General features: G+C 52.5%; 3 protein-coding genes and 1 long non-coding RNA gene across 4 annotated transcripts in view; 3 read left to right on the forward strand and 1 right to left on the reverse strand.

Annotated features, from left to right (window-relative positions):
• Positions 1–18,879: 18,879 nt before the first annotated feature.
• Positions 18,880–53,834, forward strand: LOC144942561 (uncharacterized). Its single transcript, XR_013639396.1, has 3 exons — positions 18,880–18,965; positions 24,959–25,034; positions 53,738–53,834. It is a non-coding gene; the product is annotated as an uncharacterized LOC144942561 (long non-coding RNA).
• Positions 53,835–56,987: 3,153 nt separating this feature from the next.
• Positions 56,988–91,228, forward strand: LOC144942475 (uncharacterized). The gene is made up of 21 exons (XM_078869342.1): positions 56,988–57,014; positions 59,774–59,800; positions 59,964–59,990; positions 61,760–61,831; positions 62,225–62,341; positions 69,073–69,099; positions 70,498–70,569; positions 71,657–71,710; positions 73,667–73,741; positions 74,486–74,530; positions 78,489–78,515; positions 78,711–78,755; positions 79,802–79,819; positions 81,500–81,580; positions 82,875–82,901; positions 84,186–84,239; positions 84,630–84,674; positions 84,849–84,884; positions 87,820–87,897; positions 90,416–90,454; positions 90,877–91,228. Exons 4-21 carry the CDS (start codon positions 61,760–61,762, stop codon positions 90,901–90,903), a joined length of 939 nt encoding a protein of 312 aa, XP_078725468.1. The 5' UTR covers positions 56,988–57,014; positions 59,774–59,800; positions 59,964–59,990; the 3' UTR covers positions 90,904–91,228.
• Positions 91,229–106,745: 15,517 nt separating this feature from the next.
• On the forward strand, positions 106,746–134,078 carry RBM19 (RNA binding motif protein 19). The gene is made up of 25 exons (XM_078869225.1): positions 106,746–106,927; positions 108,066–108,248; positions 108,862–108,969; positions 110,048–110,089; positions 110,536–110,890; positions 111,509–111,638; positions 112,071–112,203; positions 112,559–112,636; positions 113,489–113,567; positions 114,006–114,077; positions 114,178–114,381; positions 114,516–114,646; positions 116,008–116,123; positions 116,985–117,081; positions 118,557–118,667; positions 119,452–119,751; positions 121,164–121,374; positions 122,260–122,384; positions 124,046–124,106; positions 124,475–124,554; positions 128,633–128,688; positions 130,243–130,371; positions 130,833–130,944; positions 132,394–132,514; positions 133,377–134,078. The coding sequence occupies exons 1-25, from the start codon at positions 106,892–106,894 to the stop codon at positions 133,472–133,474; spliced, it is 3,168 nt and encodes a 1,055-aa protein (XP_078725351.1). The 5' UTR covers positions 106,746–106,891; the 3' UTR covers positions 133,475–134,078.
• A 4,150-nt stretch (positions 134,079–138,228) lies between these two features.
• LOC144942386 (glutathione peroxidase 3-like) overlaps positions 138,229–144,179 on the reverse strand; it is a 14,979-nt gene continuing 9,028 nt past the window's right edge. Inside the window, exons 4-5 of the mRNA XM_078869224.1 lie at positions 143,704–143,803; positions 138,229–140,406 (exon numbers count right to left, since the gene is read on the reverse strand). Coding sequence (XP_078725350.1) covers positions 140,077–140,406; positions 143,704–143,803 — 430 coding nt within the window. The 3' untranslated portion in view covers positions 138,229–140,076. The remainder of the gene's footprint in view (positions 140,407–143,703; positions 143,804–144,179) is intronic.

Raw genomic sequence — 144,179 nt, forward strand, 5'->3', positions numbered from 1 at the left:
GATCACATTCGGAGGTCTACAACGCCCCGAACCAAAAGGCAAGCACACTCGGAGGTGGGCGGCAACCGCGACAGAGCGTCAGCGTTCGTGTGGCGGATGCCCTTACGATATGTGGTGACAAAATCGAAATCTTGGAGAATCTCCAACCATCGAGACAACTGTCCCGATGGTTGTTGAATCCGCAAGGCGTACTGCAGCGCCGCATGATCTGTACGGACGGTGAAACGTCGACCGTACAGATATGGGCGGTACTGCTGAATGAAATAAACGATCGCCAATAGTTCACGACGGGTAACGCAGTACCGTTGTTCCGCTGGAGACAACACCCGACTCCCGTAAGCCACCACATGCTCTACGCCCCCAATGAGCTGCGAAAGCACGCCCCCAATGCCCGTGTTGCTTGTGTCTGTATCGAACAAGAAGGGTTGTGAAAAATCTGGGTAACTCAATGGCGGAGCCCCCACCAGGGCATCCCGGAGGCAGCGAAAAGCAGCCTCCTCCTCCGGTCCCCAATGAAACTTGACTCCCTTGGACGTCAAGGCATGCAAGGGTTTCGCGATTGTAGCAAAGTCAGCTACAAACCGTCGGTAATACGACGCGAACCCAATGAAACTCCTGACCTCTCCCACCGAGGTAGGAGTCGGCCAGGAGCTGACACATTTCGTTTTGGCGGGATCCGTGGCAATCCCCGAGCGTCCGACAATGTGACCCAAATACCGCACCGATTCGCGGAGCAAATGACACTTCTGCGGTTTGAATTTTTAATTGGCAGCCCGCATTTTGAGGAAAACAGCACGCAACCTCTGGAGGTGGTCATCGAATGTTTTACTAAAGACGATGACATCGTCTAAGTAAATTAAACACGAATCCCATTGCAACCCCGCCAAGACCAATTCCATTAACCGCTGAAAAGTTGCCGGCGCAGAATGTAGCCCCATCGGCAAGCGGTTAAATTGAAAAAGGCCGTGCGGCGTACGGAAAGCAGTCTTAGGTTTAGATTCCTCGTCCAGAGGGAGCTGCCAGAATCCAGAAATCAAATCCAACGTGGAAAAGAACCGCGCCCCCGCTAGGGCATCAAGCGATTCATCCATCCGAGGAAGCGGGTATGCGTCGGCTACGGAAATTTTGTTCAAGCGACGAAAATCGACGCAAAACCGCAGCGAGTCGTCGTGTTTCTTCACCAAAACGATCGGCGTCCCCCAAGGGCTGGTGGAAGGGGATATAATATCCGCGGCTAGCATGTCGTCTACGGCCGATTTGACATGCTCCTTTTTGGCGGGACTCAACCGAAAAGAATTTTGGCGGATTGGCGCGCTGTCACCCGTGTCAATATGGTGTCGCAGCAATTTATTACAACCAATATCAAATTTGTGTTGACTAAAAACGTCGGAAAACTCGCGCAGGAGAGCTCAAAGGCTCTTACGCTGTGAGTCGGACAGGTTCACTGATCCCGCGCAAAGCGCATCCAGCCATCCTTCATCACAACCCAAATGCGGTCACGACGGAGGATCGGTGCTCACCTGACCCACGACCGGTTCCTCACAGGGCGCCGGCGTTGCATGCGCAAGCACGGTCCCTTGAGGAACGACGGCCGTTCGCGATCCCACATTAAGGACCGCAATGAATGGGTCCCCGTCTCCTTTCACCATGGTCTGAGCCGCTATTAAATCAGGTCCATTGACCCCGGCTCTAGATGGTCCCAACAGGACCCCCCGATCCGCAACTCCCTTAGCAAACGGCCGACGCAACCTAAGAGGCACAAGCATCTCAGCTCCCGGTGGTACGCGTACAGTCCTCGCCACGAGCGCCTGCACCGTCGCGAATGCCCGACGCTCAGTAGCGGGGGAGGACAAAAACATTATACGTCGGCCCGACGGGAGTTTGATGCAACCCTGGTCGATCAATATATGGATAGGCATTTTAGCCAAGAAGTCCGTCCCCAACAGGCACGGAACTGCCAGCGAGGAGGAGACCAATACCGGCCCGATGCGGCAACAATACGATGGGCGAGCTCCGACCACTGCCCCGGTTGGAGCGGCTGCCACATTTCGGAACACACCGACGCAACACCTGGCGATTTGCGACCCCTGTTTGTTTCAGTGAGTGAGTGTGTGACAGGTGTATGCGTAGGCCAAACATGTGAGGTGCCACGACTCGCCGTATTCTGCTGCTGGAGCTTGGGTAGAGGCGGCGCGGCGTCCGGACGAGGCGTCGCTCCGCGCCGTCGAGGAGCCCGGCATCCTGAAGCCACGTGGCTCAGAAGGCCACAGTTGTAGCAGCGTGTGAGCGCCCCAGACGGCCTGGGCTGCTCCTGGTGGCTCGGTCCGTTCCGAGCCTGTGGTCCCGCAGATCTCCACTCCCCCGGCCGCTCCACCACGCAGACCTCCTCCGATGGGAGGGTGGTAGCCGCCATGGCATGGCCGGCCACCCCCTTGCTGGCCTTGTGACGCAGGGACCGCAAGCTTGCGTGGATGTGGCGCGCAACCAGCAAGGAAGACATCTCTGTGTCGTCTTGTGCCAAGACGGCAACGTCCAACTCGTCCGCCAGCAGCAACAGCTTTTCTGCCACCATGGCGTCCACTCCCTCCTCGTCCATCCGCGGAAAAGCTGCCTTCGCCAGGGCCAGGAGAGCCGTTCGGAAAGCCAGAGGCGATTCCTTGGCGCCCCGATGGCAATCGTGGAACAGCTGCCTGCAGTCCGAAGGCGGGCCGTAGACAGCAGACAGAAGCTGCAGTGCCAACTGCAGCGTGGTGCGCTTTTCCTTTGGCGTCGAGGTGAGGGTAGCCAGGGCGTCATTGTCGAGCATCGCCGGCAGCGCGCGTAGTGCTTCGTTGTCCGTTTAATTCGCCATCTCCTGATGAGCGAGGAACCGTCTCTTGAAGCCACTCCAGTCCCCGTCCTTGCCCACGAACTCTTTGAGAGGCGGTAGTCGCTGCTGTAATGCGACGTCCGTGGTCGTGGATCGCGCCCCGTCGTTCCCGGCACTCGGTACAGTGTGGGCGGGCCGAGCGTATGGCATCGCCGGTCGCTCCGTTGGCGATGCGCTGGCCGGTGTTAATGACGTTGCGGTTTCTGCTTGGCACTCGGCGGTCACCTGACGCAGGCCGGCCCCGCCCTCTGCTCCCACTGTAGCAATGGCGGGAAATTTGACCGCGAGCCGCGTCGAGGTGGCGGGAAACGGCGCTGCGTGTCGGCCGCTGTCGCCCCGTGCAGCTTCTCCAGCCCCCAGTGTGATCTCTTCCAACGTGGCGGCCGCCGCGTAGAGCAGCTCCGCCAGGCGGGAGTGAGCCAGCCGAAGTCCCTTGGCCGACGCTCCCCACCCTTCCTGTCGTTGTGGCGTGGGTGTACTCGGCCCCGGCTGCTCGGATCCGACTTCGGCCATCTCTGGTGCCGAGTCGGCCGAGGTATCCTCCATCTCTGGCTCCCTGGTTCGAGTCGTCCCTCGTGTGTCCATCGTTGAACGATCACTTCTGACACCAGATGTAGTAAGTTGCAGGAGGCTCGGACGACGTCGTTGGAGGCACACGTATTTATTAACACCAACGTATTTATAGAGCCGGGGATACACAACACTTGAAGGGGAATCGGCCCCTTCACCCGTCTAACAGGGAGGCCCCACGTCTACCCCGGCTAGCCTGCTCCCAGGTCCTCCACTACAGAGCTAAGGGAGGCTATCTATTCCAGCCCTGGTCAAGCTGGGATTCCCGGCACCCTGAGTCTCCAGACCGGCTCTTATAAGAACATCAGTCTGGGCTCTCGGGGCCATGCCACCGGCTTTCCCTGGTCGGTCCTGACAAGGACAGCGAGTCAGGGGAGTTCTGGGGCCTACTCTAGCTGGTCTTCACTCTTCGCTGGTTAAAGCTAACACTCGACCTCGAGCCCTCCGGCTCACCACCTTTTATAGCAATCGGCCCCCCCCTGGGGGGGGCGTGGGGGATGCAGGTGCGGACGTCGGTGTGAGCACCTTCTCTGTGTACGGCCATAACCACGCCCCTTGTGTTTGTTACCTATTCGTGCCAATACACCTTTACAAATACACCTCTACACACGAAATCGTCGTCAGGTGTGAAAACTACGGCAAGAAAATTTTGAAGAAAAACAAACGCCACTTATTTCAAAATTTATTGCTGTGGTTTTCACACCTGATGGTGATTGCTTGTGTTGCGATCGAAACGTCGTGAGAATTTAATTGTTTTATTTATATTATTTTATTATTTCCCTTCTACGTGACTTTACCGAAAGAACCAAGAATATGCCCAGATGTGTATAGGCAAGGGCCGGTTTCGACATGCAGAGTCTCATCAGCAGCAGAGCCAGGCTTTGCTTGAGCCAATGTTAGTCAACTCCCCGCGACATGGAAAGCCGGAAGAGCAGAAGCTCAGAAGCCTCAAGTCATAGGCCCATCGCACTGCTATCGACGGCCTACAGATTGATGGCGCGCACGCTGCTCACATGCACGGCGCCCACCGATGAACAACACACCAGCCCGCCGAGCAAGCCGTCTGTCGATCTGCCACGCGCCGCCGCTGCGAGCAGGCACCTTCCCTCACCAGCTACATCGAAGGTGGTCACCGTCTGGAGACGATGGGGCTTCCACTCAGGGCAGCGCGCAATTGTCGGGCTTTATGCTCAGCAACGGAGGACTTGCGATGACGCCTTCGTGCGAACACGAGCCGCGCGCGGAACGTCGGCCAACGGCGTCTTCACCTTGGGGAGCAATGCCGGTTCCGATCTTGTTTGACGTCATCGCCAGTGAGCTGCCCCCCCCAAAAAAGACGTCATCACGCAAGAAATGCGATTCAGGCAACAAACCTCGAGTCTCGAGGCCGACCGAAACTGAATTTCTGGTTTCGGCCGAAACCGAAAGTAAACCGAAAGTTAAAAATTGACTTTCGGCCGAAACCGAAACTATGGTGAAAGAGGCCATTTTCCTACTTTCGGCGCCGAAACCGAAATCGAATTTCGGTCGGCCTCTACTCGATGTCCACGAGTCGCACACTCGATGTCCACGAGTCGCACACTCGCGGAAGACCTCCGAGACTACGGCCGACTCCATCCAAGACAGCCATCTGCGATCCACCGTCTCAACAACCGCGACAACAAACGCCCAGTTGGCAGTGGCTCTCAGGTGGTGACCCTGGCCGAAAGAAACGAGCCATATCCCAAGTCACCTGGGCGTGACATTCGGGGCAGAAGCCTCACGTTCAAGAAGCACATTGGATTTGCGTGCGGTCAACGCAAACATTGGCTGGGATCTGATACGCAAAGTGGCCATTACAAGGTGGCATCGCTGCCAACCCATTATCAGGGCCCCCTACTTTATTACAGACCAATTCAGACCTTATTGGTCACCCCCGTGTTCTTATAAATCTCAACGTTCATTCTACAAAGTCCCATCACAAGGGAGAAACACAGACAAATAACAAACCTCTCAACCTCTTATCAATGCCCTAACTTATTACAGACCAATTCAGAACTTATTGTTCACCCCGTGCCTTTATAAATCTCAACGTTTATCCTACAAAGTCCCGTCACGTGTCAGTTTTGTTGCCAGATAAAAGAGTAAAAAACCAATGATCATATTTTTTCTTCTGGCAAAGGAGGTTCTAATGGTGTAAATGCTTACCCCAAGCTCTCATACTCTGATGGTGCATTGTCTTTGAGTTGTGCGCCTTTTGGCGTCATCTGGTCTAACACCATGTGAGACTAGGCTCTAAGGAAAGCTGTCTCGGGTGTGGACCAATCAATTTCAAGGACAGTGCATACATTATCAGAGTTGTGTTTTTTGTTTGCATTCCGACCGCAGGTATTGTGGTCAATGCAAACATGACTCCTTGTAGTAAAAAAAGGGGTCAGTTTTGTTGCCAGATAGAAGGGTAAAAAACCAAATATCATATTTTGCTACTGGCAAAGGAGGTTCCAATGGTGTAAATTGCCACATGTTTATTTATTTATTGCTACCAGTATTGAAACGGCTGTTTGCCCTACGGACCTGAAAACTCAATTTCCCCCGGTCACAACTACGGGCTAAACCGTATGGTAATAGGTTTTTACCCTTTCAACTGGTACAAAAACTGACACCTTTATACAAGGCATCATGTTTGCAATAACCACAACACAAGCAGTCAAAATGCAAACAAAAAGAAACAACTCTGATGATCATAATGATATGCACTGTCCTTGAAGTTGATTGGTCCACACCCGAGACAGCTTTTCTTAGAGCCTAGTCTCCATTGGTGTTGGACCAGATGACGCCAAAAGGCGTACAGCTCAAAGACAGCGTACTATCAGAGTATTGAGAGCTCGGGGATAAGCATTTACACTATGAGACCTCCTTTACCAGTGGCAAAATATAGTAATAGGTTTTTACCAGTTGAAAGGGTAAAAACCTATCACTATAGTTTGCCACTGGTAAAAGAGGTCTCATAGTGTACAAACGGTACGGGTTGACACGGAATGCGGTGTTCACCGGGGCGGTTTGTCGGAGGTTCGAACCGCGAAACCTCCACACCGAATGGTGAGGGAGCCGCCCCCGAAGCTCTCCGCACTCGCGACTCGGCGCCGAGTTGCTGCTCGCCGGTCTGGGCATCGGGCGACCACAACGAGGTCCTTGGACGCCCGGGATCGAGCGTCGCCCGTCGAACAATTGCGACCACATTGTTAGAATTGTTTTCTCCCCAGCCAACATTACGCCGGCGAAACGACAAAAACCTACACCGGTGATTCATACTCTTAGGTTTTTTCGGTAAAGTCACGTAGGTAAAAATAAACAATAAAAGTAGAAATAATAGAAATGATAATACAAATTAAATAATAAATCACGACGTTTCGGAGGCAACACAAGTCTCCGCCATCAGGTGGGACCGTCACAGCCAGATTTACTGTATCAAGTGAGGCAAAATTCCAAGCGACAAGCTCTTAAATACAAGTTAAGGGGGGAGGAGGGGGGAGGGGCCTATCTGAATGTGGTAGCCAATGAATGGAACGTGTTGGGGGGAGTGGGCGGGGCTAAAAAAGAACAATAGACGCAACATGCTGTTTTTCTTTCTACCGGGATGCCGCGACATCGAACCAAGCCCCGGGACGAGGAGTCCGAGGGCATCTCACGGCTACCGCTCCACCAAGAACCGCTCGACCCTCCGCGGAAACCAACGTGGGACCGCGCGAGACATTTGGATGACCGCGAGGGGTGGGGGTGGAGGGGGGGGTCAACTGAAGACCGCTGGTCGCTACGCGGTTGGGCAACTCCCGAAGAAGCGATCTGCACGGCTCACAGACTCACGCGTGGACATGTGATTTGCGCAGACTTTCCATACGCTTGAGAGAGAGAGAGGGAGTGAACTGCTCAAATGTTGTTATCGGCGAGGACCACCACCACCACCCCCACCACCACCACCACCCCCACCACCACCACCCCCACCACCACCACCACCACCCCCCCCCTCCTCTCTCTCTGTGCGCTTCACGCATATCGTCATATCGGGCTGCATAATTGCGATGGAGTCATTATCATCATCTCCGTCTCTCTGCGTGGCAATCACTGTCTCTGTGAATTAGCACCTGTTGCTTGCGGTGGGGTGCGATTCTGGTCTTCGGCAACCCGACTCTGCTCTTCCGATGTCAAGAATGTACAAACTTTACCCCCCCATCTCCCCCTTACTATCTTACCCCCCCCCAAAGCCCCCTCCCATTGCCCCCCCCCCATTGCCCCCCCCATTGTCACGCCCCCCCAGCCACATCACTCACATAGAGATTCAGAGACTGCATATAGATCCATACACTCAGACACATATCCATAGAGTCACACAGAGACCCATAGACTCACATAGCGCCCCATAGACTTACATATAGATTCATAGACTCACACACAGATCCATAGAGTCACAGAGACCCATAGACTCACACAGAGACCCATAGACTTACCTAGACACCCATAGACTGCCAGAGTTCCATAGACTCACATAGAAATCCATTGACTCACACAGAGACCCTTAGACTCACCTAGAGATCCATAGACTCACACAGAGACCCTTAGACTCACACAGAGATTAATAGACTCACACAGAGACCCATAGACTCAACTAGAGATCTATAGACTCACACAGAGACCCATAGACTCACACAGAGACCCATTGACTCACACAGAAACCCATAGACTCACACAGAGACCCATAGACTCACACAGAGACCCATCACTTACGTAGAAATCCATAGACTCGTACAGAGACCCATCCACTCACATAGAGACCCATAGACTCACACACAGATCCATAGACTCAGACACATATCCATAGACTCACATAGAGACCCATAGACTCACATAGAGACCCATCACTTACGTAGAAATTCATAGACTCGGACAGAAACCCATAGACTCACATAGAGACCCATAGACTCACATATAGATCCATAGACTCACACACAGATCCATAGAGTCACACAGAGACCCATAGACTCACATAGCGCCCCATAGACTTACCTAGACACCCATAGACTGACAGAGACCCATAGACTCACACAGAGACCCATAGACTCACGTAGAGACCCGAGAGCCCACATAGAGATCCTTAGACTCACACAGCAGAGACCTACAGACTCACACAGAGACCCTTAGACTCACATAGAGACCCATAGACTCACACAGAGACCCATAGACTCACATAGAGATCCATAGACTCACACAGAGACCATTAGACTCACACAGAGATCAATAGACTCACACGGAGAGCCATAGACTCACACGGAGAGCTATAGACTCACACGGAGAGCCATAGACTCACACAGAGACCCATAGACTCACATAGAGACCCATAGACTCACACGGAGAGCCATAGACTCACACGGAGAGCCATAGACTCACATAGAGACCCATAGACTCACACGGAGAGCCATAGACTCACACGGAGAGCCATAGACTCACACGGAGAGCCATAGACTCACACGGAGACCCATAGACTCACATAGAGACCCATAGACTCACACGGAGAGCCATAGCCGGAGCGGCGTGTACACATCACACGCTGGAGAGACAAAGGCGGACGGACGTGGGTAGAGTGGCGGGGTCTGTGGCTGAGTTTGTGTCTTTACTCCCCGCGGCACTTTAGGGAGCGGTGGCTCAGCGGTTAGCGCACTGCGCTCCGAAAATCATCTGAACCGGGTCCTGAGCCGTCCTCCGAGTAGGTCGACTCCGCCTTAAGTGGGCGCCCGGCGCCGCGTGTGCGCGCGCGCGTTAAACGCCAGCGCCGGGAAGACAAAGGCGGCCGGGTTTGACGGCCACGCCAGCGCGTCGGTGGTACCGCTACTCTCCCTTGCCCCAACAGTCTGTTTAAAGGCTATACGGGGGATCTTTGTCTTTGTGCCCCCCCCGCTATTCCCCTACCACCGCCTCTCCCCTCCCCCCACCCCCCACCGGACACAATCAATAATGTGACTGTAAATCCGGAACCCGCGTCTCACCCCCCCCCTACCCACCCACCCCCCACCACCTCCACCCCCTTGAAGGCGACCCCATTATTCCGGGGCAGCCGGGATAACGCCGCCCCTGAGCGCTCATCTCGGTGCCGTCATCCACAGCGGGAGAATCAACGACGTGGGCCACGTTCACGACGTTGCTGATGAGGCACTGAATGTCGAGACCGGTCCCGTAAGCATCTGGGCAGTCCACCAGCATGTTAGAGCAAAGCCTGCCTCCGCTGCTGATGAGACAGTGAACGTCAAAACCAGCCCTTGCCTATACACATGTGGGCAGGTCACCAGCGTTTGTTCGAGTACAAAAAACCTGCCCCTACTGCTGATGAGACAGCGAATAGCGAAACCGACCCGGAGACTCGCTGATGAGATGCACTCTGCTGAGCGGAGGTCGCGTGGCTGACGAGATGTGTACAAAGCGCTTACGGTGTTTTTTTTAGAGATTGTTTTTTTGTCGTTGCGAAGGAGGCGAGTTGGTGGCTCGTCGTCATTGCCCTCTGGTTCGGAACACGTGACCACTGACAGGCAGGCGAAACGGAAAGAAAACGACGACTCATATAAGTGCGTAGTGAGGCACGGGTCGCGGCAGGCTGGGGCACTTACACGGAGAGGGACACGGGGAGAGGAGCGCGTTGAGTCGAGAACGTGCGCGTGGATTTCGATGTAAAGCTTATTTCGTGACTGCAGGGATTCATCTTCTTGGACCTTTCGGTAAAGTCACGTAGAAGGGAAATGATGAAATTATAAAATGAAAACAATGATTGCTTGTGTTGCAATCGAAACGTCGTGAGAATTTTATTATGTTTTATTTTATTTTCTTATTTCCCTTCTTCGTGACTTTATCGAAAGAACCAAGAAAATGAATCTCCGCAAAGTCACATAAAAGAGAAATAATAAAATAATCAAAAGTAGAACAATGATTGCTTGTGTTGCAATCGAAACGTCGTGAGAATTTTATTATGTTTTATTTTTATTGATTTCTTATTTCCCTTCTTCGTGACTTTACCGAAAGAACCAGGATAACCGTGCGCATGGTTCAGACGCGTCGAGCTTCATCCAGCAGTGGATAGATTATGGCTGATGATGCTGATGGTGGTGGTGCTGATGGTGCTGGTGCTGGTGGTGGTGCTGGTGGTGCTGGTGGTGCTGCTGGTGGTGGTGGGGAGCGGTGGGGAGCGGTGGTGCAGCGGTTAGCGCGCTGCGCTACGAACCCGGCGACCCGAGTTCAATTCCCGCTCACGGCCACCACCAGTGACGATTAATTATCTGAACCGGTCCTGGGCCTCCCCTAGGTCGACTCGGCCTCAAATGAGTACCTGGTGCGGTGTGTAAACATCGCCACTGGGGAGACAAAGGCGGTCGGGCGTGGTGCTGGCCACCCACCCCTCGTGTACCGTTCCGGCCTTCATAGGTGCTCGCTAACAGCACTTGCCCCTACAGTCTGTTAAGGCTATACGGGGGATCTTTGTTTTTGTCTTTGTGGTCGTCAGTTGTGAGCGAGGGACGCCGCGACATTTGAAACCATTGGGGGGGGGGCGGTATTTGACAGCAGCACGATGATGATGATGGGGGGGGGTGTCTGTGCATTGTCAGGGGCCTCACTAAAGGCCACCAGGGGCCTTTCCATGAAGAACTCCGCCTGGGGGGGCAGCACACAAGAAAGAGAAACCCCCCTCCCACACCTACTCAGCAGTAACTGCGTCATCATATACCCACGTGCATCTCTCTCTCTCTCTGGGGGTGGTTAACCGGTAACCGTCTCAGACTCGGGTTACCGGTTCGCGAAGTGGGAAGGAAGCGGTGACTCGTGGCGTGAACGCGCCGACTGGGCGGACAAACCGCACGGCGGCCTCGCAGCCGGGCCCCACTGCTGACGGGGCAGGGGGGGGGGGCAGGGGGGGGGCAGGGGGGGAGGGGGGGGGCAGTGGGGGGGGGGGGGGCAGGAGGGGGGGAGTGGCCGCTAGAGGCCGCTACAGCGCCTCGGGCGAGGCGGTGCGTCTCGTTTGGGGATCGGTGGTAGGTCCACCCCAACACTCCACCACCACCATCACACACACACACAAAGATCACCCGTATAGCCTTACCAAGGCTGTTGGGGCAAGTGCAGTCAGGAGTCGGGCACTATGAAGGTCACCACGGTGCACACGAGGGGGATGGGTGGCCGACACCACGCCCGGCCGCCTTTGTCTCCCCAGTGGGGATGTTTACACACCGCTTTACCACCACCACCACACTCGTACTGAGACGGTTGTGAACTCATTCAGACTCACCCCCCCCCCCGTGTATGTGTGTGTCCCCACACACATACACACATACACACACACATACACACACATACACACACATACACACACACATACACACACACATACACACACACACACATACACACACATACATACACACACACATACACACACACACGTGTGTGTAGCGACACATTGTAGTGACACGTGTGTGTGTGTGGCACACGTTTTTATCGGTTTTTCATGCGGTTACCGAAAACCCATATCACCTCCCTCTCCCTTTCTCTCCCTCCCTCCCACTTCCCCTCCCTCCCCCTCACTCCCTCTCCCCTCCCTCCATCACCTCCCCCTCCATCCCCCTCCCTCCCTCCAGCCCCTCCCTCCCTCTCCCCCTCCCTCCATCCCCCTCCCTCCCTCCAGCCCCCTCCCTCCCTCTCCCCCTCCCTCCATCCCCCTCCCTCCCTCCAGCCTCCTCCCTCCCTCCAGCCCCCTCCCTCCCTCCAGCCCCCTCCCTCCCTCTCCCCCTCCCTCCATCCCCCTCCCTCCCTCCAGCCTCCTCCCTCCCTCTCCCCCTCCCTCCATCCCCCTCCCTCCAGCCCCCTCCCTCCCTCTCCCCCTCCCTCCCTCCAGCCCCCTCCCTCCCTCGCCCCCTCCCTCCCTCTCCCCCTCCCTCCATCCCCCTCCCTCCAGCCCCCTCCCTCCCTCTCCCCCTCCCTCCATCACCTCCCACCCGCAAACGCAGTCACAACAGCTGCGACCTCGCGGAGCGAGGCAGCATCAGCAGTAGCAGCTGCAACAGCATCATCAGCAGCAATATCATAGCCATCGGCAGTATCATCATCATCATCAGCAGTATCATCATCATCATCATCAGCAGCAGCAGTATCAGCAGCAGCATCAGCAGCAATAGTAGCATCAGCAGCAACAGCAGTATCAGCAGCAGCAGATTTTGATCAAACTTTCCGCAGGTCACGTTGGACCTACACACAGGTAAGAGAGCGTCTGCTTCTGTGCGTGTGGGTCACGCTGACTCCGTGTGCTGTTAGCGAGCGCCTATTAAGGCGCCTCGGAACGACGATTATGTGGGGCCGGTGTGGCCAGAATCACGCCGGCCGCCTTTGTCTCCCCAGTGCTCGTGATGCTCTGCACACACACAAACACACACAAACACACACAAACACACACACACACAAACACACACACACACACAAACACACACACACAAACACACACAAACACACACACAAACACACACACAGACACACACACACACACACAAACACACACACACACAAACACACACAAACACACACAGACACACACAGACACACACACACACACAGACACACAAACACACACACAAACACACACACACTCACACACACAAACACACAAACACACAAACACACAGACACACACACACACACACACAAACACACACACAAACACACACACACACAAACACACACACACACAAACACACACACACACAAACACACACTCACACACACAAACACTCACACACACAAACACACACAAACACACACAAACACACAGACACACAAACACACACAAACACACACACACACACACACAAACACACACTCACACACACAAACACACACTCACACACACAAACACACACAAACACACACACACAAACACACAGACATACAAACACACACACACACACAAACACACACACACACAAACACACACAAACACACACACACACAAACACACACACACACACACTCACACACAGCGCCAGGTGCTCATTTAAGGCTGAGTCCACGTAGGTGTGGTTCAGATGATCATTCGTCACTGACGTTAGCAGTGGCCGGGAATCGAACTCACGTGGCCGGGTTTGTGCGCCTCTGGAGGTCGTTGAGTCTATGAGAGTCTGTGGGTCTCTGTGTAGGTATATAGGAGGTGTTTTATGTGTGTCTTTGTAGAAGTCTGTGGGTCTGTGTGAGTTTACGGGTTTCTGTGCGAATCTATGGGTCTATGTGTGAGCCTATGGGTCCATGTGTAAGTCTATGGGTCTCTGTACGAGTCTATGAGTCTTCGTGAAAGTTGATGGGTCTCCGTGCGAGTCTATGGGTCTCTGTGCGAGTCTATGGGTCTCTGTGTGAGTCTATGGGTCTCTGTGTGAGTCTATGGGTCTCTGTGTGAGTCTATGGTTCTCTGTGTGAGTCTATGGGTCTGCGCGTGCGTGTCTGTGTTTCATAAATGGGGAGCGGTGGTTCAGCGGTTAGCACGCTGAGCTATGAACTCGGCCAACACCTGTGACGATTTACTGATCCAGTTCTGGACCGACGCTAGATACAGATGCGTACCTGGGGCGATGTGTAAACATCGCCGCTAGGGAGACGAAGGCGGTCGGGAATGGCGCTGGCCAACGGACGCACCCTCACGTGTGCCCTGTCGTCCTTCATAGGTGCTGCTAGTCGCTCACAGCACTTGCCCCAACAGCCTGTTCAGACCATCCGGGGGATCTTTGTATTTCAGAATAATTTGATAAACTATTAATTGATCACACGTATTCGTTTGGCTAATTAATGATTGCCTCGCGATGATGTATCGGGGGTGCATTGGTGGTGTACGGGGTACCGTGGGTGTCACGGTGGCTATGAGATGTTAACTACCTCGCCTGGTATACAGAAGGTCGTGGGTTCGATCCCGACCCTGACGCCTGCTGCTGTATATTTGGAGTTTGCGTGTCTTTCTCATCATCATCACGGTGGCTAGGAGATGCTAACTACCTCGCCTGGTATACAGGAGGTCGTGGGTTCGATCCCGACCCTGACGCCTGCTGCTGTATATTTGGAGTATGCGTCTCTCTCTCATCATCATCATCACGGTGGCTAGGAGATGTTAACTACCTCGCCTGGTATACAGGAGGTCGTGGGTTCGATCCCGACCCTGACGCCTGCTGCTGTATATTTGGAGTATGCGTCTCTCTCTCATCATCATCATCACGGTGGCTAGGAGATGTTAACTACCTCGCCTGGTGTACAGGAGGTCGTGGGTTCGATCCCGACCCTGACGCCTGCTGCTGTATTTTTGGAGTTTGCGGTGTGTCTCTCTCTTCCCGTGGTTACGTGGATTTTTTTTCTCTCAGGGTTTGATTCTTTCGCATTCAGAATGAACATCACCACGTGTTGACGAGCCACTTGGTTGAGCTATCATTTGTGACCAGGTCGCTTCCAGCTCAGTTGGCCTTACTTGGTCAAAAAACAAAACAGTCTATAGATGAATAGTTTAAGTGCAGCAAATCGGTGTAGGTATTCAGTGACGGACACGGGGGGAGTGTCGTCCCCTGGAAGTCTGCACCAAGCAGAGTCCGTGGCCAAACATCCGCGTGGAGGGTTACGCCAAGCCAGTAACCGACAAGACGATTGAAAGGTGGAATAAATAACTCTGGTCAACACACTTTTTTCTGGCATATGGTATTCCAACGGTTATAATGTAATTTTGGGGTCATCAGTTTTTGTCTATCACATCAGGTTTTTGAGATATCAAATATTGCATTTTCAATAAAAACTGCAGAAGAAAAATATTACATAAATGTGGATATCTACATAAAATGATATTATAAACAAACTATCCTAATAATACAGCACAATATTTTAACAATAAAGCAGTCACTGACTCGCAACAACTTGCAATCATAAGTGACAGAGTAAATTTCGGGTAAAATCAATGAAAACGGGGTATGCAGATAGCGTAAAAATGAGATGTGATAGAGCAAATCTGAGATCAGATTTGGAATCAGCACCCTGAAATTAGTCTAGAACAGCTGCAAAAGTCCAGGCCAGAAAAAATAATCAGAGATATAGATGCATAGAGGCTCGTGCAGAGACTCATAGAGATACACAGAGACTCATGAAAATACACAGAGACTCGGAAATGCATAGCGACACATAGAGTTACATAGAGAGCTAAAGAGACCGACAGAGATACATAGAGACACGTCGATATACACAGAGACCCAGAGAGAGGCAGAGACACACAAAGAGATACCGACAGTCCTCGACTTACGGACGGGTCTAAGGAAAGTAGCCCGTTCGCAAGTCGATTTTTGTTCGTATCTCGCAACGAAATATTTAATTTAATAGTTCTATAAAAAAGTGCTATCGTTCAATAAAACAAGGGGAAGCACTGTTAAACGCATAATTAAGAAGAGATATTGTACATTTGCATGAAATGATGTGCTAAATACCGTACAGTAAATACAACTTTCAATAAAGTACGTAGAAACACACATAGTTTAGAGACACATAGAGTTACACAGAGACTTACAAAGAGCGATAGAGATACATAGAGATACTGCGACCCATAGACACCATGAGAGAGACATAATACTCATAGAGATGCATAGAGACACGTAGAGACCAATAGAGATACACAGAGACTCACAGAGATACATAAAGACCCGTTGAGATCGATACACAGCATAGACACTCTTAGGGACACACAGAGACCCATAGAGATACAGAGACTCATAAAGATACCTAAAGACCCATTGAGATCGATATACTGCATAGACACTCTTAGAGACACACAGAGACCCATAGAGATACAGACTCATGGACACCCACAGAGACTCGTAGAGGCTGCATCGTAAACCCACTGTGGTTAGCGCTCCTTCAACGGAGGATGAGAAACAGCGAAACGACAGGAGGTGTCTGCCCCACCCCTCTGTCTGAATAAAAGTTGTTTGAAAGTCAAAAGTGTCTCTCTCTCGACTGGAGCGGCAACGCTGCGCCTCGACATTGGTCTCCAGCTCATCAACTCGTCGAGACTCGAGAGTGAAAGACTCAACACGAAACTGATGCTTTGAGCGGGATAAAGGTTGCTCGGCAACGCGGTTCTTTTGTAAGAAGCGAGCTGGACGCAAATGATAGCTCAATGGAAGTGGCTTCATCATCATCATCATCACCATCATCATTATCAACAACATCATTATGATCATCATCACCATCATCACCATCATCATCACCATCATCACCATCATTATCATCATCATCATCACCATCATCATCACCATCATCACCATCATCACCATCATCATCACCATCATCATCATTATCATCAACATCATTATAATCATCATCACCATCATCACCATCACCATCATCATCACCACCATCACCATCATCATCACCATCATCATCATCATTATCATCATCACCATCATCATCATCACCATCATCATCACCATCATCATCACCACCATCACCATCATCATCACCACCATCATCATCACCACCACTATCATCATCATCACCATCATCATCATCACCATCATCACCATCATCACCATCATCACCATCATCATCATTATCATCATCATCACCATCATCATCACCATCATCATCATCACCATCATCATCATCATCATCACTATCATCACCATCATCATCACCATCATCACCATCATCACCATCATCATCACCATCATCACCATCACCATCATCACCATCATCATCATCACCATCACCATCATCACCATCATCACCACCATCATCACCATCATCACCACCATCATCATCACCATCATCATCATCACCATCATCACCATCATCATCACCACCATCATCACCATCATCATCACCATCATCACGTGGGCATTTGTTGTCGCTAAACACTCCGAACGCGTGATGTTGATTCTGTAGATGCGGAGGGGGGGAGGGGGGGGAAACTCGAGGACCCCCAGAGAAAAATCAAACGCGACCACGGGGAGAGAGAGAGACACATACACAGACTCCAAACATGCAGCAGTAGACGCCAGGGTCGGCTCCGAACCCACGACCTCCTACATACCAGGCGAGGTAGTTAACATCTCGCCAACGGAGTTAATGGGTGAAGGCATCAGATCAACCACCAGAATATGTTTTCATACCGGAGGAATCCGATGAGCTCTGAAGCTTCACAGGTGTCCAGCAAGGGCGGGTCAGAACCTCACAACAACACAACAATATTGTAGATTTGAAGCTTTCGTGACTGCAAGGATTCATATTCTTAGGTTTTTTCGGTAAAGTCACGTAGGTAAAAAATTTAAATTAATTAAAGTAAAATAAAAAATAAAATTAAAATCACGACGTTTCGGAGGCAACACAAGCCTCCGTCTTCAGGTGGAACCGTCACAGCACGATACTTTTATTAATTATTTTTTTTACCTACGTAACTTTTCCGAAAAACCTAAGAATAACACAACAATACCGCACACAGTTGGAACACCACGCACGCATGCACGCTTGCTGATGAGCGCTGTGAAGTCGATGCCAATGTCTTTTTGCTGTACGGCCATGAACTGGCACGCGTGAGTCTCGCCTCCCATCTGTGTGTGGTCCACCAACCCTCACGTGTGCGTCTCTCGCATCTCTCGTTCATCTCGCCCACTCCAGATCTCGACTGGTCACGAGCCGGAATCCCCCCTCCCTCCATCCTCCCATAACCCCCCTACCCCTCAAATCCATCTCTACAACCCCATCGACCTCTTCCGCCTCCGTTGCCACGGAGACGAATACGGGTACCCAGCGTGTCACCATACCGATCACCTCCTCTGTTGCCAAGGAGACGGATACAGGCATCCAGCGTGTCACCATACCGACCACCTCCTCTGTTGCCAAGGAGACAGATACAGGCATCCAGCTTGTAACCATACCGACCACCTCCTCTGTTGCCAAGGAGACGGATACAGGCATCCAGCTTGTAACAATACAGACCACCTCCTCTGTTGCCAAGGAGACGGATACGGGTACCCAGCGTGTAACCATACCGACCACCTCCTCTTCCGTCGTCACCGAGGAGACGGATACGGGTACCCATCGCCCGACCACCTCATCACTACCATCATCTCCTCCCTCCGTTGCCATGGAGACGCGAGAGAAGGAGGTGGGGGAGGGGGCGGAGTGGGGGGGCTCCCGGCTCGCCACAGCCCCCGGGGTTTGCGTGGCGGCCTCGTGCACGGTGCTGATTGTTGCGGCCGTCTGCTGCGTGGGCGTCTGGGGGGGGGCCACGGGGCAGTGGGGGAGGGGCCCCGGGGGGGGGGACCTCGTGGCGGGACTCGAGGCCAGAGCCGCGCAGCTCGAACATCGGGTTCGACTCCTGGAGCAGCAGCAGCAGCAACAGCAGCTGCAGCTGCGGCGTCGGCGGGGGGGGCCCGTGGAGGTGGAGGCGTGGGGGGCCCGGGGCGAGGAGGAGAGGAGGGCGAGGAGCATCGTGGAGGCGGTGGAGGCGGCGGTGAGTGGCCGAGCGAGCGCTGTGCTCCACGTGCGGCGATGTGTGTGTACGCAAACCCATGGTAACCGGTTTTTTTCGCCCCATGCGGTTACCGGTAATGCGAAAAACGCACTACCCATCACCACCATCAACACGATCACCACCATCAACACGATCACCACCATCACCACCCATCACCACCATCACCACCCACCACCACCATCACCACCATCACCACCCACCAATCACCATCACCACCCACCAATCACCATCACCACCATCATCACCCATCACCACCCATCCCCACCATCACCACCATCACCACCCACCAATCACCATCACCACCCATCACCACCATCAGCACCATCACCACCCATCACCACCATCACCACCCATCATCACCAACCATCACCACCCATCACCACCATCACCACCATCACCACCATCACCAACCATCACCACCCATCACCACCATCACCACCCATCACCACCATCATCACCATCGCCACCATCGCCACCATCGCCACCATCGCCACCATCACCACCCATCGCCACCATCGCCACCATCACCACCATCACCACCACCAACCATCACCACCATCACCACCATCACCACCCATCACCACCATCACCACCCATCACCACCATCACCACCATCACCACCCATCACCACCATCACCACCCATCACCACCATCACTAACCATCACCACCATCACCACCCATCACCACCATCACCACCATCACCACCCATCGCCACCATCGCCACCATCGCCACCATCACCACCCATCACCACCATCACCACCATCACCACCAATCACCACCATCACCACCCATCGCCAACATCGCCACCCATCACCACCATCACCACCATCACCACCCATCGCCACCATCGCCACCATCGCCACCATCACCACCCATCATCACCATCACCACCCATCACCACCATCACCAACCATCGCCACCATCGCCACCATCACCAACCATCACCACCATCACCACCCATCGCCACCCATCGCCACCATCGCCACCATCGCCACCATCACCACCCATCACCACCATCACCAACCATCACCACCATCACCCATCACCACCCATCACCACCATCACCACCCATCGCCACCCATCGCCACCCATCGCCACCATCGCCACCATCGCCACCCATCACCACCATCACCAACCATCACCACCATCACCACCATCACCAACCATCATCACCATCATCACCATCACCACCATCATCACCATCACCACCATCACCACCATCACCAACCATCACCAACCATCGCCATCATCGCCATCATCGCCATCACCACCATCACCATCACCAACCATCACCATCACCACCATCACCACCATCACCATCATCACCATCATCACCATCACCACCATCACCACCATCACCAACCATCACCATCATCACCATCACCACCATCATCACCATCACCACCACCCACCACCACCACCACGCCCGGCCGCCTTTGTCTCTCCCCTGATGTTCCACACACGGCACCAGGCACTCATTTTGAGGCTGAGTCGACCTAGAGAGACGCCCACGGGCGGGTTCGCAGCGCAGCGACCTAACCGCTGCACCACCGCTCCCCCACCCCATCCCCACCCCTCTCTTCTAACGACCCCTCAACCTCAGCCCGTGCTGACGAGCGTTTGACCTCTCGTGACCCCAAGTGCCAATTAGCCTTAATCACAGCCAATCATCACCCCGCCCCCCCCGCCCCCCCCTAGCAACCCACTTAGTGGGAAATTAACGCCGCGTTGGCTTTAATGAGGACGGATGAGGTGGGGGGGGAAGTCAAGTGGTGGGGGGTGGGGTGGGGGATGGATGCTGAGGTCCCTCCCAGACGAGTTTAACACACGAGGTGTAGTAGTGGTATTAGTCGGACTTTCGCGACCAAAATCCATAATAAAGTGTTTTCTTGTTTGTTGTTGTGTTAGATCGCGTAAATATACAAACGCTATATTATTGGTTCTTTCGGGAAAGTCGCGTAAAAGGGAAATAATAAAATAATAAAACAATAAAATTCTCCACTATGGGAACCTCATTTGCCAGTAAAAATATGATAATTGGTTCTTTACCCTTCTATCTGGCAACAAAACTGACACCTTTTTACAAGGAGTCACGTTTGCATAGACCGCAATACCTGCAGTCATAATACAAACAAAAAAACACATAACTCTGATAATGTGCACTGTCCTTAAAGTTGATTGATCCACACCCGAGACAGCTTTTCTTAGAGCCTAGTCTCATATGGGTTGGACCAGATGACGCCAAAAGGCGCACAACTCAAAGACAATGCACCATCAGAGTATGAGAGCTCGGGGCAAGCATCTACACTATGGGAACCTCATTTGCCAGTAAAAATATGATAATTGGTTCTTTAACCTTCTATCTGGCAACAAAACTGACACCTTTTTACAAGGAGTCACGTTTGCATAGACCGCAATACCTGCAGTCATAATACAAACAAAAAAAAACACATAACTCTGATAATGTGCACTGTCCTTAAAGTTGATTGATCCACACCCGAGACAGCTTTTCTTAGAGCCTAGTCTCATATGGGTTGGACCAGATGACGCCAAAAGGCGCACAACTCAAAGACAATGCACCATCAGAGTATGAGAGCTCGGGGCAAGCATCTACACTATGGGAACCTCATTTGCCAGTAAAAATATGATAATTGGTTCTTTACCCTTCTATCTGGCAACAAAACTGACACCTTTTTACAAGGAGTCACGTTTGCATAGACCGCAATACCTGCAGTCATAATACAAACAAAAAAACACATAACTCTGATAATGTGCACTGTCCTTAAAGTTGATTGATCCACACCCGAGACAGCTTTTCTTAGAGCCTAGTCTCATATGGGTTGGACCAGATGACGCCAAAAGGCGCACAACTCAAAGACAATGCACCATCAGAGTATGAGAGCTCGGGGCAAGCATCTACACTATGGGAACCTCATTTGCCAGTAAAAATATGATAATTGGTTCTTTACCCTTCTATCTGGCAACAAAACTGACACCTTTTTACAAGGAGTCACGTTTGCATAGACCGCAATACCTGCAGTCATAATACAAACAAAAAAAACACATAACTCTGATAATGTGCACTGTCCTTAAAGTTGATTGATCCACACCCGAGACAGCTTTTCTTAGAGCCTAGTCTCATATGGGTTGGACCAGATGACGCCAAAAGGCGCACAACTCAAAGACAATGCACCATCAGAGTATGAGAGCTCGGGGCAAGCATCTACACTATGGGAACCTCATTTGCCAGTAAAAATATGATAATTGGTTCTTTACCCTTCTATCTGGCAACAAAACTGACACCTTTTTACAAGGAGTCACGTTTGCATAGACCGCAATACCTGCAGTCATAATACAAACAAAAAAAACACATAACTCTGATAATGTGCACTGTCCTTAAAGTTGATTGATCCACACCCGAGACAGCTTTTCTTAGAGCCTAGTCTCATATGGGTTGGACCAGATGACGCCAAAAGGCGCACAACTCAAAGACAATGCACCATCAGAGTATGAGAGCTCGGGGCAAGCATCTACACTATGGGAACCTCATTTGCCAGTAAAAATATGATAATTGGTTCTTTACCCTTCTATCTGGCAACAAAACTGACACCTTTTTACAAGGAGTCACGTTTGCATAGACCGCAATACCTGCAGTCATAATACAAACAAAAAAACACATAACTCTGATAATGTGCACTGTCCTTAAAGTTGATTGATCCACACCCGAGACAGCTTTTCTTAGAGCCTAGTCTCATATGGGTTGGACCAGATGACGCCAAAAGGCGCACAACTCAAAGACAATGCACCATCAGAGTATGAGAGCTCGGGGCAAGCATCTACACTATGGGAACCTCATTTGCCAGTAAAAATATGATAATTGGTTCTTTACCCTTCTATCTGGCAACAAAACTGACACCTTTTTACAAGGAGTCACGTTTGCATAGACCGCAATACCTGCAGTCATAATACAAACAAAAAAACACATAACTCTGATAATGTGCACTGTCCTTAAAGTTGATTGATCCACACCCGAGACAGCTTTTCTTAGAGCCTAGTCTCATATGGGTTGGACCAGATGACGCCAAAAGGCGCACAACTCAAAGACAATGCACCATCAGAGTATGAGAGCTCGGGGCAAGCATCTACACTATGGGAACCTCATTTGCCAGTAAAAATATGATAATTGGTTCTTTACCCTTCTATCTGGCAACAAAACTGACACCTTTTTACAAGGAGTCACGTTTGCATAGACCGCAATACCTGCAGTCATAATACAAACAAAAAAACACATAACTCTGATAATGTGCACTGTCCTTAAAGTTGATTGATCCACACCCGAGACAGCTTTTCTTAGAGCCTAGTCTCATATGGGTTGGACCAGATGACGCCAAAAGGCGCACAACTCAAAGACAATGCACCATCAGAGTATGAGAGCTCGGGGCAAGCATCTACACTATGGGAACCTCATTTGCCAGTAAAAATATGATAATTGGTTCTTTACCCTTCTATCTGGCAACAAAACTGACACCTTTTTACAAGGAGTCACGTTTGCATAGACCGCAATACCTGCAGTCATAATACAAACAAAAAAACACATAACTCTGATAATGTGCACTGTCCTTAAAGTTGATTGATCCACACCCGAGACAGCTTTTCTTAGAGCCTAGTCTCATATGGGTTGGACCAGATGACGCCAAAAGGCGCACAACTCAAAGACAATGCACCATCAGAGTATGAGAGCTCGGGGCAAGCATCTACACTATGGGAACCTCATTGAGGGAACCTCATTGAGGTTCCCATAGTGTAGATGCTTGCCCCGAGCTCTCATACTCTGATGGTGCATTGTCTTTGAGTTGTGCGCCTTTTGGCGTCATCTGGTCCAACCCATATGAGACTAGGCTCTAAGAAAAGCTGTCTCGGGTGTGGATCAATCAACTTTAAGGACAGTGCACATTATCAGAGTTATGTGTTTTTTTTTGTTTGTATTATGACTGCAGGTATTGCGGTCTATGCAAACGTGACTCCTTGTAAAAAGGTGTCAGTTTTGTTGCCAGATAGAAGGGTAAAGAACCAATTATAATAAAATTCTCGTTTCGATTGCTCGTGTTGCAGTCGAAACGTTGTGAGAATTTTATTGGTTTATATTTTATTATTTTATTATTTTCCTTTATTGGTTTTGTTTTATATTTGTATTAATTTATTATGTCCCTTCTACGCGATTTTACCGAAAGAACCAATAATACGAATTCATGCAGCCACGAAAGCTTTGAATCGAAACTTGTACAAATGCTGTCGTGAAACCCTCCACCACCCGACACAGCCGATTGGTTCAAGTTCGACGTTTCGCACGATGGCTGCAGTTCGACCCCCTGGACATCTGTGCAAAAAGAGCTTTATAGCTCATCGGATTCCTCCGGTATAAATAAAGATTCTGAATTAACAACAAAACAAACCAGTTGTGGTGCCGTGCCCTAGGTCGACTCGGCCTTAAAGGAGAACCTGGCAAAAGCGTGAGCACTCCGGGGAGACAAAGGCGGTCGGGCGTGGTGCTGACTCCACAACCACCACCATCACCACCACCATCACCACCACCATCACCACCACCATCACCATCACCACCACCATCACCACCACCATCATCACCACCACCACCATCACCACCAACATCACCACCACCATCACCACCACCATCACCACCACCATCACCATCACCACCACCATCACCACCACCACCACCATCACCACCAACATCACCACCACCATCATTACCAACATCACCACCACAACCATCACCACCACCATCACCCCCCCCCGCCCCATGTATTGCTCAGTATAAAACCCAACACGCTCGTCATTAACTGCACCGCGTGGCCTTAAACGTGGGGGAAACAAAAAGGCGACGTTTCAGGCAATGACCCTTCCAGAGTCCGGAGGGTGAAGGACTAAACACCCTTCCCCCCCCCCCCCCAGGTGACGTCACACCTGGCGGTGCGCGCGCGAGTGGCACGTGATGCCCCGGACCCCACGCCCTGTGTCTGTCCGCCAGGTGAGTGGAGTGTGAGCAGGTGAGTGTGAGCAGGTGAGTGTGAGCAGGTGAGTGTGAGCAGGTGAGTGTGAGCAGGTGAGTGTGAGTGTGAGCATGTGAGTGTGAGTGTGAGCAGGTGAGTGTGAGTGTGAGCAGGTGAATGTGAGCAGGTGAGTGTGAGCAGGTGAGTGTGAGCAGGTGAGTGTGAGCAGGTGAGTGTGAGCCCCGACAGTCTGCCAAGGCTATATGGGGGATCTTTGTCTTTGGAGGTGTGAGTTGTGAGCAAGTGAGGACTCGAATGACTGAGTGGGTGGGTGGTTGAGTGAATGAGTGAGTGAATGAGTGAGTGAATGAAAGAGTGAATGAAAGGGTGAATGAGTGAGTGATTGAGTGAGCGAATGAATGAGTGAATGAGTGAGTGAATTAGTTAGTTAATTAGTGAGTTAATGAGTCAGTGAATGAGTCGTTGATTGATTGAGTTAATGGGTGAGTGGGTGAGTGGTTGAGTGAATGAGTGGTTGAGTGGGTTAGTGAGTAGGTGAGTGCGATGAAAGGTGAGTGAATGATTGAGTAAGTGGGTGGGTGAGTGAGTGAGTAAATGAGTAGGTGAGGGGGTTGATTGGTTTGTGGGTCATTAGCGAGCGAGTGAGCAGGTGATTGTGTGAATGAGTGAGTGAGTGAATGATTGAGTGAGTGAATGAGTGAGTGATGAATGAGTGAGTGCGTGATTGTGTGAGTGAGTGAATGAGTGAGTGATGAATGAGTGAGTGAGTGATTGTGTGAGTGAGTGATTGTGTGAGTGAGTGAATGCGTGAGTGAGTTCAAGTTGATATTGTTGAGTCGAGTGTGAACGCAAGAGGCCAGGGGGCAGTCTCATTCGCAAGAGGCGTGAAACAAACACAACTGCATCATCACGTGATACATCGGAAATATTGCAACTGCACTGGTGCGTCACCGCAACCAGTTGCAACCAGCCGCAACCAGTTGCAACCAGTTGCGGCCAGTTAGGAGGAGTTTGTGCAATCAGTCGCGAGCAACTGAGTCTGTAATGCTCGGCCTGCTTTCTGAGCAATCAGTCGGGCAACCAGTTGCACGCAGTGGTTGAGCGCAACGATTGCGTGCAACTGTGCAACTGATTGCGCGCGACGACATTGGCCTTTAATCGGTGCTCGCGAACAGCTCCTGCCCCAACAGCCCATGCGGGATACACGTGGGGGGTGGGGGGTGGTGGGGGGTGGTGGGGGGGGCATCTCTGTATCTGTGTGCAACTGAATGTTTGTGTTTGTGTGGATGCCAAACACTGATGTGAGAGCGTGCACGTGTGTCTGTGTGTGTGTGTCTGTGTGTGTCTGTGTGTGTCTATGTGTGTGTGTCTGTGTGTGTGTGTCTGTGTGTCTGTGTGTGTGTCTATGTGTGTGTCCATGTGTGTGTCTGTGTGTGTCTATGTGTGTGTGTGTCTGTGCGTGCCTGTGTGTGTCATTGTTTGCACGCAAGGGTATGGCAAGTATGGCTATTGGAGTGTGTGTGTGTGCACGTGTGTGCGTCTGTGTGTGTGTGTGTGCACGTGTGTGTGCCCGCGTGGTGTTGTTGGTATGCCAAGCGTGTGGGGTATTGGTGCGTGTGTCTTTGTTTGTTGGCGATGGCGAACGGGCGGCTCAGTGGGTTGTACCGCTCACGAATATTTCAAGCGGTCCTGGGCCTCCCCTACGTTGACTCGGCCTCAAAATGAGTGCGGTGTGTTTAAAAAGATGTCAGCACTGGGGAGACAAAGGCGGACGGGCGTAGTGCTGACCACCCGCCCCCTCGTGTGCCGTGCCGGCCTTCATAGGTGCTGCTGCTGCTGCTGCCGAAAAGCATTTGACCCAACAGCCTGCCAAGGCTACATGGGGGATCTTTGTCTTTGGCTGTGTGAGTGTGAGCAAGTGAGGACTCAAGTGAATGAGTGAATGAGTGAGTGAGTGGATTCGTGAGTGAGTGAATGAGTGAGTGGATTAGTGAGTGAGTAAATGAGTGAATAAATGAGTGAGTGGATTAGTGAGTGAGTGAATGAGTGAATTAATGAGTGAGGGAATGAATGAGTGAATTAGTCAGTGGATTCGTGAGTGAGTGAATTAATAAGTGAATGAATGAGTGAATTAGTGAGTGGATTAGTGAGTGAGTGGATTAGTGAGTGAAGTAATGAGTGAGTGGATTAGTGAGTGAGTGGATTAGTGAGTGAGTGAATGAGTGAATGCATGAGTGAGTAGATTAGTGAGTAGATTAGTGAGTGGATGAGTGAGTGAACGAGTGAGTGGATTCGTGAGTGAATTAGTGAGTGGATGAGTGACTGAATGAGTGAGTGGATTCGTGAGTGAATTAGTAAGTGGATTAGTAGGTGAATGAGTGAATGAGTGAGTGGATTGGTGAGTGAATGGGTGAGTGAATGAGTGAGTGGATTAGTGAGTGAATGAGTGAATTAATGAGTTAGTGGATGGGTGAGTGAATGAGTGAGTATATTAGTGAATGGATTCGTGAGTGAATTCGTGAGTGAATTCGTGAGTGAATGAGTGAGTGAATGAATGAGTGAGTGGATTAGTGAGTGAATGAGTGAGTGAAGGAGTGAGTGAATGAGTTAGTGAATGAGTGAGTGAATGGGTGAGTGAATTCATTCATGAGTGAATGAGTGAGTGAATGAGCGAGTGGATTCGTGAGTGAATGAGTGAGTGAATTAGTAAGTGGATGAGTGAGTGAATTAGTGAGTGGATTAGTGAGTGAGTGAGTGAATCAGTGAGTGAGTAAATTAGTGAGTGGATGAGTGAGTGAATGAGTGAGTGAATGAGTGAGTGAATGAGTGAGTGAATGAGTGTATGAGTGAGTGAATTATTTCGTGAGTGAATGAGTGAGTTAATGAGTGAGTAAATTAGTGAATTAATTCGTGAGTTAATGAGTGAGTGAGTAGTTGAGTAGTTGAGTGGTTGAGTGAGTGAGCGGGTGAGTCTCTGTTGAAGGCTACACGGGGGGGGGGGGGGTTTGTGTATTTTGTGTGGCTCCGCGTACACGTGTCGGTGCTCTTAACACGCTTGGCGAAGTACGGTGCGAAAGAAGTTCACTCTACAAAGCACGTGCACACGTTCACGCGTTCTCCGCGTGCGTGAGAGATTTGTTTACAATGTGTGTGTGTGAGAGACGCCAGAGAGAGAGAGACAATAGGGAGAGCATCAGAGAGAGATGAACTTGTGAGAGGCAGGGAGAGAGGAGAGATGGGGGGGGGGGCAGAGAGAGAAAGGCGAGAGATAATGGATGGAGAGTGACGGCGGTGGTGGTGGGGGGGAGAGACAGAGAGAGTTCTACAGCAGGTGTTAGTCTTATCACGTGTAGCTCTCTCTCCACTCTCTCTCTGCATTCTCCCCCCCCTCTCTCTCTTCTCTCTCCTTCATCTCCTACCCTCTGCCCCCCCACCTCTCTCTCTATACCGCCCCCCGCCACCACCACCGCTCTCTCTCCCCTGGGTGTGGGAGAGAGAGAGGCAGAGGAATGAGAGAGATGCACTAATTTGGGAAGATTGCTCCGTGTGCAGACAGTGACCTCCCTCACCGCTCGCCACGCCACTCACCACGCTACTCACCACGCTACTCACCACGCTACTCACCACGCCACTCACCACTCTACTCACTACACCACTCACCATGCTACTCACCACGCTACTCACCACACCACTCACCACGCTACTCACCACGCTACTCACCACGCCACTCACCACTCTACTCACCACGCCACTCACCACGCTACTCACCACGCTACTCACCACGCCACTCACCACACCACTCACCACGCTACTCACCACGCTACTCACCACACGACTCACCACGCTACTCACCACATTACTCACCACACTATTCACCACTCTACTCACCACCCCACTCACCACGCTACTCACCACGCTACTCACCACGCTACTCACCACGCTACTCACCACGCTACTCACCACGCCACTCACCACGCCACTCACCACGCCACTCACCACGCTACTCACCACGCCACTCACCACGCTACTCACCACACCACTCACCACGCTACTCACCACACCACTCACCACACCACTCACCACACCACTCACCACACGACTCACCACGCTACTCACCACATTACTCACCACACTATTCACCACATCACTCACCACACTACTCACCACGCTACTCACCACGCCACTCACCACGCCACTCACCACGCCACTCACCACGCTACTCACCACTCTACTCACCACGCTACTCACCACACCACTCACCACACCACTCACCACGCCACTCACCACGCTACTCACCACTCTACTCACCACGCTACTCACCACGCTACTCACCACTCTACTCACCACTCTACTCACCACATCACTCACCACGCTACTCACCACACTACTCACCACTCTACTCACCACGCTACTCACCACGCTACTCACCACTCTACTCACCACGCTACTCACCACGCTACTCACCACTCTACTCACCACGCTACTCACCACGGTACTCACCACGCCACTCACCACGCCACTCACCACGCCACTCACCACGCCACTCACCACGCTACTCACCACGCCACTCACCACGCTACTCACCACACCACTCACCACGCCACTCACCACACCACCCACCACACTACTCTCCACACCACTCACCACACAACTCACCACGCCACTCACCACGCAACTCACCACGTCACTCACCACGCTACTCACCACACCACTCACCACGCCACTCACCACGCCACTCACCACTCACCACTCCACTCACCACTCACCACACCACTCACCACACCACTCACCACCACACTCACCACACCACTCACCACACCACTCACCACACCACTGACCACACCACTCACCACACCACTCACCACTATACTCACCACTCCACTCACCACTCACCACGCCACTCACCACCACACTCACCACACCACTCACCACACCACTCACCACGCTACTCACCACACGACTCACCACGCTACTCACCACACCACTCACCACGCTACTCACCACACCACTCACCACACCACTCACCACACCACTCACCACACGACTCACCACGCTACTCACCACATTACTCACCACACTATTCACCACATCACTCACCACTCTACTCACCACGCCACTCACCACGCCACTCACCACGCCACTCACCACGCTACTCACCACTCTACTCACCACTCTACTCACCACGCTACTCACCAGAGGTGGGACAAAGTCATTGTTATGCAAGTCCAAGTCGAGTCGCAAGTCATCAAATTCATGACTCGAGTCTGACTCGAGTCCAAGTCACATGACTCGAGTCCACATCTCATAGGTGGGACAAAGTCATTGTTATGCAAGTCCAAGTCGAGTCGCAAGTCATCAAATTCATGACTCGAGTCTGACTCGAGTCCAAGTCACATGACTCGAGTCCACACCTCTGCTACTCACCACACCACTCACCACACCACTCACCACGCCACTCACCACGCTACTCACCACTCTACTCACCACGCTACTCACCACGCTACTCACCACTCTACTCACCACTCTACTCACCACATCACTCACCACGCTACTCACCACACTACTCACCACTCTACTCACCACGCTACTCACCACGCTACTCACCACTCTACTCACCACGCTACTCACCACTCTACTCACCACGCTACTCACCACGCCACTCACCACGCCACTCACCACGCCACTCACCACGTTACTCACCACGCTACTCACCACGCCACTCACCACTCACCACTCCACTCACCACTCACCACACCACTCACCACACCACTCACCACCACACTCACCACACCACTCACCACACCACTCACCACACCACTGACCACACCACTCACCACACCACTCACCACTATACTCACCACTCCACTCACCACTCACCACGCCACTCACCACCACACTCACCACACCACTCACCACACCACTCACCACGCTACTCACCACACGACTCACCACGCTACTCACCACATTACTCACCACACTATTCACCACTCTACTCACCACACCACTCACCACGCTACTCACCACGCTACTCACCACGCTACTCACCACGCTACTCACCACGCCACTCACCACTCTACTCACCACACCACTCACCACGTTACTCACCACGCTACTCACCACGCTACTCACCACGCTACTCACCACGCCACTCACCATTCTACTCACCACGCCACTCACCACGCCACTCACCACTCTACTCACCACGCCACTCACCACGCTACTCACCACGCCACTCACCACGCTACTCACCACGCTACTCACCACGCTACTCACCACACTACTCACCACGCTACTCACCACGGTACTCACCACGCCACTCACCACGCTACTCACCACACCACTCACCACGCTACTCACCACACCACTCACCACACCACTCACCACACCACTCACCACACCACTCACCACACGACTCACCACGCTACTCACCACATTACTCACCACACTATTCACCACACCACTCACCACTCTACTCACCACGCCACTCACCACGCCACTCACCACACCACTCACCACGCCACTCACCACGCTACTCACCACTCTACTCACCACGCTACTCACCACGCTACTCACCACTCTACTCACCACTCTACTCACCACACCACTCACCACGCTACTCACCACACTACTCACCACTCTACTCACCACGCTACTCACCACTCTACTCACCACGCTACTCACCACGCTACTCACCACTCTACTCACCACGCTACTCACCACGCTACTCACCACGCCACTCACCACGCCACTCACCACGCCACTCACCACGCCACTCACCACGCCACTCACCACGTTACTCACCACGCTACTCACCACGCCACTCACCACGCTACTCACCACACCACTCACCACGCCACTCACCACACCACCCACCACACTACTCTCCACACCACTCACCACACAACTCACCACGCAACTCACCACGCAACTCACCACGTCACTCACCACGCTACTCACCACGCCACTCACCACGCCACTCACCACGCCACTCACCACTCACCACTCCACTCACCACTCACCACACCACTCACCACACCACTCACCACCACACTCACCACACCACTCACCACACCACTCACCACACCACTGACCACACCACTCACCACACCACTCACCACTATACTCACCACTCCACTCACCACTCACCACGCCACTCACCACCACACTCACCACACCACTCACCACACCACTCACCACTCCACTCACCACACCACTCACCACACCACTCACCACGTTACTAACCACTCACCACACCAATCACCACGCTACTCACCACACCACTCACCACACCACTCACCACACCACTCACCACGCTACTCACCACACCACTCACCACACCACTCACCACTCCACTCACCACACCACTCACCACACCACTCACCACGTTACTAACCACTCACCACTCCACTCACCACACCACTCACCACACCACTCACCACACCACTCACCACTCACCACACCACTCACCACACCACTCACCACTCTACTCACCACTCACCACACGACTCACCACTCTACTCACCACACCACTCACCACACCACTCACCACTCTACTCACCACACCACTCACCACTCCACTCACCACTCCACTCACCACACCACTCACCACACCACTCACCACGTTACTAACCACTCACCACACCACTCACCACTCCACTCACCACACCACTCACCACACCACTCACCACACCACTCACCACTCACCACACCACTCACCACACCACTCACCACTCTACTCACCACCCACCACACTACTCTCCACACCACTCACCACACAACTCACCACGCAACTCACCACGCAACTCACCACGTCACTCACCACGCTACTCACCACGCCACTCACCACGCCACTCACCACGCCACTCACCACTCACCACTCCACTCACCACTCACCACACCACTCACCACACCACTCACCACCACACTCACCACACCACTCACCACACCACTCACCACACCACTGACCACACCACTCACCACACCACTCACCACTATACTCACCACTCCACTCACCACTCACCACGCCACTCACCACCACACTCACCACACCACTCACCACACCACTCACCACTCCACTCACCACACCACTCACCACACCACTCACCACGTTACTAACCACTCACCACACCAATCACCACGCTACTCACCACACCACTCACCACACCACTCACCACACCACTCACCACGCTACTCACCACACCACTCACCACACCACTCACCACTCCACTCACCACACCACTCACCACACCACTCACCACGTTACTAACCACTCACCACTCCACTCACCACACCACTCACCACACCACTCACCACACCACTCACCACTCACCACACCACTCACCACTCACCACACCACTCACCACACCACTCACCACTCTACTCACCACTCACCACACGACTCACCACTCTACTCACCACACCACTCACCACACCACTCACCACTCTACTCACCACACCACTCACCACTCCACTCACCACTCCACTCACCACACCACTCACCACACCACTCACCACGTTACTAACCACTCACCACACCACTCACCACTCCACTCACCACACCACTCACCACACCACTCACCACTCACCACACCACTCACCACACCACTCACCACTCTACTCACCACTCACCACACGACTCACCACTCTACTCACCACTCACCACGCCACTCACCACATCACTCACCACCACACTCACCACACCACTCACCACCCCACTCACCACTCTACTCACCACACCACTCACCACACCACTCACCACTCTACTCACCACACCACTCACCACTCCACTCACCACACCACTCACCACTCTACTCACCACACCACTCACCACTCCACTCACCACACCACTCACCACGCTACTTACCACTGACCACTCAACACCCTCACCACACCCCGTGCTCACCATACTCACCACACACTACAAACAACTCCCAACTCACCACCACACTCACCCATCACTCACCACTCCTTATAACTCAAACAAAGTTCCCCCGTGTAGCCTTAAACGACTGCTGGGGCAAGTGCAGTTAGCGAGCAGCACCTATGAAGGCCGGCACGGCACACGAGGGGGTGGGTGGCGAATTCCACGCCCGGCCGCCTTTGTCTTTCCCGTGCTGATGTGTTGCACACACACAGCTGGTTCTCACGTGGTTAAGGCTGAGTCGACCTAGGGGCGAGGGGCAGCACTGGTTGAGATATTTATGAATGCGATGTTGTGAGCGGGAAATCGAACCCTGGAATTCGTAGCGCAGTGCGCTAACCACTCTGCCACCGCTCCTACCTCCCCCTCGCCCCCCCCCTCTCCCGCCCCTCGCTGTCCCTGACTGAGCCGCTTTATTCCTCGAGAGAGACAGCGTCGTGTCTCGCCTCTATCCCCGTCACCAGGGCAACTGGGGACACGGGGGGGGGGGTCAGTGACCCCCCCCTCCCCCCCCACAATCATCGACGTCCCGGTTTGACCCCCGAAAGCGTTGGAGACAGACGGGGGGGGGGGGGGCAGGGCTGGTGGTGCGGGTGGTGGTGATGGTGGTGAGTGTGGTAGTGGTGATGATGGTGGTGGTGAATGTAGTGATGATGGTGATGTTGAAGATGGTGGGGGTGATGATGGTGGTGGTGATGTTGAAGATGGTGGTGGTGATAGTGGTGGTGATGGTGGTGGTGATGTTGAAGATGGTGGTGGTGATAGTGGTGGTGGTGATGATGGTGGTGGTGATGTTGAAGATCGTGATGATGATGGTGGTGAGTGTGGTGGTGATGTTGAAGATGGTGGTGGTGGTGATGATGGTGGTGGTGATGTTGAAGATGGTAGTGGTGATGATGGTGGTAATGGTGGTGGTGATGATGGTGGTGGTGAGTGTGGTGGTGGTGGTGAGTGTGGTAGTGGTGATGATAAAGATGATGGGGGTGGTGATGCGGATGATGGTGGTGAGTGTGGTAGTGGTGATGTTGAAGATGGTGGGGGTGGTGATGATGGTGGTGATTGTGGTGGTGATATTGAAGATGGTGGTGGTGGTGGTGGTGATGCTGGTGGTGGTGATGATGGTAGTGGTGATGTTGAAGATGGTAGTGGTGATGATGGTGGTGATGGTGGTGGTGATAATGGTGGTGAGTGTGGTGGTGATGATGGTGGTGTTGAGTGTGGTGATGATGGTGGTGGTGAGTGTGGTGGTGATGATGGTGGTGAGTGTGGTGGTGATGGTGATGTTGAAGATGGTAGTAGTGGTGATGATAGTTAGTGTGGTAGTGGTGATGTTGAAGATGGTAGTGGTGATGATGGTGGTGATGGTGGTGAGTGTGGTGGTGATATGGTGGTGGTGAGTGTGGTGATGATGGTGGTGAGTGTGGTGGTGATGGTGGTGGTGAGTGTGGTGATGATGGTGATGTTGAAGATGGTAGTAGTGGTGATGATGATAGTGAGTGTGGTAGTGGTGATGTTGAAGATGGTGGTGGTGATGGTGGTGAGTGTGGTGGTGGTGGTGATGTTGAAGATGGTGGTAGTGAACGTGGTGGTGGTGAGTGTAGTGGTGATGGTGGTGGTGAGTGTGGTGGTGATTATGATGGTGGTGAGTATAGTGGTGATGATGGTGGTGATGGTGGTGGTGATGGTGGTGGTGAGTGTAGTGGTGATGGTGGTGGTGAGTGTAGTGGTGATGATGATAGTGAGTGTGGTGAGTGTGGTGAGTGTAGTGGTGATGATGGTGGTGATGATGATGGTGAGCGTGGTGAGTGTAGTGGTGATGATGATGGTGATTGTGGTGAGTGTGGTGAGTGTAGTGGTGATGATGGTGGGGATGATGGTGATGATGGTGATGATGGTGGTGAGTGTGGTGAGTGTGGTGGTGGTAGTGGTGATGATGGTGATGATGGTGGTGAGTGTGGTGAGTGTGGTGGTGGTGAGTGTAGTGGTGATGATGGTGGGGATGATGGTGACGATGGTGGTGAGTGTGGTGAGTGTGGTGGTGGTGAGTGTAGTGGTGGTGGTGCTAGTGAGTGTGGTGAGTGTAGTGGTGATTGTGGTGGTGAGTGTGGTGGTGATGATGATGGTGGTGATGGTGATGGTGGTGGTGAGTGTGGTGAGTGTAGTGGTGAGTGTAGTGGTGATGATGATAGTGAGTGTGGTGAGTGAGGTGAGTGTAGTGGTGAGTGTGGTGATGATGGTGATGATGATGATGGTGGTGTTGATGATGATGATGGTGGTGGTGGTGGTGGTGATGATGATGATGGTGGTGGTGGTGATGATGATGATGATGGTGGTGGTGATGATGATGATGGTGGTGGTGATGATGGTGGTGGTGGTCATGATGATGGTGATGATGGTGACGATGGTAGTTAGCGTGGTGAGTGTAGTGGTGACGCTCTGTGCTACGACCCGATTGCAATTTCCGCTCACGACCACCAACACCCGCGACGAATATTTGAACTGCTCCTGGGCCTCCCCTAGGTCGACTCAGCCTCAATGAATATCTGATGCGGTGTGTAACAATATAAGCACTGGGGAGACAAAGGCGGCCGTGCGTGGTGCTGACCACCCTCCCCCTCGTGTGCCGTGGCGGCCTTCATAGGTGCTACTCGCTAACAGCACTTGCCCCGACAGTCTGTTAAGGCTTTACGGGGGATCTTTGTATTTTGTTAGTGGTGGGAGAGGGGGGTGGGGGGGGGAAGTGAACACGACACGGGGACGTGGAAGCGGAGATGCGGGGCAAGGAGAGGCGGGGAGATGCAAGAGGAGGAGGAGGAAGAGGAAGAGGGTTGATGGGGAGGAGGGGGCCAAGGGGAGACAGCAGAGATGGGGAGAGGGGAGAGGGAGAACGGAGAGGGGAGACGGAAGCGGAGAGGAGAGAGGGGAGGGAGAGGCAGGAAGAGGGGAATAGGAGAGAGAGGGGGGGTATCCCATGCATCAGTGCCCATGCCCTCCGCGGTTGGGCACTGTGGGTCAGCGTCGGTGGGTGGGTGAGTGAGAGAGTGTGTGGGAGAGTGGGTGGGTGGGTGAGTGAGGTGGGTGGGTGAGTGGGTGGGTGGGTGAGTGAGAGAGTGTGTGGGTGAGTGGGTGGGTGGGTGAGTGTGTGGGAGAGTGGGTGGGTGGGTGAGTGAGGTGGGTGGGTGAGTGGGTGGGTGGGTGAGTGAGAGAGTGTGTGGGAGAGTGGGTGGGTGAGTGAGGTGGGTGGGTGAGTGGGTGGGTGAGTGAGTGAGAGTGTGTGTGAGAGTGGGTGGGTGGGTGGGTGAGTGAGTGGGTGGGTAAGTGAGGTGGGTGAATGGCTGAGTGAGTGGCTGAGTGAGTGGCTGAGTGAGTGGTTGAGTGAGTGGGTTGATGGGTGAGTGAGTGGGTTGATGGGTGAGTGAGTGAGTGGCTGAGTGAGTGAGTGGCTGAGTGAGTGATTGGGTGGGTTGATGGGTGAGTGAGTGGGTTGAAGGTTGAGTGGCTGAGTGAGTGAGTGATTGAGTGAGTGGCTGAGTGAGTGAGTGGTTGAGTGAGTGGTTGAGTGAGTGGTTGAGTGAGTGGCTAAGTGAGTGAGTGATTGGGTGGGTTGATGGGTGAGTGAGTGGCTGAGTGAGTGGGTTGAAGGGTGAGTGAGTGGCTGAGTGAGTGAGTGGGTTCAAGGGTGAGTGAGTGGGTTGAAGGGTGAGTGAGTGGCTGAGTGAGTGGTTGAGTGGTTGATTGAGTGGTTTGAAGGGTGAGTGAGTGGCTGAATGAGTGGTTGGATGGGTGGATGAGCGAGTGGATGGCTGATTGGTTGCGTGAATGTGTGGTGAACGTCATCGTATCTCGCGAACAGCACTTGCCCCGACAGTGAGTCAAGTCTAAATGAGGATCTTTGTCTTACGGAGATGAAGAGAAGAAAGTTGAGAGATTGAGAGAGAGGGGGGGGGGTGAATTAGAGCTGCGGGGAGGATGCGGAAGGGGGGGGTCGCGGTGTGAACTTGACTCGAGGTGGGGGGTAGGGGGGTGCTGAGGACGAGAAACGTAGCAGACGGGGAGAGAGGGGCACGGTGATAGAGACACGGGGAGATAAACATGGCGAGTGGGGACACGGGGGAGGGGGGGGGGACACGGTGGGGGAGGGGGCACGGGGGGAGGGGGGACACGGCGGGAGGGGGGACACGGGGGGAGGGGGGACACGGGGGGAGGAGGCACGGGGGGGGGGGGGCACGGGGGGGGGCACGGGGGCGGGGCACGGGGGGAGGGGGGACACGGGGGGAGGGGGGACACGGGGGGAGGGGGGACACGGGGGGAGGGTGCGCGGTGTCTTTAGGGGTAAATGGGGGAGGGGGGCTCCGTTGGGGGGTGGGGGAGGGGGGTCTCTTTAAGCTCACTCAGAGTCCCCGTTCGACCCCTAATCCTGGGATCGGGTGACAGAATGGCTCACGAGGGGGTAGGCGGCGGGGAGAGGTCCGGGGGGATGGGGGGGGGAGACAATGATCCGACACTAGAGTCGGACGTGCAAAGACCCCGATCAGATACACAGACATTGATACACACTGATACACACTGATACACACACAGACAACACACACTCATACAGACTGATAGACTGAGACACACACACAGATACACACACACTCATACAGACTGATACAGACTGAGACACACACACTGATACACACACACAGATACACACACTCATACAGACTGAGACACACACACACAGATACACACACACAGACACACACACACTCATACAAACTGAGACACACACACAGATACACACACTCATACAGAATGAGACACACACACAGACACACACACACAGATACACACACACTCATACAGACTGAGACACACACACACACAGATACACACACACTCATACAGACTGAGACACACACACACAGATACACACGCACAGATACACACACACTCATACAGACTGAGACACACACACAGATACACACACACAGAGATAAACACACACTGACCCACACTCATACACACTGACACACACTGACACACACTCATACACACACTCATACACACACTCATACACACTCATACACACTCATACACACTGACACACACTCATACACACTCATACACTCTCATACACACTGACACACACTGACACACACTGACACACACTCATACACACTCATACACACATACACACTGATACACACTGATACACACTCATACACACTGACACACACTGACAATAACAACAACCGCCATTCGCCACTAAGTGGGGGTGACGTCACCACGACGCTTGTGCCAGGCCATGTGCACCTTGAGGCCACGTGTTAGTGTCGAACGCCCGCTGGCAGGAGGTCACGGGGCAGACCCAGGTGCCACGGGTCGACAGACCGAGATGACCGAGATGACTGGCTGATGCACCACCTGTGCCCCCTACTGTACCAACTTGCTGTGCTTTATCCACCCGGCGCTCCACTCGTTGTTGTGAGCGTCGCTCCTCCGCCTTCCGTTGTTATTGGAGGGCGACTGCCTCCAACTGCTCCTCCACAGAGGCCGATCTTGACACCGCTGGTACCAGTCATCGGAAAATCCACTCAGCTCCACGTCCTCCTGTACCACATCACTCCATCTCTTCTCTAGCCCGTAACGCGCCTGTTTAGCCCCCTCGATCCGGCCGAACAAAAGCTGTTTAGGCATGCGGTGGCTGGGCATGCGGGCTACATGACCCAGCCAACGCAGACTTGCCTGCCGGATTTGTGAGCTCCTCACACAATCCAGCCTGGTTAAACCCAGGATGGATCGGAGGCAGGCCAGCCTAAATGTTTCTAACCGGCGAAGATGCTCCATTAGGGGGGTTCACGTTTTGCAAACGTAGAGAAGGGAGGGAATGACTGTGGCCGAGAAGACCTGAAGCTTCGTGCAGAGCGACAGACCAGGTAGCTTCCACACAGCGTTATGCAACCGATGAAAAGATATAGCCGCTCGACTGATTCGGAGTGAGACCTCTGCTGTTAAACCGGAGCCGGTCATGAGCACACTGCCCAGGTATGGGAAACTCTCCACTCTCTCCACAACTGCCGCATTACCGATTAGTAGTTGTGGGGGTGGAGTGTCCGATGGTACAAAATACCCAGGCAGGTGCTTAGTTTTGGTGGGGCTGATGGTAAGGCCCCACCTCTTAGTGGCACGCTCCAGTTTCAGCAGCAGCGTCTCCAACTCCTCTTCTGAATGAGCAGCTATTACCAAATCATCGGCATACATAACGTGGTTGACCAATAGGGAGCCATCCCTTGATCACACCCAGGCATCGATGAGCCTCCCATTATATCTGTACCAAATGGAAATTTCCCCGGTACAGCTATTGAAGGCTTCACGAACTACGTGGTCAAAATAGATGTTAAATAAAGTGGGAGGCAGAGGGAATCACTGTCGCACCCCAATATGTACAGGGAATGACTCTGACTCCCGGCCACGTAGTTTTACCCGGGCTCGCTCACCATCATGAAGGTCCTTAATGATCGTGAGCAGCGGGTCAGGGACTCCGAAATCATGAAGAACACCCCAGAGCCCAGGCCTACTGATGGTATCATAGTCCTTGACCAGGTCAATAAAGCAGAGATGTAGGTCTTGTTGGAATTCCATAAATCTCTGCTGTAGCAGACGGATAGAAAATATGGCATTTGTGCAGGACCGCCCTTTCCTGAAACCGCATTGGGGCTCCGCAAGCCTCTCCTCAGCGTGCCTAGCAAGGCGATGTTGAATAATCCTTACCAGGACCTTTCCCGGCACACTGAGGAGTGAGATGCCCCTGTAGTTGTTACAGTCTGTGTGGTCTTAAAGAGGGGGACCACCAGGGCATCCTTCCAATCCTGCGCAACCCGTCCAGTGGTCCAGACTGTTGTTATGATATCATGTAAGGCAGTCTGCGCACAAACGCCACCTTCCCTCAGCATTTCGCTTGGGAGATCATCTCTGCCCGGTGCCTTTCCTGGTCTCAGACTCTGGATCGCCTTCAGTACTTCCTCAACAGATGGCACCTCATCCTGATACACACACGTAGACATACCGACACTGATACACACACACACATATATACATATCGACACATGCCAATACGCACACACACGTAGATATACCAAAACATCCCGATATCACACAGACATTCCGACACATACCGATATACACACACACATATATACAGACTGACACATGCCAATACGCACACACACGTAGATATACCAAAACATCCCGATATCACACAGACATTCCGACACATACCGATATACACACACACACATATATACAGACTGACACATGCTGATACACACACACGTAGACATACAGACACATACTGATACATACACAGAGACAGACACGTACTGATATACCAATACCAACCAATACCCGCTAAGTGACAGTGGCGTTACCACGGCGCCTCTGCCAGGCTAGGTGCACTTTGAGGCCACGTGAAGTGTTGAACCTTCGCTGACGGGAGACCTCAGGACCGGTAGATGCACCAGCTGCTGTACGCCCCACTGTGCCAACTTGCTGCACTTTATGTGCCCGGCTCGTTGTTGTGAGCGTCGCTCCTCCGCCCTCCGTTGTTGCTGGAGGGCGACTGCCTCCAACTGCCCAGTAGCAGCGTCCTTCACGAGCCTCCTCCACAGAGGCCGATCTTGACACCGCTGGTACCAATCATCGGCAAGTCCACTCAGCTCCACGTCCTCCTGTACCACATCACTCCATCTCTTCTCTAGCCCGTGTCGCGCCCGTTTAGCCCCCTCGATCCGGCCGAACAAAAGCTGTTTAGGCATGCGGTGGCTGGACATGCGGGCTACTTGACCCAGCCAACGCAGCATTGCCTGCTGGAGGAGCTCACCGATGGGACTGTGTCCAGATCTTTCGATGATTCGTGGGCTCCTCACATAATCCAGCCTAGTTAAACCCAGGATGGATCGTAGGCAGGCCAGCCTGAATTTCTCCAACCGGCGCAGATGTTCCATTAGAGGGGTCCACGTTTCACAAGCTTAGAGAAGGGAGGGCATGACCGTGGCCGAGAAGACCCGAAGCTTCGTGGAATATCGATGTACATCCACAGACCCACAGACATACAGACACATTGATATACAAAGACAAATATCCCCCATATAGCCTTAACAGACTGTAGGGGCAAGTGATGTTAGCGAGCACCTATGAAGGCCGGAACGGTACACGAGGGGGTGGGTGACTAGCACCACGCCCGACCGCCTTTGTCTCCCCAGTGGCGATGTTTACACACCGCACCAGGTACTCATTTGAGGCTGAATCGAGACCCACGACCGGTTCAGATAATCGTCGCTGGTGTTGTCCCTGGGCGGGAATTGAACCCGGGTCGCCAGGTTTCTAGCGCAGCGCGCTAACCACTACACCGCCGCTCCCCCCCCCCCACACACACACGGACACGGACACACACATAGATAAAGATCCCCCATATAGCCTTAACAGACTGTAGGGGCAAGTGCTGTTAGCGAGCACCTATGAAGGCCGCAACGGTACACGACACATAGACACACGGACACACGCACGTGTCGTGACGAGAGACAGACTTGGAGAGGTAGCGCGCGGAGGAGACGCGTGGAGGGAGGAGGAGAGTGGGGAAGAGGTCATCAATTAGGGGCTGGGGGAGGGGGGCGGGGGAAGAGGGGGAGGGGGGTGGGGGAATGGGGGGGGGGAATGGGGGGGGGGGTCGTTAGCGGTGATTGAGTCGCTCCCTGGCCCGGGATTGCGAGGTCGCGACCCGAGGGACTCGAGTCCCGAGCACGTGTACACACACACACGTGTACACACACACACGTGTACACACACACACACGTGTACACACACACACACGTGTACACACACACACGTGTACACACACACACACGTGTACACACACACACACGTGTACACACACACACGTGTACACACACACACACGTGTACACACACACACGTGTACACACACACGTGTACACACACACACACACGTGTATACACACGTGTACACACACACGTGTACACACACACACGTGTACACACACACGTGTACACACACACACACACGTGTATACACACGTGTACACACACACGCGTACACACACACACGTGTACACACACACACGTGTACACACACACACGTGTATACACACGTGTACACACACACACACGTGTACACACACACACGTGTACACACACACGTGTACACACACGTGTACACACACACATGTGTACACACACACACACGTGTACACACACACACACACGTGTACACACACACGTGTACACACACACACGTGTACACACACACACACACGTGTACACACACACACACACGTACACACACACACACGTGTACACACACACGTGTACACAGACACATACACACGTGTACACACGTGTACACACACACACACACGTGTACACACACACACGTGTACACACACACACGTGCACACACACACGTGTACACACACGTGTACACACACACACACACACGTGTACACACACACGTGTACACACACACACGTGTACACACACACACGTGCACACACACACGTGTACACACACACACGTGTACACACACACACACACGTGTACACACACACACACGTGCACACACACACACGTGTACACACACACACGTGTACACACACACACACGTGTACACACACACGTGTACACACACACACACGTGTACACACACACACGTGTACACACACACACGTGCACACACACACGTGTACACACACACACGTGTACACACACACGTGTACACACACACACGTGTACACACACACGTGTACACACACGTGTACACACACACACACGTGTACACACACATACACATGTGTACACACACACACATGTGTACACACACACACACGTGTACACACACACGTGCACACACACACACACACACACGTGTACACACACACGTGTACACACACGTGTACACACACACACACACGTGTACACACACACACACGTACACACACACACGTGTACACACACACACGTGCACACACACACACGTGTACTCACACACGTGTACACACACACGTGTACACACACACACACATGAATATACACACACATGTGTACACACACACGTATATACACACACACGTGTACACACACACACCTGGTGTGCACACACACGTATATACACACACACGTGTACACACACACACCTGGTGTACACACACGTATATACACACACGTGTACACACACATGGGGCAAGAGTTGTTAGCGAGTAGCGCCTATGAGCGGTGCAATTAGAGATCGCACTCAAGGTAGAGGTTGCACACACGCACACACACATTCCTGTGATGCTAATGTACCTGTACATTACTCAAACGGGATGATTTATTGCAGTAGCAGCGTTACCCCCCCCCCCAACCCCTTTAATGGGGGAAACTTGGCAGGACCCTCCTGAAATAAAATTTTCTTGAGACTCTGTGAGACTCGAACATAATGTATGTACGTGGAACTTTCTTTCGCACCGTACGTAGGCAACCGTGCTAATCTGTGGGTCTCTATGGGTGTCTCTATGGGTGTCCCTCCCTGTGGGTGCCCCTGTGGGTCTCTAGGTCTGGGCGTCTGTGGGTCCCTGTGTGTGTACGTCTGTCGAGTTTCTTTCGCACCGTACGTAGCCAACCGTGGTAATCGGAGGTGCGGGGTGTCACGATGGCTTGGAGATGTTAACTACCTCGCCTGGTCTACAGGAGGTCGTGGGGTCGACCCCGACCCTGACGCCTGCTGCTGTATATTTGGAGTTTGCGTGTCTCTCTCTCTCATCATCAGCACGGTGGCTAGGAGATGTTAACTACCTCGCCTGGTGTACATGAGGTCGTGGGTTCGATCCCGAGCCAGTGACGCCTGCTGCTGTATATTTTGAGTTTGCGTCTCTCTCTCATAATCATCATCATCACGGTGGCTAGGAGATGTTAACTACCTCGCCTGGTGTACACGAGGTCGTGGGTTCGATCCCGACCCTGACGCCTGCTGCTGTATATTTTGAGTTTGCGTCTCTCTCTCATCATCATCATTACGGTGGCTAGGAGATGTTAACTACCTCGCCTGGTCTACAGGAGGTCGTGGGGTCGACCCCGACCCTGACGCCTGCTGCTGTATATTTGGAGTTTGCGTGTCTCTCTCTCTCTCATCATCAGCACGGTGGCTAGGAGATGTTAACTACCTCGCCTGGTGTACATGAGGTCGTGGGTTCGATCCCGAGCCTGTGACGCCTGCTGCTGTATATTTTGAGTTTGCGTCTCTCTCTCATAATCATCATCATCACGGTGGCTAGGAGATGTTAACTACCTCGCCTGGTACGCAGGAGGTCGTGGGTTCGTTCCCCAGCCTGCCGCCTGCTGCTGCTGCTGTATATTTTGAGTTTGCGTCTCTCTCCTCGTGGTGGTCGCGTGGAGTTTTCTCCGGATCCTCCGGTTTTTTCACCCCCCCCCCACCCCCTCCATGTTTAGAATCAGCGTCACGCGTTTTTGAGTATTTTCTTGCTATAAATGATGATAAGCCACTTCGTTGAGCTATCATTCGTGACCAGGTCGCTTCTGAAAATAAAAAAAGTGTTTAGTTTCACTTTAGGGGGAAGGGATGACACAATGACTCCATCATCCGTGACCCGTCCTGCTCAAGCGGTCAAGGTGATGTCTCCTCTACCCTGATCGCGTTCTCTCATCACCTGTGTCCATCTGTGTGTAATGATCATCGTCATCATGGTCTATCAACTGCTGGATAAACATCGATGTCACAATGCATCTCACCCAGGGGCTCTGCACCCAAACGAACAAGAAGAGGGCATTTTTTTCGAATTCGGCAAAAACAAAATAATGTCACTCAATATTTAAAAAGCCGCAGCAACCCACTGTGGTGATCACGCGAGACGACGGCGGTGGTGGTGGTGGTTGTCCTGAATTGATAACGGCCACGAAGCACTCCCTTCAAGAGCCGTCGCATGTTCTCCAACCCACGTGTCCCTCTCAATGTCAACACAAGCACGCCAACCACCATCGCCATCATCGTGGTCCATCCACTGATGGGTGGAAATTGATGTCATCACGCAGCTAACCCGAGTGTCAATCTTGGATTTGAAGCTTTGGTGACTTTAGGAATCCATACTCTTTGGTGCTTTCGGCAAAGTCACGAAGTTAGAAATTAAATAAAATAAATCGCAACACAAAGCGGTGGTCATCGGGAAACTGTGATGAACGTCTTGATTTGCTTTATTTAATTTCTAACTACGAAACCCCCCGAGTGTGTTCTCCAATGCACGTGTCCCTAGCGCGCTCTCTCTCTCAATGTAAATACAAGCAGGCACCTCTCCCTGTTGTTGTCATCATCGTCACCGCCATGACCACCCAGCTATATCCACTGCTGGCTCGGCGAGATGAGTGAGATGGATTCTGATTTAAAGCTTTCGTGACTGCAGGGATTCATCTTGTTGGTTCTTTCGGTAAAGTCACGTAGAAGGGAAATAATAAAATAATAAAAATAAAACATAATAAAATAATACAAATAAAACATAATAAAATACAATTCTCACGACGTTTCGGCCACAACGCAAGCAGCCGTCCTCAGGTGAAGAACAGGTCTGTCGGAAAGACAGCGTTCATTCAGACGCTGTCTTTCCGACATTCATTCAGACGCTGTCTTTCCGACAGCCCTGTTCTTCACCTGAGGACGGCTGCTTGCGTTGTGGCCGAAACATCGTGAGAATTGCATTTTATTAAGTCTTATTTTTATTATTGTATTATTTCCCTTCTACGTGACTTTACCGAAAGAACCAAGAAGATGGGATGGATTCGTTGCGGGTGGTGTAGGGGGAGTGGAGAAAAGTGGGGTTGGCGAGGTATCGGTCCACTCACTCCTCACCCCTCGTGGGGGGTGGGGGTGGGGCGGTGAGGGGGTCACAGGGGTTAATCTCAGACCCCCCCCCGCCCCCTTAGCCAGACCTCCCGTGTCACCCCCACGTATCGCCCCCTCGGCCACACCAACCCCCCCACCCCCCCCCCCCCCCCCCATATCGTAGGCGCGCCGTGTCGCCCTTAATAGGCGCTCGCTAACAGACCACTCGCCCACACAGCCGAGGCTACACGGGGGATCCAATGACCCCTACCCTCCCTGTATCCCCGCGAGAGAGATAGGGGGGGTGTCTGACCCCCTCCCCGCCTCCACCTACTGGGGGTGGTGGAGGTGGTGGTGGTGGAGGTGGTGGTGGTGGTGGTGGGGGTTCTGACCCCCTCCCCGCCTCCACCTACTGGGGGTGGTGGAGGTGGTGGGGGGGGGGGGGGTCTGACCCCCTCCCCGCCTCCACCTACTGGGGGTCGTGGAGGTGGGGGGGTTCTTGTTTTGACCTTGGCGAGAGGGCTGCTGTTGAAAGGCAGAGGCCGTCTGCAGTTGCGTCGACAGCGGTGCCCCACGTGGCCTGCGCAGAGTTCTCGGGGCAAGCGCTGTGCATGCCGGGCATGGTGTGACCAGAAGCACGCGCGCGCACCCCCCCCCCCGCCGCCTTTGTCTCTCCCCCAGTGCTGGTGTTTATGCACGTCGCATCGGGGGCTGATTTGAGGCCGAGTCGAGCTAGGGGAGGCCCAGAACCGAGTTCAGATAATCGTCATCGGTTTGGTGGTGGAGGTGGTGGTGGAGGTGGTGGTGGTGGTGATTGTGGTGGTGGTGGAGGTGATGGTGGTGGTGGATGTGGTGGGGGCGTAGGTGGTGGTGGAGGTAATGGTGGAGATGGTGATAGTGGTGGTGGAGGCGGTGGTGGTGGTTTTGGTGGTGGCCGTGAGCAGGAATCGATGTCGGGTCTCTGTCGGGTTTCGGTAGCGCATTGCAGCGCGAACCACTGCGCGGAACGCTCCGCACACACGCACACACACTTAAACACAGACACACACTCGCGCACATACACACTCTACGGATACTTAAACAAACACACACACACTCACGCACGCACACTTAAACATACACAAAGATCCCCTAATATAGCCTAAACAGACTCACGCACACTTAAACAAACGCACACACTCAAACACACACACTCACGCACACACTCAAGCACACTTAAATAAACGCACACACGCTTAAACAAACGCACATACACTAACGTACACTTAAAACAAACACACACAGGCGCATACACACGCTCAAAATACACGCTAAAACACACACACACACACACTCTCACGCACACACACTTACGCACACTTAAACAAACACACAATAACGCACACACTTAAACGCACACACACTTAAAAACACACACACTCAAACACACACACTCAAACACACACACTCACGCACATCTAAAAACACACACACACTCACGCACATTTAAAAACACACAATCACGCACTTTTAAAAACTCACACACTCACGCACACACATTCAGGCACACACACTTACGCACACTTAACCAAACACGAATAATTAAAAAACACACACACTCAACCACACTTAAAAAAACACACACACGCATTAAACACACACACTCACGCACACACACTTACGCACACTTGAACAAAAACAAACAATAACGCACACACACACTCAAACACAAACTCACTCACGCACACACACTTAAAAACACACATACTCACGAACACTGATAAACACGCACATTCACGCACACACACACACTCAAACACACACACACACTCACGCACACTTAAAACACACTCACGCACATACACACACTTAAAAACACACACTCACGCACACTGAAAAACACGCACATTCACACACACACTTAAAAACACACACTCAAACACACACACACTTACGCACACTTAAAAACACTCACGCACACTTAAAAACACACTCACGCACACACACACACACTTAAAAACACACACTCACGCACACTGAAAAACACACACATTCACGCACACACACACACACTTAAACACACACACACTGACGCACACTTAAAAACACACTCACGCACACTTAAAAACACACACACACTCACGCACACACTTACGCACACACACACACTTAAAACACACACTCACGCACACTTAAACAAACACACACTCACGCACACTTAAACAAAGACACACTCACGCACACACACTTAAACAACACACAATAAAGCACACACACTCACGCACACTTAAACAAACACACACACACACATACTTAAACAAACGCGCACACACTCGCACACACTCACCCACATTTAAAAACACACACACTCGCACACACACACTCACGCACGCACTCGCACGGATATTTTAGAGAGACAAACGCTGACCTTGAAACGCGATCGGCTTGGGAATGCGCCAAAGCATCTGTAATGAGCGACATTAGCACCTCGCGTGTATGTGCGCGTGCGTGTGTGTACACGTGTGTGTGTATGTGTACGTGTGTGTGTACACGTGTGTGTGTGTACGCGTGTGAGTGTGTACGCGTGTGAGTGTGTACGCGTGTGAGTGTGTACGCGTGTGTACGTGTGTGTGTACACGTGAGTGTGTGCGCGTGTGTGTGTGTGCGTGTGTGTGTGTACGCGTGTGAGTGTGTACGCGTGTGTACGTGTGTGTGTACACGTGTGTGTGTGTGCGTGTGTGTGTGTACGTGTCGTGGTGACGTCACCGCCACTTAGTGGCGAATGGCGGTTGTTGTTGTTGTTTACGTGTGTGTGTGCGCGTGTGCGCGTGTGCGCGTGTGCGAGTCTGTGTGTAAGAAATACAAAAACACATCAGCACTAGGGAGACAAAGGCGGCTGGGCGTGGTGTTGACCACCCGACCCCTCGTGTGTTGTGCCCCCTACGAGCTGTTAAAGGCTGACACGGAGGATTGGCGTCTTCGGCGAGTGTACGCGGGGAGCGGTGGCGCAGCGGTTAGCGCACTGCGCGCTACGAACCCGGCGGGCCGAGTTCCGATTCCCGCTCACGGCCAACACCAGCCACGTGTGCACGTGTGTGTGTGCATGTGTGTGTGTGCATGTGTGTGTGTACACGTGTGTATACACGTGTGTGTGTGTACACGTGTGTGTACACGTGTGTGTGTACACGTGTGTGTGCACGTGTGTGTGTACACGTGTGTATACACGTGTGTGTGTACACGTGTGTGTACACGTGTGTGTACACGTGTGTGTACACGTGTGTGTGTACACGTGTGTATACACGTGTGTGTGTACACGTGTGTGTACACGTGTGTGTACACGTGTGTGTACACGTGTGTGTACACGTGTGTGTACGAAGAGAGCGTTGGAGCGGTGGTCGTAGTTGTTCGCGTGCTGCGCTGTGAATCCAGCGACCCGAGTTCGATTCCCGATCACGGGAAGATTATCTGAACCCGCTCCCCTGAGCTTCCCCTAGGTCGACTCAGCCTCAAATGAGTTTCTGGTGCGGTGTGTGCACATATAAGCACAGGGGAGACAAAGGCGGTCGGGCGTGGTGTTCACCACCCCCCTCTTGTGCGCCGTGCGTGCCTGCAAAGGTGCTACTCACGAACAGCAGCAGTCTGTTACAGGCTGCGCGGGGGATCTTTGTCTTGTGTGTGTGATGAATGGATTATCCGTGCATTAGCAACGGGCCAGGGGTTAGGGGTTAACACACTCACAGACAGACACGTGGACACGTACACACATAAAATACAACGACCCCCCCCGCGGTAGCCTTTAACAGACTGTTGGGTCAAGTGCTACGATGAAGGCCGGAACGGCACCACGCCCGACCGCCTTTGTCTCCCCTGTGCTGACGTTTATGGACCGCACCCAGGGACTCATTTTTAAAGTTGAGTGCGCCAACCATTGCACCACCGCTCCCCCACGAGCATACACGTGGACAAAGACGTGAACACGCGCAGGGGCGGTGACGTCACCGCGCGCTTGTGCCAGGCTAGGTGCACTTGAGGCCGTCACTGCTAAGAGTGTGAGGCTGGCAGGGGGGGGGGGGGAGGTCACGGCACATACTCAGGTGGTGCCGTGAGTTGACCGACTGAGAGGACTGGCAGACGCACCACCTGTGCTCCCCACTGCGCCAACTTGCACGCACGCACACACACAAACAAAGATGCCCCGTGTAGCCTCAACAGATTGCCGGGGCAAGTGCTGTTTGCGAGCACCGATGCTATGAAGGCCGGCCCACGACACACGAGTGGATGGGTGGCTACCAGCACCACGCCCGGCCGCCTTTGTCTCCCCCAGTGGCGATGTGGATTACGCACCGCTCCCAGGTGCTGAGTGACGAAAACTCCGAGCCGAGGCTCCTGGTGTTGCCAACCACTGCGCCACCGCTCCTCGCGAGCACGTGGGCACCCGGGCATTAGTCTCGTGTCACGTGGTAGCGGGGTCAACACGGGGACTCGCGCGCCAACAAAGATAAAGGCAAAGATCCCCCGTGTAGCCTTGAACAGAGCGTTGGGGGCAAGTGCTGTTTGTGTAACAGCAGCAGCAGCAGCACCGACGAAGGCCGGCACGGTTCACGAGGGGTTGGTGGGGGGTGGTCAGCACCACGCCCGGCCGCCTTTGTCTCCCCCAGTGGCCGGTGTTTACTACATACCGCGCCAGGTGCTTATTGCAGGCTGAGTCGACACATACACACACACACGCGCACACGTGGAACACACACAACGTGAAATATGTTAACCGTGCAATTGCGCATTAGCTCGGGGTCACGAGTAATGGGGTTTTTGGAAAAAGCAAACAAAGGCAAACATCCCCCGCATAGCCCACGCAGGCTACTCGGGGGCAAGTGCTGTTTGCGAGCACCTATTAAGGCCGGCCCCGTACACGAGGGCGGTGGGTGTCCAGCACCACGCCCGGCCGCCTTTGTCTCCCCAGCGGCTGATGTTGTATACACGCACAGGACCAGGCACTTATTTTCGAGAGCTGGAATCGAACTCGGGTGGCACGCGGGTTGGCAGCGCGGTGCGCTAACCACTGCGCCACCGCTCCCCCCACGACGTGAACGGCCGATTAGCACGGTTGGCTACGTACGGTGCGAAAGAAGTTCAACGTAGGCACGTACTCGGTTGAGGCTGAGTCGCCCTAGGAGAGGCCCAGCACCGGTTCAGATCATCGTCACCGGTGGTGTTTGCCGTCAGAGGGAGTCGAACTCGGGTCGCCGGGTTCGTAGCGCAGCGTAGCGCTCACCGCAGCACTACCGCTACACACCCAGGTCACACATACACACAGACACACACACACACAGACTCACACACACACCCAGACTCACACACACACACAGACTCACACACACACAGACTCACACACACACAGACTCACACACACAGACTCACACACACTCACAGACTCATACATACACACAAACACAGACTCATACACACACACACAGACTCACACACACACACAGACTCACACACACACAGACTCACACACACAGACTCACACACACACAGACTCACACACACTCACAGACTCATACACATACACACACACAGACTCACACACACACACACAGACTCTCACACACACACACAGACTCACACACACAGACTCACACACACACGGACTCACACTTACACTCACACGAACTCGCACACACTTAGACGCCCTCGCTGTGTCAACTCGCCGTCCGTGAGTGATGGAACGAGACTCTTTGATGTGATCGGAGGGGTCCCCGTGTTTGTGCGCAGGGGGGGGGGGGGTCGCGCACTGATACACGCAATTAAGTTCGCTCATAATCCCTCCTCGACTTAAATCAATCGGCTTTGTTCTGAACCCGTGAAGAAACCGGTTAGAACCGGTTTCCATATTGCTCGTCATACTTCTGTGTCTGTGTGCCTAAGTCTCATCAATTATTCTGAACCGGTTTTGGGCCTCCCCTAGGTCGACTCGGCCTCAAATGAGTGCCTCGTGCAAGGTGTACAGTCAACATCGCCACGAGAGAGACAAAGGCGGCCGGGCGTGAGGCTGGCCACCCGACCCGCACCGTGTGCCGTGCCAGCCTCGGTAGATGCTGCTCGCTAACAGCACTTGCCCCGGCAGTCTGTTAAGGCTACCCGGGGGATCTTTGTCTTTGTGTGGAGGAGGAGGAGGAGGCGGCCCCCTGCACTTGCAGGGCCGCGCCTTTGCCCTGCAGCTGAGGCATCACCGCGAGGCGACTTGGGTCTGCCGCCGTGCGGTTTGTACTTAACGGTAACCGGTTTCTAACAAAAACGGTTACTCTAACCGGTTTCGACAACTGTCACCGGTTACAAAGATCCCCCGTGTAGCCTTAACAGACTGTTGGGGCAAGTGCTGAGTGGGTGGACAGCACCACGCCCGGCCGCCTTTGTCTCCCTAGTGGCGATGTTAACACTCCGCACCGGCTACTCATTTCAGGCTGAGTTGACCTAGGAGAGGCCCAGGACCGGTTCAGATAATTATCGTCACCGGTGTTGGCCGTGAGCTGGAATCGAACCCGGGTCGGCAGGTTCGTAGGGCGGCGTAGCGCTAACCGCTGCACCACCGCTCCCCAACAACCTTTCACCAACGCGACGCGCTACGAACTCGGCAACCCGAGTTGAATTCGCGCTCACGGCTACCGTCAGTGGCTAGGAGATGTCAACAGCCTCGCCTGGTACGCAGGAGGTCGTGGGCTCGATCCCGACCCTGGCGATCTTCTGTATATTTTGGAATGTGGTGGTTTTCGTTGAGACGTCACTCGTGATGCATAGCTCAGTGGGGCCTTTAGCCGGTAAAATAAAATAAAAAGTTTAAACTTTTTTTATTTGTTTTTTACGCGAACCAGTTTACCGCTCTGCACCAGACCAGCACGTTGACCGGCGTGGTGAAGTATGGCTGAAATCCCCTCTTTGTTTTCATCCCCCTAGGACCCCAGGGCAAGAGGGGGAGGAGAGGGCGGAGAGGAGAAGCAGGTACCGCATGCACAACACGTGGCAGTGCAGCAAGTAGCATCGTGAAACCATCTGTGCGGGGTTTTGAGTGGTGATGTCCCCTCGTATTCTACAGCTGCGCGGTGCTGGGGTTCCTTCCTGGAATTCATAGAGAACCACAGACCCATATATTCACATAGAGACCCACACAGAGATCCACAGAGACCCACAGAGACTCACAGATCCCTATATTCACATATAGAGACCCACACAGAGATCGACAGACCCACACAGAGACCAACACACAAAGACCCACAGACTTACACAGAGACCCACAGACCTATATATTCACATAGAGACCCACACAGAGATCCACAGACCCACACAGAGACCCACAGACCCATAGACTGGCATTAAAACCCACAGTCTCGCACAGAGATACCCAGACCCACACAAGAGACCCACAGACCCCCATAGGCTTGCACAGAGACTCACAGGCCCACAGACTCACTCAGAGACCCACTTACCCATCCATTCACATAGAGGCCATTTTACCCATACATCCACACAGGCCAATTTAACCACAGATTCACATAGCGACCAATAGAATCACAGAGAGCCACAGACTCCCACAAAGACCCACAGACTCGCAGTTGTGTGTTGATGGTTGTTGTTGTTATTGTTATTGACTGTTGTTGATATTTGCCGTTGGCTGTTGTCGTTGCTGATTGTTGTTGTGGTGGTTGTTTGCAGGTCCACCTGTAAGTGATGGAGAACATTCGGATAAGTGTCATGATCACCACCACCACAAGCACCATCACCACTACCATCATCACCACCACCATCATCACCACTACCATCATCACCATCACCACCATCATCAACATCACCACCAACATCATCAACACCACCATCACCATCATTACCACCACCAACATCATCAACACCACCAGCATTATGATCATCACCGCCAGCACCATCACCACCATCATCAACACCACCACCACCACGATCACCACCACCACCATCATCATCACCAGCACCACCATCATCCCCGCCATCATCATCACCATTATCACCACCACCACCACCATCATCATCACCACCACCACCACCATTACCACCACCACCATTACCACCACCACCACCATTACCACCACAACTACCACCACCATCACCACCATCACCATCACCACCACCATCACACCACCATCACAACCATCACCACCACCATCGCCACCATCACCACCACCATCACGACCACCACCACAACCATCACCACCACCACAACCACCACAACCATCACCACCATCACCACCACCATCACCACCATCACCACCATCACCACCACCACCATCACCACCATCACCACCACCACATCACTACCACCATCACCACCATCACCCTCATCACCACCATCACCATCACCACCATCGCCACCATCACCACCACCATCACGACCACCACCACAACCATCACCACCACAACCACCACCACAACCATCACCACCACCATCACCACCATGACCACCACCACCATCACCACCACCATCACCACCATCACCACCACCACCACATCACCACCACCATCACCACCATACCCTCATCACCACCATCACCACCACCACCATCAACAACAACCGCCATTCGCCACTAAGTGGCGGTGACGTCACCACGACGCTTGTGCCAGGCCATGTGCACCTTGAGGCCACGTGAAGTGTCGAACGCCCGCTGGCAGGAGGTCACGGGGCAGACCCAGGTGCCACGGGTCGACTGACCGAGATGACCGAGATGACTGGCTGATGCACCACCTGTGCCCCCTACTGTACCAACTTGCTGTGCTTTAGCCACCCGGCGCTCCGCTCGTTGTTGTGAGCGTCGCTCCTCCGCCCTCCGTTGTTGTTGGAGGGCGACTGCCTCCAACTGCCCAGTAGCGTCCTTCACGAGCCTCCTCCACTGAGGCCGATCTTGACACCGCTGGTACCAGTCATCGGCAAGTCCACTCAGCTCCACGTCCTCCTGTACCACATCACTCCATCTCTTCTCTAGCCCGTGCCGCGCCCGTTTAGCCCCCTCGATCCGGCCGAACAAAAGCTGTTTAGGCATGCGGTTGCTGGGCATGCGGGCTACATGACCCAGCCAACGCAGCCTTGCCTGCCGGAGGAGCTCACTGATGGGACTTTGCCCAGATCTTTCAAGGACTTGTGAGCTCCTCACACAATCCAGCCTGGTTAAACCCAGGATGGATCGTAGGCAGGCCAGCCTAAATGTTTCCAACCGGCGAAGATGCTCCACTAGGGGGGTCCACGTTTCGCAAGCGTAGAGAAGGGAGGGAATGACCGTGGCCGAGAAGACCTGAAGCTTCGTGCGGAGCGACAGACCAGGTAGCTTCCACACAGCGTTACGCAACCGATGAAAAGATATTGCCGCTCGACTGATTCGGAGTGAGACCTCTGCTGATAAACTGGAGCCGGTCATAAGCACACTGCCCAGGTATGGGAAACTCTCCACTCTCTCCACAACTGCCCCATCACCAATTGGGAGTTGTGGGGGTGGAGTGTCCGATGGTACAAAATACCCAGGCAGGTGCTTAGTTTTGGTGGGGCTGATGGTAAGGCCCCACCTCTTAGTGGCACGCTCCAGTCTCAGCAGCAGCGTCTCCAACTCCTCTTCTGAATGAGCAGCTATTACCAAATCATCGGCATACATAACGTTGTTGACCATTAGGGAGCCATCCCTTGATCGCACCCGGGCGTCGATCAGCCTCCCATTATATCTGTACCAAATGGAAATTCCCCCGGTACAGCTATTGAAGGCTTCACGAACTACGCAGTCGAAATAGATGTTAAATAATGTGGGAGCCAAAGGACATCCCTGTCGCACCCCAAGGTGTACAGGGAAAGGCTCCGACTCCCGGCCACGTAGTTTTACCCGGGCCCGCTCACCATCATGAAGGTCCTTAATGATCGTGAGCAGAGGGTCAGGGACTCCGAAAGCACGAAGAACAACCCAGAGCCCAGTCCTACTGATGGTATCATAGGCCTTGACCAGGTCAATAAAGCAGAGATGTAGGTCTTTTTGGAATTCCCTACACATCTGCTGTAGCAGACGGACAGAAAATATGGCATCTGTGCAGGACCACCATCACCACCACCATCACCACCATCACCACCATCACTACCACCACCACCATCACCACCATCACCACCACCATCACCACGTCTTCTGATGTCTCCCCCCTACCCCAGGGAAAACCGGGCCCCAAAGGAGATCTCGTGAGTGGCACGTGTGTGTCTGTGTGTGTCCCGTGTGTGTCACGTGTGTGTCTGTGTGAGTGTCACGTGTGTGTGTCTGTGTGAGTGTCTCTGTATGTGTCTGTGTGAGTGTTTGTGTGAGTGTCACGTGTGTGTGTGTGTGTATGTGTGTCTGTGTGAGTGTCTGTGTTTGTGTCTGTGTGTGTCTGTGTGTGTGTCACGTGTGTGTGTCTCTGTGAGTGTCTGTGTGTGTGTCTGTGTGAGTGTCTTGTGTGTGTGTCTGTATGTTTGTCTGTGTGAGTGTCTGTGTGTGTGTCTGTGTGTGTGTCTCTGTGTGTGTCTATGTGTGTGTCACGTGTGTGTCTGTGTGTGTGTCTGTGTGAGTGTCACGTGTGTGTGTGTCTGTGTGAGTGTCACGTGTGTGTGTGTATGTGTGTCTGTGTGTGTCTGTGTGTGTGTCTCTGTGTGTGTGTCTGCGTGTGTCTGTGCACCTAGCCTGGCACAAGCGCCCTGGTAACGTCACCACCACTTCGTCGCGAAGAACGGCTGTTGTGTGTGTCTGTCTGCGTGTCGATGTGTGTCTGTGTGTCTGTGTGTGTGTCTGTGTGTGTGTGTGAGTGTCACGTGTGTGTCTGTGTGTGTGTCTGTATGTGTGTCTGTGTGAGTGTCTGTGTGTGTGTCTGTATGTCTGTGTGAGTGTCTGTGTCTGCTTGTCGATGTGTGTACATCTGTAGTGGCGTATATTGAGTCACTGCGGCGTCTAGCGCTAGCTACTGGAGGAAGCGTGGTACTGTGCATCATCTTTGGTGTCTTTTGGTAAAGTCACGGCGATAGGTTAACACAAGCGATCGTCATCAGGAGGGAAAAAAAAGAGGTGGGAAGCTGCTAAGGCAGACAGTTTTAGAGGTTTAAAATGGGTGTAGCCCAAGGGTCATAAACGAAGTGGGCGGGGCTAGTTATGTTAATGTGAGAAATTAGCATGTTAATGTAAAAGAGGAGAGCGGCTTCCACAACGAGGGCGTGGAGGTGGCTATGTTAATGTGAGAGATTAGAGGGCACGGAGGTGGCTATGGTAATGTGAGAGATTAGCATGATGTTAATGTGAGGGATTAGCATGATGTTAATGTGAGAGATTAGAGGGCGTGGAGGTGGCTATGTTAATGTGAGAGATTAGCATGATGTTAATGTGAGGGATTAGCATGATGTTAATGTGAGAGATTAGAGGGCGTGGAAGTGGCTATGTTAATGTGAGAGATTAGCATGATGTTAATGTGAGAGATTAGAGGGCGTGGAAGTGGCTATGTTAATGTGAGGGATTAGCATGATGTTAATGTGAGAGATTAGAGGGCGTGGAAGTGGCTATGTTAATGTGAGAGATTAGCATGATGTTAATGTGAGAAATTAGAGGGCACGGAGGTGGCTATGTTAATATTAGAGATTAGCATGATGTTAATGTGAGAGATTAGAGGGCGTGGAGGTGGCTATGTTAATGTGAGAGATTAGCATGATGTAAATGTGAGAGATTAGAGGGCACGGAGGTGGCTATGTTAATGTGAGAGATTAGCATGATGTTAATGTGAGAAATTAGAAGGCACGGAAGTGGCTATGTTAATGTGAGGGATTAGCATGATGTTAATGTGAGAAATTAGAGGGCACGGAAGAGGCTATGTTAATGTGAGAGATTAGCGTAATGTTAATGTGAGAAATTAGAGAGCGCGGAGGTGGCTTTGTTAATGTGAGAGATTAGCATAATGTTAATGTGAGAGATTAGCATGATGTTAATGTGATAAATTAGAATGTTAATGTAAAATCGGAGAGCTGAAGCCACGGGGAAAATAAAAACTAACATCCGAAGGTGTCAGGATGGGAACATCACGGCCAGTTATGACTTAAACTGGTTGGTGACGTCCTTCCAATGATCGCTGCGTTTGTACCCATCCTCTCGGTTGAAATTGTGTCTGTATATGTGGAAGGCTTCATGAACGAACCTTTGTTGATAGCCAGTGGGCTTACAAAGTACCTTCGCCTTAGAGAAATCAATTTCGCGTGAGCCCACCGCATTAAAACAATGATCAGCCACGGCCGAGGTATTGGTCCTACCGTGTTTCAAATCTGCCTCATGCTCACGAACACGGTTCTGAGACATGTAAACTTAGTTTCCCCAACGTATCTACTGCCGCAGACACAGCTTCGTTTGTAGATGCCAAGGTATTGCATATCAGGGATCCTATCCTTCACAGATCATGAGCAAACTCAAGATCCAGGCTCGATTCAACACAGCACATAACATTCGTGATCTGATTCCATCTGAGGAGCGTGGCCTGGCTCCATCCTAGGCCACGCTCAGGGGCATAAAAGGGAGGTCCCGAGCGCCGAATCTGGGCTGTCTTCTGGAATCAACTCGCCGTGCAACATCTCTTCGCTCGTCTTCGTGGGTCAGGCAGTGCGTCACTGACTGACCCGGTGGTCCAGTTACCCCATTGTGGTCTGAGTTACTCGTGGTGGTAACCACCTACGTCGTTATCCCGTACGTTTATGCAGTTACCCTGTTGGGGTGTTAGGATAAACGTCTTGTCTCCAAGTTCAAGTTTGTGTGTCTCCTTGAAACCCACTACACATCCATCAACACTGGGGAATACAAAGGCGGCCGGGCGTGGTGCTGACCACCCACCCCCTCGTGATGCCGTCCTGGGCTTAGTAGCTGCTCGCTAACAGCACTTTCCCCAACAGCCTGCTAATGGCTACACGGGGGATCTTTGTCTTTGTGTGTGTGTGTGCAGGGTCCCAGAGGAGAGAGAGGGTACAAGGTGAGTCGGTGACATGACCATACTTCACCTCGGGGAGCATAGATGCGGGTCGGGGCGGCGGCATAGAAGGACAGTACAACCGTGCATTTTTCTTCATTCTCGCCAAAGCTTATAGCACCTGTTATGCATGGTGGTCACGTGTGTGTGTGTGTCTGTCTCACAGGGCGACCAAGGGGAGTCTGGACCTCGGGTACGTTTATCATCATCACAATCACTCAAACATTCACTCGTAATCAGCTACTTCGGCATCATCATGAATATACTCACTCCATCATCATCAGCAGCAGCATCATCATCATGAATATAGTCACTCCATCATCAGCAGCAGCAGCATCATCATCATCATCATAATGAATATACTCACTCCATCATCATCAGCAGCAGCAGCATCATCATCATGAAAATACTCACTCCATCATCATCATCAGCATCATCATCATCATCATGAATATACTCACTCCATCATCATCAGCATCATCATCATCATCATGAATATACTCACTCCATCATCATCAGCAGCATCATCATCATGAATATAGTCACTCCATCATCATCAGCAGCATCATCATCATCATGAATATACTCACTCCATCATCATCAGCAGCATCATCATCATGAATATAGTCACTCCATCATCAGCAGCAGCATCATCATCATCATGAATATACTCACTCCATCATCATCAGCAGCAGCATCATCATCATGAAAATACTCACTCCATCATCATCATCATCAGCAGCAGCATCATCATCATGAATATACTCACTCCATCATCATCAGCAGCAGCATCATCATCATGAATATACTCACTCCGTCATCAGCAGCATCATCATGATGAAAATACTCACTTCATAATCAGCAGCAGTATCATAATTTATATTCAGTTTTCAGTCTTTCAGTTTAATTTATGAGGATTTACCCTGTGAGCCATTCGGCTCTTGATTTGGGTGCAACCGCAACAAACAACACAATTACAAGATACACCTACAATTAATTGTACACAAATCTAAACATCACGTACATAAACAATGAAATCCGTCCATGCTGCGTACAAAAAAAATACTCAGTCCATCAGCAGCAGCAGCATCATCAACAGCGTCATAACCATCATCATGAATATATTCACTCAGCATCATCATCATCATTAGCATCATCAGTTTCATCATCGGCAGAATCACAGTCGGCACCATCAGGAATATGCTCACTCATCAGCATCATCATCATCAGCTTCATCATCATTAGCATCATCAGTTTCAGCATCAGCAGAATCACAGTCGGCACCATCAGGAGTTCGGGGGAAGGGTTGGGGACCAGCGGGCGATCGAGGGGGCGGGGGGGCTGTGGGGGGGGGGCTGTGGGGGTGGGGGCCGTCACGCTCTGCTGAGGTCAAATTACTCGGCGATTCCATCTCCCACGGAACCATGTGACTCTGCCTCCCAATTAAGGCGTGAAGTTCACCGCTTGGCCCAGAGGGGTTCACGATGGCCGTGTCTGTACCCATAGACTCACCACACAGAGACCCACAGCCTCATCACACAGAGACCCATAGACTCACCACACAGAGACCCACAGACTCACCATACAGAGACACACAGACTCACCACACAGAGACCCATAGACTCACCACACAGAGACCCATAGACTCACCACACAGAGACCCACAGCCTCATCACACAGAGACCCATAGACTCGCCACACAGAGACCCACAGCCTCATCACACAGAGACCCATAGACTCGCCACACAGAGACCCACAGACTCACCATACAGAGACACACAGACTCACCACACAGAGACCCATAGACTCACCACACAGAGACCCATAGACTCACCACACAGAGACCCACAGCCTCATCACACAGAGACCCATAGACTCGCCACACAGAGACCCACAGACTCACCACACAGAGACCCATAGACTGACACGGAGTCCCTGCTGCTGTGTGCTGTGTGGCTCTAGATGGTTTTTCCTCGCGCCAACGCGGGGTTCCTGACAAGTGACCAGCAAATCATCAAGCGACACTTCTTCAAGGTGACTCGCCCCCCCGCTCGCCCCCCCGCTCGCCCCCCCGCTCGCCCCCCCTCTCGCCCCCCCTCTCGCCCCCCCTCTCGCCCCCCTCTCGCCCCCCCGCTCGCCACCCCGCTCGCCACCCCCGCTCACCCCCCCGCTCACCCCCCCGCTCACCCCCCCCGCTCACCACCCCGCTCACCACCCCCGCTCACCCCCCCGCTCACCCCCCCGCTCACCCCCCCGCTCACCCCCCCGCTCACCCCCCCGCTCACCACCCCCGCTCACCCCCCCGCTCACCCCCCCGCTCACCCCCCGGCTCACCACCCCACTCACCCCCCACTCACTCCCCACTCACCCCCCCCACTCACCCCCCCCCCCCTCTCTTCCCCCCGCCCCCTTTCCGCCCGTCTCTAGGGCGACCCCGGGGTGAGTGGCCCCCCAGGACCCCCCGGACCCCCCGGGCCCCCCGGGCCAAGGGGCCCCCCAGGAGACACCGGCAAAGACGGACCCCGAGGGAGCCCAGGGACCCCGGTGGGTGGCAAGGGGGGAGGGGGTGACGGGGGTCGGGGAGTCAGGGTTGGTGGACTCGCATGAAGATGGGAAGACGAAGTGAATGATTGGTCGGGTGAAGGTCTTTGATCAAACTCATAGAGCCTCAGCTAAGATTTTGCCACGGTGGCTATGAGATGTTAACTACCTCGCCTGGTATACAGGAGGTTTGTGGGTTCGATCCCGACCCTGACGCCTGCTGCTGTATATTTGAGTTTGCGTCTCTCTCTCATCATCATCACGGTGGATAGGAGATGTTAACTACCTCGCCTGGTATACAGGAGGTCGTGGGTTCGATCCCGACCCTGACGCCTGCTGCTGTGTATTTGGAGTTTGCGTCTCTTATCTCCACGTGCTCGCGTGGATTTTTTTTTTCTCCGGGTCCTCCGGTTTTTCCCCTCCACATTTTAGGATGAACATCATCGCGTTTAGAGTGTTTGGCTGCTGATGTAAATGTCCACGCGATAAGCCGTTTCATTGTAAAGATTTAAATTTGTTTTTAATAGTTCGTTAGTTTTTCACATCGGGGGGCCCACTCGTGGCAGCTGTTTCCTGTGTTTAGTTGTGGAGGTTCACAGACTTTTGACTTTTAAACAACTTTTATTGCCAAACGCACTGGAGGCGATTTCGATATGAAATGCACACAAAGTCACCAGCAAACAAACGAAAAAAACGCTACAATTCCACGCGCTGTGGCGCTAAAAGCATCGCGCACAACACGAACGAAAAGTCACGTGGTGGTGGTGGTCATCGCGCACGCCACGGTGACGAGCGAGCGCTTCAGAAGGTGAACACCACGAGGGTGCCGTCCACGCCGGCACAGAGGGACACCCACCAGACCCATGGCCCGAACCCTGAAACCCAGTGTCTCCGACACGGCCATTACGAACATTCCAACCTCGAGACGACACCCTGACCCAGGGCTTGAACCCAGGTGCCTTTCCAGGCACCGGCTCGTTGCCCCCCCCCCCCCCCCCCCGGACACGGCTATTACGAACCACTTGAGTTCGAGTGCGAGAGAGAGGCACATCTGGACCCGGGGCTTGAACTCAGGCTAGCTAAGTGGTCACGGGCACGGCGTTGGTGACACGGCCTTTGTGTGAGCCAGGCGTGAGCATTCCGGGGTTGAAACGCGACCCGCTCCGTGATTGTATCTGCAAGGTGCTGCTGCTACTGCTGCTACTGCTACTCGCTCGCTCGCTCGGCCTTCTACAGAGCGCGGCGTTCCTTCCGAAACATTCCCCTAATTGGGCTTTCTGCGACTCCGTGGAGAAATTCTGGCGAGGGGAGGGTGGGGGCTAAGTGAGGTTTTGGGGGGGTGGGGTGGGGGTATGGACATACATGCACACGCACGGCGGCACAGGTAGAGATGCACACATATGGACACGCACAGGCATGCACACTCGCATAGACACACTCACACAGACACATACACACAGACACATACACACTCACACACATACACACTCACACACACACAGACACACACTCATACACACAGAGACCCACACACATACACACTCTCGTACACACATACACACTCACACACAGACACGTACACACTCACACAGAGACCCACACACATACACACTCCCGTACATACACATTCACACACACACACTCACACACAGACCCACACACATACACACGCACACACATACACACTCACACACACACATACACGCTCACACACACACAGACACATACACTCACACAGAGACACACACACGTACACTCTCTCGTACATACACACTCACACACAGACCCACTCATACGCGCTCGTACATACACACTCACACACACACATACTCTTGTACATACACACTCACACACTCACAGACCCACTCACTCACCCACACACATACACACCCATGTACACACCAACTCACTCACCCACACACTCACTAACACACATACATTTACAAGTATCCCCCGTATAGACTGTAGGGGCAAGTGCTGTTAGCGAGTAACACGCCCAGCCGCCTTTGTCTCCCCAGCGACAATATTTACACACCGCACCAGGTACTCATTTGAGGCCGAGTCGACCTAGGGGAGGCCCAGGACCGGTTCAGATAATCGTCGCTAGGTGTTGGCCGTGAGCGGGAATCGAACTCAGGCGGCCGGGTTCATAGCGCAGCGCGCTAACCGCTGCACCACCGCTCCCCACTCACTCACATCGACCCACTGACTCACCCACACACTCACAGACACACTGACTCACCCACACATTCACAGACCCACTCACTCACCCACACACTCACAGACCCACTGACTCACCCACACACTCACCCACTGACTCACCCACACATTTACAGACCCACTCGCTCACCCACACATTCACAGACCCACTGACTCACCGACACATTCACAGACCCACTGACTCACCCACACATTCACAGACCCACTCGCTCACCCACACACTCACAGACCCACTGACTCACCCACACATTCACAGACCCACTCACTCACCCACACATTCACAGAACCACTGACTCACCCACACACTCACAGACCCACTGACTCACCGACACATTCACAGACCCACTCGCTCACCCACACACTCACAGACCCACTCACTCACCCACACACTCACAGACCCACTCGCTCACCCACACACTCACAGACCCACTGACTCACCCACACACTCACAGACCCACTGACTCAACCACACATTCACAGACCCACTGACTCACCGACACATTCACAGACCCACTGACTCACCCACACATTCACAGACCCACTCGCTCACCCACACACTCACAGACCCACTGACTCACCCACACATTCACAGACCCACTCACTCACCCACACACTCACAGACCCACTGACTCACCCACACACTCACAGACCCACTGACTCACCCACACATTCACAGACCCACTCGCTCACCCACACACTCACAGACCCACTCACTCACCCACACACATACACACCCATGTACACACCAACTCACTCACCCACACACTCACTAACACACATACATTTACAAGTATCCCCAGTATAGACTGTAGGGGCAAGTGCTGTTAGCGAGTAACACGCCCAGCCGCCTTTGTCTCCCCAGCGCCAATATTTACACACAGCACCAGGTACTCATTTGAGGCCGAGTCGACCTAGGGGAGGCCCAGGGCCGGATCAGATAATCGTCGCTAGGTGTTGGCCGTGAGCGGGAATCGAACTCAGGCGGCCAGGTTCATAGCGCAGCGCGCTAACCGCTGCACCACCGCTCCCCACTCACTCACATCGACCCACTGACTCACCTACACACTCACCCACCCACTCACCCACACACTCACCCACCCACTCGTTCACCCACACACTCACAGACCCACTGACTTACCCACACACTCACCCACTCACTCACCCACACACTCACAGACCCACTGACTCACCCACACATTCACAGACTCACTCGCTCACCCACACATTCACAGACTCACTGACTCACCCACACACTCACAGACCCACTGACTCACCCACATACTCACAGACCCACTCACTCACCCACACACTCACAGACACACTGACTCACCCACACATTTACAGACCTACTCGCTCACCCACTCATTCACAGACCAACTCGCTCACCCACACATTCACAGACTCACTCGCTCACCCACACATTCACAGACTCACTGACTCACCCACACACTCACAGAACCACTGACTCACCCACACATTCACAGACCCACTCACTCACCCACACACTCACAGACCCACTGACTCACCCACACACTCACAGACCCACTGACTCACCCACACATTCACAGACCCACTCGCTCACCCACACATTCACAGACTCACTCACTCACCCACACACTCACAGACCCACTGACTCACCCACACATTCACAGACTCACTCGCTCACCCACACACTCACAGACCCACTGACTCACCCACACATTCACAGACCCACTCACTCACCCACACACTCACAGACCCACTGACTCACCCACACACTCACAGACCCACTGACTCACCCACACATTTACAGACCCACTCGCTCACCCACACATTCATAGACTCACTCGCTCACCCACACACTCACAGACCCACTCACTCACCCACACACTCACAGACCCACTGACTCACCCACACATTCACAGACCCACTGACTCACCCACAGATTCACAGACCCACTGACTCACCCACTCATTCACAGACCCATTCGCTCACCCACACATTCACAGACCCACTCGCTCACCCACTCATTCACAGACTCACTGACTCACCCACAAATGCACAGACCCACTCACTCACCCACATACTCACAGACCCACTGACTCACCCAAACACTCACATACTCACACAATCACAGACCCACTCGCTCACCCACACACTCACAGACCCACTCACGCACCCACACACTCACAGACCCACTCACTCACCCACACATTCACAGACCCGCTCGCTCACCCACACACTCACAGACCCACTGACTCACCCACACATTCAGACCCACTCGCTCATCCACACACTCACAGACCCACTGACTCACCCACACATTCACAGACCCACTGACTCACCCACACACTCACAGACCCACTGACTCACCCACACATTCACAGACCCACTCGCTCACCCAAACAGTCACACACACTCACAGTCACACACAGAGTCCCACAGTCCCACACTCACACAGTCCCACACTCACATTCACACACTCGTAACAAGCGAGGTATATTTTTAACTCCTCTTACGAAGCGGAGCTGCCACCACCACCACCACCTCCTCCTCCCTCCACCTCCCCTCCCTCCACCACCACCACCACCACCTCCCTCCACCACCACCCCACCACCACCACCACCTCCTCCTCCTCTTCCTCACCACCACCTCCTCCTCCCCACCGCCACCACCTCCCTACCACCACCACCACCTCCACCACCTCCCTCCACCACCTCCCTCCACCACCTCCACCACCTCCACCTCCACCACCACCACCTCCCACCACCTCCCACCACCACCACCTCCTCCTCCCCTCCACCACCACCTCCTCCCCTCCACCACCACCTCCTCCCCTCCACCACCACCACCTCCTCCCCTCCACCACCACCACCTCCTCCCCTCCACCACCACCACCTCCTCCTCTCCTCCACCACCTCCTCCTTTCCTCCACCACCACCACCACCTCCTCCTCTCCTCCACCACCACCACCACCACCACCTCCTCCTCTCCTCCACCACCACCACCACCACCTCCTCCTCTCCACCACCACCACCACCTCCTCCTCTCCACCACCACCACCTCCTCCTCTCCTCCCTCCTCGCTGCGTGGAACCCAGCTGGGGGAGCGGTGGCGCTGCGATTTGCGCCCTCACCCCTCTCTCTCCCTCCGAGAGGGCGGTAGCAGCAGCAGCATCATCGTCAGCAGCAGCAGCAGCATCATCGTCAGCAGCAGCAGCAGCAGCGTGCGTGCCGAGCGAGCGGAGTAATTGGCTGTAATTGGCTGAGTGCGAGTCGGCGTGATGGGATGATGATGATGGTGAGAGAGTGAGTAGGAAAAGACGGGCGTCCAGAAATACCCCTCTCGCTTCCCGGCACAGGAGCCGTAATCGTTTCCCCCAGCAAGTGAACCCTGGCGGGTTATTTATTTATTCAAAGAGATGAAGGCGCAGCACTGAAATCGCTCGGCTCACGCCGCTGCTGGCGGAAGGGGCCTGCACTGCGAGAGGGGAGCTCCAGAGAGAGAGAGGGAGGGAGAGAGAGCAACCCCCTCTTTATCTCGAGGGTTATTTTGGTCGAAACCTCCCCCCGCTGGGCTTAGGCGTCTTTGAAGGAAGAGGTGGGAGCGAATGCGTGAGTGAGTACGTGGTTAGGTGGGTGATTAGGTGAGTGGATGATTGAGTGGGTGAGTGGATGGGAGTGTGGGTGGGTGAGTGAGTGGGTAGGTTATTGGATGAGTGAGTGGGTGAGTGAGTGGAAGGTTTAGTGGGTGAGCGAGTGGATGAGTAGGTAAGTGGATGATTGAGTATGAGAGTGAGTGGATGGGAGCGGGGGTGAGTTAGTGAGTGGATAAGTGAGTGGATAAGTGAGTGAGTGAGTGCGTGGGTAGGTGAGCGAGTGGATAGGTGAGTGGGTGGGACTGTGTGTAGGTGAGTGGATGATTGAGTGGGTGAGTGAGTGGATAGGTGAGTGAGTAGGTGAGTGAGTATGTGAGTGAGTGGGTGGGCGAGTGAGTGGGTGGGAGTGTGTGTGGGTGAGTGAATGGGTGGTTAGGTGAGTGAGTGGTTAAGTAGGTAAGTGGATGATTGAGTGGATGAGTGAGTGGGTGAGTGAGTGGGTGAGTGAGGGGATGAGTGGTTGAGTGAGTGGATGAGTGACTGGTTGAGTGCATGGTTGAGTGCGTGGGTGAGTGGATGAGTGGTTGAGTGAGTGGATGATTGACTGGTTGAGTGTATGGTTGAGTGCGGGGGTGAGTGAGTGGTTGAGTGAGTGGATGAGTGACTGGTTGAGTGCATGGTTGAATGAGTGGATGAGTGAGTGGGTGAGTGAGTGGGTGAGTGAGCAGGGAGGAAACGAACTTCATGAGAGCAGTCGTCATGTCGCGCGAGCGAGTGGAGTGACGAGGCGAGTGCTGTAATCATCAGCCCGCGCCGCTGCTGCGCCATGAAACCTATCGGGTGCAGCGGGGAGGAGTGGGGGGACAGGGAAGCCGCACGCGGCCTGGGAAATCGATGTCTGTGCGGGGAGTTGAACCCTCGATCTGTCTCTCCCCAGGGCTCGAACGGAACTCCGGGCGCTCAGGTGAGCACCCCCCCTCTCCCCTACCCCTCCCCCCTCCTATCTCCCCACCCCTCTCCCCGCTCCTCCCCCTCCACTCCCCCCGTCCCACTTCCCTGCCTCCCTCTCCCTCCCTCCCGCGTCCCCCTCCCCTCTCCCCGCCCTTCCCCCCGGCCCTCTCCCCCCATCTCCCTCCCCCCGGCCCCCTCCCCCCGGCCCCCTCCCCCCGTCCCCCTCCCCCCGTCCCCCTCCCCCCGTCCCCCTCCCCCCGTCCCCCTCCCCCCGGCCCCCTCCCTCCGTCTCCCTTCCTCCCTCCCTCCCCCCTCTCCTCACCCGCCCCCCTCCCCCCTCTGTCTCCCCCCTTCCTCCCCTCTCCCGAACCTTCTTCCAACCCCCTCTCCCGACCCCTCCCCTCTCTTGCCCCGCCCCTTCCCCCTCTAGCCCCTCCCCTCTGTAGCCCCTCCCCACTCTCACATTGGGGGCGGTTCGAACTTACGGCAAACCGCCCTGGTTAACACCGCACACCGTGCCAACTCCGTATTCTTGTACAGGGGACAAAAAACATCGTTCGCAGGTCCATTACGGCGTACAGCCGTTTCACAATACGGGGCACATTTAGCCGCAGTTGTCTATGTGTGTTTCTCCCTTGCACGGGGGTGGACCAACAATGTCTGAGTTGGTCTGTGATAAGGTAGGGCACCGATAAGGGGTTGACAGCGGTGATACCGCGACACCGCGACTACCAACACGCGCCTCCTGCTGCAGCGGCTGCAGCTGCTGCTGCTGCTTCACGCGCAGTGACACGCGTTCAAGATCCCGTGACGTAGTTCGCAAGAGACAGGCCATCGTGTACGACTTGAGTGGCGGCTCAAGTTTGACAAATGACACCGCACAATCACAGAGCAGCAGCAGCAGCACATCGCTCACCGCTGCTGCCGCTGTGGGACCTGGGCAGGACCCTCCTGCTGGGTCTTGGGACTCAGTGAGACTCGACTGGGTGGACACGCAACAGTCGTAATCACGATGAATACACCCAACGCGCCCCCCTCCACGTGTGTCGGGTTGGGTGTGTGTAGACACACACACACACGTGTGTACACGTGTGTGTGTGTGTGTACACTGTGCATGTGTGTGTACACGTGTGTTTTCACGTTACACGTGCATGTACACGTGTTAATGTGTTTATGTGCACACGTGTGTGTGTACAGGTGTGTACACGTGTGTGTGTACACGTGTGTGTATGTACAAGTGTGTGTACACGTGTGTGTGTGTACACGTGTGTGTGTACACGTGTGTGTGTATGTACAGGTGTGTGTACACGTGTGTGTGTGTACACGTGTGTGTGTGTACACGTCTGTGTGTGTGTACAGGTGTGTGTACACGTGTGTGTGTGTGTACACGTGTGTATGTGTGTTTTCACAGGGCCCCATTGGCGAGCTGGGTCTCCCTGGTGTCCAGGGCCCCACCGGTCCCGTGGGCCCCCCTGGACTCAAGGTGCCTGATGAGTGTCTGTGTGTGTGTACGTGTGTGTGTACGTGTACGTGTGTGTGTGTAAGGGGTCTTCTCGATCACAGTCATTCCCTCCCTTCTCTACGCTTGCGAAACGTGGACCCCCCTAATGGAGCATCTTTGCCGGTTAGAAACATTTAGGCTGGCCTGCCTACGATCCATCCTGGGTTTAACCAGGCTGGATTGTGTGTGGAGCTCACAAATCCTCGAAAGATCTGAGCAAAGTCCCATCGGTGAGCTCCTCTGGCAGGCAAGGCTGCGTTGGCTGGGTCATGTAGCCCGCATCCCCAGCCACCGAATGTTCGGCCAGATCGAGGGGGCTAAATGGACGCGGCACGGGCTAGAGAAGAGATGGAGTGATGTGGTACAGAAGGATGTGGAGCTGAGTGAACTTTCCGATGACTGGTACCAGAGGTGTCAAGATCGGCCTCTGTGGAGGAGGCTCGTGAAGGACGCTACTGGGTAGTTAGAGGCAGTCGCCCTCCAACAACAACGGAGGGCGGAGGAGCGACGCTCACAACAACGAGCGGAGCGCCGGGTGAATAAAACACAGCAAGTTGGCACAGTAGGGGGCACAGGTGGTGCATCAGCCAGTCATCTCGGTCAAATCAGTCAGTCGACCCGTGGCACCTGGGTCTGCCCTGTGACCTCCTGCCTGCGGGCGTTCGACACGTCATGTGGCCTCAAGGTGCACATGGCCTGGCACAAGCGTCGTGGTGACGTCACCGCCACTTAGTGGCGAATGGCGGTTGTTGTTGTATGGGGAGCGGTGGTGTAGCGGTTAGCGCGCTGCGCTACGAACCTGGCGACCCGGGTTTGGTTCACGCCCAACACCGGTGACGATTTTCTTAACCGGTCCTGGGCCTTCCCTAGGTAGACTCAGCCTCAAATGAGTACCTGGTGCAGTGTGTAAAACATCGCCACTGGGGAGACAAAAGCGGTCGGGCGTGGTGTTGGCCACCCACCTCCTCGTGTGCTGTCACGGCATTCATAGTTGCTGCTCGCTAACAGCACTTGCCCCAACAGACTGTGTGGGCAACACGGGGGATCTTTGTCTTTGGTGCGTGTGCAGGGCGACATGGGAGAGAAAGGAGAGTTGGGTCAGTCTGGTCCACCTGGGGATAAGGTGAAGCCCACCATCATCATCACCATCATAACCATCATCATCACCATCATCATCACCATCATCATCATCAACATCACCACCATCACCATAATCATCACAACCACTACCATCATCTACACCATCATCACCACCATCATCATCACCACCATCACAACCACTACGATCACCATCACCACCATCATCATCATCACCATCACCATAATCATCACAACCACTACCATCATCACCACCACCACCACCACCATCATCATCATCACCACCATCATAATCATCATCATCATCATCACCACCACCACCATCATCATCATCACCACCATCACCATCATCATCTCCACCACCACCATCATCATCATCACCACCACCACCACCATCATCATCATCACCACCATCATCATCATCACCACCATCATCATCATCACCACCATCACCATCATCACCACCACCACCACCACCATCATCATCATCATCACCACCACCACCACCACCACCACCATCATCATCACCACCACCATCATCATCATCATCACCACCACCACCACCACCATCATCACCACCACCATCATCATCATCACCACCACCACCATCATCACCACCACCATCATCATCATCACCACCACCACCACCATCATCATCACCACCACCACCATCATCATCACCACCACCATCATCATCATCATCACTACCATCATCATTATCATCACCACCACCACCATCACCACCACCACCACCACCATCACCACCACCACCATCATCACCACCATCACCACCATCATCAGCATCACCACCGACATTATCATCACCGCTATGACCATCACCACAATCATAATCATCATCACTATCACCATCATCATCACCATCACCATAATCATCACAACCACTACCATCATCATCACCATCATCACCACCATCATCATCACCACCATCACAACCACTACCATCACCATCACCACCATCATCATCACCATCATCATCATCACCATCATCACCATCATCATCACGATCACAACCACTACCATCATCATCAATACCATCATCATCACCATCACCATCATCACCATAATCATCACTATCACCACCATAATCATCACCATCACCACCATCACCATTATCATCACCATCATCATCATCACCATCATCACCATCATCACCATCACCACCACCACCATCATCACCATCATCACCACCATCACCACCATCATCACCATCATCACAACCACTACCATCATCATCACCATCACCATGATCACAACCACTACTATCATCATCACCATCATCACCATCATCACCATCATCGCCATCACCACCATCATCATCATCACCATCATCATCATCGTCACTACCATCATCATCATCGTCACCACCACCACCACCATCATTTACCACCACCACCATCACCACCACCATCACCACTACCACCACCACCATCACCACTACCACCACCACATGTGTGCTCTCTGTGTTGTGTGCAGGGCGATGCTGGAGCACCTGGACCACTGGGAGTTGTCGGGCCCAGGGTGAGTAGGTACCACCGCCATCACCACCATCACCACCACCATCACTACCATCACTACAATCACCACCATCACCACCATCACCACCATCACTACCATCACCACAATCACCACCATCACCACCATCACTACCATCACCACAATCACCACCATCACCACCATCACTACCATCACTACCATCACCACAATCACCACCATCACCACCATCACCACCATCACCATCACTACCACCATCACCACCACCATCACCACCATCACTACCACCATCACCATCATCACCATCACCACCGACATTATCATCACCGCTTTGACCATCACCACAATCATAATCATCATCACCAACACCATCATCACCATAAATGTGCCATCACCCCACTCATCATCACTGCTACTCTACCATCGTCATCATCATCCGGCTGGTGAAGTGCGTGTTGTCTGTGCCCAGGGTTTGGTGGGGCCCAAGGGCGAGCCGGGCGCTGTCCACGTGCTGGAGGGAGAGGGAGGGGTGCGCGTGGTGCAGGTCGGTCCACAAAGACACAGACACAGATCCCCCCGATAGCCTTTAACAGACCGTAGGGGCAAGTGCTGTTAGCGAGCAGCACGGGTGAAAGCTGGCACGGCACACGAGGGGGGGGGGGGGTTGTGGTGTCAGCACGACGCCCGGTCGCCTTTGTCTGATGGTCTATACACCGCACACGGTCCTCAATTAAGGTTGAGTCGACCTAGAGGAGGCCCAGGCACAGGGCGCTAACCGTTCCCCGACAGCTGCCGACACGCGTGTACACACACACACGCGTACACACACACACACACACGTGCACACACATGCACACGTGCACGCACGTGCACACACATGCACACACACACACACACGTGTACCCACACAACAGATAAAAAGACAAAAATCCCCCGTATAGCCTAAACAGACTGTTGGGGCAAGTGCTGTTAGCGAGCACCTGTAAAGGCCGACACGGCACACGAGGGGGTGGGTGGCCAGCACCACGCCCGGCCGCCTTTGTCTCCCTAGTCGCGATGTTTACACACCACACCAGGTACTCGTTTGAGGCTGAGTCGACCTAGGGGAGGCCCAGGACCGGTTCAGATCATCGTCACTGGTGTTGGCCGTGAGCGGGAATTGAACCCCGATCGCCGGGTTCGTAGCGCAGCGCGCTAACCACTACACTATCGTGTACATACAAACACATACACACATACACACACACACGTGTACACGTGATTCACCCCCCCCCCCTTCTTCCCCTAGGGCCCCCCAGGCCTCCCGGGACTCCAAGGCCCCCTGGGAGAGAAGGTCGGCCGTGGGAATGATGAGTTCTGATTGGTTGAATTAGCGGGCGAATGAGCAATTGAGTCGGTGAATAAATTAAAGAATTAGTGGGTCAATTAGTTCGTCGTTGGGTTGAGTGAATGAGTGGAGGAATTGGGTGAATGAGCAATTGTTGTGAATGATCGGCTGAGCGATTGAGTAACTGAATTACTGAATGGATTGTGAATTAATTAATTGAGTTATCCATTTGTTCGCGATGGACCAAATGTTGCGTAATCACGTTAATGATTGGCTGATGGCTTGCCTGAGTCATTAAGCAGTAGGCTAAATTAGTGAATTAATGAATATTTGAACTGTTAATTCATTGAATTCTCGAGTATTATAGTAATTTAAGCAATCTAATGAGTAAATAAATGAGCAGTAGAGTGAATGAAAACAATAATTTCCTTTTAAATTAATGAGTTATTGAGTGAAGAGTAATTTAATTACCTTTTAATTTATTGGGTAAATGAGTGAGTGTGTAATTTAATGACTATTTCAATGCATGGCGAATTGACTGTGTAATTTAATTACCTTTAAAATTAATGTCTAATTGAGTGAGTATGTAATTGCATTATTGTTTAGATCAGGGGTCCTCAAACTTTTTAAACAGGGGGCCAATTCACTGTCCCTCAGACCGTTGGAGGGCCGGACTATAGTTAAAAAACTATGAACAAATTCCTATGCACACTGCATATATCTTATTTTGAAGTGAAGAAACAAAACGGGAAAAATACAATATTTAAAATGAAGAACAAGTAAAGTTAAATCAACAAACTTGCCAGTATTTCAATGGGAACTATGGGCCTGCTTTTGGCTAATGAGATGGTCAATGTCCGGTTCCATATTTGTCACTGCTAGTCGTAACAAGTGATGCAAGTGTGCATCCGTTAGTCTAGATCTGGTTGGAAATTTCAAATGTTTCATTCTGGAAAAAGTCTGTTCACAGACTTGTGCTGCCAAAGATGGTTGCCATTTTGAGTGCATGGTTCTTGAGATGAGGATATGTCTCAGAGGGGAGAGATGCATAGAAATTATGAAGGCTGCTTGACTTGAATGCGTCTTTCAGAGAATCACAATTCTGCAGTTCAGCCAGTTCCATTTGGTAAATTGTATCCACATTTTCAATGTCAATAGAAAATGGGTTACGGAAAAGCTGTATGTCCTGTTCATGGAGATGAAGCTCTTTAAATCTAAATTGGAACTCCTTTTGCAATTTTTCCAGTGAATCCACACATGTTTTGTTTGGGAATGCAACCAATGGTTTTTCAGCTAACAGATTTTGAGTTGTGGGGAGATGGCAGAAGTTTTCCTCCTTCACTTGTTTGATGAGGAGGCCTAATTTTACTTCAAATGCTTTGACATGTGATTGCATATCACAGATGAGCTTCCCCTTTCCTTGAAGTTGCACATTGAAACTGTTGAGTAGCTCTGTTACATCTGTCAGAAAGGCAAGGTGCCATTTCCATTCTGCATCATTGAGCTCTGGTACTTCTTTGTTTTTTGAAAGCAGAAAAGCTGTAATCTGTGGAAGTAAGTCATAGAAACGTTTCAAAACTCTCCCTCGACTCAGCCAACGGACTTCTGTGTGGTACAGAACATCTTCATAGTCAACATTTAGCTCAGACAGAAATTCCTGAAATTGTCTGTGGTTTAGTGCATGAGCTCTAATGAAGTTAACACAAGATACCACAATTTTCATAACAGAGTCCCACTTCAGTGATTTACTACACAGCGCTTGTTGGTGGATGAGGCAGTGTATGGCTATTGGATGAGAATGGTTATGTTTGTCCATCTCTTGGTTAATGCGAGCAATTACTCCTTTCTTAGACCCCACCATGCTAGGAGCACCATCAGTTGTCACACTGGCTAGTTTAGCCAAGTTCAGCTCCAAACCATTCACAGTTTGGCAAACCTTTTCATAGATATCCTCTCCTGTAGTTGTTCCTTTGATGCTTTGCAGTGCAGCAAGCTCTTCTGTGACTTCGAAATAGTCATTCGTCCCACGAATACAAATTAAAAGTTGTGCAGAATCACGAACATCATTGCTTTCGTCAAGTGTCAAGGAAAAATATGAAAGTTTTTTTGTGGAGTTTTGCAAATGCTGATGCAAATTGTCTCCAATTTCTTCAATCCTCCGTGTAATTGTAGGTCCTGAAAGACTCACTGTACTAAATAAATCGGCCTTCTCTGGACACATCTCTTTGGCAACAGAAAGAAGGCATTCTTTAACAAATTCTCCCTCCACGAATGGTCTGCCAGTGCACGCTATTAGCTTGGCAACTTGAACACTTGCTCGCAGTGATGAAATATTTAGCTGATTCTGCTTCACAAAAGTATTTTGCTGAGTTAATGTATTTTTCATTTTTAATATTTTATCTTTTCTCACTTCTCCGATCAAACAATCATATTTATCTTTATGATGAGTTTCATAGTGTCGACGTAAATTGTATTCTTTGAACAGACACTATATTCTGGCATATCAGACACACAGCTCTTTCCTTGTACTGCATGAAAAAGTAATCATATGTCCACTGTTCTTTGAATATCCTACACTCCGAGTCAATTTTTCTCTTTCTTGACATCATTGTTTCCTAGGGAGTCAAAATTGCTATTAGTAAAATACCAATATATATATACAGCGCTACAAAAACAATATACCAGCAATAACTTTGCCCACACAGAGACATACAGACTGCACTGCCCATCAATGCAGTCTGATTGGGGGAACTCCGCTTTTACCCCAGGCTCACACTGGTGCGGGTGCCATTAAAAATATAATTACACATGCAGTTTTGTTCACAAATCGCAGTGCGGTGGGCACAATGAGTGCCCACCGCCGCAGCTCAATCAGTGCTCACCAGCGCAGCCAAATCAGTGCTCGCCTCCGCAGCCCAATCAGTGCCCACCACCGCAGCCCAATGAGTAGTCACCAGCGCAGCCCAATTAGTGCTCACCAGCGCAGCCCAATTAGTGCTCACAAGCGCAGCCCAATTAGTGACCATGGGCCGGATAAATGTCCTCAGCGGGCCGCATGTGGCCCGCGGGCCGTAGTTTGAGGACCCCTGGTTTAGATGAATGGTTAATTGAGGATGTCATTGAATTACTGTTACAGGGAGGAACAATGTTCCACACTGCCCACCAGGGATTATTTAGCTGTCTGTCTGTCTGACTGTCTGTCGTACATAATATATAATACACACAGCTCTTTGATTGGTGGAGACCTTACAAACAGCTCTTTGATTGGTGGAGACCTACTGCCGGGTACGGAGAGGGGAGGTGCCTAAGGGAGGAGGGTCAGGGGAGGGGCCTAAGGAAGGGGGGAGTCAGGAGAGGGGCCTGAGGGGGGGGGGGGGTCAGGGGAGGGGCCTGAGGGGGGGGTCAGCGGAGGGGCCTGAGGGAGGGGGGGTCAGGGGAGGGGCTTAAGGATATGGGGGGGGGGGGTGCTCAGGGGAGGGGCCTAACAGAAGGGGGGTTAGGGGAGGGGCCTAAGGGAAGGGGGGTCAGGGGAGGGGCCTGAGGATATGGGGGGGGGGGGGGGTGGTCAGGGGAGGGGCCTAAGGGAAAGGGGGTCAGGGGAGGGGCCTAAGGGGGAGGGGCCTAAGGGAGAGGGGGGGCGATAGTTCAGGGGGCTGTCTGCCTGGCTACCTAAAGTCAAGTTATCTTGTATACATACAGGTAGGAACAACAGGTTCCACACTGCCCACCAGGGATTATTTGTCTGTCTGTCGTGCACGAATGCGCTGTCCAACCAAGTGCCTACCTGCCCACTCCGAAGGAACGTGTTTAAATGAATGTCTAATTCAGTGAGTGTGTCATTGAAATACTGTTTAAATTAATGTCTTATTGAGTGAGTGTGTCATTGAATTACTGTTTACGTTAATGTCTAATTGAGTGAGTGTAGGACTCACTGATTAAATGAATGAATGATGTTTCGTTCCAGGGAGACGCTGGCCCGGAGGGAGCCCTGGTGAGTCCTTCACGCCTGAGTCGGCAACTCGTTGTTGTCAAACACGAATACGATGACACGGTTGAAGAATTTATCTATTAAATACATACATGACAACTCATCAAACTGCGGTAGGCGTGTTCTGGCTCGGATCACGTGATTAATTCACCCCTCCCCCCTTCCCCTTTCTCCCCCCCCCCCGCAACCCCAAAACAGGGGCCAGCCGGTCCCAAAGGAGATAAGGGAGACTCTGGGATATCAGTGAGTTTGGTGGAACACACACATACGCGTACACACACTTACACACACACACTTACACACACGTACAACAACAACCGTCATTCGCCGCTAAGTGGCGGTGACGTCACCACGACGCTTGTGCCAGGCCATGTGCACCTTGAGACCACGTGAAGTGTCGAACGCCCGCTGCCAGGAGGTCACGGGGCAGACCCAGCAGGTGCCACGGGTCGACTGACTGAGATGACCGAGATGACTGGCTGATGCACCACCTGTGCCCCCTACTGTGCCAACTTGTGTGTGTGTGTACACGTGTGTACACACACACACACGTTTATACGTACATACAGACACACACGTGTACATACGCACACACTTACACACGCGTACACGTACAGACAAATATCCCCCGTATAGCCTTAACAGACTTTTGTTGTCAAGTGCTGTTAGCGCTTAGTGCCATTGAAGGCCGGCACGGCACACGAGGGGGGGGTGGGTGGCAGAGGTGGGACAAAGTCATTGTTATGCAAGTCCAAGTCGAGTCGCAAGTCATCAAATTCATGACTCGAGTCTGACTCGAGTCCAAGTCACATGACTCGAGTCCACATCTCATAGGTGGGACAAAGTCATTGTTATGCAAGTCCAAGTCGAGTCGCAAGTCATCAAATTCATGACTCGAGTCTGACTCGAGTCCAAGTCACATGACTCGAGTCCACACCTCTGGTGGGTGGCTAGCACCACGCCCGCCCGCCCGCCTTTGTCTCCCCGGTGGCGATGTTTACTACACACCGCACCAGGTACTCATGTGAGGCTGAGTCGACCTAGGGGAGGCCCTGGTTAACTCAACATTCCTCTCACTGCGGTAGATAAAATAGGTACCAATTTGTGGAATGGTTGTCCGCTGGAGAGACTCAATCCCCGCCATAGTAACGTGGAATTCCCACCACTGGCTCTGCAGGGAGGGCTGTACACAGGGAGATGAGTTTCAGCTGAGCAGCAAATCTGAGATTTTGATGTAATATTCCCCCCCTCCCCTCGACCCCCCCCCCCACCCCCCACCCCCCACCCAGGGTCTTCCTGGACCTAAGGTGAGTGGGATACCGACTCAACCACCCAGTCATGTTCAATCCACTGCTCGATAACGCCTCCCCCCACCACCACCCCCCTCCACCATCGCCGCCACCCCCATCGTCGCCACCACCCCCATCGTCGCCACCACCCCCATCGCCGCCACCCCCATCACCAACACCCCCATCATCACCACCCCCATCATCACCACCCCCATCATCACCACCCCAATCACCACCACCCCCATCACCACCACCCCCATCATCACCACCCCCATCATCACCACCCCCATCATCACCACCCCCATCACCACCACCCCCATCACCACCACACCCATCATCACCACCCCCATCATCACCACCATCATCACCACCCCCATCACCACCACCCCCATCACCACCACCCCCATCACCACCACCCCCATCATCACCACCCCCATCATCACCACCCCCATCATCACCACCCCCATCATCACCACCCCCATCACCACCACCCCCATCACCACCACCCCCCCCATCACCACCACCCCCATCATCACCACCCCCATCATTACCACCCCCAGTCAGAACGCAATCGTGAACTGAGAATTCCTCACTCGTCACCATGGCAACCAGGGGGGGGAGGTCGGAAATCGAAATAACAACAAGAGACATGATAATTGTTGTAGTTGTGCGCCTCTTGGCGTCATCTGGTCCAACACCAGGGTGAGACTGGGCTCTAAGAAAAGCTGTCTCGGGTGTGGACCAATCAACTTCAAGGACAGTGCATATCATTATCAGAGTTGTGTTTTCAAACTCCAAATACACAGCAGCAGGCGTTAGGGTCGGGATCGAACCGACGACCTCCTGTACACCAGGCGAGGTAGTTAACATCTCATAGCCACCGTGGTGATGATGAGAGAGGAGAGAGACACTCAAACTCCAAATACACAGCAGCAGGAGGGGGAGGGGCTGCAGGAGGAGGGGGAGGAGGAGGGGGACCAGGGGGAGGAGGGGGAGGTGGAGCAGCAGGGGGAGGAGGAGCTGTCTCGGTCTGGGTGTGAGTGCTACATTGGCAATGAGGAGCTCGTCGGGTGGTGGAGGGTAAACGACGACAAATTGGGCACAAGAAGTAGAATATTTATTTATTTGTGCTGGAGGAGTTTGATTAGCAACGAAGCTCGTTTTCACCGCTGCCCAGGAAGGGGCGGGTAAGAACGTGACATTAACAAGCAACACAAACACGATCGGAGTGCAGAGTAATCGGAAAGGTAAATAAATCACTTGAAATATACAAATAAAACCAAACACATGTTGTTGTAATCCTACCAGGTGAAGCCCACTCGGCTATTAAGCTTCCTCTTCAGAAGCGACCCGGCCACAAATTATATCAATGTTTTCTCTTACGACATCAGAGTGCAGCGCCACATTAAATACGCACTACAATGACAATAGTTTAAAGCGATTTGAAGCATGTTTTATCTTTTTTTTTGGGGGGGGGGGGGGCAGAGCTTTGTGACGTCATATCCGAGGGCGGGGGAGGTCTGACTTTTTGTGACGCCGTGTGACGAGGGGGGGGTCAAAATCGTCCAAAATGACGTGACGTCATTTATGGACGACCCCATGGCCGATGACGATGCCGATTATTGAATGACACGTGCCAATTCAGTGGGATGCTCATGATTGATGCATGCTAATGATGCGGAATCACGTGGTGCGCAGGGCGAGCACGGATTGGACGGGGAGAAGGGACGCGACGGAGAGGTGGGGGCCAAGGGGGAGCGGGGCCCCCTGGGGCTTCCGGTGAGAGACCACGTGACGCACACACGTCACAATAGTGACGCTGCTGGAGGAATCCGATGAGCTACTAAGCTCTTTTTTACGGATGTCCGGTTGGGGCGGGTGAGATCGTTACAGCAGCAACAGCAAGCAGTACAATCACACGGTAGGAGTGCAGAGTCCAGGAAAGGTAAACAAATCATCTAAACACAAACAAATATACAACTAAGCCAACCCCATACTACCAGGCAAAGCCCACTTTGACTAATGGCCTTGACTAATTTGTCAAAAGCACACGCACAAAGTTCCCCCGTATAGCTTCCAAAAGATTGTTCGGGCAAGTGCTGTTTGTGAGTCGTACCGATGATGGCACATTAATGGGGTGGGTAGCCAACACCAAGCCCGGCCGCCTTTGTCTCCCCAGTGCCGATGTCTTCTATACGGACACCGCACCAGGTACTCATTCAAAGCTGAGTCGACCTAGGGGAGCCCAGTACCGGGTTCAGATAATCGTCACGTGATCGGGAACCGTAGTGCAGCACGCTAACCAATACACTACCGCTCCACCGCTCTCCGCGTACACAACAACAACAACCGCCATTCGCCACTAAGTGGTGGTGACGTCACCACGACGCTTGTGCCAGGCCATGTGCACCTTGAGGCGCACGTGTACACACACCCAAGTGCACACACAAGTGCACACACACGTGTACACACACGTGTACACACACACACGTGTACACACACGTGCACACACACGTGTACACACACGTGTACACACACACACGTGTACACACACACACACACACGTGTACACACACACGTGTACACACACACGTGCACACACACACGTGTACACGTGGCTTGATTAACACCGACCCATACTTGACCCATTCTCCAAACTTACCTGTAAGTGCATCGCGTGGGTGCGTGCACATGCATGTGAAGGTCCATGCACATGCATGTGAAGGTGCATGCACATGCATGTGAAGGTGCATGCACATGCATGTGAAGGTGCATGCACATGCATGTGATGGTGCATGCACATGCATGTGAAGGTCCATGCACATGCATGTGAAGGTGCATGCACATGCATGTGAAGGTGCGTGCACATGCATGTGAAGGTCCCTGCACATGCATGTTAAGGTCCATGCACATGCATGTGAAGGTGCATGCACATGCATGTGAAGGTGCATGCACATGCATGTGAAGGTGCATGGACGTGTCTGTGAATGCATGGACGTGTGTGTGTGTGCGTGTGTGTGTGCGTATATGTGTATGTGTGCGTGTGTGTGTGCATGGTGTGTGCATGCACCAGGGCTCTGCTGGTGTGGATGGCCACCCGGTGAGTTTTAACACTGCTACTAACACTATCACTAACACTATCACTGCCACTAACACTGCTACTAACACTATCACTAACACTGCCACTAACACTGCCACTAACACTGCCACTGCCACTATCACTGCCACTAACACTGCCACTAACACTGCTACTAACACTATCACTGCCACTAACACTGCCACTAACACTGCCACTAACACTATCACTAACACTGCCACTAACACCCTTCGTACCCATACCCCTCCTTGCCCCCGCTGACGTCACGCACACGTGGCTCTCCAGCCAATTAGAACGCTCGGGTGACGAACGTCAGCCATGACGCGTCGAGTAAATCTAATAATCCATCCTCTTTGTTTCTTTCGGTAAAGCCACGTGGGTATGAAATATAAAATAAATCACGACGTTTCGGGCGCAACACGAGCGTCCGTGACTTTACCGAAAGAACCAAAGAGTATGGATTCCTGGAGTCACGACAGCTTCAAATCATAATAATACATATTAAAAAAGTCGAATTTTATAGATGTACATATTTAGGAGGTAGTTGTCACGAATGCAGGCCTACAATGCCTCAACACGGATGAAGGATTTACGCCATTGGAACCTCATTTGCCAGTAAAAAATATGATAATTGTTTTTTTGCCCTTTTATCTGGCAACAAAACTGACACCTTTTTTTACAAGGAGTCATGTTTGCATAGACCACAATACCTGCAGTCATAATGCAAACAAAAAACATAACTCTGATAATGTATGCACTGTCCTTGAAGTTGGACCAATCAACTTCAAGGATAGTGCATACATTGTCAGAGTTATATTTCGATTTAAAGCTTTCGTGACTGAAGGGATTCATCTTCTTGGTTCTTTCGGTAAAGTCACGTAGAAGGAAAATAATAAAATAATACAAATAAAACATAATAAAATACTATTCTCATGACGATTCGGCCACAACGCAAGCAGCCGTCCTCAGGTGAAGAACAGGTCTGTCGGAAATACAGCGTCTGAATGAACACCACCAAGCTTGGCAGCGTATATATCCTTATCAAGTTGTGTTTTTTGTTTGCATTATGACTGCAGGTAATGTGGTCTATGCAAACATGACTCCTTGTAAAAAAGGGGTCAGTTTTGTAGCCAGATAAAAGGGTAAAAAATCAATTATCACGGGTGGAGGAATCAGCGTGTGAAGTTCACGGGACGAGTGCCCGTGGTAGTCGTAGCGATGGAGGAGTGACATGGAGTTAACTGACCTCTCTCTCTCTCGTTAATGTGCGTGTGTGGTGCATCACAGGGAGATATAGGCCCCATGGGACCTTCTGGGCCACCAGGCCCAAAAGGAGACCAGGTGAGACGATGGGGAGACGTGGTGACGGTGGTGATGGGATCATAGTGGTGGTGCTGATGGTGATTATGTGAGAGATGCTGATGGTGGTGATGATGCTGATGGTGATGATGGTGGTGATGACGGTGGTGGTGATGATGATGGTGGTGATGATGATGGTGGTGATGGTGATAATGATGCTGCTGATGGTGATGATTATGCTGGTGATGGCGATGATGATGGTGGTAGTGATGATGATGGTGGTGATGGTGATGGCGATGATGATGCTGCTGATGGTGATGATGCTGCTGCTGCTGATGATGATGCTGCTGATGGTGATGATGATGATGCTGCTGATGATGATGGTGATGATGATGATAATGCTGATGGTGATGATGACGATGACGTCCACAGGGAGAACGAGGGGTCGATGGGGTCGAAGGCCTACGAGGACACCCAGTGAGTGACGTCATCGCCCTCACACATCTACAGACAAAGGCCCCCGTATAGGCCACATACGCTGCTGGGGAAAGTGCCGACACACGAGTGGGTGGTGTGGCCAGCACCACGTCCTGATATCCCTGTCCCTGTGTGTCCCTGTCTGTCTCCCTGTCCGTCTCTGTGTCTCAACAGGGCTTTGAGGGTCCCAAGGGAGACAAAGGCGAGCGGGTGAGTTCGTGCCTCTGTGTCACCGTGTCCCTGTTCCTGTGTATCTGTGTACCCATGTCGTCATGTGTCTCCATGTCAACGTGTCTCCCTGTCTCTCCGTGTCTCCCTGTGTCTCCGTGTCAAGGTGTCTCCATGTCCCTGTGTCTCCCTGTGTTTCCCTGTGTCTTTGGTGATGTTGATGTTCATGCTGATGATGTTGATGGTGTTTCTAGGAATACAGCTGCTGCTGATGGTGGTGGTGGTTGTTGATGGTTAATATTATCGTTGATGATGATATTGGTGATGTTAATGCTGCTGCTGATGATGGTCTTGTTGATGGTTAATATGAAATCTGATGATGTTGGTGATGTTAATGCTGCTGATTGTCTTGTTGATGGTTAATATTACAGCTGATGACATAATTTATGATGTTGATGTTGCTGATGTTGATTCCTTTTAATGTAATTATTAACGATGATGTAAAACAATCGCCCTGCATTACCATCATCACCATCATGATCACCTCCACATCATCATCATCATCACTTAATATACCTACACCGCCATCCATGCAGAACGTATCAAATCAGTTTAGCCTAGGGGCACGCCCAGTGGCAGCTGTCCCTATGCATCAGTCTGCCAGCGATACGGCCCTGGTCTGCACCTTAGGTGGCGGTGGGGTCGTGATTAAGGTCAGGGTCAAGGTCAGGTGACAGGGCCGCATCATCCCTCACCCACTGAGAGCTCTCACGGTGGCTGCCGCGGATTTCTGGAAGATGCTGCCGCGGATTTCTGGAAGATGCTGCCGCGGTTGTCTGGGAACTGCCGTGCCTTTGCTAAGGAGCTGCCGCGGATTTTTTTTGTCAGTTGCGGACTTCCTGTGAATGCTGCCGCGGATTTTCAGGAGCTGACGTGGATTTTTTTAGGAGGTGCCACGGATTTCTAAGGAGCTGCGGCGGATTTCAAACCACGTTAAACATCACTTAGCTCCACACTCACGTCGTCTCCTTGTTCCCTCCCTGACCCCCTTGCTGACCCCTTATGGACCGCCTTGTTGACCCCCTTGTTGACCCCCTTGTTGACCCCTTGTTGACCCCTTGCAGACCCCCTTATTGACCCTTTGCTGACCCCTTGTTGACCCCTTGCTGACCCCTTGTTGACCCCTTGCTGACCCATTGTTGACCCCTTGTTGACCCCCTTGTTGACCCCTTGTTGACCCCCTTGTTGACCCCTTGTTGATCCCCTTGTTGACCCCCTTGTTGACCCCCTTGTTGACCCCTTGTTGACCCCTTGCAGACCCCCTTATTGACCCTTTGCTGACCCCTTGTTGACCCCTTGCTGACCCCTTGTTGACCCCTTGCTGACCCATTGTTGACCCCTTGTTGACCCCCTTGTTGACCCCTTGTTGACCCCCTTGTTGACCCCTTGTTGATCCCCTTGTTGACCCCCTTGTTGACCCCTTGCAGACCCCCTTATTGACCCCTTGCTGACCCCTTGTTGACCCCTTGCTGACCCCTTGTTGACCCCTTGCTGACCCATTGTTGACCCCTTGTTGACCCCCTTGTTGACCCCTTGTTGACCCCCTTGTTGACCCCTTGTTGACCCCTTACTGACCCCTTGATGACCCTTGTTGACCCCCTTGTTGACCCTTTGTTGACCCCTTGCTGACCCCCTTGTTGACCCCTTGCTGACCCCATTGTTGACCCCTTTGTTGACCCCTTGCTGACCCCCTTTTTGACCCCTTGCTGACCCCTTGTTGACCCCATTGTTGACCCCATTGTTGACCCCTTGCTGACCCTCTTACTGAGTCCCTTGTTGACCCCCTTGTTGACCCCTTGCTGACCACCTTGTTGACCCCTTGCTGACCCCTTGTTGACCCCTTGTTGACCCCTTGCTGACCCCTTGTTGACCCCTTGCTGACCCATTGTTGACCCCTTGTTGACCCCCTTGTTGACCCCTTGTTGACCCCCTTGTTGACCCCTTGTTGATCCCCTTGTTGACCCCCTTGTTGACCCCTTACTGACCCCTTGATGACCCTTGTTGACCCCCTTGTTGACCCTTTGTTGACCCCTTGCTGACCCCCTTGTTGACCCCTTGCTGACCCCCTTGTTGACCCCTTTGTTGACCCCTTGCTGACCCCCTTTTTGATCCCTTGCTGACCCCTTGTTGACCCCATTGTTGACCCCTTGCTGACCCTCTTACTGACTCCCTTGTTGACCCCCTTGTTGACCCCTTGCTGACCACCTTGTTGACCCCTTGCTGACCCCCTTACTGACCACTTTGTTGACCCCTTTGTTGACCCCTTGTTGACCCCTTACTGACCCCCTTGTTGACCCCCTTGCTGACAACCTTGTTGACCCCCTTGCTGACCCGCTTGTTGACCCCCTTGCTGCTTGGCCCAGGGTGAGGAGGGGCTCCGAGGAAGGAGGGGACCCCGAGGGGATAAAGGGGATCAGGGCCTCCCCGGGCTGGACGCGCCCTGCGCCCTGGTATGGACCCCGAGTGCAGCTGGGACCCCCCTGAGCTCAGGGGTCCCGGTGGGGTCAACACCATCCGAGTGTATCCCCTCTCTAACCCAGGCAACCCCTTCTAACCCCTCCTCCTCCTCGTCCCCCCTCCCTCCTCCTGCAGGTACCCCCTTCCTACCCCTGCAGGTACCCACTTTATAATCCCTCACCTCCTACCCCTCTCCTGCAGGTACCCCCCTTCCTACCCGGGTATCCCCTTTGTTAACCCCTCTGCTTCAGGTCACCTCCTTCTAATCCCCTCCGACCCCTCCTGCAGGTACCCCCCTTCCTATCCCCTCCCCTACCCCCTTTCACCCCTCTCCTCTAGGTGACCCCTTCCAGAGGATCCCCCTTGGACCCCCGTGTTGATTATTTAAGCCCTGACCCCCCCCCCCCCGCTCCTCCTCCCTATTAACCCTCTGGCTGTGTGACCCCCTAACGGACCCCAGGGACCCCGCGGCACTAAGGGGGGACAGGGGGACCCTGGCTTGCCGGGTCTCGACGGCATTGACGCCCCCTGCCCATTGGTACGCCCCCCACTCACCCCTCCCCTCGCCCCCCACTCACCCCTCCCCTCGCCCCCCACTCACCCACCAGCTCACCCCTTCCCTCACCTACCCCCACCCTCACTCCCAACTGCATTGACTCCCCTCCTCACCTTCGCCCCTCCCCTCGTGCTTCGTGCATGCCGCGTGATGCTACAGACCACTGACCTCTCACCCCTAGATATCGTTACGTTGACCTCTGACCCTAAATCTCAATCAGTTAACGCCCCCCCCTTCCGATCATTGTAAACCCCCCACCGACAGAGCCCCCCCACCAGTGACAGAGCCCCCCCACCAGTGACAGCCCCCCCACCGACAGCCCCCCCCCCCCCACCGACAGCCCCCCCCCCCACCACCGACAGCCCCCCCACCGACAGAGCCCCCCCACCCCCCCACCGACAGCCCCCCCCCCACTGACTAGTACTGGCTGTGTAACGTTTCCTGGCTCCGGCGAGCGAGTCTGAATATCCCTGGGGGGGGGGGGGGGGCGAGTGGATCGTCGCTCCCACGAGGGATGACGACCACACTCACCCTCTCACACCCACCCACACTCACCCACACTCACCCACACTCACCCACACTCACCCACACTCACCTACACTCACCCACACTCACCTACACTCACCCACTCTCACCCACGGCCTCTCTCACTCTCACCCAGCGAGGTCTCGTGCGTTGGTTCCGACAGCAATGCGGCCGATGACAGCGACCGCGAGGCCCTTGAAGGCGTTTGCGTAAAATCACCTCTCGCGGTTTGACCCCACGTAGGCTTTGGCGACCGATATCATTCACGAAAGATAAAAATAAAAATTCGGTTTACATCGCTTGAGTGAAAAATAAGTAATATTTAAAAACACTTTTTTAAAAACACGCTTTAATGAAATGTACCGTACTAGTAATAGAAGAATTCCACGACTCCAGGAAGTGGCCCCGAAGCTTTCCACAACGTGGCCAATTGAGCGTGGACAATTAGAGCCAAGCCGAAACATAACATATAAAAAATAATGTTTTTTATTTTTGTAATGATAGAATATAGTATTGTCATCAGTATGACATAAGTATTCCAAGTTTGCAGTCGATACCACATTGGGAAGTGGGAAAACATTTAGTTACAAGATTTGAGGATACAACAGACAGAGGAGTGGGTTAATTAAAAGCGTGTAAATAATAATAATAATAAATGTGTCGTTAACCCGCCACCACCCGACACAGCCAACGAGTAAGGTTTGTCACGTAAACAGAACGTGCCAGTTAGTTACTTCTTCAGCCCACCAATGTGTTGCGGAGTAAATCCACAACATTTGCAATTTGAATTCGACGTTTCGCTCGTGATTACATAAAGCATCATCGGGCAAAATCGCCCGATGAATCATCTCTCATTATCGCAGAGACGCCAACGACGCTACCAGGGATCGCCCAAGCTACGCGATCCTCCACGTATCATGAAGCTTTCAGTCAATTCATAACGAGCGTCGTTTACCACCGGCGTGGGAGGATACCGGGAGCCAAAAAGATCTACGCGCGTGTGCGTGCGAGGGAGCAACGCTCTATCCCATCAGACGGAACGGACGGATGGAGATTATCCCGAACGCTTTGCTGGCACCGCCTTCTCCTGGCGTGCCAGGGGCACGGCTGCTCCTCCACACGCCCACGGGGAGGGAGTTGGATCCGACATCCGTAGGCCCCGTCTGCCAATATTGCCGCGATGTGCAATCCCACCGAGCGGGGTTTCAACGTCTCATCGGCAGAGTTGGGCTCGCTTAAAGCCATTGGCTCAACACGAGCAACATCTCTGGACCGGTTTCGACCCTCACTGCTCATACACATCTGGGGAGCTTACTGGCATCGGTTCAAGCAAAGCCCAACTCTGTTGATTAGACACTAAATTTCGATTTAAAGATTTCGTGACTGCAGGGATTTATCTTCTTGGTTCTTTCGGTAAAGTCACGTAGAAGGGAAATAATTAAATAATACAAGTTTTCACATAATAAAATATAATTCTCACGACGTTTCGGCCACAACGCAAGCAGCCGTCCTCAGGTGAAGAACAGGGTTGTCGGAAAGACAGCGTTCATTCAGACCCTGTCTTTCCGACATTCATTCAGACGCTGTCTTTCCGACAGACCTGTTCTTCACCTGAGGACGGCTGCTTGCGTTGTGGCCGAAACGTCGTGAGAATTGTATTTTATTATGTTTTATTTTTATTTTTTCCCTTCTACGTGACTTTACCGAAAGAACCAAGAAGATAGACACTAAATGTCAGAACCGCTCCAAAGTTTTTTCTCGATCGAAGCGGAGGAGTATCGTTGTCATAGTAGGGGGATACAGTTGCAGCTGCAGATGCTGCTGCTGCTACGCCCAATCCCAATGGATTGATTGGCAGTGCCACTTTCTCGAATTCGGCCAAATTTTTTGAGCACGGCAGCGACTCCGTTGGAGGGATTCTGACTCTGCCTCTCCCCCTCCTCCACCCCCTCACTCGCGTGATGCACGTGACCAGGGAGAAGACGGATTGCCGGTTCCAGGATGCTGGCAAAAGGTACCGGGCAGCGCGTTAATTCACGGAGAATGGGTCGTGGTGGTGGATGATGTTGGTGATGGGTTATGATGAGTGATGGTGGCGATTAGCACGGTTGGGTTATGATGGATGATGGTGGTGATGAGTTATGATAGGTGGTGATGGTGGTGATGATGGTGGTGATGATGGCTGGTGGTGGTGATGATGGGCGATGGTGGTGATGGGTGATGGTGGTGATGGGTTATGATGAGTGTTGGTGGCGATTAGCACGGTTGGCTACATATGGTGAAAAATAAATTCAACATACAAACATGATTTGTTTGCAGCCTTTGATGCTGATGATTATGCTGATGCTGTTGGTGTTTTTTGATGATGATCGTGATGCTGATGATTGGACATCGTTAATTTAAAATGTTCTCCCCCTTGACCCCATGACCTCCCAGGGTCAGACCCCGTGGCTGGTGGCTTGATGAGGTCATGTGATGTTGGCACGCGACGGCCAATTTCACTTCTGAGAAAATTCACGGAGACGTCGAGACACGCGGAGAGACACGTGGAGACACGCGGCGAAGACACGGGAACTGGATAGTGTCCTTGTCCCAATCTCTGTCCCCCTATGTCTGTGTATCTCTCCGTCTCCCATTGTCTCTCTGTGTCTTTCTGTCTCCCTGTTTCTCTCTGTCTCCCTGAGTTTCTTTCTCTCTCTGTCTCTACCCGAGTGGTAGAGCTCCGTTTGACCGCAGTTGCAGTGAGTTTAACATTTCTGTTACACCAAGGTTTAACTTGTCCGCTAGGCCGAGGTTTAACTTGTCCACTAGGCCAAGGTTTAACCAGTCTGCTAGGCCAAGGTTTAAGTTGTCCGCTAGGCTGAGGTTTAAGTTGTCCACTAAGCCAAGGTTTAACTTGTCTGCTAGGCCAAGGTTTAACCAGTCTGCTAGGCCAAGGTTGTCCGCTAGATTGAGGTTTAACTTGTCCGCTAGGCCGAGGTTTAAGTTGTCCGCTAGACTGAGGTTTAACTTGTCCACTAGGCTGAGGTTTAACTTGTCCGCTAGGCTGAGGTTTAAGTTGTCCGCTAGGCTGAGGTTTAACCAGTCTGCTAGGCCAAGGTTTGCGTTGCCTGCTAGGCTGAGGTTGAAGTTGTCCGCTAGGCCGAGGTTGAAGTTGTCCGCTAGGCCGAGGTTTAAGTTGTCCGCTAGGCCGAGGTTTAAGTTGTCCGCTAGGCTGAGGTTTAAGTCGTCCGCGAGGCTGAGGTTTAAGTTGTCCACTAGGCCAAGGTTTAAGTTATCCACTAAGCCGAGGTTTAACCAGTCGGTTAAACTGCGCGCTTAGTGTAATTTATCTGGGTGTGTATTTTCCGTTTTGACTGCGGGTTCATGTATTTTTTACCTAATAATGAGGTTTATTTTTGTAACTCTTTTCGTTTATACCAGGTTCGACGTATTAACTCGGCCTGGGTTCGTACTTACCGATGCGCGCGTGTGTATATTCCGTTACGGCGAGGTCATCGCTTCCATTACATTACCAAGTTTTCACTTTCCGCCCCCCACCGTTATCACGAGGTCACTTCCGTGCGTATATACCGATGTTTATTGTAAATTCACATTATTAATATTCGCGATGACATCGCTACTGTCGAACCGAGGTCACCGGTTCCCGCACGGGAGCGACGCCGGTGGTCGTGCCGTCACCGCGCCGTCTCTCAGCGCGGGACTAAACCTCCGCGATTGGCGGGTTTCCGTGGCACGTTTTCGTGTTGACCGACGATGACGACGAGGTCGCAGTTTACATGTTTTCCCTACAGATGGACATTGTCCTCCGTTGCGACGCGCGCGCCGCCGCGCCTCGTGCCGCGCAAAGAATTCGCATTTCCGTTACGTCGCCATTTCCGTCATGGCGATTCCGATTTGTGGTTACGCCAAAGGATTGGATTTTTTCCCATCAGAAACAGAGTGGACGATGACTCCGATCAACGAGGTTGAGGGTTTTTGTTCGATGGCAACTGGGCCCTCTGTTTCACCAGAACGGACGATTCTGTTACACCCAGGTCAGATTTTGCGTTTTTACCGGACTTGACTATTCTGGAAAGGCACCGGTCATATCTTCCCTTCTACCAAAGATGAAGGCTTCCTTTATTCGAGGATTGTCAATTCCGTTATGGCAAGGGCCGACGTTCTGTTTTTCCTCCCTGGTCTCGTTAGGTTACATCAGCCCCGCTGGGTGACGTTATAACAACGTGAAGTTTAACACGGAGGGAGGGAGGGAGGGGGGGGGGGGCGGGGCACGGATTTGCAGCGAGTGTCACGATTGATCGTTTTTTTTTGGGTTCAGGCCGCTGCGTAATGATTTGGCGCGAAATCTTGTGTCGTGAGACCCTCCACCACCCAACACAGCCAAACAAATCAAATCGTCGCCTGGTGCACGAGCGTTTAGAGCGACGAGCGGTGCAGCTCAACTCGCTCGCCCGGCCGGGTGAGTGAGAATTGCTCTGTGAAGATATTTAACTATTTTTTATTTTTTACACCTCGGTAAAGCCCACTGAGCGGCTTTGTAGCTATTTTTTTCAGAAGCAACAAATGATATCTCAACAAAGTGGCTGATCACGTGGTAAGGGGCCGTCCATGAATGACGTCACACACCTGGGGGGGGGGGGGTCAGACATTTGTAACGATGTGTGACGGGGGTGGTTTGAGAAAATATGACGTCACATCAAAATGCGCAACTTTAAATAAATATAGACAATACGTTGTACTTGATTAAATATACTCTGTAATAAATGTTTTCTCCTACAACATCAGAGTGCAGCGCCACACTAAATACGCACTACAATGACAATAGTTCAAAGCGATTTGAAGCATGTACATTTTTTTTGGGGGGGGGGGGGGGGGCAGAGCTTTGTGACGTCATATTTGAGGGGGGGGCTCTGACTTTTTGTGACGCCGTGTGACGATAGGGGGGGGGGGGTCAGAAATCGTCCAAAATCGCGTGACGTCATTTATGGACGGCCCCAAATGTATAGTGGCCAAATGCTCTAAAGGGAATGTCTCTAAAGGTGGAGGGGAAAACCCAGAGGACGCGGAGGAAAAATCCGCGCGACCACAGGGGGGAGAGAGAGACACGCAGACTCCAAATATACAGCAGCAGCAGGCGTCAGGGTCGTGATCAAACCCACGACTTCCTGTACACCAGGCGAGGTCGTTAACATCTCACCACCTTAACTGAGCCTTCTCTTGATCTGAGCAAATAATTTCACCCGGACAATCGTTCACTTCCTATTCCCATCTTTGCGCGAGTCCACCAACCCTGACTCACGCGACCCCCCCTTGCCACCCACCGAGGTCGCTGGGCTCCCGGCTCCTCCTGCGTACCAGGCGAGGGAGTTGAACATCTCGAGTTGAACATCTCGAGTTGAGCGGAAACAACGAACCGAAGCCTCCTGTGTACCAGGCGAGGGAGTTGAACTTCTCGAGTTGAACTTCTCGAGTTGAACATCTCGAGTTGAGCGGAAACAACGAACCGGAGCCTCCTTGTCGGAGCGTTTTGCGCGGCTGCGTTGGGTGGCAGAGGGTCTCGGCGACACAAACGTTCAGGGCCGGATCCGTTACTCGTGGTGGCCTAAGCCATCGGTGCTGGTTTCTATCGATTTCAAGAGGTGGATTATTTTTTACGACATTCTTTATATTTTGTCCGTCGTGTATTTTTCTAAGCAAGAGATGAGATATATATATATTTTGTAAACGTTTGCGAGTTTCTTGGGGGGGGGGGGGCTCTCGTATATTTTTTATGTGATGACTTGTATGGTAATTCTGCAAATTTACGGTAATCATGGTTACCAATCGTTGTTATTCTTCTGTTGTGTTGATGTTGTTCCTCTGGGTTACAATTCCAGGGAAACCAGGCCAATGGTTCAGATTGCTGTGATGATATTATACATTATTGTTGTTGTTGACAATTGTTTTGATTATCCTACCGCTTGTTTACCCAGGAAAGCCTCGCCACTGAGTCTCAAGACTCGCCTTCAGGAGAGTGCTGCCAGGTTTTCGCTGTAAGAGGTTGGCGATGATTGCTGCTGCTGCTGCTGCTGCTTGTGATACTCATTCGGCTCGCGAGTGATGTTCAAGCGCTCTCAGAAACGGAATTTTTATTTATCCTGGGAGAAATCCGATGAGCTATAAAGCTCGTTTTCACTGATGCCCAGTCGGGGCAGGTCAGAACGTTACAAGAACAAACAATACAACAACACTATAGGAGTTCAAAGTATAGAAAAAGGTAAACAGATCACTTAAAATACGTACAAATAAAACTAAACTATGTTTTATCTTACCGAGTAAAGGCGCCATGGTGGCGAGATGTTAACTACCTCGCCTGGTATACAGGAGGTTGTGGGTTCACTCTGTATACTTGGAGGTTGCATTTTCTCTCTCCTCGTGGTTGGATTTTTTTCTCGGTCTTCTGGCTTCCCTTCCACATAGTAATAGGTTTTTACCCTTTCAACTGGTATAAAAAAACTGACACCTTTATACGAGGCATCATGTTTGCAATAACCACAACACAAGCAGTCAAAATGCAAACAAAAAGAAACAACTTTGATGATGATAATGATATGCACTGTCCTTGAAGTTGATTGGTCCACACTCGAGACAGCTTTTCTTAGAGCTTAGTCTCCATTGGTGTTGGACCAGATGACGCCAAAAGGCGTACAACTCAAAGACAGCACACTATCAGAGTATTGAGAGCTCGGGGTAAGCATTTACACTATGAGACCTCCTTTACCAGTGGCAAAATATAGTAATAGGTTTTTACCCTTTCAACTGGTACAAAAACTGACACCTTTATACAAGGCATCATGTTTGCAATAACCACAACACAATCAGTCACATTTCGAATCAACATGCATTTTGATTATTTGCCTGCGATAGATTTCCACGCGATGTTTTAGCCACTCCGTTGAGCTGTCATTCGTGATGGCTAGGTCGCTTCTGGAAAGAGAAACAAACCAGCTATATAGCCGAGTGGGCTTTACCTGGGTCAAATAAAACATAGTTTTAGTTTAAGGCCCACTGAGCGATGTAGCTTCTTTTTCAAAAGCGCCATGGCCACAAATGATCGCCCAACGAAGTGGATCGTCATCGCGAGGAGCGAGGAGAAGGAATTTTGATTGTGGGCTCTGAACTCTGGCGATGAGTTCTCAATTTCGATTTAAAGCTTTCTCGCGACTGCAGGGATTCATATTCGTGGTTCTTTCGGTAAAGTCGCGTAGAAGGGAAACAATAAAATGATAAAAATATAACACAATACAAATTTCGATTTAAAACTTTCGTGACTGCAGGCATTCATCTTCTTGGTTCTTTCGGTAAAGTCACGTAGAAGGGAAGCAATAAAATAATAAAAATAAAACATAATACAATTATTCTCACGACCTTTCGGCCACAACGCAAGCAGCCGTCCTCAGGTGAAGACCAGGTCTGTCGGGGAGATAGCTGGTCTTCACCTGAGGACGGCTGCTTGCGTTGTGGCCGAAACGTCGTGAGAATTATGTTATTATGTTTTATTTTTATTATTGTATTACTTCCCTTCTACGTGACTTTACCGAAAGAACCAAGAAGACAATACAAATTCTCACGACGTTTCGACTGCAGCACAAGCAATCACGTCGTGATAATTTAATTGTTTAATATTTTATTATTTTACTGTTTCCCTTCTCCGCGACTTGACCGAAAGAACCAAGAATACGAGTTCTCAGTTGCACAAAATAATTCTGACAATTTGGCCGCGAAGGAAAACAAACCAACCAGGCACACTTGAATATTAGGTCTACATTCTCAGGATCAGCATCTTTAGTTATCGTGGTAGAAATCCGATGAGCTTTGAAGCTCCGTTTCACAAACGTCCAGTTGTAGCATCTCAGAACGTTACAGCAACAAACAATACAAACATACGATCGGAGTGCAGAGTTTAGGAAAGGGGTGAACACATCGCAAAAAAAAACGAAAATGAAACTATTTTTACATAATGGGACCTCCTTTGCCTGTACCAAAATATAATAATAGGGGTTTTTTCCTTTATTATTTGGTACTGGCAATGATGTAGATGCTCACCCCGAGCCCTCATTACTCTGATAGTGCATTGTCTTTGAGATGTGGACGCCTTTTGGCGTCCTCTGGTCGAGCACCAATTGGGACGAGGCTCAAAAGAAAGCCGTCCGTTGGTGTGGACCAATCAGCTTCAAGGACAATGCCAATATATTATCATAGTGTGGTTTTTTTGTGCATTTTGACTGCAAGTATTGTTTGTGGTTAATGCAGACATGAATCCTCGTAAAAAGGTTTCAGTTTTGTTCCCAGAAAAAAGGGGAAACCCCTTATTATTATTAAACTATGTTTGTTTTGCGGGGGAAACCCCACTAAATCTATTCATTCTTTTCCATGCTGTTTAGCCAGTACCTCTGGGCAGAAAGAGATGGTGGGTGTCCCCCCACATGTTACCGCACTGCACGGGACCCTGACGATCACCTAACTGCTGGTTGTACCCATTTGATATCGCCCGTACACTTACATGGGGAGGTATATGGTCGACCGATTTCCACGGCTGACGAGGCATGGGAAGGCCTTCACTCAGCAGCGTATTGAGCAAGGGCTGTACATGGTGATGATGATGATGTTGGTGATGACTACGATGGTTTATTAATTGATTAATTAATTATTATTTACATGTTTACCTCTGTATTTGATTTAATTATTTTTTCTCGAGATCTGATTTGTTGCGTCGCGTTCTATAGATAATACCTCGTGCTGGAGTATCCCACCCACTCTCTAGCCCCTCCCACTCTCTCACTAGCCCCACCCACTCTCTCACTAGCCCCTCCCACTCTCTCACTAGCCCCTCCCACTCTCTCACTAGCCCCACTCACTCTCTCACTAGCCCCTCACACTCTCTCACTAGCCCCACCCACTCTCTCACTAGCCCCACCCACTCTCTCACTAGCCCCTCCCACTCTCTCACTAGCCCCTCCCACTCTCTCACTAGCCCCACCCACTCTCTCACTAGCCCCTCCCACTCTCTCACTAGCCCCTCCCACTCTCTCACTAGCCCCTCCCACTCTCTCACTAGCCCCTCCCACTCTCTCACTAGCCCCACCCACTCACTCACTAGCCCCTCCCACTCACTCACTAGCCCCTCCCACTCTCTCACTAGCCCCACCCACTACTCCTGTGACCACGCCCCTCTGCCGAGTACGAGGTCACGACATTTGAAACCGGGAACAAATTCCGGAATGTTTTATTTCATATTTTTTTACAATTTATGTTTTTGTTCCGGCTAAACCGGGGCCGCTCCGGCTATTGCCGGCACGTTGGTAACTTTATTTCGGTTGTGGCGTTGTTGGCGCGACTGTTGTTGGTTAAGCGGGCACACGTGACTGCCAGGCGTTGGACTGTACCTCTGTGTCCTCACGTATACTCGTGTACGAGGTCACACACACACACATTTGTGGATGTACACACTTGTGCACACACACATGCACCAGTGCACACATGCGCACTCTGTAAACACACTTGTGTGTACAAATGCAAAGCTCCCCCTTATAGCCTCGACAGACTTTTGTGGAAAGTGCTGTTTCACAAAGCTGTGCACATCCACAGTTGTAGACACACACACAGGTGTAGACACACACACACTTGAGATCACGAAGGGAGGGGGACAACTGGGGGAGGTGTGGCTACAACCCGCACCTTGATGACCCCTTGACCTCAAAACATTGACCTCAGCCCTCTCCCTCCTCCTCCTCCTCTACCTCCTCCTCCTCCTCCACCTCCTCCCTCAACCTTCTCCTCCTGCCTCCCCTTCTCCCCTCTCCCTCCCCTTCTCCACCTCACCACCACTGTGCCTTGTTTGAGGAGGGACGGTGTGAGCTTGAGATGATGTATTTTATACCTCGACTCGTCATTCGTATTATTATTTGATTTATAAATATATTTTTTCTGGCAAAGACAAAAAAAGTGTGCGGGCAGAATGGTTACCTTGACTCCAATAAAGATGGCGAGCAAAGAGCGGGTTTCCCCACGCGTGTGTGGATTGTGTGTGGGGGGGGGGGTGACCGTGTTGGTGGTGGAGAGGATGGTCACAATTGTGGTGGTGGTGAATGGTGGTGATGATGGTTGTGATGGTAAGGGTGATGATGGTGGTGAGGATGGCCATAATGGTGATGGGGGGGTGGTGATGATGGTGGTAAGGGTGGCCATAATAGTGATGGTGGTGATGGTGAGGGTGATGATGGTGGTAAGTGTGGCCATAATGGTGATGGTGGTGAAAAATAGTGATGATGGTTGTGATGGTGAGGGTGATGATGGTGGTGAGGATGGTTGTGATGGGGAGGGTAATGATGGTGGTGAGGATGGCCATAATGGTGATGGGGAGGGTGATGATGGTGGTAAGGGTGGCCATAATGGTGATGGTGGTGAAGATAGTGATGATGGTGGTGATGGGGAGGGTGATGATGGTGGTAAGGGTGGCCATAATAGTGATGATGGCGGTGATGGTGAGGGTGATGATGGTGGTAAGGGTGGCCATAATGGTGATGGTGGTGAAACATAGTGATGATGGCAGTGATGGTGAGGGTGATGATGGTGGTAAGAGTGGCCATGATGGTGATGGTGTCGAAGATAGTGATGATGGCGGTGAGGGTGATGATGGTGGTGAGGATGGTCACAATTGTGATGGTGGTGAATGGTGGTGATGGTCGCGGTGATGGTGATGATGGTGGTAAGGGTGGCCATGGTGGTGATGGTGGTGAAGATAGTGATGATGGTGGTGATGGGGAGGGTGATGATGGTGGTAAGGATGGCCATAATGGTGAGGGTGATGATGGTGGTAAGGGTGGCCATCATGGTGATGGTGGTGAAAAATAGTGATGATGGCAGTGATGGTGAGGGTGATGATGGTGGTAAGAGTGGCCATGATGGTGATGGTGGTGAAGATAGTGATGATGGCAGTGATGGTGATGATGGTGGTGAGGATGGGCATAATGGTGATGATTGATTGTGCTGGTGATGATGGTTGTGATAAAGGTGAAGGTGGCGATAGTGATGATGGTGGTGATGGTGTTGGTGGTTAGGGGCCGTCCATAAATGACGTCACGCGATTTTGGACAATTTTTGACCCCCCCCCCCCCTTCGTCACACGGCGTCACAAAGCTCTGCCCCCCCTCCCCCAAATAAAACATGCTTCAAATAGATTTAAACTATTGTCATTATAGTGCGTATTTAATGTGGCGCTGCACTCTGATGTTGTAGGAGAAAACATTTATTTAAAAGTCTATTTAATGAAGTAGAACGTGTTGTCTATATTTATTTAAAGTTGCGCATTTTGATGTGTCGTCACATTTCTCAAACCCCCCCTCCCTCGTCACACATGGTCACAAATGTCTGACCCCCCCCCTAGGTGCGTGACGTCATTTATGGACGGCCCCTTATAATGGTGATGGTGAGGATAGTGATTGTGGTGATGGTGATCCTAATGGTGATGATAGTGATGATTGCGGCCGACTCCCCTAGGTCGACTCAGCCTCAAATGAGTACCTGGTACGGTGTGTAGACATCGCTACGAGGGAGACAAAGGCGGCCGGGTGTGGTGCTCGCCACCCACCCCCTCGAGTACCATGCCCGCCTTCATAGGTGTTCGCTAACAGCACTTGCCCCTACAATCTCTTAGGGCTATACGGGGCAATCTTCGTCTCGGTTGATGATGATAACGGTAACAATGGTTGATGATGGTGTTTCTGATGATTGAGATCAAGGTGGTGTTATTTTTATATATACAACTTGGCAGAGGTGGGACAAAGTCATTGTTATGCAAGTCACAAGTAAGTCTCAAGTCTTTGCTCTCGAGTCCCGAGTCAAGTCGAGTCAAAGATGAGGCAAGTCCCAAGTCGAGTCAGAAGTCAAAGCCTGCAAGTCTCAAGTCGAGTCCAAAGTCCTACCATTTTAGTTTCGAGTCATTTCAAGTCCTCTTACCACAGAAATAAAATTCATACAAATCATGTATGTCTGTAAGATTTGTATTTATTTAAACCTCTTTTTATACAATGACATTAATCAAACACAGTAAAAAACAGAAAATTTAATTTTCACAAAAAATGCTCTTATTTCAACAGCATATTGCACTAGAACAATGCACAGCAGCTTCAGTCCTGTATTGCATTGACCTCATATTGCAAAACAGTTTAACTTTCAAATAGACATGGGTTCTTTTAGCCTAAACTTTTTTAAACATGTCATCAATAAAATCCTCACTCCTCAAAATTATCACTTCTGAAAAACTGGACCAACCTGATAATATAATTGGAATGCCTCCATAGAGACTGGTGTGTATGAGAGAGAGAGCTGTGTGGACAGGTGATGAGCAGAGAGTGAGTGTGTGTGCGCATGCGTGCTGTGGACAGGTGGAGGGAGGCCCCTACACTGCATTGCATTTGCAAAAGATCAAATTGGCCAAAAGTCTGTCAGTCATTTGTGCACGATGGGGACGCAGAATGATGCCACCATGGCTGAAAACTCGCTCCACTGGAGCACTAGAAGCAGGCACTGCCAAGACTCGGATGGCTACTTGAAAGAGTGAAGGAAGAGTCTTACTGTTCAGTGCCCAGAACAAAAGGGCATTCTGTCCTTCTGCCATGTCAATGTAGTGACTTAGCTGTACTGCTGGTGGGGTCCCAACATCCCTTTTCTGCCTCTTATGGTATGCAGCAAACAGCCCTTCTCCTTCCATGTCCTCTAGTTCTTCTTCAGCAGGCACTGGCACAGGCACAGGTTGCTCCGTCTCTGCAGCATCTTTCATGATCAATTCTAAAAAAACGTGTCACAACAGCAGAAACAAAAGAGCTCTTATTACCATTACTGATGTTGATGATACTGTGCAAGACTGAACATTGTTATTATTGTTAAAGTCAGATTAATATCACATTAGATCCTAGATCAGATTAAGATCAAATTATTTTACGTTGCATTTAAGTTGCATTGCAAGTCAATAAGATTTACCTTTAACTCGTTGTGCCACCTCTGCCTTGATGTCACGGTTGACCAGCACATGGGGCTCAATCCACAGCAGACAAAAGGCTGGATCCAAGGCAGCTGCTTTCAGGTAGACTGTGTCTGAAAAGGGGGCAGTGATCCCTTCTTGAGACTGGGCCATTTTCACATTAATGAAGATCCCAAGAAATCTTTTTTCCAGGGATGCCTGCAGACCTCTGACCAGGCCGCTCAGAAAACGAACTTGAGGCTTCAGCTTCTCAAGATGGTGATTGAGGGACAAGACGGATGGAACAACTGCACTGATTGTAATGACTTTCTCCCCGTGTCAAATCAGTTGCTTCTCCGAACGGTTTCAAGATGTCCACCAACTCCTTCAGCAGATTCCACTCTCGTAGTGTGAATGACAGTTCTTTATGCCCGGCCTTCTCAAGAACTGCGCAGAGCTTTTGCTGATCACAATGAAGGACTGCTTTCACCTGCCGCAGTGTAGAATTCCACCTCGTGCTCACTGCAGCAGGGATGCCTCTGTGCTCCCCAAATTCACCATCGAATATGTCTTTAAACGTTGTGCTTGTGTGGAGCAGGGAGCTAAGTTTTGATAACTTGGAGAGAGAAGGACATGCCGCTTTTGTTTATTTCAAACCGTCTCCCACCACCAGCTGCAATGTGTGTGCAAAACACTGCAGGCGATGTTTCTTTGCCATAGCAGCATCGACGGTTTGCTGGTCTTCTAGGGTTAAGTCATGCCATAGCTCAGGATCATCAAGATTATCTCCAGCATCATCATCTTCCTCCTGTTCGCTGGGGAAGCATACCGTAAATGCCTTGCGCATGTTAGCAGCATTGTCACTAATGATATAGTCCAATTTAGCTTTGATGTTGTATTCATCACATATTGCCTCAAATTGGTCACAGATGCGCTCCGCTGTGTGAGAGCCTTTGAAGCGGTTGCAGGCCAAGAGATTTGTCTTTAGCTGTACCCTCTCTGCATCTCTCTCCATCCAGTGCACAGTGACACCAAGGAATCCCCTCATCTTTCAATCAGACCAAATGTCCACAGTGACTGAAACATGGTCAGTGTTGCTCAATTGAGTTTTTAACTTTGAACGTCTCTCCTCAGCAAGGCTCTCTGTTTTTGTGGTCAGCGTTCGGCGACAGACTGGGGTATACTTGCTGTCCAGCACAGCCAGAAAGTGACGAAAGCTCTCATTTTCCACAATAGATAGAGGAAAATTGCAATCAATAATCAAGTCAGACAGTATCGCATTGGAGATGGCCTTCTGCTGTGGGTGGCTCATGCTGTAACGCCCTACACGAGTGTCCAGGAATTGTGAGATTGAAGGCTGTTGTGGTTCATCTACGATGCTTTTGTTCATCTGGTATTCTTCATACCTGTAACAGAAAAGAATATGAAACAGATGTCAGAAAATCCCTTATAGCCACACATGTTGTATTTGAAACTACTCTTTACTCATATCAATGTTGTTGTGTTAATATTCATTGTCTATTGTACACTACGGTATACGATAATACATTTCAGTTTCAGTGTATGCAATATTAAGAATATTTTCACTGCTTCAAAACTCATAAGAAAGCCCTTTCCCTCAAGAAACTGAAGTCATATCCTTTATAGCAGTGGTTTTCAAAGTGGGGACAGGGACCCCTGGGTGCCGCGAGGGGGTGCTAGGGGGGCCATGGCAAGTTGGCATGAAAAGTATAGCAAAACAAAATAATTGAATAAATTAAATAAGTAAAATAAACCAAATTAAACCAAAAATAAGCTAAACAATATCCCCATTAGTTAAGAACTGCACTATAATAATCTATTGCATCTCTGAACATTACTACTATAATCGTTTTTATTTTATTATATACTGTATATATCCCAGTGGTGCGCTGCCTCACAGACCTAGACTATGGTACCACGCTATGTCCATGCGCTGCCTGCTGTTTGGGCATGATATGAAAAGGGAAGGCTAATGGTGGATCTTCTGTGACTGTGTCATCATTTTCCTCTTTACAGTGTATATGTCTTACTATGTTTCCTGTTGTACTTGGATGGGTTTAGGGATGCACCAACTCCATCGAGTTGTGAAAGGAGGTGCACAGAAAAAAGAGTGTGGCACGGCCCATGTCAGGGGGGCCTTGGCTGGAATCTACTGGTATATGGGGGGCCTTGTCATGGTAAAGTTTGGGAACCCCTGCTTTATAGTTCACTCTCTCCTGCACACCAGATTCCATGGTGCCTTGCTGCATCACACAGCAATTGCAGGTCTACTGCTGCCTCATTCATTGTTTAATTGTGATAGTTTATGTCTTCAGCGACAGTTCAGCTTAGTTGTGATTAACCAAAATTACATAAACGACCTCAATGAGGCAGCACACCAGCCACTCTGAAACTGAACGATTGAAAGAGTAAAACTGGAAGGCCTGTTTTTGTCTCATGTGTGTTGGAGAGACTGAGATATACATTTGTGTTTATCCGTCTAGCAGCAAGGTAGAAATGATACTTTAAAACGGACGTTGACATGATGTTGAAGAGGTTTTCCATCTGAGTGTGCTACACTCATGTACCTCATATAATCGGGGTTCAAAAATCCCTATTTTTGTAAGCATTAACCAGCAAGGGAGACGTGCGTTTACTGTCTCGTTGATACAGTAAATATGCAGCAGCTAGTAAGTTACGGTACATCCGATAAGGTGCTTAGCATTCGTTCAAAACTTACCTTTCTTTGTGCAACTTCAGGTGTCGAACAAAGTTAGACGTTGTGGCAGCACCGTCTGTAATCTTCGACCCGCATGTTTTGCAAATTGCAACTCGTTTTTTGTCGACTACATCGTAATTTTTATAGCCAAACGAAACTATCTTCGGTATCATTTTGCCAACTGGCGCGTTGTTGCTTGTTGCGCTTCATTGGTTGTCTTGCAATGTGCCTGCTTAGATGCTGTCCAATCAAAACAACGTGGGACTACAGTGATTGGATGTCGTGCAGGCAGCGCGCGTGCTCTCTGCATGCATACAGGTGGTGCACATTTTTTTCACAGATGCAGATAAACTGAGAGCGGCGCGGCCGTGTGAACATTTTTTCCCCCAGTTTTCATGGGAAGTAGCAAGTCTTCTCGAGTCAAAAGGCGCAAGTCCAAGTGAAGTCACGAGTCATTGATGTTAAAGTCCAAGTCGAGTTGCAAGTCTTTGTACATTTTGTCGAGTCGAGTCTGAAGTCATCAAATTCATGACTCGAGTCTGACTCGAGTCCAAGTCACATGACTCGAGTCCACACCTCTGCAACTTGGATGTAAATCCCACAGGAGGCTATATCGTCATCGGCCTTGATCACTCCACTGCCGTGAGAAGGGGCTTTCAAAACCCATCGGATTCCTCCTCGAGTGTCAATAAAACATTCTCATTCCGTTCGACCATACTTCACCTGCAATAGTTTGCTGTCTTTTCTTGGATTTTCTGTTTGCACATAGTCACTTTAAGATGTTTTCTTGTTCATGTTTTTGTTTTCTGTTTGTTGCGGTTGCACCCGATTCAAGAGCCGAATGGCTCACAGGGCTACACCTAATAAATGAACTTGAAATTGAACCACGCTGGCTGCCGGTGTGTTGCCGAAGGCGATTGAATGAGCGGCCCATGGCCGGTTGAGGATGTCACGCGCCAGTGACGTCAGCCGTGACCGGCAATTCCAACGCGGGTGATCCCTGGCGTTGGGGTGCCACGGTGGCTGGGAGATGTTAACTCCCTCGCCTGGTCTGCAGGAGGTCGTGGGTTCTATCTCGACCATGACGCCTGCTGCTGTGTATTTGGAGTTTGCGTGTCTCTCTCTCTCTCATCATCATCACGGTGGCTAGGAGATGTTAACTCCCTCGCCTGGTGTGCAGGAGGTCGTGGGTTCGATCCCGACCCTGACGCCTGTTGCTGTATATTTGGAGTCTGCGTGTCTCTCTCTCATCATCATCATCACGGTGGCGAGGAGATGTTAACTCCCTCGCCTGGTATACAGGAGGTCGTGGGTTCGATCCCGACCCTGACGCCTGCTGCTGTATATTTGGAGTCTGCGTGTCTCTCTCTCTCATCATCACGGTGGCTAGGAGATGTTAACTCCCTCGCCTGGTATACAGGAGGTCGTGGATTCGATCCCGACCCTGACGCCTACTGTAAATTTGGAGTTTGCGATGTCTCTCTCTCTCATTATCATCACGGTGGCGAGGAGATGTTAACTCCCTCGCCTGGTATACAGGAGGTCGTGGGTTCGATCCCGACCCTGACGCCTGCTGCTGTATATTTGGAGTCTGCGTGTCTCTCTCTCTCATCATCACGGTGGCTAGGAGATGTTAACTCCCTCGCCTGGTATACAGGAGGTCGTGGATTCGATCCCGACCCTGACGCCTACTGTAAATTTGGAGTTTGCGATGTCTCTCTCTCTCATTATCATCACGGTGGCGAGGAGATGTTAACTACCTCGCCTGGTATGCAGGAGGTCGTGGGTTCGATCCCGACGGTGCCTGCTGCTGCTGCAGTATTTGGAATTTGCGTGTCTCTCTCTCACCGTGGTCGCGTGAGTCGAGATTTCCACGCAATGATACACCACTTCGTTGAGCTATCATTTGTGCCTATGTCGGTTGTGCAGAAATAAGCGAATAGCTCAGTGGGCTTGAAAGTACAACTATTGTTGTCTTTATTTGACCAGGTAAGGCCCACAGAGCTACATAGCTGTTTCTTTACAGAAGCGACCTGGCTATCGCGAATGACGGCTCGGCGGAGTGGCTTTATATTGCGTGCAAATCGATTGCAGGCAGATAATGATCGAAATGCATGTTGATCCTAAATGTGGAGGGAAAAAGCCAGAAGACCGAGAAAAAACAATCCAAGAAACCACGAGGAGAGAGAGAGAGAGCTACGTAGCTTAGTGGGCATTAGCTGGTAAAAAAAATATAAGTACTTTTATTTAACAGCGCGCAGTGAATTTCGATTTAAAGCTTTCATGACTTCAGGGATTCATATTCTTGGTTCTTTCGGTAAAGTCACGTAGAAAGAAAATAATAAAATAATAAAATAATAAAAATAAAACTATTAAATTATCACAAGAACATTTTATTTTTATTATGAAATTTTTACTATTCAATGTTTCTTATTTTGTTATAAAAAATTTTATTATTTTATTATTTCCCTACTACGTGACTTTACCGAAAGCGCGCAGTGCGCTATCCACTGCCCCACCGCTCCCCCCTCCCCTTCGCTCCCCCACTCCCCCCTCCGCCTCACCCCTCCGCCCCCCCTCCTCACCACGTGACCGTGACCACGTGCTCCCCCGTGTGCATCGTGGAGACGCGGCGTGAGACTGGTGCCGAGTCTGTAACTCGGAGTTCGACTCGCCGAGATCCCGTGAGGCGGGCCGGAGTTCGTTGTTTTCCCCTCCCCTCGCACGCCATGTCTCGCCTCATCGTCAAGAACCTGCCCAACTCGGTGAGGGGCCGTGGCGGCGGCCGAGAGCGCACGAGAGCGAGTAGGCCTCTCCGGGAGGCCTCGGTCTGGCCTAGAAGTCCTGCCGGGTTTGGTGAATGGACTCCCGCGAGGATGAGAACGCCGAGGCGGGGGCAGTGATTATGGTGGTGCCGATGATGGTGGATGGAGGTGGTGTTAGTGACGGTGGTGGTGGTGTTCATAATGTGGGGAGCGGTCGTGTTGCGGTTAGCGCGCAGCGTTATGAACCCGGCGACCCGAGTTACACCAAGTGACGAACATCTGAACCGGTCATGGGCCTTCCCTAGGTCGACTCAGCCTCAAATGAGTAACTGGTGCGGTGTGTAAACATCGCCACTGGGGAGACAAAGGCGGCCGGGCGTGGTGCTGGCCACCCATCCTCTCGTGTGCTGTGCCGACTTTCATAGGCGCTACTCGCTAACAGCACTTGTCCTAACAGTCCGTTAAGGCTATACGGGGGATCTTAACAATGTTTATGTGGTGCTGGTAGTGGTAGAGATGACGATGGGGGGGGGGTATGTCTTATTCTTGGTGATGTGATGATTATGATAGGGTTAGTAAAGATGGTGGTGATGATGGTAATGATAGTGGTGGTGGTATTGAGAGTGGTGATGGTAGGAGTGATGTTTGTGATGGTGATCGACATTGTTGTGGTGTTGATGGGGAGCGGCGCGCGGTGGTTAGTGCACTCCCAACAAACCCGGCGACCCGAGTTCGATTCCCGCTCATTACCAATAGCAGTGGCTAATATCTGAATCAACTTAAGCTCACATGAGTACTTGATACGATGTGTAAATACCAGCACAGGGCAGATAAAGACGGGATGGAGTGGTGATGATGGGGATGTTGGTAATGATATTGGTGGTGATTTATGGTGATGCTGATAATAGTGGTGGTGGTGGTATTTGGAAGTGACAATGGTGATGTTACTCGTGTCTTTTGTGATGCTAGTGGGATTTCGTTGTGGTGTTGGTGATTATTGTGGTGTTGGTAATGGTTGTTGTGGTGATATGGGAAGAGGCGGCGGTTTCGTAATTGTGCTCATTATTCCGAAACAAAAACATAGTTGTGGTTGCATCAAGAACATAACATGAACCACGGTGACCTCCTGAACCCCCAGATGACGGACGCGCGCTTGCGCGATCTGTGCACCGAGTTCGGCGCCGTCACGGATTGCCGCATCCGGAGGGACGCCGCCGGGAGGTCGCGCCGCTTCGGCTTCCTCGGCTTCTCCAGCGAGGACAGCGCCCAGCAGGCCCTGGGGGCGCTCAGCGGCTCCTACGTGGGCAGCTCGCGTGTCACGGTGAGGGCCCCCTCCTTCACCAGACCACCCCCCCCCCCCCCCGCTAGGACCCCCCCACCACCGTCACGGCAGCGCCGGACTAACTTAAGGCGCCACGGTGGTGAGATGTCAACTACCTCGCCTGGTATACAGGAGGTCGTAGGTTTGATCCAAACCCTGACACCTGTTGTATATTTGGTGCAGTTTGCGTGTCTCTCTCTCACCGGGTAGGTGAGTGTGTGAGTGGTATATAAGGTGAGTGAATGAGTGGGTGGGTGAGTGAATAGGTGGTTGAGTGAACGAGTGAGTGGGTGAGTGAATGAGTGAGTGAGGAAATGAGTGGGTGAGTGAGATTCAAGGTGAGTATGTAAATGGTAAGGGGGTAAATATTTGAGTGAGAAAAAGGTACAGCAAGAAATAAATTCTCGTCTCATCTGTATGGGATAGATATTTGCCCTTTCGCCTGCATTCACACACCAAATGAGCATTCACTTTGCATCTCACTATTTAATTAGCGTCTCATTAACATATCATTTGCACGTGGTTCGATTCTCGCTGTTGCCTTCTTTGCCGCTCGTTTTCATGGGGACGCGATGGGTACATCGGTGGTGATTGCTCATCGGTTGTTTCCCAGGTGGAGGTTTGCAAGCCCCTGGGGCAGTCCACAGGAAGCGGGCGGCACAAAGCTTCCCAGAATGCTGAGCGGCGACCAAAGGGGGACAGCTCTTCCGCCAAGGCCAAGGTGACCTTCCTGGAGGTTGTGACCTTTGAGGGGTCATCACCTACGGGGGAGAGAGGAGGAGGTGTGGGTGTGGGACCTGATATTCCGAGTTCCATGTCTGGGTCTCTGTCTCTCAGCGGGGTTCACAAGGGCGCCACGGTGGTAAAGATGTTAACTACCTCGCCTGGAACGCAGGAGGTCATGGGTTCCATCCTGACCCTGACGCCTATATATTTGGAGTTTGCATGTCTCTCTCCCTTGTTCGCATGGATTTTCTCCGGGTCCTCTCCACATTTAGAATCAACATGCATCTAAGAGTATTTTGCTGCTGTGATTTTCCACGCGATGATAAGCTAAGTCGTTGAGCTATCGTTTTTGGCCAGGTCGCTTATGAAAAAGAGCTCTATAGCTAAGTGGGCCTTACCTGGTAAAATAAATAAAACATTAGTTTCGTTTTATTTTCTGTGTTGGAGACACTGAGCCAACACCGCTGAGAGCCTGTGTTTCAATCCGGGTTTCATCTCCAGCCATATATACGTTTACACTTGGTTCTCAGATGTCTTGGGTCTCTGCCCGGTCGCCAGAGGTTGCAAACGGGTTTTGATTCCTTACCCGTACCCGTACCCGGCCGCACCACGGTCGCAAACGGGTAACCGTACCCGTACCCGGCCGTACCCGTACCCGTACCCGGCCGGGTACGGGTACGGGTATCGGGTACCTGATTGCGACCTCTGGGATGAAGCCATGTTGCATGCACGGGTGGGTTGATTCTAGGAACTTGAATTGTGAGAAGAGACATGACCTTGGGAAATGAGTGACAAACGGTTACTCACCAGTGACTTACGGTCTACCCGTACCCGAACGCACCAGGGTCGCAAACGGGTACCCGTACCCGGCTGGGTGCGGGTAGCCGGGTATCGGGTAGGGTACGGGTATCGGGTACCCGGTTGCGACCTCTGCCGGTCGCAATCGACTCTCGTAGAGACTCATAGACTTGCATAGAGTCTGATAGACTCGCACATAGACTGGGTTCGGATTGAACCGGGATTTCAGGCGCAGGGGATTGATGGACTTGGTGGTCTGCGTTGTTTGCCCACAGACGCCAGCAAAGAAAGGGAAATCAACAGGAGCCCTGGGAGAAGTGAGTGATGCACACACACGCTCACTTGCACAGCATGCACCCACTCACACAGCATGCACACACACCTGTATTACAATACCTCTGTGTGTGTACGCGTGTGTATGGGGAGCGGTGGCGCAATGGTTAGTTAACTGATCTGCGTACCTGGCGACCCGAGCTAGATTGCTGCTGCTCACGGCCAACACCAGTGACGATTCATCTGAACCAGTTCTGGACCTCCCTCCCCTAGGTAGACTCGGCCTTAAATGAGTACCTGGTGCTGTGTGTATCAAACATCAGCACTGGGGAGACAAAGGCGGCCGGGTGTGGTGTTCGACACCCGCCTCCTGCCTCGTGCATCTTGCCGGCCTTCGGAGGTGTTACTCGCTTCCAGCACTTGCCCCGGCATCACGCGTGGGCTACACGGGGGGGGGGCCTTTGTCTTAATCTTCTGTGTGTGCGAGCAGACGGACTCCGGGTTCTCCGAGTTCCTGGAGGCTCATGTCAACCGCGCCGAGTCCACCTTCTGGGGCAACGACGATTGCACGCTTGGGCACCGCCCCGCGGCCAAGAAGGGTGTTGGCGACGATGACGACGCCGATGACGACGCCGGCGGCGGTGGTGGTGGTGGTGGCAAGGTCAAATCAAAACCCAAACCTTCGGCGGTGGGCAAACTTGCCGGAGCGACGCGCGTGGGGAGAGAGAAGGCCGTAGCCAAGGATGACTACCTGAACTTTGACGATGACGACGATGGCGATGATGATGATGATGGCGGTGATAATGGCGATGATGGCGGTGATGATGGGAAGGCAAGGAAGGAAGGTGAGGAGGTGATGTGGTCGTGTGGTCGTGTACCGAGCGTGGCACAAGCGCCGTGGTGACGTCACCGCCACTTCGTGGCGAACGATGGTTGTGTGTGAGGATCTAAGTGCGATGTGTGTGTGTGTGTATGTACACGTGTGTGTGTGTGGGGAGCGGTAGAGTAGCGGTTAGCGCGCTGCGCTACGAACCTGGCGACCCGGGCTCGATTCCCGCACACGTCCACCAATACCGGTGACGATTATCGGAACCACTCCTGGGCCTCCCCTAGGTCGACTCGGCCTCAAATGAGTACCTGGTGCGGTGTGTAAACATCGCCACGAGGGAGACAAAGGCGGCCGAGCGTGGCGCTGGCCACCAACCCCCCTCGTGTGCCGTGCCGGCCTTCATAGGTGCTCGCTAACAGCACTTGCCCCGGCATTTTGTCTTTGGTGGTGGCGGCGGCGATGACGATGATGATGGAACGCGTAGCCGTTCGCGACCGCTATTATTTCACGATGAAGGTTTTTTTGAGTGAGATCGACGCATTTCTATTCACGCGATCCACCCCAATAACAAAAAAACACGACGACCTATGTATGGCCGCGGGCGACGAGGTTTGCGCATGACGACGTTTTGCAGAAGTGAAACCCGCCAACATGAAGCAGCTCTCCGACCTGGAGTACCTCCGAACGAAGATGGTCAAGGCCCTCGGCAGCGACGACGATGATGGCGGCGACGGCGGTCACGGCGAGGAGGAGGAGGAGGAGGGGTAAGGAGTGCGGTTGTTGTCGCGGTCAGCGGTGACACCGTGGGGGGGGGGGGGGGGCGGGACCCTTCTGAGTTTGAGGGTCAGGCCACGCGTCCTATGGCAAGGCTCGTGTCGTCACGGTTATGTTGTCATCATCATTATTTTTATTATTGCCCCTTTACCTGGTCACGTAAAAATAGTTTATTGATGCACGTGGTCAGTGCCCTCCCTCCCTCCCTCCCTCCCTCCCTCCCTCCCTCCCTCCCTCCCTCCCTCCCTCCCTCCCTCCCTCCCTCCCTCCCTCCCTCCCTCCCCTCCCTCCCCTTCCTCCCTCCCTCCCCTCCCTCCGAGAATGAGCGAGTCCTGTAATCGTCATGCGTGTGTTTATGGGTGACGCACGCCGCAGTATTAACCAGGGCGGCCCGCTGCACCTACACTGCTGTGCTCTTGCAGTGGTGACGCTGGAGGAGGAGGAGGAGGCGGAGGCGGCGGTGGAGGCAGGAAGTCTGACAGCGATTACGAGACGGGCGGGGAGGGAGGGGCCCGGGCCGGCAAGGGGAAGCCGCAGCGACGGCGGCGACGAGGGGTGAGGAGTGCCGATCGGCCATACTTCACCCTCACGGTCACCTTGACCCCCGTACCCCGTCCACAACCTCCCGCCCATAAGTGATGATGGCGATGATGGCGATGGTGGCGATGGTGATGATGGTTGATGATAATGTACGTTGAACTTCTTTTGCACCGTACGTAGCCAACTGTGCTAATCTGAGCATGACAATATTAACGGTGGTGGTTGATGACGATGTCCATGATGATGATGATGATGTTGATGATGTTGATGATGATGATGATGTTGATGATGTTGATGATGATGATGATGTTGATGATGTTGATGATAATGTTGATGATGATGTTGATGATGTTGATGATGTGTCCTGCAGAAAGCCATTGAAGAGGTGTCCGAGCCGAAAGCCGTTTTCACAGCAAAGCTACGTGGGGTCCCTTTCAACGTCAAAGAGGTGAGGATGTGTGACTGGTGGTGACGGCGTGTGACGACGTGTGTGTGTGTACGTGTGTGCGTGACGACGTGTGTGATGTGTGTGACGTGTGTGTGTGTGACGTGTGTGTGTGTACGTGTGTGCGTGACGACGTGTGTGATGTGTGTGACGTGTGTGTGTGTGTGAGACGTGTGTGTGTGTGACATGTGTGACGTGTGTGTGTGTGACGACGTGTGTGTGACGGTGTGTGATGACGTGTGTGTGTGTACGTGTGGGCGTGACGACGTGTGTGATGTGTGTGACGTCTGTGTGTGTGACGTGTGTGTGTGTGTGACGTGTGTGTGTGTGACGTGTGTGTGTGTGACATGTGTGACGTGTGTGTGTGTGACGACGTGTGTGTGACGGTGTGTGACGACGTGTGTGATGTGTGTGACGTGTGTGTGTGTGTGACGTGTGTGTGTGTGACGTGTGTGTGTGTGACGGTGTGTGACGACGTGTGTGTGACGTGTTTGTGTGTGTGACGACGTGTGTGATGTGTGACGACGTGTGTGATGTGTGTGTGTGACGACGTGTGTGATGTGTGACGACGTGTGTGATGTGTGTGTGTGACGTGTGTGTGACTGCGTGTGTGACGGCATGTGTGACGGCGTGTGTGATGTGTGATGTGTGTGTGTGTGACGACGAGTGTGATGTGTGATGTGTGTGTGTGTCGTGTGTACGACGTGTGTGTGACGAAGTGTGTTGATATTTGTGTGTTAATGATTTTAATGTTTGTAGATGATGTTGATGATGAAGGTGTCGCTTGTAATGTAGATGATGTTAAAGATAATATTGACGACGATGATGATGGCGATCGTGTGGTTTCGATTGCAGGATCGCATTCGCGAGTTCTTTCTGCCCCTGCACCCGGAGTCCGTGCGCATCGTCACCACCAAACATGGCTCCCGCACAGGTACTGTCCCGCACACACCACCACCGCACACCACCACCACACACTTCCACCGTACTCCACCACCGCACTCCACCACCGTACTCCACCACCGCACTCCACCACTGCACACCACCACTGTACACCACCACCGCACACCACCACCGCACACCACCACCGCACACCACCACCGCACACCACCACCGCACACCACCACCGCACACCACCACCGCACACCACCACCGCACACCACCACCACACACCACCACCGCACACCACCACCGCACACCACCACCGCACACCACCACCGCACTCCACCACCGCACTCCACCACCGCACTCCACCACCGCACACCACCACCGCACACCACCACCGCACACCACCACCGCACACACTGTCCCGCATATTGTGTGCCGTGCCGGCCTTCATAGGTGCTGATGCTGCTGCTGTGCGTGTGTTCAGGCTACGTGTTTGTCGATTTCAAGTCTGATGACGACCTCCGCAAGGCTCTGAAGCGCAACAAGGACTACATGGGTACGCACACACGTGTACAACACTCGTGTGCACACAGTGTAATGCGATGACGCGACCCCGTGACCCCACGATCACATGACCCCCACCCCCCCCCCCCCAGGCGAGCGCTACATTGAGGTGGCACGCGACACGAAAGCGGGGGGCAAGCCCCCCCCACCGGGTGCTCCCACCCCCCGGGGCCCCCCCGGCCCCCCGGAGGGCGTCACCCCCGCCCCCGACGTGGCCGAGACGGGGCGGCTCTTTGTGAGGAACCTGCCCTACACCTGCAGCCAGCTCCACGTGGAGCAGCTCTTCAGCAAACACGGTGGGGGGGGCGGGGACAGGTGGGGGGGGGGGTCATGGGGGGGAGAGGGGCGGGGGGGGCAGTGGGGGGAAAGATGCTGCCACTGGATGTGCCGTGACCTCTCCACCCCCCCCCCCCCCCCGTGTTGCCCCCAGGGCCCCTGTCGGAGGTTCGTTTTCCCCTGGACACGATGTCCGGCCGCCCCAAGGGCTTCGCGTTTGTTGGGTTTGCGCAGAGCGAGGACGCCGTGCGCGCCCTCGCGCTGCTCGACGGCTCCATCTTCCAGGTGCGTGGCCCCCGCGGAGACGGAGCGATGGAAGGACGCGTGCGTAGCGGCCAGCGTGCGCGTGTGTGGACTGTGTGTGTGTGTGGACTGTGTGTGTGGACTGTGTGTGTGTGTGTGAACTGTGTGTGTGTGAACTGTGTGTGCGCGTGTGTGGACTGTGTGTGTGTGTTTGGACTGTGTGTGTGTGAACTGTGTGTGTGTGTGAACTGTGTGTGTGTGTGACTGTGTGTGTGTGTGGACTGTGTGTGTGTATGTGGACTGTGTGTGTGTGTGGACTGTGTGTGTGTGGACTGTGTGTGTGTGTACTGTGTGTGTGTGTGAACTGTGTGTGTGTGTGTGAATTGTGTGTGTGTGTGACTGTGTGTGTGTGTGGACTGTGTGTGTGTATGTGGACTGTGTGTGTGTGTGGACTGTGTGTGTGTGTGGACTGTGTGTGTGTGTGTGTACTGTGTGTGTGTGTGAACTGTGCGTGTGTGTGTGTACTGTGTGTGTGTGAAGTGCACATAGCCTGGCGCAAGCGGTGACGTCTCCGCCACTTAGTGGCGATTGGCGGTTGTTGTTGTGCGTGAGCGGTGGTGTAGTGGTTAGTGCGCTGCGCTACGAACCCGGCGATCTGAGTTCGATTCCCGCTCGGCTACCACCAACACCAGTGACGATTATCTGAACCGGTCCTGTAAACAGTTACTCGAATGAGTACCTGGTGCGGTGTGTAAACATCGCCACTAGGGATACAAAGGCGGCCGGGGGTGGTGCTGGCCACTCCACCCCCTCGTGTGCCGTATCGGCCTTCATAGGTGCTGCTCGCTCACAGCACTTGCCCCAACAGCCTGTGTGGTCCATAACACAGGTTTTTTGGGTGAGATCGCGTAAATATATAAATGTGTCGTTAAACCCGCCACCATCCGACACAGCCAACTAATAAGGGTTGTCACGTAAACAGAACGTGGCCAATTCGTCACTAGCACAGCACTAGCCGCTTGTGTGTTGGAGAGTGAATCCACAACTCTTTGGTTTTTTCGGTAAAGCCACATAGGTGAAAAATTTAAATAAATTAAATCACGACGTTTTAGAGGCAACACAAGCTTACTGATACAGTGATTGTGCTGTGACGGTTTCACCTGAAGACTGTTTCACCTGAAGACGGAAGCTTGTGTTGCCTCCGAAACGTCGTGATTTAATTTATTTTAGTTTTTCACCTTCAGTGACTTTACCGAAATAACCAAGGAGTATGAAGCCTTGCAGTGACGAAAACTTCCAATCTGGAATTAAATCCACAACGTTGACAATCTGTGCGGGCTCCACTAGGGATCTTTGTCTTGTGATGTGCGTGGTGAATAGTGAGCGTGGTGTGTGTCTCCCAGGGTCGCATGCTGCATGTGCTGCCTGCGCTGGCGAGGAAGGAGGAGGAGGAGGAGGTGGGCCCCACCTCGTCCACCTCCTCGTACAAACGCGACAAGGAGAAGCGCGACAAAGCGAGGTGACGATGGCGTCGTCATCGCCATCATCGCTCTGCCATCGTCACCATCGCCATCGATGTCACAGTCGTCAATCAACTAAACCTCATTGAAACCTGATTTGCCAGTAAAAAATATGATAATTGGTTTTTTACCCTTCTATCTGGCAACAAAAAAACAATTATCATATTCTTTACTGGCAAATGAGGTTCCAATGGTGTAAATGCTTTTACCCCGAGCTCTCGTACTCTGATGGTGCATTGTCTTTGAGTTGTGCGCCTTTTGGCGTCATCTGGTCCAACCCATGTGAGACTAGGCTCTAAGGAAAGCTGTCTCGGGTGTGGACCAATCAACTTCAAGGACAGTACATACATTATCAGAGTTATGTTTTTTGTGTGCATTATGACTGCAGATATTGTGGTCTATGCAAACATGACTCCTTGTAAAAAAAGGTGTCAGTTTTGTTGCCAGATAGAAGGGTAAAAAAACAATTATCAACTAAACCTCATCGGTATCTTGATCGTCGTGCTGTCGTTATCATCATCATCATCGCCATAATGAACATCATCGTTCAGTCATCGCCATCGTCATGAGCACATTGATGAACCTGATTGCGGTGTCAGGGAAGTGATGATTTCAATGATCTTGTTATTTGTGAAGATGCTGATGAAGGTGGTTGTGATGATGGTGACGGTGAATATTGTGATGGTTGTGATGACGATGGTGACGTCCACAAGGTGGTGACGACGACGATGTTGACGAGGTTGTGGTGGTGATGGCGATGGTGATGACGAGGATTCTGATGATCACGATGTTGACGATTTTGTGGTGACGACAATGACGACGCCGCTGACGACGGTGGTTGGGGTCCGTGTCTCTCTCAGCTCCCACAACTGGAACGCGCTGTTCCTGGGCATCAACGCAGTGGCGGACGCCATGGCCACCGCTTACGGCACCAGCAAGAGGCGCGTGCTGGACCACGTGAGTGTCTGTGTGTGTGTCAGTGTGTGTGTGTCAGTGTATGTGTCAGTGTGTGTGTGTCAGTGTGTGTGTGTCAGTGTGTGTGTGTGTCAGTGTGTGTGTGTCAGTGTGTGTGTGTCAGTGTGTGTGTGTCAGTGTGTGTGTGTCAGTGTGTGTGTGTCAGTGTGTGTGTGTCAGTGTGTGTGTGTCAGTGTGTGTGTGTGTGTCAGTGCGTGTGTGTCAGTGTGTGTGTGTCAGTGCGTGTGTGTCAGTGCGTGTGTGTCAGTGCGTGTGTGTCAGTGCGTGTGTGTCAGTGCGTGTGTCAGTGCGTGTGTCAGTGCGTGTGTCAGTGCGTGTGTCAGTGCGTGTGTCAGTGTGTGTGCGTCACCGTGTGTGTGTGCGTCACCCTGTGTGTGTGCGTCACCCTGTGTGTGCGCGTCACCGTGTGTGTGCGCGTCACCCTGTGTGTGCGCGTCACCCTGTGTGCGCGTCACCCTGTGTGCGCGCGTCACCGTGTGTGCGCGCGTCACCGTGTGTGCGCGCGTTACCCTGTGTGCGCGTCACCCTGTGTGCGCGTCACCCTGTGTGCGCGTCACCCTGTGTGCGCGTCACCCTGTGTGTGCGCGTCACCGTGTGTGTGCGCGTCACCCTGTGTGTGCGCGTCACCCTGTGTGCGCGTCACCGTGTGTGCGCGCGTCACCCTGTGTGCGCGCGTCACCCTGTGTGCGCGTCACCGTGTGTGCGCGCGTCACCCTGTGTGCGCGCGTCACCCTGTGTGCGCGTCACCCTGTGTGCGCGTCACCGTGTGTGTGCGCGTCACCGTGTGTGTGCGCGTCACCCTGTGTGTGCGCGTCACCCTGTGTGTGCGCGTCACCGTGTGTGTGCGCGTCACCGTGTGTGCGCGTCACCGTGTGTGTGCGTCACCCTGTGTGTGCGCGTCACCCTGTGTGTGCGCGTCACCCTGTGTGCGCGTCACCCTGTGTGCGCGTCACCGTGTGTGTGCGCGTCACCCTGTGTGTGCGCGTCACCCTGTGTGTGCGCGTCACCGTGTGTGTGTGCGTCACCGTGTGTGCGCGTCACCGTGTGTGTGCGTCACCCTGTGTGCGCGCGTCACCCTGTGTGTGCGCGTCACCCTGTGTGCGCGTCACCGTGTGTGCGCGCGTCACCCTGTGTGTGCGCGTCACCCTGTGTGCGCGTCACCGTGTGTGCGCGCGTCACCCTGTGTGCGCGCGTCACCCTGTGTGTGCGCGTCACCCTGTGTGCGCGTCACCGTGTGTGCGCGCGTCACCCTGTGTGCGCGCGTCACCCTGTGTGCGCGTCACCCTGTGTGCGCGTCACCGTGTGTGTGCGCGTCACCCTGTGTGTGCGCGTCACCCTGTGTGTGCGCGTCACCGTGTGTGTGTGCGTCACCGTGTGTGCGCGCGTCACCGTGTGTGCGCGTCACCGTGTGCTCGTGGCTCCGTCTCCGTGGTCCTCCGCTCCCCGCTGGTTGCTAGGAGACGGAGGGGAGCGCGGCGGTGCGGCTGGCGCTGGGGGAGGCGGAGATCGTCACGGAGACGCGGCGCTTCCTCGAGGAGGCCGGAGTCCAGCTCAACACGTTCGGCCAGGTGAGGGCCCCACAGGGCCAACGTGAACCCACCCACACCGCACACACCACCACCACCACCCACACCACCCACATCACCTACACGGCACACACCACCCACACCACCCACACCACCACCATCCACACGGCCATCGTGAACCCACCCACACCACACACACCATACACACCGCCAATACCACCACCCACACCACCCACACCGCACACATCGCACACCACCACCACCACCACCCACACGGCCATCGTGAACCCACCCACACCACCCACACCGCACACACCACACACAACACCCAAACCGCACACACCACACACACCACACACCACACACACCACCCACAGCACACACACAAAACCAGCCACACCACCCAAACCACCCACACCACACACACCACCCACACCGCACACACCACCCACACCACACACACCGCACACACCACCCACACACATGGCCAACGTGAACCCACCCACACCACACATACCACCCACACCGCACACACCACCACCACCACCCACACCGCACACACCACCCACACCACACACACCACACACACCGCACACACCACACACACCGCACACACCGCACACATGGCCAACGTGAACCAACCCACCCACCCACAACGCTCCCATACACACACCACACACACCACCACCCACACCACCCACACCGCCCACACCACGCACATCACCCACACCACCCACCCCGCCACCGTCAATGACAAATGGATGAAGACGATGTGAAGGAGGTGATGACGCTGATGACCTCCCCCCCGCCCTCCCACCCCGCGTAGCCCACCTCGTCACGGAGCGACCGCGTCTTCCTCATCAAGAACCTCCCGGCGAGCGCCGACTTCACGCACGACGACCTCCGCGCCATCGTGGCGGGCGGCGGAGACGACGACGACGACGACGATGACGGCGGCGGCGGTGGGGACGCGCGTCACCGTGCCCTGGGGGCCCTGCTGGGCCGTGCCGCGGGCCCCGGGGGCCTGTCGCGCCTCCTGCTGCCCCCCCGCGGCCTCACGGCGCTGGCCGAGTTCCTGGGGCCCGACGCCGCCAAGAGGGCCTTCGCCCGGCTCGCCTACAGCAAGGTGGGCCCACGTGACACACGCACAGAGATACATAGACACGCACAGAGACACATAGATAGACACGCGTAGAGACCCATAGACACGCGTAGAGACCCATAGACACGCGTAGAGACCCATAGACTCGCAGAGAGGCCCATAGACTCAGAGAAGAGACCCATAGACTCGCACAGAGACCCATAGACACGCGTAGAGACCCATAGACACGCACGCAGACCCATAGACACACGCACACAGATCCATAGACTCGCGTAGAGGCCCATAGACACGCACACAGACCCATAGACACGAGTAGAGACCCATAGACACGCGTAGAGACCCATAGACACGCGTAGAGACCCATAGACACACGCACACAGAGACCCATAGACTCACTCACTCAGAGAAGAGACCCATAGACTCGCATAGAGACCCATAGACTCACTCGCACAGAGACCCATAGACTCACTCGCTCAGAGAAGAGACCCATAGACTCGCATAGAGACCCATAGACTCACTCACACAGAGACGAGACCCATCGACTCACTCTCAGAGTCTACGGGTTTAGTTTATCGTCCTCCCGCCACACCTTCCATTAGCACTGTGGGCTATGTACTGCGCAAAAAAAGTTCAACATACGCACATAACCGAGGTTTTATTTTGTTGGCTTAGATCGCGTAGACATATAAATGTGTCGTTAGACCCGCCACCACCCGACACAGCCAAGTTAGTAAGGGTTGTCACGTAAACAGAACGTGCCAATTCGTCACTAGTACAGCACTAGCCAGTGTGTTGCAGAGTAAACCCACAACATTTACAATCTGAGTACGACGCTTCGTCAGTAATTACAACGAGCATCATCGGGAGATTTGTTGAGAAATCTTCCCGTTTCGTTCTTAAACAGAGGGGTTATAAATGTGATGTCCGTCACGTGCTCATGCGCACGTCCACCTGTTTACACCTCTATTGGGATAGAGCGTTGCTCCCTCGCACGCACGGGTTTTCTCCGGGGCTCCGGGTTTCCTCCCACGCGTGTGAACACTCATTCGCTGGCCGACCGCCACCTTTCATATGTCGAGGAGGCCAGAGCTTGGATGGCGCCGGCTCTTCCTCGCCGCATGGCTGCCACTGCCGCCGCCGCTGCTGCTGCTGCTTTCTCGTTGCTCCGTTGTGTGGTTCGTCCTCCTGGTGCCTCTTGAGTCGCCGGCCACGACACGGGGGCCATCGCCCGAAACGTCGGCCATCATTTGTTGTTGGCAACCGCGTTGAGCTTCGTGTGATGTGTGTGTAACTATGTACGTTACGTGTGTTTTGTGTGTTGCTTGTGTGTTATGTACACGTGTTTTGTGTGTGTGTGTTGCGTGTTGCTTGTGTGTTGTGACTTGTGTGTTGTGTACACGTGCGTGTTGCGTGCGCGTGGCACGTGGCGACCGCAGTTCAAGAGCGTGCCTCTCTTCCTCGAGTGGGCGCCCATCGACGTGTTTGCCAAGAGGTCGGAGGAGGTCACAGGGCAGGCGGACGCGGGAGTCGGGGGTCACGTGGAGGTCACGGGTCAGGCCCCCAGACGGCCCCCCCGAGGCTCCCAGCAGCAGAAGAGGAAAGAGGAGGAGGTGGAGGAGGTGGAACCAGAAGGAGTGAGAGGCAAGGGTGAGTGGGCGTGTGTGTCTGTGCGTGCGTGTGTGTCTGTGCGTGTGTGTCTGTGCGTGCGAGAGTGTGTGTTTGTGTGTGTGAGAGTGTGTCTGTGCGCGTGCATGTCTGCGTGTGTGTGGGGAGCGGAGTGGGGGCTAAACGGGTGCGAGAGGATATGGAGCTGAGTGGACTTGCCGATGACTGGTACCAGCGGTGTCAAGATCGGCCTCTGTGGAGGAGGCTCGTGAAGGACGCTAATGGGCAGTTGGAGGCAGTCGCCCTCCAACAACAACGGAGGGCGGAGGAGCGACGCTTACAACAACGAGCGGAAAGCCGGGTGGCTAAAACACAGCAAGTTGGCACAGTGGCGGGCACAGGTGGTGCATCGGCCAGTCGGTCATCTCAGTCAGTCGACCTGTGGCACCTGGGTCTGTTCCGTGACCTCCTGCCAGCGGGCGTTCGACACTTCACGTGGCCTCAAGGTGCACATAGCCTGGCACAAGCTCCGTGGTGACGTCACCGCCACTTAGTGGCAAATGGCGGTTGTTGTTGTTGGAGAGCGGTCGTGTAGCGGGTTTTGTGCGCTGCGCTACGAACCCGGCGGCCCGAGTTTGATGCCCGCTCACGGCCACCAACACCGGTGACGATTATCTGAACCGGCCTCAAATGACTACCTGGTGGGCGTGGTGCTGGCCACCAAACCCCCGCGCGTGCCGTGCCGGTCTTCATCGTCCTGCGTAGGATATACGGGGAGAATTTTTGTCTCTGTGTGGGCTACACGGGGGGGGGGGGGGGGGGTGGGGGAGGCCTCCAGCAGCGGTGGAGCGAGCCGGCAGTTGCGGGGGCTGCGCCTTTGTATGACGGCTTCGCTGTGTGTGGGGGGGGCCCTCTTGCGCTTGGCAGGTACAAAACGTGAAAGCGACGACGACGATGAAGATGATGAAGAAGATGAAGATCAGCACCTTCCTGGCTGCACCATCTTCATCAAGAACCTCGACCTGCTCACCACCGAAGACACCCTGCAGCAGGTGACACCACCACCACCATCGTCGTCTCATGGGTGTGGTGTGACCGGCATGGTGTATGGTGTGACGCGTCTGTGACGCGTGTGTTGTGACGTGTGTGTGTGTTGTGATGGGTGCGTTGTGACGTGTGTGTGTTGTGACGTGTGTGTGTGTTGTGTTGTGACGCGTGTGTTGTGTGTGTTGTGACGCTTGTGTTGTGACGCATGTGTGTGTGTTGTGTGTGTGTTGTGTGTGTGCGTTGTGACGCGTGACGTGTGTGTTGTGTTGTGACGTGTCTTGTGTGTGTTGTAATGTGTGTGTTGTGTTGTGACGCATGTGTGTGTGTTGTGACGTGTGTGTGTGTATTGTGTGTGTTGTGTGTGTGCGTTGTGACGCGTGTGTTGTGTTGTGACGTGTGTGTTGTGTTGTGACGTGTGTTGTGTGTGTTGTGTTGTGACGTGTGTGTTGTGTTGTGACGTGTGTGTGTGTTGTGTGTGTTGTGTGTGTTGTGACGTGTGTGTTGTGTTGTGACGCATGTGTGTGTGTTGTGTGTGTGTTGTGACGTGTGTGTGTGTTGTGTGTGTTGTGTGTGTGCGTTGTGACGCGTGTGTTGTGTTGTGACGTGTGTGTGTGTTGTGTGTGTTGTGTGTGTTGTGACGTGTGTGTGTGTGTTGTGCGTGTTGTGCGTGTTGTGCGTGTTGTGACGTGTGTGTTGTGACGTGTGTGTGTGTTGTGACGTGTGTGTGTGTTGTGACGTGTGTGTGTGTTGTGTTGTGACGCGTGTGTATGTGGTGTGTGTTGTGACGCGTGTGTTGTGTTTGTTGTAATGTGTTGTGTGTGTTGTGTTGTGACGTGTGTGTGTTGTGTTGTGCGTGTTGTGCGTGTTGTGTTGTGTGTGTGTGTTGTGACGTGTGTGTGTGTTGTGTGTGTTGTGTGTGTGCGTTGTGACGCGTGTGTTGTGTTGTGACGTGTGTGTGTGTTGTGTGTGTTGTGTGTGTTGTGTGTGTTGTGACGTGTGTGTGTGTTGTGCGTGTTGTGCGTGTTGTGCGTGTTGTGACGTGTGTGTTGTGACGTGTGTGTGTGTTGTGTTGTGACGCGTGTGTGTGTGGTGTGTGTTGTGACGCGTGTGTTGTGTTTGTTGTAATGTGTTGTGTGTGTTGTGTTGTGACGTGTGTGTGTTGTAATGCGTGTGTTGTGCGTGTTGTGCGTGTTGTGTTGTGTGTTGTGTGTGTTGTGACGCGTGTGTTGTGTTTGTTGTAATGTGTTGTGTGTGTTGTGTTGTGACGTGTGTGTGTTGTGTTGTGCGTGTTGTGCGTGTTGTGTTGTGTGTGTGTGTTGTGACGTGTGTGTGTGTTGTGTGTGTTGTGTGTGTGCGTTGTGACGCGTGTGTTGTGTTGTGACGTGTGTGTGTGTTGTGTGTGTTGTGTGTGTTGTGTGTGTTGTGACGTGTGTGTGTGTTGTGCGTGTTGTGCGTGTTGTGCGTGTTGTGACGTGTGTGTTGTGACGTGTGTGTGTGTTGTGTTGTGACGCGTGTGTGTGTGGTGTGTGTTGTGACGCGTGTGTTGTGTTTGTTGTAATGTGTTGTGTGTGTTGTGTTGTGACGTGTGTGTGTTGTAATGCGTGTGTTGTGCGTGTTGTGCGTGTTGTGTTGTGTGTTGTGTGTGTTGTGACGTGTGTCTGTGCAGGTGTTTGCGAAGTGTGGCCGCCTGCGCAGCTGCACTTTGTCTCGCAAGACGAACACGTCTGGTGAGTGTTCACGCACTCGCAGCACTTGCCCCCAACAGCTTAGGTAGGCTGCACGGGGCGTCTTTGTGCTGTCTGTGCGTGCGTGTGCACATACAGACACCAGGGAGAGCGCTGCGCTACCAACGCCGGTGACGATGAACTTAACGGGGTCCTGTGCCTCCCCTAGGTCGTCTCCGCCTCAAATGAGTACCTCTTGCGGCGGTGTGTGAACATCGCCACTGGGGGGGGAGACAAAGGGGGCCGGGCGTGGTGTTGGCCACCCCCACCCCCTCGTGCGTTGTGGCCAGGCCTTCATGTTCGCGAACAGAATTTGCACCCAACTGTTTGTGAAGGCTGTCTGGGGGGGGCACGGTTGTCTTTGTGCGCAGGAGAGAAGCTGTCTATGGGCTATGGGTTTGTGGAGTTTCGTGAGCCAGCATCGGCTAAGAAGGCTCTCAAGACCCTCCAGGTGAGTCTTCATCACCATCATCATCACTATCATCATCATCATCATCACTACCATCATCATCATCATCACTACCATCATCATCATCATCACTACCATCATCATCATCATCACTACCATCATTATCATCATCACTACCATCATCATCATCACTACCATCATCATCATCATCACTACCATCATCATCACTACCATCATCATCACTACCATCATCATCATCACCACTACCATCATCATCACTACCATCATCATCATCATCACTACCATCATCATCACTACCATCATCATCATCATCACTACCATCATCATCATCATCATCACTACCATCATCATCATCATCATCACCACTACCATCATCACCACTACCATCATCACCACTACCATCATCATCACTACCATCATCACCACTACCATCATCACCACTACCATCATCATCACTACCATCATCATCATCACTACCATCATCATCATCACTACCATCATCATCATCACTACCATCATCATCATCACTACCATCATCACTACCATCATCATCATCATCACTATCATCATCATCATCATTACCATCATCACCACTACCATCATCATCATCACTACCATCATCATCATCACTACCATCATCATCATCACCACTACCATCATCATCATCACCACTACCATCATCATCATCATCACTACCATCATCATCATCACTACCATCATCATCATCATCACTACCATCATCATCATCATCACTACCATCATCATCATCATCATCACTACCATCATCATCACTACCATCATCATCATCACTACCATCATCATCATCATCACTACCATCATCATCATCACTACCATCATCATCATCACTACCATCATCATCATCACTACCATCATCATCATCACTACCATCATCATCATCACTACCATCATCATCACTACCATCATCATCACTACCACTACCATCATCATCACTACCATCATCATCACTACCACTACCATCATCACTACCACTACCATCATCATCACTACCATCATCATCACTACCACTACCATCATCATCACTACCGTCATCATCATCACTACCACCATCATCACTACCACCATCATCACTATCACTACCATCATCATCACTACCACTACCATCATCATCACTACCATCATCATCACTACCACTACCATCATCATCATCATTACCATCATCACCACTACCATCATCATCATCACCACTACCATCATCATCATCACTACCATCATCATCATCACTACCATCATCATCATCACTACCATCATCACTACCATCATCATCATCATCACTATCATCATCATCATCATTACCATCATCACCACTACCATCATCATCATCACTACCATCATCATCATCACTACCATCATCATCATCACCACTACCATCATCATCATCACCACTACCATCATCATCATCATCACTACCATCATCATCATCACTACCATCATCATCATCATCACTACCATCATCATCATCATCACTACCATCATCATCATCATCACTACCATCATCATCACTACCATCATCATCATCACTACCATCATCATCATCATCACTACCATCATCATCATCACTACCATCATCATCATCACTACCATCATCATCATCACTACCATCATCATCATCACTACCATCATCATCATCACTACCATCATCATCACTACCATCATCATCACTACCACTACCATCATCATCACTACCATCATCATCACTACCATCATCATCACTACCACTACCATCATCACTACCACTACCATCATCATCACTACCATCATCATCACTACCACTACCATCATCATCACTACCGTCATCATCATCACTACCACCATCATCACTACCACCATCATCACTATCACTACCATCATCATCACTACCACTACCATCATCATCACTACCATCATCATCACTACCACTACCATCATCATCATCATTACCATCATCACCACTACCATCATCATCATCACCACTACCATCATCATCATCACTACCATCATCATCATCACTACCATCATCATCATCATCACTACCATCATCATCATCACTACCATCATCATCCTCATCACTACCATCATCATCACTACCATCATCATCATCATCACTACCATCATCATCATCACTACCATCATCATCATCATCACTACCATCATCATCATCATCACTACCATCATCATCATCATCACTACCATCATCATCACTACCATCATCATCATCACTACCATCATCATCATCATCACTACCATCATCATCATCACTACCATCATCATCATCACTACCATCATCATCATCACTACCATCATCATCATCACTACCATCATCATCATCACTACCATCATCATCATCACTACCACTACCATCATCACTACCACTACCATCATCATCACTACCATCATCATCACTACCATCATCATCACTACCATCATCATCACTACCACTACCATCATCACTACCACTACCATCATCATCACTACCATCATCATCACTACCACTACCATCATCATCACTACCGTCATCATCATCACTACCACCATCATCACTACCACCATCATCACTATCACTACCATCATCATCACTACCACTACCATCATCATCACTACCATCATCATCACTACCACTACCATCATCATCATCATTACCATCATCACCACTACCATCATCATCATCACCACTACCATCATCATCATCATCACTACCATCATCATCATCACTACCATCATCATCATCATCACTACCATCATCATCATCATCACTACCATCATCATCCTCATCACTACCATCATCATCACTACCATCATCATCATCATCATCATCATCACTACCATCATCATCATCACTACCATCATCATCATCATCACTACCATCATCATCATCACTACCATCATCATCATCACTACCATCATCATCATCACTACCATCATCATCATCACTACCATCATCATCATCACTACCATCATCATCATCACTACCATCATCATCATCACTACCATCATCATCATCACTACCACTACCATCATCATCACTACCACTACCATCATCATCACTACCACTACCATCATCATCACTACCATCATCATCACTACCACTACCATCATCACTACCACTACCATCATCATCACTACCATCATCATCACTACCACTACCATCATCACTACCACTACCATCATCATCACTACCATCATCATCACTACCACTACCATCATCATCACTACCGTCATCATCATCACTACCACTACCATCATCATCACTACCATCATCATCACTACCACTACCATCATCATCACTATCATTACCATCATCATCACTACCATCATCATCACTACCACTACCATCATCATCACTACCACTACCATCATCATCACTACCATCATCATCATCACTACCATCATCATCATCACTACCATCATCATCATCACTACCATCATCATCATCACTACCATCATCATCATCACTACCATCATCATCACTACCACTACCATAATCATAATCATCACTACCATCATCATCATCATCACTACCATCATCATCACTACCACTACCATAATCATAATCATCACTACCATCATCATCACTACCATCATCATCACTACCATCATCATCACTACCATCATCATCACTACCACCACCATCACTACCACCACCATCACCGCCATAGACTCACATAGAGACCCATCGACTTACTGCGCTAGTTTGCGGGTCTGCGTGTGAGTCTGTGGGTCTGCGTCTGAGTGATGGTTTCTGTGTGAGTCTGCGGGTTTCTGTGCGAGTTTGTGGGTTTCTGTGTGAGTCTGCGGGTTTCTGTGCGAGTTTGTGGGTTTCTGTGTGAGTCTGCGGGTTTCTGTGCAAGTCTGCGGGTTTTTGTGTGAGTCTGCGGGCTTCTGTGTGAGTCTGCGGATCTCTGTTTGAGTCTGCGGGTCTCCGTGTAAGTCTGCGGATCTCCATGCGAGTCTGCGGGTCTCCATGCGAGTTTGCGAGTCTCCATGTGAGTTTGCGAGTCTCCGTGCGAGTCTGTGGGTCTCCGTGCGAGTCTGCGGGTCTCTATGCAAGTCCGGGTCGATGAGTCTCTGTGGTCGTGTGCAGCACGCGATGGTGGACAACCACAAGGTGGAGCTGAAGATATCGGAGAGAGCGACACGGTCAGTGGTGGTGGTGGTGTGTCGATGGTGTTGGTGTTGGTGATTGGAATTATTGTGGTGTTGATGGTGGTGGTTGTGTTGATGGTGTTGGTGGTTGTTGTGTTGATGGTGTTGGTGTTGGTGATTGGAATGATTGTGGTGGCGATGTTGTTGGTTGTGTTGATGGTGTTGATGGTGGTGGTTGTGCTGATGGTGTTTGTGATGTTGATGTTTGTGTTGATGGTGGCGAGCGGTAGCACAATGGTTAGCGCTACGCTGCGCTATGAACCCGGCGAGCCGAGGTTCGATTCCCACTGGCGGCCAACATCAGCGACCATTATCAGAACCGGTCCTGGGCCTCCTCTAGGTCGACTCCACCTCAAATGAGTGGCCGGTGTGATGTGTGAACATTGCCACTGGGGAGACAAAGGCGGCCGGGCGTGGTGCTGGCCATCCACGCCCTCGTGTGCCGTGCCGGCCTTCATAGGTGCTGCTCGCTAACAGCACTTGCCCCGACAGTCTGTTACAGGCTACACGGGGGGGAGGTCTTTGTCTTTTTTTTATGGTGTTAATGTTCATGTTGTTGATGATCTTGATGGTGGTGATGGTGTTAATGTTGTTGGTGTTGTTGATGGTGTTGATGTTGATGGTGTTGATGGTGTTAATGTTGATGGTGTTGATGGTGTTGATGGTGTTGGTCTTGATGGTGTTGATGGTGTTGATGGCGTTGATGTTGGTGTTATTTATGGCGTTGATGTTCATGGTGTTGATGGTGATGGTGTTGGTGGTGTTGATGGTGTTGATGGTGATGATGGTGATGGTTTTGATGTTTGATGGTGTTGGTGTTGATGGTGTTGGTGTTGGTTTTGATGGTGTTGATGGTGCTGATGTTGGTTTTGTTGATGGTGTTGATGGTGTTGTTGTTGATGGTGTTAACGATGTTTGATGGTTTTGGTGTTGATGGTGTTGATGGTGTTGATGGTGTTGGTTTTGATGGTGTTGATGGTGCTGATGTTGGTTTTGTTGATGGTGTTGATGGTGTTGTTGTTGATGGTGTTAATGATGTTTGATGGTGTTGTTGTTGGTGTTGATGGTGTTGGTGTTGGTTTTGATGGTGTTGATGGTGCTGATGTTGGTTTTGTTGATGGAGTTGATGGTGTTGTTGTTGATGGTGTTGATGATGTTTGATAGTGTTGTTGTTGGTGTTGATGGTGTTGTTGTTGGTGTTGATGGTGTTGTTGATGGTGTTAATGATGTTTGATGGTGTTGATGGTGTTGGTGTTGATGATGGTGTTGATGTTTGATGGTGTTAATGATGTTTGATGGTGTTGATGGTGTTGATGATGGTGTTGATGTTTGATGGTGTTGGTGCTGATGGTGTTGATGGTGTTGATGGTGTTGATGGTGTTGATGGTGTTGGTGTTTATGTTGATGGTGTTAGTGGTGTTGGTGGTGATGGCGTTGATGTTCATGGTGTAGATGGTGCTGATGGTGATGGTGTTGATGGTGTTGTTGATGGTGTTGGTATTGATGATGGTGTTAATGTTTGATGGTGTTGGTGTTGATGTCCCCCAGGAGTGGCACTGGGACCCCACGGGCCCCCAAGGGCCCCGTGGCCGCGGCCGCCCCCCCTCGCTGCTCCAAGCTGCTCGTCAGGAACGTCCCCTTCCAGGCCAAGGCCCAGGAGATACGGGAACTCTTCAGGTGCCGCATGCGCACGCTGCTGCTGCTGCTGATGATGTAGCTGGTGCTGATGATGATGATGGTGTCGCTGGTGCTGATGATGATGCTGACGCTGCTGCTGCTGCTGTGTGTGACGCTGCTGCTGCTGTGTGTGACGCTGCTGTTGCTGCTGCTGCTGACGCCGCTGCTGCTGCTGCTGTGTGTGACGCTGCTGCTGTGTGTGACGCTGCTGCTGCTGTGTGTGACGCTGCTGCTGCTGATGCTGCTGCTGATGCTGCTGACGCTGCTGCTGCTGCTGCTGTGTGTGACGCTGCTGTTGCTGCTGCTGACGCCGCTGCTGCTGCTGACGCTGCTGCTGCTGTGTGACGCTGCTTCTGCTGCTGCTGATACTGCTGCTGTGTGTGACGCTGCTGCTGCTGCTGTGTGTCACGCTGCTGCTGCTGCTGTGTGTGACTCTGCTGCTGCTGTGTGTGACGCTGCAGCACGTTTGGGGAGCTGCGCTCGGTGCGGTTGCCCCGGAAGCCGGGCGCCGGCGCCGGCACTAACCACCGCGGCTTCGCCTTCGTGGACTTCATCAGCACGCGCGCCGCCCGGGTCAGTGTACCTAGCCTGGCACCCGCCACCCAGCGAGCGAGCGTACACCCGTGCGCGTGTCTGTGTGTGTGTGCGTCTGTGTGTCTGTTTATGTGTGTCTGTGTGTGCCAGGCCTGGCACAAGCGTCGTGGTGACGTCACCACCACTTAGCGGCGAATGGCGGTGGTTGTTGTCTGTGTCTGTGTGTGTAGTGTAGCGTAGCGCGCTATGAACCTGTCGACCCGGGTTCGATTCCCGCTCACGGCCAACACCAGTGACGATTATCTGAACCGGTCCTGGGCCTCCCCTAGGTCGACTGAGCCTCAAATGACTACCTGGTGCGGTGTGTAAACATCGCCACTGGGGAGACAAAGGTGGCCGGGCGTGGTGCTGGCCACCCACCCCTTCGTGTGCCGTTCCGGTCTCCGTAGGTACTCGCGGACAGCACTTGCCCCTACAGTCTGTAGTGGCTTTGTTTGTTCCGGAAGCTGCCTAGCTTTGTCACTCCACCAGAAGCTCCGGGACTTCTCGGCCACAGTTATTGACCTCCCTTCTCTCCGCTTGCGAGAGATGTTGGAGCGCTCTGCTTACGATCCATCCTGCGTTTAACCAGGCTGGATTGTGTGAGGAGCTCACAAATCCTTGAAAGATCTGGACACATTCCCACCGGTGAGCTCCTCCGGCAGGCAAGGCTGCGTTGGCTGGGTCATGTAGCCCGCTTTCCCGGTCATCACATGCCCAAAACAGCTTCTGTTTGACCGCATAGAGGGGGCTAAACGGGCATGGCACGGCCTGGAGAAGAGATGGACTGATGCAGTATGGGTGGATGTGGAGCTGAGTGGACTTGTCGATGACTGGTACCAGCGGTGTCAAGATCCGCCTCTGTGGACGAAGGATGCTACTGGGCAGTTGTAGGCAGTTGTCTTCCAATAACATTTTGATTGTGATGATGAGATTGATGTAGATGATGGTCATGTTATGGCTAATGTCAATGCTGATATTGTTGATGATGCTGATGCCGATGCCACTTGTGTGTAGATACTGATGGCCTCTCTGTGATGTTGAGGATGATTGTGGTGATGATGTTGTTGAGGGTGTTGAGGGTGGTGATGGTGGTGATGGTGGTGATGGTGGTTATGATGTTGTTGGTGGTGGTGGTGGTGATGGTGGTGGTGATGATGATGATGGTGGTGATGATGATGTTGTTGTTGGTGGTGATGATGTTGTTGTTGGTGGTGATGGTGATGATGTTGTTGTTGGTGGTGATGGTGATGATGTTGTTGTTGTTGGTGATGGTGGTGGTGGTGATGATGTTGTTGGTAGTGGTGGTGGTGATGGTGTTGTTGTTGGTGGTGGTGATGATGTTGTTGTTGGTGGTGGTGATGGTGTTGTTGTTGGTGGTGGTGATGATGTTGTTGGTGGTGGTGATGATGACGTTGTTGTTGTTGGTGGTGGTGTTACGCTGCGTAGAGGGCGATGGCGTCTCTGTGCAGCAGTACCCATCTGTACGGACGCCGCCTCGTGCTGGAGTTTGCCTCCGAGGGGACGGACCACGACCTCGACACCGCCCGCCGGAAGTCGACACTGCTAGGTCAGGGGTCACGGGGTCGCGCGCGGGTCACGCGGTCGCGCGCATTTACCAGGGTCATCTGTGTTGCTGTGTCACCGTGTGTGTCACTATCAGTGTCTCTGTCACTGTGTTTCAATTGGTGTGTCACTCGGTTTCCGTCATTGTCACTGTGTGTCAGTTTCTGCGTCACGGTCTGTATCACTGCACGTGTCACCGTGTGTCTCACCATCACCGTGTGTCACCGTGTGTCACCGTGTGTCACCGTGTGTCACCGTGTGTCACTGTGTGTGCCACTGTGTGTGTGTCACTGTGTGCGTGTCACCGTGTGCGTGTCACCGTGTGTCTCACTGTCACCGTGTGTCACTGTGTGTGTCACTGTGTGTCACCGTCACCGTGTGTCGCTGTGTGTGCCACTGTGTGTCTCACCGTCACCGTGTGTCACTGTGTGTCTCACCGTCACCGTGTGTCACTGTGTGTCACCGTGTGTCACCGTGTGTCACCGTGTGTCACCGTGTGTCACCGTGTGTCACCGTGTGTCACTGTGTGCGCCACTGTGTGTCACTGTGTGTCACCGTGTGTCACCGTGTGTCACTGTGTGCGCCACTGTGTGTCACCGTGTGTCACTGTGTGTCACCGTGTGTCACTGTGTGCGCCACCGTGTGTCACCGTGTGTCACTGTGTGTCACCGTGTGTCACCGTGTGTCACTGTGTGTGCCACTGTGTCACCGTGTGTCACCGTGTGTCACCGTGTGTCACCGTGTGTCACCGTGTGTCACCGTGTGTCACCGTGTGTCACCGTGTGTCACCGTGTGTCACCGTGTGTCACCGTGTGTCACCGTGTGTCACCGTGTGTCACCGTGTGTCACCGTGTGTGCCACTGCAGGATCTTCCGCACCAAAGAAGCGCCACTCGGAGTTGCTCGACGACATCATGAGGATGGTGGAGGGAGGAGAGGGGGCGGAGGGGGAGGAGGACACGTGACAGCCCCCCCCTTCCCCCCCCGTGCACCACCCCCCCCACCCCCCCAGTAATGTAGACACAGGGGGTGAATGCGTGCATCAGTGTGTGTGTGTCTGAGTGTGTGTGTGTCTGAGTGTGTGTGTGTGTCTGAGTGTGTGTGTCTGAGTGTGCATGTAACTGTGTGTGCGTGTAGGTGAGCGGTAGTGTAGCGGTTAGCGCTACGCTGCGCTACGAACCTGGTGACCCGAGTTCGATTCCCGCTCACAGCCAATAACATTGAAGATTATCTGAACCGGTCCCGACCTCCCCTAGGTCGACTCGGCCTCAAATTAGTATCTGGTGCAGTGTGTAAGTATCGCCACTGGGGAGACAAAGGTGGTCAGGCGTGGTGATGGCCACTCACCCCCTGGTGTACCGTTCCGGCCTTTATAAGTGCTCGCTAACATTACTTGGCCCTGCAGTCTGTCCAAGGCTATATGGGGGATCTTTGTGTGTGTGTATGTTTGTCAGGCCCTGGTCTCGGAGCAAACCTAGGCCTGGGGTTCACCTCAAACAGAAACTCGTCTAATCCCTGTCCCTCATGCATTCCCATGTATTCCCTTTCATCCTTTCTATCCCCTTATATATAAACATGATCATTAACAAACCCAGGTTTTGTCTGTGTGTGTGGTCCAGCCTGAAGTGAGTTTCTGGTGCGGCGGGTAAAAACATCACCGCTGGGGAGACAAAGGCGGTCGGGCGTGGTGCTGGCCACCCACCCACCACCTCGCGCGCCGTGCCGGCCTTCAGAGGTGCTCGCTTGACGGCACTTGCCCCAATGGTCTGCTTAGGCTATATGGCGGGATCTTTTGTCTTTATGGTCCAGACCTGGCTATCCCCTAGGTCGACTCAGCCTTAAATGAGTACGTATGTATATTGGACTTCTTTTGCACCGTACGCAGCCAACCGTGCTAACCGGAGGTGCCTGGCGTGGTGTGTAGAGCGCCCAGCGCCGGGTGTGGTGCTGGTCACATCAGTGGGCCTCGCCTCGTGGGTGTTGCTGCTGCAGCACTTGGGATTTAGAATATTTATAGCGGAGGAATCCGATGAGCTAAAAAGCTCTTGTGCACGCATGTCCTAGCAGCCAGCATGGGCTACACACGGGGGGTTTCGTTGCTGTAACAATGTGGGGAGCGGTGGCGCAGCGGTTAGAGCAATTGCCCGAGTTTCATGAGAATTTCGGCATAAAACTGTCACTCCCAGCACCACCACCGCACCCACCGCCACCTCCGCTACCCACCACCACAACCATCACTGCCCCCCCACTGCCACCGCTGCCACCACCATCAGCCACCGCCACCATGTGGCCTGGCCTGCCCCGTAGCGAGCGCTGTGAGTTCGCTGTGGTCCTTCACCCCCACGAAGGCCGTCGGCAGCAGCGCGCACAACGCCCGCCGTGGATTTCGGCTTTAATCGCCAAAGAGCCGTCGCGTGCGGCTGGGCTACTGCGTTGCAGAGGTCGCAACCGGGTACCCGATACCCGTACCCTACTCGATACCCGGCTACCTGTACCCATACCCGGCCGGGTACGGGTACCCGTTTGCGACCCTGGTGCGGCCGGGAACGGGTAGGCCGTGAGTCACTGGTGAGTAACTCATTTACCAACGTCTTGTCTCTTCTCACAATTCAAGTTCCTAGAATCAACCCACCCGCGCCTGCAACATGGCTTCATCCCAGAGGTCGCAATCGGGTATCCGATACCCGTACCCTACCCGTACCCGGCTACCTGTACCCATACCCGGCCGGGTACGGGTACCCGTTTGCGACCCTGGTGCGGCCAGGTACGGGTACGGGTAAGGAATCAAAACCCGTTTGCGACCTCTGCAGCGTTGTGGCGGGGAGCGGGAGCGTAGCGCTAACTGCTCGCGACCCGGCTTGGATTCCCGCTCACGGCCAATACCGGTGACGATTATCTGAACCGGTTCTGAGCCTCGCCTAGGTCGACTCGGCCTCAAATGAGTACCTGGTGCGGTGCGTAAAAACATCGCCACTGGGGGAGACAAAGGCGGCCGGGCGTGGTGCTGGCTACCCACCCCCTCGTGTGCCGTGCCGGCCTTCATAGCTGCTCGCTAACAACACTTGCCCCTACAGTTTGCTAAGGCTGCACGGGGGGGAGGTCTTTGTCTTTTTGTTTATGGTGTTGATGATGTTGATGGTGTTGATTGTGTTGTTGATGGTGTTGGTGTTGTTGATGGTGTTGTTGATGGTGTTGATGGTGTTGGTGATGGTGTTGATGGTGTTTGTGTTGGTGTTGTTGATGGTGTTGATGTTGATGGTGTTGATGGTGTTGATGGTGTTGTTGATGTTGTTGATGGTGTTGATGGTGTTGATGTTGTTGATGGTGTTGATGGTGTTGGTGTTGTTGATGGTGTTGGTGTTGTTGATGGTGTTGATGGTGTTGGTGTTTTTGATGGTGTTGATGATGTTGATGGTGTTGGTGTTGTTGATGGTGTTGATGGTGTTGTTGATGGTGTTGATGATGTTCATGTTGTTCATGGTGTTGATGGTGTTGGTGTTGTTGAAGGTGTTGATGGTGTTGGTGTTGTTGATGGTGTTGATGATGTTGTTCATGTTGTTCATGGTGTTGATGGTGTTGGTGTTGTTGATGTTGTTGATGGTGTTGGTGTTGTTGAAGGTGTTGATGGTGTTGGTGTTGGTGTTGTTGATGGTGTTGATGATGTTGTTCATGTTGTTCATGGTGTTGATGGTGTTGGTGTTGTTGATGTTGTTGATGGTGTTGGTGTTGTTGAAGGTGTTGATGGTGTTGGTGTTGTTGATGGTGTTGATGATGTTGTTCATGTTGTTCATGTTGTTCATGGTGTTGATGGTGTTGGTGTTGTTGATGTTGTTGATGGTGTTGGTGTTGTTGAAGGTGTTGATGGTGTTGGTGTTGTTGATGGTGTTGATGGTGTTGATGATGTTGTTCATGGTGTTGATGGTGTTGGTGTTGTTGAAGGTGTTGATGGTGTTGTTGATGGTGTTGATGATGTTCATGGTGTTGATGGTGTTGGTGTTGTTGATGTTGTTGATGGTGTTGGTGTTGTTGATGGTGTTGTTGGTGTTGTTGATGGTGTTGATGATGTTGTTCATGTTGTTCATGGTGTTGATGATGTTGTTCATGTTGTTCATGGTGTTGATGGTGTTGGTATCGGCGGAATGTGAACGCAACTCCGCGTGTCGTCTTGATGGGGTCGGGTTCACCCCCCCCCCGCCGCTCCCACCTGCTTCACCTCCCGGCTCCCCCCACGCCCGTCAGCGTCGAAGCGGCGTTTTGTTAATCGTCCGCAACGCCGTGGACCGGCTTCGCCCATTCCGGGTCTCATCAGCAGTGGCGGGGGGGGGGGCACGCTTGCTCGAGCCCGTGCCGAGGGACTGCCCGGTGAGCCCGTGGTGGTCGCGTGGGGTTTGTTTTCTCTCCGGGTCCTCCGGTTCCCCCCCCCACCCCTCTCCTCCTCCCCTCCACGTTTAGAATCAACGTCACGCGTGTTCTTGGTTCTTTCGGTAAAGTCGCGTAGAAGGGAAATAATACAATAATTAAACAATAAAATTATCACGACGTTTCGATTGCAACACGCGCAATCATCATCAGGTGTGAAAACCACAGCAAGATGATTGCTTGTGTTGCAATCGAAACGTGTGAATTTTATTGTTTTATATTTTTCTTATTTTCTTATTTCCCTTCTACGTGACTTTACCGAAAGAACCAAGAATATGAATCCCTGCAGGCACGAAAACTTTACATTGAAACGTCTTTGCTGCCGCTGCTGCTGTTTTTCGTTTCCACGCAAAGATGTTGAGGATGATATCGGTCACTTTGTTGAGCGATCTATTTGTGATCGCCAGGCCGCGTCTCAAAAGAAGTGTCGTTTCATTCCCCCGCCTGTTTCGTAGGCAGGGGCCCGCGAGATACGGGGCCTGGGTTCGACATGGGTCCCCAGTTGCACGCAGAGCTCTGTCGCTGGGCAGTGGCATCTGTGAAATCGGCCCTGACTGCCGGTGAGACCCAGAGAGGTGGAAACCGGCCCAGAGTCGGCTTTGCTGGGACCCGATGCTGCTGGATGATGGCGATGATGGCGATGGTAAATGATGGCGATGGTTACGATGGTGACGATGGTGATGATGACGATGATGGCGATGATGGTGACGATGGCAACGATGATGGTGACGATGGCAACGATGATGGTGACCATGGCAACGATGATGGTGACGATGGTGATGATGGTGATGATGGTGACCATGGCAACGATGATGGTGACGATGGTATCGTGGTGGAAGCCAATCGGCCGATGCACTGAACCGCATTGTTTATCCGTGCTCCCCGCGTCCGACGGGACGTCCCCCAAGGGAGATGGAGTGGTGCCATCAGCTCGTGGTGAGCAGCACGGCAGCCGCTGCTGGGTGTGCGTGGATCGTCGCTGCATGGTGGGACCGTGAGTGAGATGTTGGGGGGGGTGGGGGGGGTGTAGTGAGATGGGGGGGGGGTAGTGAGATGGGGGGGGTGGTGTAGTGAGATGGGTGGGGGTGGTGTAGTGAGATGGGGGGGGTGGTGTAGTGAGATGGGGGGGGGGTGGTGTAGTGAGATGGGGGGGGGTGGTGTAGTGAGATGGGGGGGGGTGGTGTAGTGAGATGGGGGGGGGTGGTGTAGTGAGATGGGGGGGGGGGGTGGTGTAGTGAGGCCTTCATCCAGCAGTGGATCGACCACGGCTAATGCGAGTGACGACGCGGAGACACGGGAGTTGTGCTTACATTGCATTTAATGCCTCGACCCCTGACCCTTGACCGTTGACCCTTGATCCCTGTCCAGGGGATGGGGGTTTCAGAGGGGTTCAAGGGGGGGTCCCACACAGCCGCCCCGAGGGATGCCTACAACCGGGGGGTCCTGAATGCACTAAAGGGACCCCCGGCTGCACCCCCCCCCCCGGCCCTTTATCAGGGTGAGGGGGGGGGGGTCCCTAACTCGGTGCCCCCCCCACACCGCGACGGCGCGGTGGTTGGGGGGGGGCCGTCATGAAGGGGGCGGCAAAGTGGAGGAGCCCCTCCCTTACACCCCCCACCCCCCCCCCCCGCCCGGAGAGGGGGAATTGTCGGGGTGGGGGGGAATTGTCAGGGTGGGGGGGATTGTGAGGGTGGTGATTGTCTCGCCTCACGAACACGAACCAGCTGGGGGGGGGGCGGGGGGGGCGGGGGGTCAGCATCCTGCGGCTACGGAGCCGCATGCAGCAGGGATCGTTAAGGGGCAGTCCAGTTTACCATGGGAGTTCAGTTTACCATGGGAGTCCAGTTTACCATGGGAGTCCAGATTACCATGGGAGTCCAGTTTACCATGGGAATACAGTTTACCATGGGAGTCCAGTTTACCATGGGAGTTCAGTTTATTATGGGAGTTCAGTTTACCATGGGAATACAGTTTACCATGGGAGTCCAGTTTATTATGGGAGTTCAGTTTACCGTGGGAGTCCAGTTTATTATGGGAGTTCAGTTTACCATGGGAGTCCAGTTTATTATGGGAGTTCAGTTTACCATGGAAATCCAGTTTACCATGGGAGTCCAGTTTATTATGGGAGTTCAGTTTATTATGGGAGTTCAGTTTACCATGGGAGTCCACTTTACCATGGAAATCCAGTTTATTATGGGAGTTAAGTTTACCATGGGAGTTCAGTTTACCACGGGAGTCGAGTTTAGCATGGATTCGTGTTCTTGAAGCTGGGGGGGGGGGGGGGGTCGTGGGTCAGAAGTCCAGGTTTGGGGGGGGTGGGGGTGTTTATGGAGGAGAGTGAAGGAGGAGGGGGGGTGGAAGCAGAGATGATTGGCTGTGAGTGGATTGGCGAGGCGGCAGGCGACCAATTGGGGAGGCCGACGGGGCTGGTGAAAAGTGGGGGGGGGGGGGGGGCGGGGGGCTCTGGTGCTGGTCTGGGATTGGATGAGAACCTGGTCCATGTGAGGCCGGAACGATGCGACGCCTTTAGAATGAATGGGACTGGGTGGGAATGAATGAAGAGGATGGGGTCTGGTGATTGAATGCATGAGCCTAGGTCTCAATAATGGGACTGGGTGTGAATTAATAAATGGGTCTGGCTCTGGGTGTGAATGAATGGGACCCGGAGTGAATTAATGAATGGGTCTGGCTCTGGGTGTGAATCAATGGGACTGGCTTCCCATTGGATGGTACAGCCATGTCGTCAGTGCCAGACAGTGGTGGGGGGTCAAAATCTCATCGTAATTTTCCCGGCGCCTTGCCCAATTAAGAACGGCAGAATGTGTTAATGTAACGGTGGGTGGGGATGGGGCGAATACAATAGACGAGAGGACGTTGTAATGGGCGAACCTGTGGTGCATGCACTCGATACAACAGCGAAATTAGTGACGAATGGATTGGGTGAATGGGGATCGAGCGAGAGCCATGTAATGAGAATTTGAAGCGGGAACATGAACGGCGGTCGTGGTGGTCGTCGTCATGAGGGGGTGGGGGAGATTAAGGCGGTCGTGGGCGTGAGCTGAGGGGGGTGGGGAAGTGAATGTTGAGGGAGGAGCAGAAAGAAGATGACTGCTTAACGTGGAGATACCACGGTGGGCACTCAGAGTGCCTAGCGGTGATGGGGGACCTGGTGGCTGTGGTGGCTGTGGTGGTGGTGGTGGTGGGTGGCCTGCTCCTGCTCTTGCTGCTGCTGATAATGATGCTGCTGCATGGAGGACCGGGACGATGATGATGACGATGACGAGGAGGAGAGGTAAGCGATGATGTCCCTGCGCACGGCCGACATGGGTGCGAGGGGCGCGTAGCGTCGCACGGGGCGTCCCGCGGCGCTCACGAGGAACTTCTCGAAGTTCCACTTCACGTCGGAGAGGCGCAGCGGCTCGTAGAAGAGGCGCCCGTGCGGGTTGCCGAACGAGTCGCCCACAGGAGGGCACGACGTCTGGGGTGGAGGGGGCAGGCGATGGGAGACGGAGGAGGGAGTGTTGGGGATGGGGAGTGGGGAGTGTGTGATTGTTATCATCACCATCGCTAATATCACCACCATCATTATCACCAACAACAACAACCGGCATTCGCCACAAAGTGGCGGTGACGTCACCACGGCGCTTGTGCCAGGCTAGGTGCACGTTAAGGCCACGTGAAGTGTCGAACACCCGCCGGTAGGAGGTCACGGGGCAGACCCAGGTGCCACGGGTCGACTGACTGAGATGAGTGGCCGATACACCACCTGTGTCCCCTACTGTGCCAACTTGCTGTGTTTTAGCCGCCCAGCGCTTCGCTCATTGTTGTGAGCATCGCTGCTCTGCCCTCCGTTGTTGTTGGAGGGCGACTGCCTCCAACTGCCCAGAAGCATCCTTCACGAGCCTCCTCCACAGAGGCGAATCGTGGCACCGTTGGTACCAGTCATCAGCAAGTCCACTCAGCTCCAAGTCCTCCTGTACCACATCAATTACTCTCTTTTCTAACCCGTGCCGCGTCCGTTTAGCCCCATCTGTCCAGTTGAACAAAAGCTGTTTAGGCATGCCAACTCCATGACTCGGCCAACGCAGCCTTGCCTGCCGGAGGTGCTCACCGATGGCACTTGATCAAGATCTTTCAACGATTTGTGAGCTCCTCACACAATGCAGCCTGGTTAAACCCAGGATGGATCGTAGGCAGGCCAGCCTAAATGTTTCTAACCAGGGAAGATGCTCCATTAGGGGGGTCCACGTTTTCCAAGCATAGAGAAGGGAGGGCATGACCATGGCCAAGAAGACCCGAAGCTTTGTGTGGAGCAACAGACCAGATAGTAGTTTCCACACAGACTTACGCAACTAATGAAAAGATAATGCCGCTCGACTGATTCGGAGTGAGACCTCTGTTGTCAAACCGGAGCCGGTCATGAGCACACTCTCCACTCTTTGCACAAATGCCCCATCACCAATTGGGAGTTGTGGGGGTGGAGTGTCTGATGGTATAAAATACCCAGGCAGGTCCTTAGTTTTGGTGGGGCTGATGGTAAGGCCCCACCTCGTAGTGGCACACTCCAGTCTCAGCAGCAGCACCTCCAACTCCTCCTCTGAGTGATCAGCAATTACCAGATCATCGGCATACGTAACATGGTTGACCAATAGGGAGCCATCCCTTTACCGCACCCGGGCATCGATCAGCCTCCCATTGTATTTGTACCAGATGGAAATTCCTCTGGTACAGCAATTGAAGGTTTCACGAACGACATGGATGTTAAATAATGTGGGAGCCAGAGGACATCCTTGTCTCATCCCAAGGTGTACAGGAAATGGCTCCGACTCTCAGCGACATAGTTTTACCCAGGCCCGCTCACCATCATGAAGGTCCTTAATGATCATGAGCAGAGGGTCAGGGACTCCCAAAGCACGAAGAACAACCCAGATCCCAGGCCTACTGATGGTATCATAGGCCTTGACCAGGTCAATAAAGCAGAGATGTAGGTCTTGTTGGAATTCCCTACACCTCTGCTGTAGCAGACGGACAGAAAATATGGCATCTGTGCAGGACCACCCTTTGCTGAAACCGCACTGGGGCTCCACAAGCCTCTCCTCAGGGTGCTTAGCAAGGCCATGTTGAATAATCCTTGCCAGGACCTTTCCCGGCACACTGAGGAGTGAGATGCCCCTGTAGTTGTTACAGTCTGTGCGGTCCCGCTGCTTAAAGAGGGAGACCACCAGGGCATCCTTACAATCCTGCGGAGCACGTCCAGTGGTCCAGACTGTTGTTATGATGTCATGTAGGACAGTCTGTGCTCAAACACCAACCTCCCTCAGCATTATGCTTTGGAGATCATTGGTTGATGGCACCTCAGCCAGCCACTCACAGGGGGTGACTTCTTCCAATATTTGAGGCACCGCAGCCTCGGCAGGGTCATCCCCACTTTGTCCCACGGCATGCATCCATGATGTTGTGTGGATGCGCCAATGCTGGAACAGCGCGTTGGTAATGACAAGCCCATGGGCTGCACAAAAATCTAGCAGCCTCCTGCCGTTGTTATTGAGTTGATCTGGCCCATGCCTTCCAATCACTCCAGACCCGGTGCCAGCATCATGGCCAACTCAGGTATTGAAGTCACCCAACAAGATGACTATCCCGAGGGGCCACTTTAGCTAGCACCTGTGACAGGAGGTCATAGAAGGCATCTGACTCATCGGCTTTGCCTGCATCCCTCCACGGATGTTCGTCTTCGGTGGGGGCATAAGTAACCCCGACCACCACTCCTCGCCTCCGGTCGATGGGAAGGCGAACCCAAAGTAGCCTGGGGCTTACAACTTCCCACACCTCACCGCCACTCTCCCATGCCCCCTTAATTATTTTGTTCAGAAGAAGAGCCACTCCCTGTTGTTTGGCAGTCTCCTGCCCCGGGAAGAGGACTGTCCACCCCTCATGGTGGCAGGAACCAGAGCCGGTCCACCGGACCTCCTGAATACCACAGAGATCCAGGCAGTACCGGTCCAGCTCCCGACAGAGGAGTAGCAGCCTCTCCTCCACAGTGAGCGTTCGAACATTCCATGTGGCCTCACGTAGTGTTTTTTTGTTGTTTCTGGATGAGGGTAAGGATTCAGTCTCCTTGCTCCGCCAAATGGTGTTTGGCCAGGAGACGTCATAGATGCCTGTCCCCCCGGAGCTTCCGACACAAGCTTATTAAATACAATTTTCAATCGTGGTTTAGTGGTAATTAATTGAAGGTGGAGGGGTTACCAGCCCCGCGCACCTGCCCAGAGCCCCAACTTGGCCGCCGTGGTGGTTACAAACGCCATGAGGGGAAAGGCCAATCTAATTTGGCCCTCCCCCCACGGCACTGCCCACCACAGCTTTGCCGCCTGGCACCACGGGGGTTGTTTTTGCCGGACTATCATCAACACCACCACCATCACCGCTCACATTACCGTCACCACCACCATCACCATCATTACCACTATCATCACTTACATTACCATAACCACCACCATCACCATCATTACTACCACCATCATCACTCACATTACCATCACCACCATCATCACCCTCATCACTCACATTACCACCACCACCATCATTTCCACCATCATCACTCACATTACCATCACCACCATCATTTCCACCATCATCACTCACATTACCATCACCACCATCACCACCATCACCATCATCACTCACATTACCCCCTCACACACTCCGCTCTGAGCCCCCCCATCGCCCCCCGCTGGGGTGGGGGGCAACATTCTCCAACCTCCCCGCCCCCCACCTTGAGGTAGGTGTAGAGTGGCTGCTCCTCCGCCCCGTTCACGTCTCCCTTCTTGAAGATGGGAAAGTTTGGTTCAAAACCCTTCCCGGGTCTCACGTGCCTGGGGGACGGGGCGGGGGGGAGATGGATGAGGTGGGGGAGATAGGAGAGAGATGGGGATGGGGAAGACGCGACAGAGAGGAGATGGAGGAAAGTCGTAGAAAGAGAGAGGCGAGGTAGAGGAGAGTGGGGTTTGAACCCATCATCCCAATTGAATAGTTCATTTTAAACCGTGGCGCCAGTGGCCACTCTTGCGAATTACGCCAGGGAATCTTAAACATCCATTGCGTGAGTGAAGCAGACAATATTTGTTGTGAAAACAACACATCTTGTATCTTACCAAGTAAGGGCCTCTGAGCTAGACAGCTCTTTTTTTTCTTTCAGAAACGACCTGGCCACAAATGATAGCTCAACGAAGTGGCTTAGCACGTGGACAT

The sequence above is a fragment of the Lampetra fluviatilis genome, chromosome 27, assembly GCF_964198595.1.
Source record: "Lampetra fluviatilis chromosome 27, kcLamFluv1.1, whole genome shotgun sequence".
Lineage (NCBI taxonomy): Eukaryota > Metazoa > Chordata > Hyperoartia > Petromyzontiformes > Petromyzontidae > Lampetra > Lampetra fluviatilis.

What these genes read in the sequence shown, in the direction of transcription:
- LOC144942475 (XM_078869342.1), top strand. Translation starts at nt 61,760, where the DNA reads ATGGTTTTTCCTCGCGCCAACGCGGGGTTCCTGACAAGTGACCAGCAA. An exon ending in GAGGGGTGCGCGTGGTGCAG is followed by an intron (nt 73,742 to 74,485) that starts GTCGGTCCACAA and finishes TTCTTCCCCTAG; the next exon opens with GGCCCCCCAGGCCTCCCGGG. An exon ending in CTGGCCCGGAGGGAGCCCTG is followed by an intron (nt 78,516 to 78,710) that starts GTGAGTCCTTCA and finishes ACCCCAAAACAG; the next exon opens with GGGCCAGCCGGTCCCAAAGG.
- RBM19 (XM_078869225.1), top strand. Translation starts at nt 106,892, where the DNA reads ATGTCTCGCCTCATCGTCAAGAACCTGCCCAACTCG. An exon ending in TCAAGAACCTGCCCAACTCG is followed by an intron (nt 106,928 to 108,065) that starts GTGAGGGGCCGT and finishes CTGAACCCCCAG; the next exon opens with ATGACGGACGCGCGCTTGCG. An exon ending in CCGGAAGTCGACACTGCTAG is followed by an intron (nt 132,515 to 133,376) that starts GTCAGGGGTCAC and finishes GTGCCACTGCAG; the next exon opens with GATCTTCCGCACCAAAGAAG.